General features: G+C 42.8%; 1 protein-coding gene, 1 long non-coding RNA gene and 1 other non-coding gene across 3 annotated transcripts; 2 read left to right on the top strand and 1 right to left on the bottom strand.

Annotated features, from left to right (window-relative positions):
- The first annotated feature begins 51,887 nt into the window (after positions 1-51,887).
- On the top strand, positions 51,888-52,094 carry LOC114672583 (small nucleolar RNA U3). Its single transcript, XR_003722977.2, has one exon. It is a non-coding gene; the product is annotated as a small nucleolar RNA U3 (small nucleolar RNA).
- Positions 52,095-61,077: 8,983 nt separating this feature from the next.
- RCN1 (reticulocalbin 1) lies at positions 61,078-75,240 on the top strand. The gene is made up of 6 exons (XM_015114581.3): positions 61,078-61,534; positions 66,891-67,084; positions 68,094-68,272; positions 70,271-70,331; positions 72,977-73,176; positions 74,055-75,240. Exons 1-6 carry the CDS (start codon positions 61,281-61,283, stop codon positions 74,160-74,162), a joined length of 996 nt encoding a protein of 331 aa, XP_014970067.1. The 5' UTR covers positions 61,078-61,280; the 3' UTR covers positions 74,163-75,240.
- A 6,457-nt stretch (positions 75,241-81,697) lies between these two features.
- LOC114672292 (uncharacterized) lies at positions 81,698-125,643 on the bottom strand. Its single transcript, XR_003722596.2, has 4 exons — positions 125,499-125,643; positions 90,155-90,283; positions 82,582-82,643; positions 81,698-82,124 (listed from the first exon to the last, which is right to left on the bottom strand). It is a non-coding gene; the product is annotated as an uncharacterized LOC114672292 (long non-coding RNA).
- Positions 125,644-144,179: the final 18,536 nt, after the last annotated feature.

The raw sequence follows: 144,179 nt of genomic DNA, 5'->3' as shown, positions 1-144,179 counted from the left end.
TGATTGTCTGGTACAGGGAGTCACTATTAGTTATGACACACTGAGTGATTTACAGATCAGCTTAAATCAAATCTGATTCATTTCATGTTTTTACTTGTGTGTGCAGTAGGGGGAACAAAGGGTATAAAACACAGAGCTGAGAAACAGAACAGTCAAGGTTCCTGCCCGGGAGAAATACTGGCATCACATAAGGGGGTCTTCTCGTGCTTAGCCCCCTCTGCCATGTGGGCTGTGCTTAGCTTGGGATGCTTGTCTCAATGCTTGAATACCTTCCTCTGCAGCCAACGCTCTCCATGTGTTTGGGTGGAGAGATGCATTAATGGAGAGAGGCAGGAAAATAAGGGGTTTGGAGAAGAAACCAAACACCTGAAAACAAGTCATCTTTTAGGGTTCAGATGCTCACGAAACTTTAAGCGTGAAGTGAAAAATGACATGATTTTCAGGGACTGGATTTTCTCTTCCCTCTAGGACCCCTGAGACACACACACACACACACACACACACACACACACAGAGGATCATCCACTAGTGGACTCCTGCTTGGCTATTTGAAGTCAATTGGTGACTGCTAGAATTCTGGACTAGCTGAGGCTGAGGCAGATACAAGACACAATAAGCATTTCAAAAAACATCTCACAATGTGATCATCAATGTGTAATATGAGCGGGGGTTAGTTAAATAAAATGTGAAAGCCGTATTAATGACCCTTCTGGCTGTCCAACATAGCATTTCATTTTCCTTTCCAAGGAGGATAAGAGTAGGGCTGGTGAATAAATTATAGATGAAACCCCCATCATATGTTTATAAATACACTAACATTAGCATTTTACTTCCTCATAAATCTGCAGCAAATACTCAGGCACAAGATAGAAAGCCCTGTAAAACAATGATATATTCTCTGCTCTCAGGCATTGACTAGTGGCCCATTCACTCCCGGTGCTGTTCTTCAACCATGCTCCCTCCGCTCATGCCCCCCTCATTTAAAATCCATTTTAATTTAAAGATGCGCAAGACAGTGCTCGTGGTACATTTACTCATCCTAGTTATACATCATGGAGCAAGGAAAAGAAAATTGTTTCATCTAGAGATACGGTTCAATGTGGTCACCACTGAACAGTGGAGTAATTACCATATCAGGCCCACTCAAAATGCACTCAGGGTGTTCTGTGACCTATCATTTGCTAATCTGCATAGTGAAGTATAGCTTCATAACTATAAATTGCTGACTTAATTAAAACCAGGACCTTTCTGTCATTTAATTACAGGGAGAAAGGTTATTGCTTAAATGCAATTTTCCAAATGTGATTTCTTAACAGTTATTAACTGCTTCACCATCATTTATTGTTTCAGATTTTTCAATTTGAAAATACTCCCCGTGACAGAAGTAATGACTTCATGAAAAACTCAATCTAGAGGGAGGCCAGCCAGCCCATTTGTTTCTCATAAGTGGAGCCGACAGGAAACTGGAAAATGTCACCGAAGGATCCTGGGATGGCTCTCACTTTCGGGGAGCAATTAAAACCCAGAAGCTTGTATCAAAGATGGGGAGAGGTTGTTTGCAGACATTTTAAAGGTGGTCTGTCTTTCCTATCCTAGCTGGCAGGTGTGTTTGTCTTGTAAAATATGAGGGTGGCAGTGGTGGCCAATGGAGGGTCAGTCAGCTCCTAGGCTCCTAGGCACCCATTTGAATGTGTAGGTCCTCTTCCAAATATTTCTGCATCTAGAATTTCTCCCACAGAAGGCAGAACCGCTACAAGTTTGGACATGGCAGATAGCCACACAGTGAAGAGAATAGTCCACCTTTTCTTCCATTCCCTGTCTTGCTTTAATCCTTGGATAGTAGTGTCTTCTCTTTTTCTCCATGTTTTAATAGGTAGCCTGGGGGTTATGCAGGTAAATTAGAGTGACCAGTGAAGTGGGTCAATCTAGATAGCCAAGAGAATTTAACATCCACCGAAGCACTTCTTTAATAACAGGGGATTTAGTTATTGTCTTAATTCCCATGTGCACGAAATGGAGACTTGTGCAACTGGTCAACTTAATGCTTTAATTCATGTTATAGCTCTATCTGCAGCAGAGAAGCCAGGAATTTCACTGTGATGGAAAATCTAGTCTTTTCCTAGACCCTGACAGCTCTGTGCTAGAAAATTTACAACAATGGACAATGTGCTTCCTGTTTACAGGGACCTAAATGTCGGTTCCAGGCAGGAGCTGCCTTGCTTACTGGTTAAGGAGAACTCTCTTAGGCTCTGCTTTCACTTTAGGATAGGGTTGAAGTTAAAATTGCTCAGATGAAGAAGTGAAAATCCACCCAATTTCTCTCCGTGTTAGCCATTTCTCTTGGCTTTATTCATTGTGGCAGATACACAAAAATGACTAATGGGGATTTCATAAAATCTTAGTCAGATTGTTAATAATCCCTTCTCTCCATCAGCAGCGTGCTTCAAAGTTTTCAAAGCATCTTTACACGCTTTAACCAATTTCAGTTCAATGAAGCAAATATTTCAGCAACACAAAGATTAGAAAGGCAGTGCTGCTTGCCCACATTCAATCAGGGGAAGTCATCTGGACCTTCGTCCAATTCTATACATAAGGTAGCAAGGAAGATGATTTCAGGGAGGCTACATTGTAGCCTCCCTCAACCTTCCCACTGCGCCCCCCCCCTCCCCCCGCCGAGAAACAGAGACACATTCAAACTAAGTCAAAGTGAAGCTCAGCTCAGTATAAACATTTAGAGACCTCAGGAAACCAGGAAGGCTGAGATCCAGCACTACTTTGTCTCAATAGACAACATGATCCCCCTTATCTCTACTTCTCGCAGGCTTTCTGCTTTTGTTTTTCTCTTTCTTGATCATTTCCCCATCTTTCTCATTTCATACAAGGCAGCAATCCTCACTTCTCAGTTTGACCATGCACCACTGTGATACTGTGAAATGTCTTCTTCACAGTAGATAGTGTCAGAATTGAATGGAATCAGAGAACATTCTCCTGGCCTGCTGGAAAATGTGCTGAAGAATTGGTTGCTGGTGGAGAGAAATCCCCACCCACTTGTTGGTGACCAGAGGTGACATGCTCTATGTTGAGTGGTTTTGGCTGTGTGAGAGCAGGAAAAAGACCTTGGTTTTTTCCTATATATGTCTTAGAATCACAATGGCCAACATCCTTGTCTCAGTTCAAATTCCTGGAAGAGGTAACCTGGTTGTCTGAGTGCTTCACTCTTTAAAAACTAACAAATCATGGGTTACTGGCTAGCTGGGCGTTTGGACAGGGCAAGCAACAATTGACACATTTAAGACGGCAGATCAAAAATTATGATCTTTATTTGAGAGGCAAGGAAACTAAATCTTGCCAGGTTAAGCAGCCTGCAAAGGTTCACATGATGTTTATGCAGCTGAGTCACATCCACATTCTCTCCCTGTCAGTTCCTCTCCTGGGAGCTAGAAATATTGAAGTCATTTAAGGAGGAGATGATTATTAGATATATATGTACAACTACAGGTTTTTATATTTATGTTTCATTTTAGCCATTAACACTTTCCTTCCTAATAATTGACAAGAGTGCAAATCTTCTAATTAAAGGAAAAATTGCATTGACTTAAAATAAGAGAATAAATTATTTCTTTTTGGTAGTTAATACAACTAAAGCTCTCATTTGTACCCTATCAGTTAATCTATTGACATTAATATCACTTAATCAGAAAGATGGCGGAGGAGAGTACCAATGACAAATACACAGTCAAGATTTTAATTTGGAAACAGAACACTACATCTTTTTACATACTAAATGCACAATACTGACAATTAATTTCATTCTTGCTGTGAGTGCTTTATGTAGCAGCCTCATATTGGGTCTAAAAATCTGGCTCTATCATGAACGGGATCCATGGGATAGGATGGTGCCATAGATAACTTGTTTTGCTTCTGGGAAGAGGAAATGATTTACATTCCCTTCACACTATCACTACCACCACCACCACCAGAAATGAGACGGTTTTGTAGAAACGTTACCATATACTTTGTAAAATGATTGGTTGCTGTAAAACATTGTCCAGGGTGGAATGTGCAATTTGCAAAAAGGCCAGGGGAAGACCGTTTCTGGATGTGTGTGAGGTTGATTTTTGTGTTAGTGGACACCCCAGTTTGGTCCACCACATTGAGGCCTGATAGCAATGGCCACAAACACAGCAAGCCACAAACCAAGCCTTGCCCAATCCTGCAATTTAAAGAGATTGCTCATTCAAACTCACCGTAGTTAGACAACTACACCGATTCTAGACCAATTTCTTTCCCCTCAACATGTCAGTGTGGTTTTGTTTTGTTTGTTTGTTTGTAACAACTTTTATTACTCACATACCATAAAATTCACTCATTTAAAGTGCACAATTCAATGGCTTTTAGTATATTCACAGAGTTATACAACCTTCACCACAGTCAATTTTAGAACATTTTCATGAACCACGAAAAGCCCCTGTATCCCTTAGCAGCAACTTTCCAGCTCTCCTAATACGAGGTAATCACTCCTCTACTTTCTGTCTCTAATTATTAGCCTATTCTGGCCGTTTCATACAAATGGAATCATAATATGTGGCCTTTGGCACTAGTTTCTTTCACGTAGCATAATGTTGCCAAGACTCATCTGATTCATGTTGTAGCATGAATCAGAACTTCATTTTTTTAAATGACTGAATAATATTCCACTGTACGGACATGCAGTTTTATATATCCATTCACCAGCTGATGGACATTTGGGTAATTTCTACTGTTTTGGCTATCCTAAATAATGCTGTTGTGAACATTCATGTACAAGATTTTATACGACCATATGTTTTCAATTTCCAGGAGTGGAATTGCTGGGTCTTGTGGTATCTTGGTCAGCTTGGGTTGATATCACAAAATACCATAAACTGAGTGGCTTATCAACATCAGAAATTTATTTCTCACAATTCTGGAGGCTGGAAGTCAGAAATCACACTGACGTAGTCAGGTAATGGTGAGGGTTCTTTTTCAGGTTGCGAAAGGTCCACTTCTCATTGTATCCTCATATGGTAGAGAGCAGACAGAGACAGAGAGAAAGCAAGCTCTCGTTCCTCTTTTTCTAAGGGCACTAATCCCATTCATGAGGGCTCCACTCTTACAACCTAATTACCTCCTCAAGGCCCCACCTCCTAATGCCATCACATCAGTGTTTATAATTTCATCAGATGAATTTTGGACAGCAGACACAAACATTTAGTTCACAGCATTTGGTAACTCTTATGTTATTCTTTTGAGGAGCTTCCAGATTATTTTCCAAAGTGGTTGCACCATTTTATATCCCACCAGCAATTCAGTATCTTTTAATAAGTGGATTTTAGAGGTTCCAGCAGCAGCTCTGTTTATCCCCCGGCCTTTCTACACTCTGGGAAACTCATAAAATAAACCTTTGTGGGTGCTAAGTAAGATAGGTACCCAGAATCCCTCCACTTACCAAGAGCTTTCAGAAGGAACCTTAAAGAGTGCTTAGTCCAATGTTTTTCAAAGTGTATTCTCAGGAACACTGATTTCATGGAATGTTACTAACAAAAGAACATCTCTTCTTTTTTAAAAAAAAAAAAAAAAAAAAGTAGTTCTTTGCTCAGATGTATTTGGGAATCACTGGGTTAAACCAATTTAAACAGGCTCTTTTCTTCAGGATTTTTCAGAGCTATTAATATGCTAATATTATAATACATTTCTAAAAGGCAAATCGAGAGTTTCTAAGCAATATTTGACCATAGGATGAAAGCTTTTCCCCATCTGGGAGCAACTTTCAGAAATTATAATCTTGAGAAGACACTGAAATGTTGATCTGGTCCAATCCCTTCCTGTGACACCTGCCCTCTCTCAGGAGTTCCTAATGACCATAATCTTCTTTGCTACCATTTACCAAGGGTCTGTTATGTGTTAGGTGCTTCACATACGTTAATTTGAATGATCCTTTCCAAAATTACCTCAAAAAAGTTAAGAAAAAAATCCTTTCAAAAAAATGGGAATGATGTTAGTCCCCTCTCATAGATGACTAAACTGAGGCTCAGAGAAGTTGAGCAACTTTCCTCCAAGGTAGCACAACTAAACGGTAACAGCACCTGGACTTGAATCCAGGTCTGGCTCTCTTCAAAGCCTCCATTTTGACCACTACGCTGCATCCTGGGGACTGCACTTCACATTTTTCTGCTGGATTTGATACCAGCTTAAAGTAAGGAATAGCAGGGGCAAGACAGAGGCCAAACTAGAAATTTAAATATAAAGGTCAGTCAATAATTGAACGATTCTCAAGAGATAGCCTAGGTATTGGCAAGACTGTTACCTCCTTAGACTCATACACAGCTTCTTACACACACACTCTCACACACACATACACACACACTCACACACACTCACACACTCACACACACACACACACACACTCACACACACACTCTCACTTGGACTAATTACTTGTCTTTTCCAAATGTTTAATCCATTAGTGTAGTTTTTTTTTCAACTGGAGCAAAAACTAAGTACTGGGATATTTGGAGAAAGTAGAGACTAGAAAATGCAACCATGTCCAATTCAACTGCAAAATGACTTCCTCACAGAGCAAAATGGCTGGCTCTGACACCCAAGTTGTTCAGTGGGACATAATGGGCAGAGTGAAAGAGACATCAAAGGGCTGTGGCCTCCGAGGACAGTCACGAATTCCTCTGGATTGTAGTTGTCTCATGTGTGTAACCCTTAAAAATCCAAGTCACCTTGTGGCCCAGTATCTGCAAAGAAATACAAATTCAACATTTAAAAAAGTAAAACCAATGTACATATTGTCCGCAGTATCTTAAGAGTGAAGGTGAGAAGGTACATTAAAAAAACATAATAAGGCTGGACGTAGTGGCTCATGCCTGTAATCCCAGCACTTTGAGAGGCAGAGGCAGGAGGATCTCTTGAAGCCAGGAGTTTAAGGCTATAGTGAGCTACGATTGTTCCACTGCACTCCAACCTGGGAGACAGAGCGAGACCCTGTCTCAAAAAATAAAATAAAATAAAATAATAAATAAATAAACAAATAAAACAGAACAAAACATCTGGAAATGATTTTTTCCATAACTCCTCCTCTTTCTTTCTACCTCTCACATGTACAGGAGGGCCCTCAAAGGTCTTTCCTTCCCTCACTCTAAGGACCCCAAAAGGCTCTGTCTAGAACTCATGGCTTAAAGAGGCTCTTTCTTCTTCATCCTTCTCTCTTCCTTGTCTATCCTGTAGTTCCCTGTCTTTCCCAATTTAAATCTTGCTTCCTTGCTGGCCTCTCCATTCCCCCCTACTCACTTTTACCTCCACTGGCACAGTGAAAGCTGAGGCATGTAGGTGATCAGAAGTGTACAGGTGTGTCTCTGTCTGTGAGGGGTCGGGGTGGGTATGGGTAGGAGGTGGTGGGGGTGGACTGTAAGAAGATCACAGATACTATATAATCAGGCTGCTTCTGGTCACTGCTAACATTGTGATGTGTGTGAACACAAATTCAATTCTAAACAAATATCTTGAAAAAGTAATACACACTTAAGGCTCCCATATGACTACCAAAGTGGAGAACTGATAGCATGACCTCCAGCCAATGTTGTAGTGAGTCTCAGCAGAGCCAACTCAGCCTGACAGCTGCTCCCATTTCTGGCTTCTTGGCCTTCTTACAAATCTGTGAGTTCTTTTTTTTTTTTTTTTTTTTTTTTTTTGAGACAGGGTCTCACTCTCATCACCTAGGCTGGAGTACAGTGGCACAGTCACGGCTCACTGTAGCCTTGATTTCCTAAGTTCAGGTGATTCTCCCACCTCAGCCTCCCAAGTAGTTGTGACTACAGGTGCAAGCCACCAAACTCGGCTAATTTTGGTATTTTTTTTTTGTAGAGACAGGGTTTCTCCATATTGCCCAAGGCTAGTCTCAAACTCCTGGGTTCAAGCAATCTTCCTGCCTCGACCTTCCAAAGTGCTGGGATTACAGGTGTGAGCCACGATGCCAACCCTGTGAATTCTTGTATACGAAGGTCTTGAATCTTATCATATGTATGAAATAATGACGTTGGACTAAACACTCTCTTCCATCTGAGAAGCCAACGATTCCATGAGATCTGTGTTCTCAAAGTGTAAGTTCTTTAGAAGGGGAAATCCATACCCTGAAAGAGCTGAACTATGGAAACCTTGCCTTTTCTGTCTCACCAGCTCTAAATCTTATGCCTTGGGCAGTGTTATATGTAGGGTGAAGAGGTACCACTCAGATCTGTGAGCTCTGCTCTTAGACTTCACCTAATTCTTCCCTTTGGGAAGAAGATAATATCATTTTTAGCTGCCCAACATTGCCCCTGTCTCACCTCTTCTAGAAATAGATCTTGCTCCTTTTGGGCCGGTCACAACCCCCGACTGTCTGGTCACAATGGCTGACCAAAGAAGGTGGTGAAATGACCCAAGGCCAATCAGGGTGTATCCTTGGGGATTTTTCCAAATATAAGTTGGGGAGAAAGAGCTCTTTTGCATCTTTGATAGGAAGCTGTAAGTATGTAAGCCTATCACTTGGAGGATCTGGTCTAGGGAAATGAAGACAACAGGCAGGGAGACACAGAAAGGAAATGGGAGAGCACCCAACTGGTGACAGAGCTCCTGGATCCCAGCTTCTCCAAGCTCAGCTCCACTCTACACTTTCTGCAGTTTGAGTCTGTGAATCAATGAGGCCCCCTTTTTTGCTTAAGTCAATTTATTTCAGTTTGGGTCACTTATACCCAAGAGCCTTGCTACTCAGTGTTGGGATGAGGAGTTGGCAGTTAGTATCTGCAAAGGACTTGAAGATTCCAGGGGAGTGCTATGCCCTCTTCTATTTGTTTGCAAAGTGTAATAGGACGCTAACTCTTCATTCTTTTGTCCTGGCCTTTTCTGGATGCTTAAATACAATATCAAATAATCTTGCTATCTTCCATCTCTTCTCTGTCCAGTTTGTGGAAAGCAACCTCTGCCTGCTTGTACTGGGAGCAGCCCTTCTAGATGCATTCACTGGCGCTCCCCAATCAGAGAGACCTTTGTCTACAAGTTAAAGGACATTTGCAACTGCCACAAAATGCAAATTCAGGCTACTTCCCTTCACTTTCTGGTAGTATTAATATTTGCATTTCTTAGATTTCCACATTAGCCACAAAATGGTCTACCAGTTTAAAGAAGGTAGAAACTGCAAAATGACTTTTTAAGACCAGGTGATCTGACAGTTCAAAGGCGTTCTTATGCATACTTGCAATCCTTGAAACATATCCATATAGTATTAATATTGTTTTTAATTATTCGTGCCCAAGGAGGTTTTGTTTTGTTTTGTTTTGTTAGTTTGTTTTTAATTAAAACAAGAAGGTGTTAAATTCTCTGCTTTCTGGGGAGAACTGCAGTGCCCGAACACCCACCCTTCCCTTTCTCTTGGACCTCAGTGGTATTAGATGAGGTTTGGGAAAGTTTTGTCAGCACTTTTTTATCATGACACTGGCACAGGAGAGAAAATGAATTCAAGCTCTTCCAGGGTTCCAATGTTAAACTTGGAAGGTTCTCATGGCTACGCTCAGCATTACTGTAGGATATTACTTGGGTGAGTGCACACCCTCCCCACAAACTGAAGTTCTACTGCATGCCTGCACTCATCTCCTACCACTCTTATTGGGTTGCATTTCAGCCTTACTGGCCTGCTTTCCTTCCTTGAACTTGCTAAACCCATTTCTGATTAGGATCTTTCCACCGTTTCCTTTGCCCAGAATGTTCTTTCTCCCCTGGCTCCTTCATGATACTGAGATCTTCAGCATAAGCGTCATCTCCTCAAAGAAACTTTCTTGTGTCACCCTGTTCCAGGCCTTCATTGTTGCCACACAAAAACAGTGGCTTAAAACATTAATAATTATTTATTTGGCTCTGGAGTCTGAAAAAGTGGGATCTCAGCTTAAGAGTTCTCACTCCGGGTCTTTCATGTGGTTGCTGTCCAATGCGCATCTTGAAGTTTTTTCCACCATATATCTGGGCTGGGAAGGTTCAAACGTCTAGGTGCTGGCACTGCTAGCTGCTCAGGTCTCTCTCTCTCTCTCTCTCTCTCTCTCTCATTCCTCTGAGTCATCTGTCCACATGGTGGCCTCCTGATAGCTGGACTTCTTACATTCAGCTGAAGGCACCTAGAGTGAATGTCCCAAGAAAAATCAGCAGAAGCTGCATGGCCTTTTCAAACTGAGAGCCACTTCCTTTGTGTCCTATTCTTCCAGGTAGGTACAGAGGCCCCTCAGGTGCAAGGGGAAGGGACACAGAGTCTACCTACTAATGGAAGAGTATCGAAATACCTGAAGAGTTGCCTTAAGACCACCACACACTACATACTTTATAGAACAGACTCCCCAGCAGCATATCACTTCACTTTGTTATAATTCTTTGCACAGCCCATAGTGCTATATGTAATATTTTCTTATTTGTTTCTTTTCTCTCTAACCCCCAAAAGATTACAAATTGTGAAAATAGGGGCCTTATGTGTCTTATTCACCACTGTATCCTGGTGTTTAGTGGAGCAGTGCCTGGTACTTAGTAGACAATAAGTATCTATCAAATATTAATGAATGAAGGATAAATGGCAAGGGCTATTCTGAAGAGGTATCTCACTGAGATTGTTATTGGGGGCTCCATTTTGGATGACGATGGACCCTCCTCACCTTCCTTTTCCTACTTCCTTCTTTCACCTCCCTTCCCTTTCTCCCACAAATAATTTCTAATCACCAATGTCAGTGGTGACTCCACTCAAACCTGGAGTCCTTAGTATAATTGTGATCCACTGGATTCAGCTTTTACCGCCTTGTTTTTGAGAACAAACCTACTGAAGCATGCCGCTCTCATCATTTGGATGTGTCAAAGATACTTACACAAGCCTGCACCTTGCTTATTTTACAAATCACAGATTGGCTTGAATCTGTCTTTTGTTTCTTACGATTTTTTGGTTTGTTTTGCTTTGTTTCTTTTGCTTTCCTTCCAGCCAGATAAGCTGAGATCTGGTCTGTTTCCACTGAGGGGTAGTCATCAGTCTACCCTTCTCAACATTTCCATTCCTGAGATTTAGCTACTGACTTCACAAGCTGTAACATTCTAACTACGTGTCATTGCCACCATTGTCTCTTGTCACAATCCTAATTCTATGTTCCGATAATAAAACTTCATTAGTGTCTGCACCTCCTTTCCCGTACCTTTGAAACACTGTCTTCTGCTGAAACGATTAGCAGCGCGCTGCGTCAGATCATTCGGCTGTCTGACAGCCATTGTGAGTGAGCTAAATTGTGAGAAAATGAAAACTTCTGACAATTTCCATTATCATCAAATGGAGATCTTTACTTGTACAAATATTAAAGGTTATTTAAAGATGTAAACGGACTTCATTTCATTAGTGGTATCCATCAGGTAATAATTTAAAACAACTACCCAGCCTCATTCGAATAAATTACCAACTCATTTTCTGCAAGAAAAATGTCATTTCTCCAGGCTGTATTTTTAACTGCTTGCGATGGTAGAAGACGAAAACAAAAAAAAAAAACCTATGAATATTTCAGAGCAGAAAATGTTCAAGTTCTCATATTGTTTAACATAAACCAGACAAAGGGCTATTGTTCTGAAAACCTGACTGAGAGTTGCCCAACCACAGAAGACAGTGAAAGATCAATGACATCAAAATGGGCCTTAAAAAAAGGAATAGTAGCAACGGTGATTAAATCCTCCTGAATTCCAGTTCTAGAAATTTACTAGAAAAAAATCAGGATGTGTGAAAATACTTATCTACAAGGATGTTCATCCCAGTATTATTTATAATGGCAAAAAAGAAGGTAGGAAATGAAAAAAACATATGTATACAAGACTAAGGGATTGCAGGTGTTCGATAACAGCCTAGTCAACATGGTGAAACCCATCTCTACTAAAAAACAAACAAAAAAATACAAAAATTAGCCAGGTGTGGTGGCGGGCGCCTATAGTCCCAGTTACTAGAGAGGCTGAGGCATGAGAATTGCTTGAAACTGGGAGGTGGAGGTTGCAGTGAGCCGAGATGGTGACACTGCATTCCAGCCTGGGTGACAGAGTGAAACTCCATCTCAAAAAAAAAAAGACTAAGGGATTGGACAATATATTAGACTACAGCCATATGATGGTCTGGAGTAAAGATAATTAATAAATGTATTGTAGAATAATTCCTTATAAATAATACATAATAAATAGGGCACAGGGGCTCATGCCTGTAATCTGAGCACTTCAGGAGGCCAAGGCAGAAGGGTTGCTGGAGGCCAGGAGTTCAAGACCCGCCTAGGCAACATAGTGAGACAGTCTCCATAAATTTTTTAAACATTAGCTGGGCATGGTGGCACACACCTGTAGTCCCAGTTACTCAGGAGGCTGAGGCAGGAGGATTTTTTGAGCAGAAGAATTCTAAGATGCCTTGAGCTGTGATGGTGCCGTTGTACTCCAGCCTGGATGACAGAGCGAGACTGACACAAGAAACAAAACAAAACAAACAACAACAAAATAATACATATACTATGATATCATTTATAAAAAGATAAACATCTATATTTGCATTGACATGGACGCAGGGAGGGGAACATCACACACCGGGGCCTGTGGGAGGGTGGGGGATTAGGGGAGGGAGAGCATTAGGAGAAATACCTAATGTAGATGATGGGCTGATGGGTGCAGCAAAACACTATGGCACACGTATACGTACGTAACAAACCTGCACGTTCTGCACATGTATCCCAGAACTTAAAGTATAATAATAATAATAAAAATCTTAGTGTAATATTGGACAACAGCAAGAAAAAGAAAAGGACTAAGAAGAAATAGATCGAAATGATTACTTGGTAGTGGGATCACTACCAAGTTTTTAATTTTCAATTTTTTAATTTTCATGGGTACATAGTGGATGTATCTATTTCTGGGGTACACGAGATGCTTTAATACAGGCATACAATGTGAAATAATCACATCATGGAGAATGGGGCATCCATGCCCTCAAGCATTTATCCTGTGTGTTACAAACAATCCAGTTACATTCTTAGTTATATTGGTGATTTTTATTCTTGTGCTTTTATAATGAGAAATATACCAACAATCCAATAACCATTTGCAACTCAATGATGTTAGGGCAAGTTATCCTTGCTTAGCTGGGTCAGCTCCTCTTTCCTTCTAGTGCAATGGAGAATACTCCTGGGAGACTCAGTGCATTAATGCTCATACTGTGGGTATTGGCAAAAGAGAGATGGAGAGAGTTGGTCTAATGTTACATAGGAAGATGTTTATGCTTTTAGGATTTGGCACCTTGAGGTCAGTCCTTTCCATTATGACCTTCAATATTACACCAGTAAAATACTGTCTAATTTGCAAATTAAAGTATTTCTTACAAAACCCTCAGGGATGAATTAGTAAGTGCATCACAACCCTCCTCTACCTCCTTAAGCTTCACTCTCCTCTAGAAAAGATTGTCTTATAAAAGATGGTAGTTTTCTCCCTTTTAGGAAGTCAGGGCTGGTAAGGCATTCCAACAGTTAGGGATTTCAGCAATTTCTATCTTGTTGCTTTGCTCAACACATTGATTCCTCTTCACAGTCCAAGATCCAGCCATCATAAAACATTCCAGCCAGCAGGAAAGCAAAGAGGAAATGGGGGCGTGCCCCAAGGTCATGGGGCAACACTTCCATTACACCCATTGTCCAGAAGCTGGTCACATGGCCACTGCAAGGCAGCATTCTGGAAGGCTGGGAAATGTAGTCCTTATTCTATATGGCTCAGCTAAAAGTTGGCAGCTTCAATTTTTAAGGAAAAAAGAGAAAATGCCCTGGAGAGCATGCAGCAGCCTCTGCCACAATCATACATGTGGGCATCACAGGGAAACATGAGTCAGAGAAGACAAACCAAGTGTAACAATTTGAATCTCTTTTGCATCCACTCAACCTAGAAAGCATTTCCTGGTGCTCACATTTATTTGAAAACACTCTGCATACTACAGAATTCTGAGATGTGGCCTCTGGGGAAGAAATAAAACAGCTGCAACAAATAAAGCAGATGGGAATTAAGAATGCTGGAGGAGCTCCAAAATACAATCCCATTGTCCACTAAGTGCCCACCCTACAAAGAATGTGTGCTCCAAAATAGAAACTTTATGAAACTTTGAAGCATTTGATTAATGTAAGCCTTCATGAATAATGCAAAGCTGTGTGCCGGGGTTTCATGTGAAGCTGAGAGAGGAGAAAGATTAGCATGCGCATCTTGGCTTTAAAAAAATTAAGAAAAATTCACAAAGGGAACTCAAGCATTTGGGGGCAAGAGGTGTTACTTCTGCAGACATGCTCCCTGTGGTGGTGGAGGGTGGGGGGTGCTCAGCAAACACTGGCTGGCTCACCAGAGAGATTCCCTGCCAGAAGGTAGATACAGTTCACCCTCCTAAGGGCCCCCCAGGTCCAGTCCTGTATGCAGTTGGGTAGGACAGTCAGGGCCAGTCACTCATGTGGCTGCAGGCTGGCCCCAAAAATTCCTCTTTCCCCTGAAAATATCTTTCCCACCTACAGGTGTCTGGAACTAGATCTTCCTCCCTCAGATATTCTTTATGTAAATGAATTGTCTTCTGTTGAAATGCAAAGATCTTTCAGAAGGGCTGTACGCAGATATCACTTCAAAATACGACCCTTTCTATTCTGCCTCTAAAATGTATTTTACACATTTTATTAGGAAATATTTAAGACTCACAAAAGGTATAAAGAATTTTTCATGATCATAAGTTAAAAGTGAAAAAGAATATGTATAGTTTAGGAACTATCTGAGTACACATTACCCAGTTTAATATATAAAATACTATCAGTGGAGTTGAGGCCCCTTTGACTTCTTACCCAGTCACATTTCCTTTCCTGCCCCTAGAAGTAGCTGCTATCTTGAATGTAATGTGCATGATTCCCAAGCATGGGATGTTGCAAGAATGTATGATCTGGCCACCCACCCCCATACATCCTGTCCTTCTACTGGTTCAGGCCATTATCATTTTTCACCAAAGCCATACATTCAGCATACATCAAACACTACTCTGGGCCAGGCACCATGACCACTGTCTTCTACTCAGTATCCTTGCCTCCAGTGTTTCTCTCCATCCAATTTACTTTCCACATTGCAGTCACAATATTATATCTCTGCTCAAGAACTTCATATGGCTCCCTACTGTCTATATGCTAAAGTCCAAGCTCTTTAACACAGCATCCAATCGTATGTGAACACATTACTAGGGCCACTCCCAGAGCCTCGGAAGGGTTAGGGTAAGGATTAAGGTGGGGTTAGGGTTACCACTAATTTCACAGTAAATGGGCTTCTGTACACATTTGCATGGCTGCAATAATACATTCCTGTGGTGTGACTTCTCATTTTAGTGGAAGAAATTCAACGGACTTGTTCAAATCACAGCTCTGTTTTTTGCCAGACCTTGGGCAAATTGCTTTGTGCATTTGTCTGTTCCCACAGTGCTATAAAGATATTATCTGAGGCTGGGTCATTTATCAAGGACAGAGGTTTAATTGACTCACAGTTCCACATGGCTGGGGGGGCCTCAGGAAACTTACAATCATGGTGGAAGGTGAAGGGGGAAGCAGGCACCTTCTAAGACAGCAGGAGAGAGAGACAATGAGGTGGGGAGCTGCCGAACACTTTTAAACCATCAGATCTCATGAGAACTCACTCTCTATCACAAGAACAGCATGGGGGAAACTGCCCCTATGATCCAATCACCTCCCACCAGGTCCATCTCATGGTAAGAGGGGATTGTAATTTGAGATGAGATTTGGGTGGGGACACAAAGCTAAATCATATATCAATATCACTTTGCTTCTTAGAGTTTTTATTTCCTAATGGAGATAAGAACATCTATGAAAGAGACTGTTAGCTAATCACCAAAATCCCTTTTGTTCTTCTTCTATAGGTCTAAGATTATAGCTAAGACATGGCTACCCAGGTAGGAACCATATTTCTCAACTTCTTGCCAAACCTGGGATTTGATTCTACCTTACTGAAAGCTAATATGTTAGCTTCTGACTGTTTCACTGGTGCTAATGGAAGACAAAAGACCCTTAGGTCAGAGACAAAGGAGTTTAGTACTCATGACACATCAAGCAGCAAGAGCATCAGCATATTTACATTGGTTCTTCTTGCCCTGGGTCTCATGGGGGATAATATGATGGCCCCAGATGGATGTTATGCATACAGTGGGTTTACGTTGCAACTGAGGAGCACCAAGCTTGGGGAATCCATCACTTTTATAGTAAGCAATAAGCAAGCCTATTCATTGTCCCTGGTGGTGTCGTAGGGAAGGATGAGTAGATGTAATTTCATTTCCTAAGGCAACTGTCTGCATAAACAACCCAATAAACAGCCTGAATAAAAGAGCAGTGAGGTCCTTGAAGTTCTGGTATATTCAGCAAGATGTGTAGGAATGCAAGAGGTCCAAGGAGGACTCTCTCCCAACAGCTCTTTTGAAACTAGATATGGCCATGTCACTTAGACCTCTGCATTACAATATGAGGGGCAAGATATGTGTCCCTTGTGGGATGACACCTTAAAACCAGGCTATGCCTCATTTAATTCCTCTTTCTCCCTCCTGTTTGCTGGTTAATGGCAATGACAAGAGAGATTTTGGAAGATAAGTGTTGAAAAAGCTGCCCTCAGCCTGAGTCCGGAATGACTGTGCACAGAAGAGTTGCCCATCAACTCAGAACACTCACTTTAAATTGTCACATGCGCGAGACATACACTTTTTATTCTGCAAGCTGTCCGGAGATGTCATGTGTTACAGTGACTCAGTCTACCCTTCACTAATAAAACATCTCATGCAGAAGGATTGCAAGAATTAAATGAAATTCCAGTGGCTAAAGTTTGGGCAGAGCTAACTCTGGGCCAGGTTCTTGCTAAAAGCTTGACTGTGCTATTTCATCAAATAATTACAATAATCTTTCAAGGTAGGCGTCATCATCTCCATTTCATAATTGGAGATCAAAGACATCAAAAAAATATTCTTAAGGTTCAAGGATGAAAAAGTAGCAGAACTGGGACCAAATTCAGGGCTGACTAATGCCAAGCCCATGATTGTCTTCAGTGTGCCACATGTTTTTCAAGGTTTTGATTTTAGTTTCCAGGTTCTCTCTCTCTTTCTCTCTCTCTCTTCTCTCTCTCTTTAGCCATCCCATCTACCGTTGATCCCTCCTCTTCTTTTTCTCTCTCCTTGCTCCATTTCTTAATATTGAATTATATTTTCATGCCAGATAGCATACTGGAATGCAAAAAATAACTCCAGTCAGGAGATCTGATTTTTGGTTTCAACTTCTGCAAATCCTAGCTGTGAGTACTTGGTCAATCATTTAATCGCTCTGAGGCTGAGTTTTCTGGTCAGAGTAAAATAGATAGATCAGTAATAGTTGTCTTACCTATCTTACATGATAACCAGAAGGTTCAATTAAAATACATTGCATCAAAAGTCTTTACAAATTGAAAAACATTCTAGAAATGGCAGGTGTTACTCTTTACCCCCATCCCATATGCCAGTAGTTCACAAGGTATAGTCCCTGGACAGCAGCATCAGCCTCACTGGGAGCTTGTTAGAAGTGCAAATTGTTAGGCCCCACCCAGACCTGCTGAATTATGAAATCCAGGGGTGGGGTCCAGGAAACTGTGTTTGTCAAGTTCTCCAGGTGATTCTGATGCACACTGAAGTTTGAGAACCACTGTCACACATGCCTGGACATGCGTTCACAGGCACACACACTCACATTCAGGTAAAATCAAGTTAAAATAAATATTAAATAAAAAAGAAGTCATATAACAGCGGCCTGTGGATGGTGTTTGGGAGAAGGAGGTAGTGAGCAGTGCTAAGAAGAGGCTTGGGAGGAAGGAGTGAGATGATGGCAAAGGTAAGTGTCAGGCCTCTTTGTTCAGTGGAATTTCTCTCCTCTTCCCCCAGAGCTGTTGCTGTGAGCCCCACTATAGCAACTAGAGGAGGAGCAGGAAATGTGGGTCTTAAGGAAATAACTCATTATTTATTAGGTTTCTTTCCATTGTAAATAAGAGAAACCCATCACAAACAGTTTTGGTCGAAAATGCACACTTATTGGCTTACAAAAATTTAAAAGTCCAGAGGTAGATTGGCTTCATGCATAAAAGCTAGATTCTGGGTCTCAAACGTTGTCATTGGAATCTATTTCTCTCATTGTATTGGCTCTAATTTTCCCTGTTATTTTCATCACTCTTGGGGTCTTCTCTTGCAATGGTAAAAATAGCCACAAGCCTTCTAAGGCCCATGTTTGATCATGTTTAGCCACTCCCATGTAAGAAGGAGTGCCTGTTTCCCCATGGTTCCAACAGAAATCCTAGGCTGACTCTCTTTGATCCTGCTTGGAGCACTGGACCAATTAACATGACTCTGATTGGCCAGACCTAGGTCATTCCCAATCCTGGAATCTGGCAAGGCCACATGAACTGGGTCCTGAATTATCTGATGGAGCAGAGATACCTTGAACTGCTCACTTTAGGACTGCCTAGTGAGAGATACATAAAATTTCTCTTTTATTAAAGCCAGTGTGTTTCTGGGTTTCTTTGTTCTAGCAGCTTAGCCCTCATGCTAACATACCCTGTACCAAGGAAGCAGTGTGGGAAAATGGGCTGGTTAGTTAGAGCTCTGGGATCTCATTGGTTCTACAATTTGCTGTGATGTGACCAGTTTCTTCTTGTGTAAAATAAGCCATGTGGATTGAATCTGGGTCGCAGGAAAATGGAATTCATCTTGAGCAGAATGGGGAAAATAATCGTATTTACAGTCACTCCTCTGTATGTGGATGCAACCAATCACATATCAAAAATATTCGTGAGAAAAACTATTAAAATTAGCAATACTACTATAACAATGATAAGAACCAATATAGTATTACATCCATTTACATAGCATTTATGTTGCATTAGGTATTATAAGTCATGAGACTTACATAGAGATGATTTAAAGTATATAGGAAGATGCACATAGGTGATATGCAAATACTACATCACTTTCTATAAGTGACTTGAGCATCTGTGGATTTGGGCATCTATAGGGGTCCTGGAGCAAATCCCTCATGGATACAGAGAGAAGATTGTATTTCATAGGGTTGTGAGAATTAGAGGAGCTAATGCGTAGGGCCTAAGACACAATAGATGCCCTATAAGTATGAACTATAATCATTATTATTAAGGTCTGCCCTGACTGACTGCAGGAGGCTGCCCAGAGTGCTGAGCTGACAAGCCTATGAATCCCAACCATGACCACATCAGAGCTCACTGGAAATGAGCACCATTGTCACCCAGCCGTGTTCTCCATGGACACAGGACAGGGAGTTCCTTGTAATGGAGGACGCCCCTTCCCTTCCAACTTTAGAGAATGGTATCTATTTATACTAAGCCAGCATAGAAGTGTCCTCTCTTTTCTCCTTTACCCTATACCACCCACACCACCAGAGGCTTCAAGTAAAACACAAACACAGGAGTCCCCGACAGCCTTTCACTCCCAGGCAGGCCTTTTCTCCACCCACTTTCTCATTTTCTGAGCCTAACCCTTGCATCCAGAGACTGCAGACTTATGAGAGATGCCTAGACTTCTCAAGCTTCTCTTTTTAAATTGTTTTTACTTCCCTCTCGTTCTGACTCAAATCTCTTCTCAGGGACTGGAAATTGCTGTGTTAAATGACATTGTCAGCCCGGTCTTTGAAGGATGCGTTTTGAGGACGGTGACCTCCCCACAGGTCCAATCCCATTTGGCGTGATTCTGCCTCTGCTGTCTCCATTAGCCTATGAAGTTCTGGGTCCAAAGAGAGCCTTCATGCGGGTTCTGGTCTGCTGGGAACCCAATCTCTAACACAATTTAGAAAATAACCCAAGTCAGAGAATCCAAATCTGAATTCCCATCCCCAATCCCTAATTGTATGCAGGGAAATTTCTTATTTTGACCATTTTCAAAAGTCATGGAAAGTGGGGAAATGCTGTATGGGTGAGGGCTCAGTTGAAGAAAACAGAATCTACCCTGGAAAATAAAATCCAACTAGTTTAAACAGGGAATCGTTTGCAGAGGCTAAATCCACTCCAACAGCCCTATTCTTAAATCTTTAGATTCCTTCTTCTATGTTGGAGTTGGCAAACTATGGCCTGCTTTTGTAAATAACGCTGCCACCTGTTTTTGTAGGCAAAGCTTGATTGGAACACAGCCACGCCATTCATGTACATACTGTCTGTGGCTGCCCTAGCATTTCCAACGGTGGAGTTTAGTTACAGCAGAGATCTCATGGCTCACAAAGCCCAAAACTTTTATGCCTGTCTTTTTTCAGAAAAAGTTTTTCCAGTTCCTGTTCTATATTATATCAATTTCACTTAGCACAGGCCACCATCAGCCAATGAAGCTAACAACTGCTCCCAGCTGCCCATGTGCGTATTTAATCTAGTAGCTCTGGAAGTGGCACCCATAGCAATGACTTCAGTCTGAACTGTAATTATGTTCCTCCCTCCATGGTCTAGCATCCTCCACATCCATTTCCACACCCATGGATAGGAGAGAAAGATGATTTTATTAGGGCAGCCGTAGACACATCCTGGTTCTCAGACAGAGCCAGGAATATACAGCTCTGAGCCTGTCGTTTTCTTTCTGTAAACTCTCTTGTTCTATTAGTCGAAGTCAGTCCATCCCATTGTGCCGTTGGCAGTAGGGAGTCCTTTTCTACCATGAGGAGAATGTATGAGAAGTGGAGAAAGTGCAACTGGAGAGCCTGTGCTGATGGAATATGGGCACCACTACTCAGCTCCAGCTAATGGTTGTTACAGGGGAATGCAAACCTGTGTTGTCAAATCTTCCGATTTGTCAAGAGAGGCTGGAAATATTATTTTGGTTTGTTTTGTTTTGTTTTAATAGGTAGTCATTGCACACTGAGGTTTAAGGCTTTACTGGCTGGTGATCTTGGGCAAGTTTGTGTGCTTTTATTAAGCTTGGTGTCCTAAGCTTAAAAGAAGGAAGAGAGGGAGGGAGGGACGGAGGGAGGGAGGGAGGGAGGAAGGAAGGAAGGAAGGAAGGAAGGAAGGAAGGAAGGAAGGAAGGAAGGAAGGAAGGAAGGAAGGAAGGAGGGAAGGAAAGACTATATCTTGTAAGGGTTTTGTGATACTTATGTGTGATAATTCATATCAAGTTCTTAGAATGGAAGTTCCAGCTTGTACAGAGTGCACAATCAGCAAATTGCTAGCCTCCTGTTTTTCACTAGGCACTGGAGGAGGCACTAGATTGGGATTCCATCTTTCTTGTCTGTCTCTATTCAGAGTGCAGAATGTTCTATTTTCATGGCAAGACAGCAGAGCCCACCTGGAAGAGAGCTCTAGGGCCCAAGTGAAAGTCTCTGGAGCTCCTTCTATGATGGGGTGAGGCAGATAGACCCAAGGAACTGCCCCAAACAACATCTATGGCAGATGTTTGTTAGGGGAGAGAAATAAATAAGTAAAGGGAAAAAGAAGAAAGTAAAGCAGGAAGAAAGGAGAAGGAAAGAAAGAAGAGGAGGAAAAAGGAGGGGAGAAACTAGACTCAGTAAAAATCAAAGCATAGAAACATTGTAATTAATATATAGGAACAGACTCTAGGTGTATGGTGCAGGAATATTAAAAAACTACTAAGCAAGTCTCACGTTGCAGGTTATAATTAATAATAAGTAAAGATATTTAAGATTTATTGTTAAGTTCAAAAAGCAAACTATAAAATAACATATATTGAGTGATACCAATAGCGTATATGAATTTACATATATCCAACTAGAAAAAAGACTGGAAGGAAAGCCAACAAAATATAAACAATGGTTATCGCTGGGTGACAGAATTATGGATGAATTTTGTTTTGTTTTACTTCTGTGAACTTCCTAAATTGTCTTCAATGAACCTGTGTAACTTATGTAATAAGACAAAATGGGAATTATGAAAAATAATCATTTTGATTGTGAAGCTACTAGTTGGATGGCTGAACCCTGAGTTTCAAATTCTTTTTCAATCTTCCAGCAGGTGGCGCAATGGCAATGTCTGCCTCATTGGGAGAATTTCACTCCACAATTAGAATCTCAGATCTCAGTTCACACCAGCCATGGAGCAGAGGGCTTGTTCTCTGGCGGGGAGGGGGAACTTGAAAGAAAACACTCAAACCCAGAAGCTGCCCACACTCAGATTGCTGGCCCTATGGCTCAGTTCTTCCCTCAGTAGGACAGACAAGGTTTTGGGGTAAATGCTATGACATAGGCAGAAGAAGTACATTTTCTCTTCCTCCTTTACCCTCCCTATCCCCTGTAATTTGGCCCTAGGCAAAGTTCAAATTAGTCTTTTTGGTGGGCATTTCTAGATTGCATTGGATTTGCAGCTCATTCAAGCCCTCATGATAAGTGAGAGTTTGGGCTCAAAGATGAAGAAAAAAAGCAGATAGTCATCTTATCCACAGTGCTGTCTGGTCAGAGGATCTTTAATGTAGAGTACACATTGTGCATGAAGATGGTGGATACACTGGCCAACCATAAGCTGTTGGGGAGTGCTGAAGGCAAAGGGAGCCTTCAGCCAGGCTAACAAGTCTACGAGGAGTGAATGAGACAGAATCTCTCCAGGCTTGGACACCCCAGGAGGCTGCGCTATTCATAGCCAGGGTACAGCCTTAGCTTGATCTGGAAGCGGAGAAACCCTCAGAGAAGTCAGCTGCACTCCATCATTTTGAATTTTGTTTTAAATCTTAAATTTGCCCACTCCCAAGAAAACCACTCCAAAGACAATCCAGCAGGGGAAAAGCCACCAGAGTCCACCAAAATGGTCCACATTTCCCCCAGATCCACAGGTACACATACCATCTGGAAACAAGGAATGCTCTGGGCCTTCACTGCTATTTCTCATAGCTCTTCAGTAAGCCTCCAGTGCCCTTCTCCGTAATGACATGGAAGGGGACAAAAAGAAAAGAAATGAGGGAAGAAAGAAAGGAGGGGAGGGAGGAAAAGGACAATCGCAGCTCATTTTGGCAGAAAGAAACTAGCAGACTCCTCCCTCCTTCCCCAGAAGTTTTCACTGACTGATTCATCCCCATTGTGATCTAGATGCCGTCACAGAGGACTTGCTTGCATGGGGCACTCCCCTAGGTTTTGAGAAAAGTCAATCAAAGCCCTTGACATACAGGAGGTTTCTATTTCAGACAATCCAGATGATCAGAAGGAATCACATACAATGACAGGGAACGGGGATCTGGCAGTAACTACATGTGCCTCTCCCTTCATCCTACAGATACTCATTTTAACTCTTTCTCTCAGACACACACACACACACACACAGACATACATGCGTGCATGCACACACACACACACACACACATACATTCCCTGGGGTGCTACAGTGGTAGGGAATGCATGCTATGGTTTAAATTTGTCCCCAAGGTTTATGTGTTGGAAACTTAATCCCCAGGGCACTGCAGTGTAGGGGGTGTGGGGACCTTTAAGACCTTTTACTTCTGTGCACTTCCTAAATTATCTTCAATGAACCTGTGTAACGCCACCTGATTAGGTCATGAGGATGCTGCTCTCCTACTGGACTAATGTCACTTTCATAGGAGTAGATTTGCTATCAAGAGAGTGGTTTGTTATAAAAGTGAGTTTGTCCCTTTCTTGTGCTTTCTCTCCCTCTCCCTGTCTCACCCTCTTGCCCTTCACCATGGGGTGATGTAGCAAGAAAGTCCTCAGATGCTAGCACCTTGATATTGGACTTTCCCACCCCTAGAACCGTGAGAAATATATTTCTTCTCTTTATAAATTATCCGGTTTGTGGCATTCTGTTACAGCCACACAAAATAGACTAAGATGTCACACAATAACAACAGCAACAAGAAAATGAACACATACAAGACTATAACCAGTTTAACTTAAATGTTAAGCACTTTGGACACCCTTGGCCTGGGTTTAAAGCCAGCTCTGCTGCCTTCTAGTGGAACATCTTGAACAAACTACCCAAACTCTTTGAATCTTAGTCTGTACATCTGTTAAATGATAGCGATAATAATGGCTACAAGTCACACTGTTACAGACAGGGTTCAATGAGATCTTGCATATAGAGCCCTTGGTGCAGTGCCTGGCTGTGACCAGCACTCAGTACATATTGGCTATTGCTGTTTTCTGAAAGCATATTGATAAATGGGCAGTTAGGGATTGCCAGGCTGGAATTTGTTGATGGAAAGGAAATTTTATCAAGGGCAGTGATGTCCAGTGACAAGACTGTTTGGCACTGAAATCATTTTACAAGGAGCTTCAGTATGCTTTAAAATAGAACCCAAAACATTCTTCCCACAGGTGTCTGAAGTGGCTATCTGTAAAAAGCAGTGTAATTAATTAGCTGAAAGCATCAGGTGATCTTCAAACTAATGAATCAATGTGGCCCAAGAACCAGTCAATCAGAAAGAACCCTGGCTCTAGAGCCAAAGCAGCCTCCTAGACATCCCTGGGGTGCCAAGCCCCTTCTCTTGGATTCCGGGAAGTCCAGTGGACCCAGAGAAGAGGATGGGCAGCAGTGACACAGATGGGCATTTGGCAGTGACTACTAACCAGCTGATACAGATATATTTCAGTATTTTAATAACCTGCATGAACATGCTGGTGCATCCTGGCTAAACGTCAGCTCTAGGTCAAGATATGAGTTCATCCAGGAGCAGTGGTTCATGCCTGTAATCTCAGCACTTTGGGAGGCCGAGGTGGGTGGATCACTTAAGGTCAGGAGTTTGAGACCAGCCTAGCCAACATGGTAAAACACTATCTCTACTAAAAATACAAAAATCAGCTGGGTGTGGTGGCATGCGCCTGTAGTCCCAGCTACTCGGGAGGCTGAGGCAGGGGAATCACTTGAACTCAGGAGGACGAGGTTGCAGACAGCCAAGATCATATCACCACATTCCAGACTGAGCAACAGAGTGAGACTTCATCTCAAAAAAAAAAAAAAAAATGCATTTTAATCCCACCCTGACCTGAGCATTTCTTAGTCCATTAGAGATGGACCAGGGATGACACAGCAAGAAAGAGAAGGTTCGAATTGATTCAGTAGAAAGAAATCTCTCCCTAATTCTGGAAGGACAACTCAATGTCAAAATGGTACATGGTTGCTTCCTATTCTTGGGTAGCTGGTGGGGGCTTAAGTATTCAGAACCCCGCCTTCTAGATACTGAGAGTCCAGGAAAGAGCTGTTTCTAGTGAGGATGAAAGGATCACCCACTAACACACAGGGATCTGCTGAGGTGGGCTTGGTTCACAGGGGTGAGGAAGATGAGAGGAAGGAACTCCTGACCTCAAGTGATCTGCCCTCCTCAGCCTCCTAAAGTGCTGGGATTACATGCAAGAGCCGCCATGCCTGGCTGAAACTCATATCTTGACCTAGAGCTGATATTTTTCAGGGTGCGCCAGCATGTCCATACAGGTTATTAAAATGCTAAAACAAATCTGCAGGTGCTCAGGGCATGGAGAGAGGAGACCTGGAAGCCAGTCTCCATGGTTTCATGTATGGACTTTCAACAGAGAGGGGCTGCCAAGAGAAGCTGGAAGAACGGTTTGCCCACACATTCCTCAGGAGACCCTGGGAGAGTAAGGCAGTTGTCCTTCAGAACTGATGAGAATGGGAGAGGGTGATGGGAGAGATCACTCCATCACTGCTAGGTGGCCTCAGTATAGCTGACACAGTGTGGCCTCAAAGCCAGCAGCAGAATGGAGCCCTAGCAGCTGACAGCAGCAGCAGACTTGGGAGACATTCACTGGGCTTTGGAGGCCGCACAAGGGCTGAGAGTCCTTGTTTGGTGTCATTTCCAAGACTTTCCCCAGGGTTTTTCCCAAAAGGGTTGCAGGGCTTTGAGGAGGGAACTGGAAGACCTGCCACAGTAGGGAGGTAGGCTAGAGGAACATCTGTCACTCAATGGCAACGACCCCCATATCTGGAAAGCATCCTGCAATTTATAAAGCAAGGTCTCATTCCTAACTCTTCCCAGCAGAGATAATTATTCCTGTTGTGTAGATAAGAAAACCAACTCCCAGAGAGGTAAAGTGACTTACCCAAGGTTCATCATGGCAGAGCCTATTCACACTGGGTCATCATTCCATGTTTTCTGTCAATTCAGTACTCAATCAGAGGGGGAAACAGAGGCAGACAAGGTGCCTGGGGTACAAAACATAAAGAGGCCAGGTCCTTAAGAGTGAAGTGACTAGGACACCAAATTTAAAGACACACACAATCTTGGGTCATGAAGTGCCAACATCCAGGCCTTGCTTTAATTATCACTCTCGTTCTGCTCCAGCATTGAGGACTTCACCAGAGAAGCCTATTGCTGGCATTGTACCCTGGATATCTCTGGCCCCCATTTGCCTGTTGAGCAAGCCTGTGGCTTCACCACATCCTTCCTCAGAAGCTGCCTGGAATCTCCATCTGTTCTTGTAGTTAGGAGAAGGGGAGTGAAGGAGAGTGTTGCCACCAGATATGCCGGGCACCACAAACAAACAACAAAAAGGATTCATGTGTTCAATGGAGCTGAATTTTAATTGATACTTTCTCAAACAGTGGTTCTGAACCAACATCCCTCAGCCCCCGAAGATGATGAAGGGGGTGCGGTTTAACGCCACAATTAGCAGACAACCCCACAACAAATACAGTAAACATTAATCATATTAAATATTGAACGCAGACTTTGGTACGCTTGAAGAGCAATGGGTTTTTAAAATTTTATTTTACAGAAGACAAAGCAATGATTGTGGAGGAATTATTCTGATGTCAGTGCTGAAGGGAAATAATGTAACATTCTGGAATTTATATAAAAATTACAGCTTTGTTGTGTTTCACACTATATATAGTAATTTAATCATTTGCAGCTGATTAATTTCAGTGAAGGAAAATGTAGCATTATGCATCCCTAATGGAGTTCCAAGGTTTGAATTCTAATCGTGAGTTGGGCACAGTTTAAGTCTAAATTAGCAATTAGCTTGGGCAAGGGACATTTAGGTTGAACGGAAGTCATCTGTTGACATGTCCTGAGTCAACAAGAGAGTAGCAATGAAGATCATCAGAAAAATGCTTGCCACAGAACGCTCTTCGCTGGCTGATTAATTATAGTGCCGAACATTAGCAGAGTGCCGTTCCACTTTAGAAAAACTTTTCGTGTACGTTTATCTCATTTGCTTTGGTCTTCATCTAAGTCTGTGAAGTGGGTGTTTGTGCTCCATTTTATAGCAAGGAAACCGAGGCTCGGAGAACTTAAGGCCACATTGAAGTAGAGAATCTTGTGGCAGGATTTGAACCCAAGAGTTCAGGCTTCAAAATCAGTACCCTTTCTGCATCAAGATATTTTCTGGGGACAAATTTGATCCATCTTGAGGTCTTCTAGAGCTAAGTGCAAAGATAGTAACAATGCTAGTAAAAGCAAACCATGATGAAACTCTCAGTATGTACCTAGCAAGGTGCTAAGCACCTTACAGGTATTAATCATCTCGGTTAATCCTCAAACACAACTAGAGGCAGGTACTGTTCATATCCTCTTTTACAGATAAGGCTTGCATGGGTCAAGTTACTGGTCCAAGCATGCAGCTGAAATTGAAAACCTCGTTCTTCATCATAATACTTAGTACCTCTCAAAGATGGTTCTTAAACACCAGGCTGAGCCTTCTCGATCTTGTAGTGCACTTAGGATTTGGTGTGTTTGGGTGTAATGGCATATTTTGGGCCAGGAACTAAGGAGAACTAAGGCACATTTTGGATATTCTCAGATCCCGCTCCCCCACTTCTCCACCATGCTCTGTTCCAGGAGGGAGGAACTGGGTGGATGTGTCAAGTCTGGTCAGTGGGAGCAACAGCAGGAGAGAGGAGGTAGAGAAGCCAGCAGTGTCAGTGTTTACTGGTTTTCTCACTGCAGGGTTGCCATGAGTCTGCTATGTCCCTTACCCAAAAGTCATGGTCCCTCTCACTGCCCCTTCAGATCCAGAGTGGTCATGGTGCCCAGTATTACCAATCCTGAGGTACTACACACTCCTTTCTTGTCTTTTCCCTGCAGCTTGCCCTCCCCTTTGTAACTCATTCCTCTATCCAAAAACCCTGACTGATTGATGGACAGAAATACAGTACAAACCCCACCCTTCACATCAAAACTAGAGATTTGGAGTGAAACTTACTGAATCAGCTAGAGTCCTGGCCAGAAGCAGAAGTTTTCAGATGGGTTAAAAAAGATATTTTTTAAAATGAAATGACTATTTATAAAGGTGTGGACAGGGTTAAGTGAACAAAGAAATATCAAGGCACCCAGAGACTGGAAGAGCAGGAAGCTATTACTATTCCTAAGGCTGGAAGGGCTGAAGTTGGAAGCCAGGAGGGTCCCCTGACTACTCTCTCTTCCTGCCCTTGGAAGTCTTGCCTGTAGCAGGCTCTCACGGGTGACACCCAACCAGAAACCTGACTGCAGGGGAATGTGGATAGTGCTAGGTTCAGCATCACCCTCTCAGGGTACAAAATAGAACAGATAAAGTAGAAAGCGGAATGCGGTAGAAAAAAAGGGAATAGCCTATGTGTTTATCTTGTATCTTTGCAGAGGCTGGAGGTTAGGAAACATTAGTAGTCGAGAGTGTCTTAGTTTTACAAGAGAATTTCATAAGTATTTCATTTCCAACAAAACAATGGATTCAAGCAAAGATCATCAATAGATGCTAAAATGACTGAGTAAAAAGTTGGTCAGATAAAGGATATTTACATGGTCTCAAAGTATCCTTCCAAAGATTACTTGTTAATTACAAACAAGTAATGAGATCTGTCAGATGCTGGCTTATCCAAGCAATCAAGGTTAGCATCTTCAATAATGGGACAAACTGATGCTATGTGCCCTGTCATGGGATGCAGTGGGAAGCACACAATTTTACCTTTGTTGGATTCTTACCAAAATGCTTACACTGAACCTAACCAAGGGAAATATCAGACAAATCCAGATCCCAGAGCATTCTATAAGACAACTTGCCTGGATGCTTCAAAAAAGTCAGTGCCTTGAATAGCAACAGCCACAAAGACAGAGCTAAACAGAAAAAGAGAACTGCACAGAAAAACTTGGATGAACCTGGCCAACATAATGTTGAGCAAAAGAAGCCAGACTCTAAAAAGAGCATATAAAATGTGATTTCATTTACATCAAGTTAAAAAACACACAAAACCAATTTAGTCATTAGAAGCCAGACTAATGGATATCCCTGGGAGGTGATGTCAGAAAGGGCACCCAAGAGGGAATTCCAGGGGTGCTAATGATGTTCTGCTTCTTGATCTGAGTGCTGGTTACAAGTGCATACTCAGTTTGTGAAACCTCATTATAACTAATACACTCTATGTGTGTGTGTGTGTGTGTGTGTGTGTGTGTGTGTGTGTGTGTGTGTGTGTCTGTGTGTTAGAGAAGGAGAGAGAGTATTAGTATGGTAAAATATTAACAGTTGATGAAACTAGCTAGGTGCTGGGTATGTAAGCATTCATTATCGTTATACTATTCTTTTAACTCTTCTCTAGGTTTGAAATTTTCAAAAACAAAAAATATAAAAATCGTTTGAATCATTTTTGTGTTGAATTAATAGAATTGGCCAGCACACTATGTACTAGCAGTGTCCTCTCCAGCAATTTTCCCTCATTTATACACTTATTTAAATATATGCAAACTATTCACACTTAACCAACATAAAACAAACAACTCAAAACCATTTTTGCATTCATCATAATCCCTGAACACAAGCCAAATACCTCATCTGGTGCTCAAACACAGGCGCAGCAATCTGTTCGCATGTTGAGAGAAAAGCATCTGTGTTAGACATACTAAGCTCTAGCTTGGGATCCACAAAGCCATATCTATGGGACTTCGAATTCTCAAGGGTTATTTTAATGTTAGGCAATTTTTACTATGCTCACTGTCTTTATTTATTTTTGTTTAACTTTTATTTTAAGTTCAGGGGTACATGTGCAGGTTCATTATATAGGTAAATGTGTCACAGGGGTTTGTTGTACAGATTATTTCATCACCCAGGTATTAAGCCTAGTATCCATTAGTTATATTTCCCGATCCTCTCCCTCCTCTCACCCTCCACCCTCCAATAGGCCCCATTGTGTATTGTTCCCCTCTATGTGTCCATGCATTCTTATCCTTTAGCTCCCACTTATAAGTGAGAACATGCAGTACTTGGTTTTCTACTCCTGTGTTCACTTCCTAAGAATAATGGCCTTTGGCCAGGCGCAGTGGTTCATGCCTGTAATTCCAGTACTTTGGGAGGCCAAGACGGGCAGATCATGAGGTCAGGAGTTTGAGACCAGCCTGACCAACATGGTGAAACCCTGTCTCTACTAAAAATACAAAAATTAGCCAGGCGTAGTGGTGAGTGCCTGTAATCCCAGCTACTCCGGAGGCTGAAGCAGGAGAATCACTTGAACCCAGGAGGCAAAGGTTGCAGTGAGCTGAGATCATACCATTGCACTCCAGCCTAAGCGACAGAGCAAGACTCCGTCTTGAATAAAATAAAATAAAAGAAAGAAAGAAAGAAAGAATAATGGCCTTCAGTTCCATCCATGTTTCTGCAAAGGACATGATCTCATTACTTTTTATGGCTTCAGAATATTGCATGGTATATATGTACATTTTCTTTATCCAGTTTATTATTGATGGGCATTTAGGTTGATTCCATGTCTTTGCTATTGTGAATAGTGCTGCAATGAACATATGCATGCATTGTGTGTTTGTAAACAGAACAATTTATATTCCTTGACTGACTTAGAATCCAACCTGCTTAACCTATGACACCACTGGCAATGTTGACCAATATTGGAACCTCAATTTGCCTTCAAAACACACACCCTTGTTGGGGTAGAAGGAAGAAGAAAATTCAGCTCCCTATTCTCTGGTGTTTTCAGTTTCAGGCATGGATTTTACAAATCCCAAAAGAGAGTAATGATAACAACAAAAACAAACAAACCAGGAAAGACAGAGAAGCTCTATTTGTCTTTGTCTACTCCCATTCCAAAATGGCACCCTGGCCAGGCCAGTTACAGAAAACCTGACGTAAACATCAGACAAAATGAGAAGCAATAGTCTTTACTCTCAAAGACCATAGATGCAAAATTCTTATGCTTCTCCCCACCCTCATCCACCCCTTTAACTGCCAAGGATTCAGGGAGGGCACAAGCCCTGTGACCTCTTGGCATCCTTGGTCTGAGAAAGATGCAGATTCTTTTCCCCAACTCTTCAACTTTTCACTGCCAACTGAATAGACACCTTTGGTTCAGCTCACCTACCGACCACCTGTGAGCCACTCTCTAGCACAGTGCTGGAACATAGTAGATTCTTGATAAATATTTGTTGAACGAGTGAGCTATACAGAGAAGAGCTGTGGAAGAAGCAGAAGTGGTTTTCACGGAGGATTCTATGCAACTTGGAGGGCTTTTCCCCCAACCTTTGCTGAACTCTGGAATCCTCAAGGGGACCATCTCGGGATCAGTACTGTCCATGTGTGGCGTGGACATTAGTATTCTCATCTTAAGTGGATTTGCAGGCAATTGACATCTGCAATGAGCCAGGGTAAGAGAAAAATACCATGGCTGTGTAGCAATTGTAGAGGATAGGCTGATTTCCAAGTTTATGTGTGATATCCCTTTGGGACTCCTTGACATGACTAACTCAGCATGTGTAAGGTGCTGAGGCCCTGAGGCAGCATAAGAGAGAGAGAGTTGATGAAATTTCTGGTATTATTACAATGAGTTCAATTTTGTGCTTAAAAATCTGTTTTGAAAGCAAATTTTGTGCTAGATGCTATGCTAAGTAAATACATTATTTTATTTAATTCTCTCAACAACCAATTAGGTATCTCATTTTACAATGAGGCGACTAAGGTTTGAAGAGGTAACTTGCCTAAGTGTGATGGTTAATTTTATGTGTCAATTTGACTGCTGTACTGGGTGCCCTAATATTTGGTTAAACATTATTCTAGGTATTTTGATGAGAGGGTTTCTGGATGAGATTAACATTTGAATCAGTACAAAAAGTAGAAAAGATGGCCTTTCCCAGTGTGAATGAACCTCATCCTATCGCTTGAAGGCCTAAACAGAACAAAAAGGTGGAGTGAGAGAAAATTTGCTCTCTCTATCTTTAAGCTGAAATATTGATTGAGCTTCTCCAACCTCTGGACTCAGACTGTTACTATACCATCTGCTTTCCTGAGTTCCCAGTTTGATGACTGCAGATCTCAGGACTTCTCAGCCTCTATAACCTTGTGAGCCAATTCTTTATGAAAGATAGACAGAAAACAGCAAGAGGATATATGATAAATAGATATATTAGATAGATAATAGATAGACGGATGGATAGATGAGTGGATGTCCAGATGATATATAGATAAATGGATGGATGGATGGTGGATGGCTAGATACATAGACAGACAGATAGAGATATATATCATATTTGTTCTGTTTCTCTGACAACCTAGACTAATACACTAAGCTGGTGCAGTTATATAATAGACACTACTGGCTGCTTGCCTACCAACAATTATGAGATATCGCACTCCCCCCTGCTGGTAGGACTCATCCTCTACTCTGTAGACCTTAAATGTAAAATACTTCCCTTCCCAGCTTTTACTGCATTCAGGGCACAGATGTGCACCCCCAACCTTGCCATGTGGATTTAAGGGGAGTTTGCTGGGGGCTATTGGGAAAGAGTTTCTTTCCTTAAAAAAAAAAAAAAAAAAAAAAAAGAAGAAGAAAAGAAAAAAAAGATGGGTGCGGTGGCTCACGCCTGTAATCCCAGCACTTTGGGAGGCCGAGATGGGCAGATCACGAGGTCAGGAGATCGAGACCCTCTTGGCCAACACGGTGAAACCCTGTCTCTACTAAAATACAAAAAATTGGCCAGGCATGGTGGCATGTGCCTGTAATCCCAGCTACTCAGGAGGCTGAGGCAGGGGAATTGCTTGAATCCAGGAGGCAGAGGTTGCAGTGAGCTGAGATGACGCCGCTGCACTCCAGCCTGGTGACAGAGGAAGACTCCATAAAAAAAAAAGCCACACAGGAGGAAATCCCTCCCTCTAACTTTGTGGAAGATTGTGTTTGCTTTGTGTGGGAATCAGAAACTGCAGCAACATCTTGCAACTAACAGGGAGAGATTCCCTTCACGCTTCGGAAAGCAGTGGCAGAAAGAAAGAAAACATTTAAATTCAAATAATATTGTAGAGCTGCTGAATTAACCAATTCTGAAGCCACTCTGCCTCCAGACTTCTTATGTGAGATAACGGATAACCTTATTGTTTAATCCCTTGTATATGGAAATTTGTTTTGTGTGCCCAAAAGCATCCTAATTGATCAGTTGATTAAATTTTCACTGTAAGAGCTCACATCAATGGAAGTCTATTTATCTAGTCAAAGGTATACTTATTATATAAATTCACTTAATACTCTTTGTTATTTACAAATAGTCAAATAAAATGACAAATATTTCTATTTACCTATGCCCATATCCATCCCTTCATCCTTCCATTCCTCCATCTGTTTATCTACCTATCTATCTATCTATCTATCAGTTGATTGATTGACTGCTCGATTGTTCTGTGGTTAAAAAATTTCAAGAAGTTGCTTCCTACTAATACATAACCCCTTCTGGAGAGCCTCTGAGAAGATTCTACAGTAAAACAAACAAACAAACAAAATCCAAAACAAAACATAAAAACTTTAACTCAGCATTTTCTTGATATTTTGTTTGTTTAATCCCTTTTTCAGGCACACATTTTAACAGCAACCCATTTTTGGAAATGTGTATATGACTGGGTAACTATGTCCTAAGATTCCCACACATATTTTAAGAGAGCAATTGTTCCCTCTGAAGGCAACACTTGTTATTCTGAAGCACTGAAGCGAAGCCGCCAGCACACAGAAGCCACTTGGATGTTGCTTAGCAGATGTTTACAGACAGCTTGATGTTAATTTCTACATAAAAGATGTATTTCTGGCCTTGCCTTATTGTTTATGATTCACGACTAAATTCTAGGAACCTTGAGTCTGGCCCATCATCCTGCCTGAGCTAACTGTATTTGACACAAACAGTTTCCATTCATGGTGGCCACTTGCCCTGTCTACACCATCCATGCCCCAAGAGGTAATTCGGTACTTGTGTTTTAACATAAACTTCAAGTCACTTGCATACTAACAGTACTTCATGAGCAAGAAATTACCACGTCTGGGTCATTGACATTTACTTCTGGGAACCATTTCAATCAGATTAATTCATTTATCTAAATAATCTTCCACTCACTTCACAGCATCAAAACTCACCAATACATTTTCTGTTGATGCTTCCAACTTTCCTTTTTGTAGAGTGAGATGCAAGATTAATTTTTACCTGGAGTTCACAGACTGGGCACTTATTAGAGTATGAGGGAATCCAAATAATAACAACCTCTATCCCAACAGAGCTCAAGAAAAGGAAAAAAAAAAAGTAGGGCAGATGGAGATGCAAATGTCAATCTGCTACTAATAGGGCTACTGCAGAAAGTTGCTTAGATGTGTAGGAGCAACCGTAGGTCTCGTGTTAGGCAGGGGAGGTAACAAACAGCCCAGGAGTCTTGTTGGCTAAAAACAAAAGTTTAGTTCTCTATGACATTACGGATCCACTGTGGCCCAGCTGAGGATCTGTTCTACGGCACCTTAACTTGGAGTCACAGCAATTGGAACAGACACTATCTGGAACATTGTCAATTATCATGGAGGAGAGGGAAGCATAAGTATAGTGAGCCCCACATTGACTCTCAGAACTTCCACTTAGAAGTGACCCATCACCTCTGCTCAACTGTCATTGGCCACGTGTTAGCTCTCTGACCACAGGCCCCCAGCATTGAACTCCAAAGCTAATCAGATGTGTTCCCCTAGAACAGGCATCACTAGAAAAGCTACAGGCTTCCTCCCGAGCACGAGGGCAAAGCCTTTACTCTCACGTTTACCTTGCAGCCAAGAGCCGAGTCAAGCACATGCTCTCTACAGACAGGTAGACTCCAAAGGGAATGGATGAAGGAACTAAATTTCTCCACTCAGGTGAGAGGACAGAGTCACCAGGCAAAAGCAGTCGAGCCACAGTAAGATTTTTGCAAAATGGGTTACTCCACTTATTCATTGTCTTCTTATTTAAATTCTCCATTTCACTCTTGGCCTCTGTATTCTTCAACAAGCTCTATGCCTTCATAATTTACTTCTCCATTATCCTAGCCTTCTTCATTCTCCTCCTCCAAAGAACCTGAACCCAACTCCACTGCCGGATGCCTGACCACGTGTGCCAGCAGTCCCATATCTGAGCTCCAAACAATAAATCTTTACATTGAGACCAGTCTGAGAAGGTTTCTTCTGTGATCGCCACCATAGGCTTCCGATGGGAAACACTGAGGAAGGGGTTGAACGAAGAGATGATGTGCAGTGCGCAGGATCAGCAGGTGATCGTTCAATGGGAGTTTCTCCCCATCAGCACTTTTGCTGATTCTAGTCCCTTCTGATGGCACGCCCTTCCCTTTTCCCTTTCCTTATCCAAATCCCAACTATTCTTCAAATGTCAAGCTCAGTTCCCACCTCCTATGGGGCACATTCACACCTCTGCAGCCAACCCATAGCCATACCCTGCCTACATCCCTGTGCTAACGCTTGGAGCTCACACTGTTGTCTGACTTCATGTGTGATGATTTGACTCTACAAGTCACCTTGGAGGATGGGGACAATGCTTTATTTGCTTTCTGCCTCCCTGGCAGCACCCAGGCCAGCATTAGGCACAGAGCAGCCTCTTGACTGTTTCTGAGGCACAGGCTGTGCAAGGTGGTTGGTGAGGTCTGCTCCCGTCACAGTGAATGGGGAAGTGACTGAGAATCTGCCTCTGTCACATAGACATTCAATCATGCTGATAACTCGGGAAACTGTTTTTGTGCAGGTCCTGTACTGTGGTACTGCTGAGACCCTGAGTTCTGGAAAACACGTCACAGATACTAAGGGGGTGTTTCTCAGTTAAAATCTGCAAGAAAGTAAAGAAAACAGAGTTGTATTGTAATTATTGTACTACTCAGTTCTTCCAGCTTCTGGGTTTCTTGTTTATTTGTATTAACTGCATGCCTTTTACCAGGTAAAGAGATGGATTTTTGTCCTGTTTATTACCTAGTAGTTGTACTCAATTCTGGCTTGACGTCAATGACCTTTAGTGACATCCTGATGATAAACTATCTCTCTTGCCTAAGTTACTGGATGTGCCAATAGTAATAATAATAGTAACAGCTAAACTTGCAATGAGCCAGTTACTGTTCCATGCACTTTATTTGTAATAATCCATTACTTTTTTATAAGAACTCCATTGAAGTAGGTGCTATGAATCTCAACGCCCTAGAGTCACAGAGAGGTTGGGTTACTTGGCAAAGTTTACAGAGCCTGCAGGTGAATCAGAGTTTGAACCCCTGTATTCTGCCTCCAGAGGCCAGATCTTAAACCTCTACCAGGGATGTCCAATCTTTTGGCTCCCCTGAGCCACACTGGAAGAATAATTGTCTTGGGCCACACATAAAATACACTAACACTAGTGATAGCTGACGAGCTAAAAAAAAAAAAAAAAAAATCACACACACAAAAATCTCATAATGTTTTAAGAAATTTTATGAATTTGTGTTGGGCTTCATTCAAAGTCATCTTGGGCCATAGGTTGAGTAAGCTTTCTCCACATTAAAGAGCAGGTGAAGAGAGAATGGGAGAATTCAGGTCTTCTAAAAGCAGTCACATGGGGCATGACTTTTGCAGCCACACAGACCTGGGTTCAGATTCTTGCTTTACTGTCTTATTTTGGACAAGTCACTTAACCTTTCTATGCCTTAGTTCTTTCATCTATAAATGGGGTTAAGGAAGATTAATACTATGTAATGTGTCTGGCACGTAGTAGATTCTTAATAAATGTTAAGCATGGATTTGTTCACCTATTCCCTGGTCTTTTGAGATCGGAATCATTAGATCATTGAGATTTCACACCATCTGCTCACTCTTTTCACTCAGTTCCGTGACTAGCAAACACAGGACAAAGCAGGAAAAGTGTCAGATAGAGGAGAGTTTTTAGGCTGGCCAACCAGTGAATAGACAATCAGGCACCTCTGTTCAACCTCTGCACTCATCAGCCTTCGGGTCCTCCTAGAAGACACCAGATTCCACTGGTTTCAGCTTGGAGGACAGGCTTATGGCTGAGAAGAAACCCAGTTTCATGGGCATTTAATGTTGCCCCCTCCTTAAGTGCCTTCCTCCCTTTCCCCTCTCTGGCCCTTAAGCAGATATTCCAAATGTATTAATAGTCCCAAGTCCAATGACTGAGCTACAAACAGCAGAACAAACTTGTGTTTCTTCACAAGTCCATTAAAAAAAAATGACAGAGACCTGGCCTAGCTGCACAGAGGGGTGAGTTGGTTAATTTAGTTTTCACTTCCAAAAATATGCAAGGCAATTTAATAGCTTCATGCAAATAGCCATGTCTGGATGTTAAATCATCCCTTCCTTGATATGAACCATGGTTTGGTCTGTTATCCCTTTAGCAGGACAGCTGGGTGGTCAAGGTTGGAGGGAGTCTGCCTGGGCTTGAACCCCACACTTGCTGTATGACCTTGGGCAGGTCCTTACCCTCTGTAGTAGGCTAAATAATGACCAAAGGTATCAAGTCCCAATCCCTGGAAGTGGTGAATGTTACTTTACACAGTTAGGTTTTTGCAGATATTATTAAATTAAAGATTTTAGATGAAGGGGTTCTCCTGACTTATCTGGATGGGCCCTGAACGCCATCACATGTCCCTAAAAAAGGAGAGACAGGGTATCGGGCTCACTACATCAGAAGGTGCAGTGATGACGGAAGCAGAGAGAGATCTCAAGATGCCACACTGTTAGCTCTGGAGATGCAGGAAGGGGCCACGGGCCAAAGAATGTAGCTCCAGAAACTGGAAGAAGCACAGATTTCCCCCTAAACACTGGGGGATACAGTCGTGCCGACATCTTGATTTCAGTCCGGTGAAGCTCATATTGGACTTCTGGCCTCCAGAACTGTGAGAGAACAAACTTAAATCGTTTTAAGCTACCAAGTGCATGGGAATTTGCTACAGTATCCTAAGAAACTAGTACACCCGCTGGGCGCGGTGGCTCAAGCCTGTAATCCCAGCACTTTGGAAGGCCGAGGCGGGTGGATCACGAGGTCAGGAGATCGAGACCATCCTGGCGAACACGGTGAAACCCCGTCTCTACTAAAAAAATACAAAAAACTAGCCGGGTGAGTTGGCGGGCGCCTGTAATCCCAGTTACTCGGGAGGCTGAGGCAGGAGAATGGCGTAAACCCGGGAGGCGGAGCTTGCAGTGAGCTGAGATCCGGCCACTGCACTCCAGCCTGGGCAACAGCGCGAGACTCCGTCTCAAAAAAAAAAAAGAAACTAGTACACCCTCTCTGGGTCATGGTATCCATGACTCCAGATGGAATGGGACAGGGAGCTGATAGGGGTGGCCAGTGACCGAGGTGGTGAAAAGTGAGATGGGGAGACACTGACCACGAACACCACAGCTGAGCAATTTCCTAGGGACACAGGGCAGACGTCCACAGATACACTCCTTGAATGCAAGAGCCTGGGGTAACTCTCTGTGCAAATGTGTGACTTTGCAGTCAAAATCTCACTTTGCCACTGGGTGATCTGGAGCAGGTTATTTAACCCTTCAAAGGCTCAGTTGCCTGAGCTGCCAAATGTGTTAAATAAGATAACAGGAACATAGCAAGCACAAGGCTGGTTTCCTTATGGTCCACTCAAAGAGTGAAGAAGCAGAAGGGGCTTCTCTTATCTTTCTCTCCACTCCCTTCCATTTGAACACTGATGAGATAAGAAAGTTACGTGAAGTTGACTCCCATAGCTTCACTGCATACTACTACCATGGCCCCTAATGTCAACTTGCAGACCAGGATAGGTCCTTGATGGAGTTCCCGTTGGCCATTCAACATCCATTAAGCACATATTTATTGAGCACCTACTAAGCTCCAGGCACTGGTCAGAGCACAGCCCCCGTGAAATTTTTTAAAGCAGAACAATCTAGTGCAGGGCCACTGCCAGCTCTGAAAGTGTTTTGCACAGATTAGAGAAGGTTGCCCTTTCTGGGCAAACACAGTCCTGTCAGCACATGGCTTGGCAAGCAGGGAGACCTTTTGTGTAAAGAAAAGCAAGTCTCTTCATCCGAGTGGACACAGCCCGTGCAGGGAGCATGGCTTGGCAAGCAGAGAACTGGATTTGGGCCCTGCGTGCCCCTCATCCAGGTGTGCCAGCTGTGCAAAAGTGTCCATCCAGACAGCATCCCTGAAGTCGTGCATTTTTCTTAAAGATAAACGGGTTCTGTTTAAGGGCTTCTCTTTTATTCTGTAATTTCAGACTGAAAGTGTCTTTTCTTTCACAAAATGAGGGTGAGAGTAGATGGTAGTTGCTTGTTTTATCTCTTTTGTTAAATGTCCTCACTTAGGAAAATAAAAAGTTGACAACTTTCTTCCGGTTCTCTATTTTGGACATTTTACTGGTCCACAAAATTCAAAATTTGGGGAATGAATTACTGATTGATGGGAGGTGTGGCATGGTAAGAAGCTTTCTGTTCAAGCAAAGGAAAAGTCACCCAAACGATATAGACCTAGGCAGGTACCATCAGTGTCCCTGAGCTGCAGTGATTCACATGACATGATCTCGCAGAACCTGCTGAGTTGCTATGGTTATCTCACCATACCTATGTATTAGCTTTGTGACACATGAGGTTCCTACCACATAGATATTCAGAAAGATTTTTTATGTGTTTCAGAAATGAACATGCTAGCAATAAATATCATTGCTTGAACGCAGCTGCACACACACATGAAAATATTTATGCACACAGGAGAATCATTATTTTTTGCATGCGTTGGTGATTAGATGTACTTTATCTGAAGTTCACACAGCTGTGGAATGGGCAGACCTTGGTTCCAGAGACAAATTTAGATTTTCTCTCTTAGGCAGGATCCCTTCAGTTACTGGAAACAGAGAACTGGTCTGGGTTAAAAAAAAAAAAAAAAAAAAAAGAAAGAAAACAAAAAACAAAAGAAAAATATAAAAAGATGGGGATGGGATGGGGGAAATGCATTGCCTCACATAGTTAAGAAATGAGGTGTCCATTTCACGTACAACTTGATCCAGGGGTTCAGGGACAGACAGTATCAGGACCGGGGCTCCTCCCACCCCCATGCACTCTGCCTTCACTTGTATATAATGACCACAGGCTCTTCCCTGGTGAGGGCCCCACCACGTGTTCAGTTGGCTGCCAAAGTTCAAACCTTGGATGGAGCGATTACTTCCCAACAGCTCAAAAAGTTCTCTGCCTGTGTCTCATTGGCCCGAATTGGATCATCTACCTATCACCTGAGGCGGACGGTTAGTTCTTTGGAATAAAGTCATGGTGCATGGCCAGGGTCAAGGGATGCTGCCAGTCACGCTGAATTTCACTTCAAAAAGGAGTGGGTCTAAGAAATTAGTCCCCAAATAGACCTCCATGCGACTCTGCCTCCTTTTGCGTCCACCCTCCCTGATCTGTTCTCCACTCGGCTCCACCTGCTCTGTGCTCCTAGATGCTGACCCCGGAGGACTCCAACACCAAGCCCCTTGCTGGCTGGCCCCTGACTGAGTTAGACAATGGGAGGCACCAGCAGGAGATCTGAAGGTGGGAGGAGGAAGAGGTTGGGGTATTTCTTCCCTGCATCCTCTTTGTCTTAGTGCCTCCCCAGAACCCACTCCCTCTGGGTGCTGGTCACGCCATGGCTATCAGCCTTGGAGGGAGTAATAGTCTCCTGCTGCTGCTAGTCTCTAGACATCTCAGCATCCCATGTTTGTTCCTTTGACCCTGACCAAGTATCTGTATGTTTTCCTTTAAGTCTTTTCATTTAAACCAGGAGTTAGCAAACTTTAGCCCACAAGCCAAATACCACCCTCCCAGTCTCCTTTTGCAAAGGAAGTTTTACTGGAACACAGCCACGTACATTGTTTAGGTATGTCTAAACATACCTGCGACTGAAACTGTATGTGGCCTGCAAAGCCAAAAGTATTTACTATCTGGCCCTTTATGGAAAACATTTGCCAACCCCTGGGTAAACCACCTGATGGATTTGGTTTCATGCTGGGACCCTGACTATTACATCTCCTTATAAAATGTAAGGCGAGAACACAGCTTTTGCTGTAGGATTTGTATGTGAAGGTTGGGATGATACTAAAATGATCGGCCTAGCTATCCTGATGGCTCAAGGGAAAACCACACAGGAGAAAGACAAGTTTTCTTTTTAAAAAATACAGTGAGCACTGCTCTCTCCTATCCTTGGAGTTAAGGGGTCTCAGGGCAGAGAATGCTCCCCACTGCCCTTGTTCCTGTCCCATGCTCATATAGGCAGCACACCTGAGTACTCTGACTTCATCAGGGCATGCCAGTGAACAGGAAAATCAATATGTGAAGAAACAAACCAAAATGCTGGATGAAAAAGATGAACATTGCTAGGTTTAGAAAATAAAAATGTTCTAAACAGATAAACAGTAAGCAAAGTGCTTTGATTTGTACTGTTTTCCAGTCCATAAAACCCTAATATCCGCCGACGTTTCATTAAGAGCTTCCATGCCACTCGGCAAGCCTGCTGTGGCTTGAATAGATCGCTGCAAAAATGTTATCCGAGCTGCAGACCCAATCTTTTGCAATGTTTTACATGGGTGCTAAATGGGGGAGAAGTCTGATCAATCACAAACAGAATGCCAGTTTAGGGGAGAAGCAAATGTTGGCGTTAAATGAACAATATCCATCATTCTGCAATGTGGTTCTTCCAGTCAATCAAAAAAAAAAAAAAAAAAAAAGGTAGGCAAAGAGCATTTATAGGAGTGAAGAAAAAAAAAAAGAGTAATGAACACATGCAACCAGATCCTTCAGCTTTCAGAAACAGAGAGGGCTTGTGTTTTGAATGATACATAGTGAAATAAATGTTCAAATTATGTTGGAAAATGGTTCATTTGGACTCCTAGCCCCTTCCAAGCTCTAACCCGAATAATACTCCAGTTTATGAACTCCCTTCCTAATATATCAAAGACTCTCCACCTATTGTTGCATTCATTCCCTCAGTGGGCCCTACAGGAAGCTTGCTGAACGACCAGCCAGACTGGAATGCACTGTGCGGGACTCTTTTCTTTAATGACCTCCATTTCTGTGGCTGCAAAGAGGAAGAAAAAGCCCTGGTCAGGAAATCAGCACCCTGAAGTGGATTCTGAGCTTTGAAGCTGAGAGGCCTTGAACAATGGTTAAATCGCTCTCTGAATCTCACTTTCTTTATCTGTAAATTGGGACCAACACCTCCCTCCTGCCTCCACCCCAGATTCTGGTAAAGTTATTCATTCACATTTGGTGAATATTTGCTAAGCACATTTTATGTGTCAGGAGGGCGCTGGGTGAGGAGGAAGAGGCAGTCCCTGCCTTCTGGAAACTCACATATAGAGGAGAATAGTCAGTGACAATGTGATGTCGTAAGCCCCAGGAGAGCGGCAGAGAGAGTTCCTGAAGTCACTGGGAGGGACCTGTGAACCAGGAAGAATTGTGGGAGGAAGGGGTCTCTAAATGTATTCTGCAGAATAAGTCAGTGGGGAGGAGTACAAAGGAGAATATTATCACCACAGGGGAGAGGACAGAGAATGTGACCCTTCAGAGGAAGTACTGACAGTATTTTTGCACAGCTGAGTCACAAGATTCAAGGTAGGGCGAGATTCAGGGCAAGAGCCCTGAAAACAAAGGAGAGCTAAGTAGGACCCAGATATCAAGGGCCTCCAGGTTCTGTTAAAGAGTTTGGACTTCTCCCTGAGGACAGTGGGGAGCCCACTGAAAGGCTCCTGTTGGGGATGGCAGCCTGCCTCCATATGTTTCAGGCCACCCCCACCAGCCCACCCCAATAAGTTCCAGGTGGAGCAGTTACAGAGGGCAGACTGGAGGCTTGGGATCCGCTGAGAGATGTCAGTGGCTCGTAGGAGAGAGGAGGCAGAGGTAAAAGGCGGCATTACAGGAGGACTCCATCCACTGGGGAGAAAAGGGAGAGGAAGGCATCACCAAGGAAACTAGGTTCTGGCTTAGATAAAAGGGCAGATGCTGATTCTATTCACTGAGAGGGCGCATGCCTGAAGGTGGTGCCTGGTGCAAGGCAAGGTACACAGTAGGTGCTTAGTAAGTGTTTGTTGACTCAAAGCAGAATCTTTATTCTCCTAGCTTCATTCTCCTCTACCCCTGTTAACATCGCACTCCCCTAACCCCGCCTCGGCCCCACCCCCACCTCATCCTGCACATCACTGCCTGGTAAATCTTAAAACACCAATTTGTCTGTCAGATTTAAATGGCTCATTTAAATGGCTCGGATTTCCCCAGACACCACTCAAAGCCCCTCTGCTCAGCACTCCCCAAACCCAGGCAGCCTTGCTTCTGCTCTGCTTCAGTCAGGCCTTCGGGACATCAGCCACGTGACCTGCTCCCCTCAGGGGCTCTGCTGGGGTAGTGCTCCCTTCCAGGAGCGCCCGCCTTTCTTTCATTCTGCCACCGCAAATTTGAATCAGAGAATCACAGTGGAGACCAGGGAAAAAAGAAAAAAGGTCAATTCCCTCTGGATTCCTGTTGCTTCTACTAATTCAAGGCAGGCTTAGTTCTTTGACATCCAGGCAACTCATCGGGTTTGTGGCTGTGGAAGCTGCAAGAGAGGAGAAATAGGAGGTAAATTTATCTAGATTAGAGATGAATTGGCAAACAAGCTATGTCTTAATATATCCTTCTAGCATATCCCAGACTCTTGGAGTCCTTTTGATTTTGAAACATGTTTTTAAAGCATGAGTGGATTATGATTGTCAGAAAAAAAGCAGTTTCTTCCAGGCCTTAAGCTATAAAAACTGCTATTCCTGTTCTCTCTGCAAATGAGCCCACTTTAGTATGCCCTGCTGGGAAATGAAGGCAATTGCTTTATTCCTGGGAATTACCAAAGATTTACTTGAAAGTGCTACCTCACACGCAGTGGGTAATAAGTCTAAATGAAAAGGGAAACAATTAGCCCAAATGTGCCAACCTCAACAGTGTTGATTGGCTGGTTGATTTTGAAAGCTCAATTTTATTTCTAGAATCAAAAATTGCAAAAACAAACAACAAACAACAAAACCCCCAGTGGTTAAAGTCCTTGAATGAGAAGTCCCTAGGAAGAACACAGATGGGGTTCCTTTCAGGGCCACCTACCTTTGTGCTTGAGCCCACCCGGGACCCTGGCAAAGGTGCCCATTTGGACAAACTAGGCCCCCAAATTGCAATCCATCAGGTCAAGAAAGCTACAGAGCCACCAAAAATAACGAATAGATCCATGTTCTCTTGTCTATCCTGCATACTTCCCATTGGAAATGACAGGCCTCCAGCCCCAAGCCAGCTTCACTGTCCATCCAACCACCAGGGAAGCGTTTCTCAAGGTATGGTCTAAGAACCACGTGCACCTGCATTAGTATCACCTGGACTCCTTGTTAAACACACAGATGAATGATACCCATTCCACATTACCAAGTCCAAATCTCTGGAGGTTGTTTTTTGTTTTTTGTGTTTTTTTTTTTTTTTTTTTGAGATGGAGTTTCGCTCTTGTTGCCCAGGCTGGAGTGCAATGGCACAATCTTGGCTCACCGCAAGCTCTCCCTCCCGGGTTCAAGTGATTCTCCTGCCTCAGCCTCCCAAGTAGCTGGGATTACAGGCATGTGTCACCACATCCAGCTAATTTTGTATTTTTAGTAGAGACAGGGTTTCTCCATGTGGGTCAGGCTGGTCTCGAACTCCCGACCTCAGGTTATCCGCCCACCTCGGCCCCCCAAAATGCTGAGATTACAGGCATGAGTCAACATGTCAGCCCAGCCAGAGGTAGTTCTAGTCGTCAGCATCATCAGGGTAGCCACACTAACAACACCTCTTTTTCCTCTTAGTCCATGGGCATCTTCCTTCAATTGTTCTCAACATATCCAGCTTAAGGTCCTTGGTCCATTGTTTCAATAATAAATCTTGCAAATATTGTAAACTTCCTTGCAATTCTACTGTGTTCCTCCAGTAAACACACTCCCCATCCCCCTCAATAACTTTGTCAAATCTCTTCAAACTAAAATTTCCTAATTGCCGATCCTCCAATCTTCTTGCACTTGACCTGACTTCTAATTCTCTGAGATTTTGAGGCTACCAAATGAGATGTCTCTCCTCTTTCAGACACCAGCACATGTAACCCTGTCTCCATGGGCCCCTTCCTTCACCTTGACTCAGGATCCCACCCCAACTCCTTCTTGGAACCTTACACTATCAACATGCCTCCTGTCTTCCTGGTGTTCAGTCACCTCCTTTCAATCAATCCTTCCCCTTGGCTCTTTTTGGCTTTGTAGAGTATCATTAGTGGCAATTAGTGTGAGTATACTCTCCAATATCCCAGGAGGAGAATCATTACATCAACGAAGACATACTACATACCTGGCTACCACAATAGAATGTTAACCTGATTGTTACCTTTAAATCCTTTTTTAAATAATAATAATGTGTTTCAATATAGTTTTAAAAACTTTTTATTATAAAAAATTTAAACTTTTTATTATAAAAATTATAAACATTTTCAAATACATTCAAAAATAGAGAAACTAGTAAAATAAACTCCTACTTACCCATCAGCCAGCCTCAACAATTGTCACCATTTTATCAATGTATGTATTTTATTTATTTTATTTTATTTTGGAGACAGAATTTTGCTCTGTTGCACAAGTGGGAGTGCAGTGACACAATCTCGGCTCACTGCAACCTCTGCCTCCCAGGCTCTAAGATTCTCCTGCCTCAGCCTCCCAAGTAGCTGGGATTACAGGCATGCACCACTATGCCCGGCTAATTTTTGTATTTTAATAGAGATGGGATTTCACCACATTGGCCAGGCTGGTCTTGAACTCCTGACCTCAGGTGGTCCCCTTCCTCCACCTCCCAAAGTGCTGGGATTACACGCATGAGCCACTGTGCCTGGCCATATTTTAAAGAAAATTCTATATATTGGGCCATCCCATTATGCATCTCTAATTGATAAGGGCCAATTTTATAAAACATAACCTCCAGGCCATTATCACAGCTAAATAACTGTGATTCCTTAATATCACCTAATTCTCAGTCCATATTTTACTTTCCCAGTTGTTTCCAGAATGTCTTTTTATAGTTGGGGTGTTCAAATCAAGATCGAGCAAGGTTCTCATACTGTATCTCATTGTTTTGTCTCTTAAGTTATTTTTGTCCTCTAATAGTCTCCCTGCCTTTATGTTTTTTAAATGCCATTGATTTTTGGGGGCCATTTGTTACATAGAGTGTCCCAAACTCTTGATTTGGCTGATCACATCCTTAAAGCACTGATAACTTTTGTCTCTATCCCCCATATTTCTGCCTTTTTTTTTTTTAATCAAGAGTACTTCATAGGCAGTACTTTTAAACATACTCCCATGGTGGAGACCACTTTCAGAAAATCTGTCCCTCATCCTCACATCCTCTTCCAGCTCCAACTTTCCTCCTCCCCATCCATAGCTGAATGAGGCTTCAGAAAGCTGCTGTGTTTGCTTTCTTAATTTCTTCAGCTTTCACCCTCTCTTCAGATCTGGCTTCTGCTCCTGTCACACCCAGAAACAGTAATGACCTCCATTCCTTCAAATCAAGCAGATATTTCTTTGATCAATTTCCATCTTATTCCAGTTACAGAATTCAATAGCTTAAGGCAGGAATTTATTTTGTCTCTCATAGTTCCATGGATTGACTGGAATCAGCTGAGGAGTTCTCACTTGGGGCCTCTTAAGGAGCTGGCATCATCTGAAGGCTTCATTTTCTTCACAAGGCTGCTATCCAGGTTGGATCTCAGGAACAACTGGGGCCTGGGATCTCTCCCTCGCTCTCCTTGCCCTTACATAGGGTACCTTCACCTTCACATGGTCGTTTGGGCTTCCTCACAGCATGGGGGTTTACGGGTAAACACACCTCTTACATGGGGGCTGGCATCGCACTGAGAAAGTATTTCAAGAGACCACGGTGGATGTTGCAAGGATTTCTGTGACCTTGATAGTCACGTAGTGTCCCCTCTGCTTCAGTCTAGTGATTGAACGAACAGGTCCTGCCCCACTTCAGTGTTGGGGGCACTACACGAAGGTATGAATTTCAGCAGGCATAGTTCCCTGGGGCCATCTTTGGAGACTATCACACTTCTCCTTTGACTTTTCAACAATTATCAGCACCTCAGTGAATTATCTGATTTTTGAAATACTCTGACCCCTTACTCCCATAACAAGTCACTTTTCTGTTCCTTTTCTACCTCTCTGACAAAAACCTCTCAGTGGTCTTCATAGGCCCCATCTTCCTCTGCCCAGTCCTCCAGGCCTGGTCCTAGATTTCTTCTCTTCCAAGCCTCTTCTCTCCCAAAGCCCTTTCACATGGAGGTCCATGATTTCAATTAATTCCTAAAATGGGCATGACTAAAGTATTATTCACTCCAACCCAAAACTGTCCTGTGAGCACCATATCCCACCATCTAGAAACCTCTTCTTGAATATTCCAAAGGCATATTAACATGTTCAACTAAACTCAGAATCGACCCCTGACCCAAATTGGGCCCCTTACAGATTTCTTCATTTCACCTAATGGCATCCTCACTGCCTCCACTTACACAGAAACTTGAGGGTCATCTCTTTCTCTCTCTCTCTGACTGAGTCTATTAATTCTATCACCAAAATATTACTTCTAAAATGTTTCTGCCCACTCTTCCCCACCTCCACTGCTGTCACCCTCTATCCAGGCCACCCTCTGGGGCTATCCCTAGAAGAATTGGTACCCATGGCAACTCAAGCCAGTGCAGAGTTTATCCAAAGTACTGGCCCTTAAAAGGGAGCTACTCTGTACTGGCACTGGCATTTTTTATTGGCTCTGGGAGATACTGTTAAAAACAGAAACTCAAAATTGAATTTTAATGATGGTTCATTAAAAAGATATGCATTTTGCAGCCTCTCACCTCAAGTGTGGGGCCCAAGGTAGATATTCCATATTCTCTTCCTAAAGGAAATGTCTGCTAACAGGTCTCCATTCATCCACTCTTGCCTCCTAGAACTGCTGTCCACACAGCAGCAAGAGTGAAAATGTGAATTACGTCCTCTGCTTAAAACTCTCTCATGACTTTTCATTGATTTTGGGATAAAAAAAAAAAAGAAAAAAAAAAACCCTTAACATAGCTTACAACATAAATAGGAAACTGTACTAGACAGTTTTCACACTGCTTATAAAGACACACCCAAGACTGGGTAACTTATAAGGAAAAAGAGGTTTAATGGCTTACAGTTCCACATGGCTGGGGAGGCCTCACAATCATGGTGGAAGGCGAAAGGCATGTCTCACATGGCAGCAGGCAAGACAGAGAATGAGAGCCAAGTGAAAGGGGTTTCCCCTTACAAAATATCACATCTCATGAGACTTATTCACTCCCACAAGAACAGTATGGGAGAAACAGCTCCCATGACTCAATTATCTCCCACCGGGTCCCTCCCACAACATGTGGGAATTATGGGAGTTATAATTCAAGATGAGATTTGGGTGGGGACACAGCCAAACCGTATCAGGAACTCAGTCTGTCCTCTTACAGCATTTTGACGCAAGTAACAGAAACTCAAACTCAATCTTGCTTGAACAATAAGGAATTCTAATATCTCATAGAACAGAAGTCCTGAGGTAGGGTGGCCTTTAGGGCAGACTGATTCAGCAACCCAACCTTTATCAAGGAGAAAGATTCTTTCCATATGGCTATTCTGCCATCCTCGGTGCTGGCTTCCTCCTGAGAGGGGAAGATAGCTGCAGCAGGCCCAGGCTTCACATCCAGATTTCACAACACTCAGGGGAACACATAGGGGCCATATTTTTTTGTGACTTGCTCTTGAGAGCAAGGAAAGGTTTTTTGGAAGTCCCCTGTGAAACTTTCCTTAATTTCTCTTTTGCCAGAATTGGGGCCCACCCTTATAACTAAACCAATCACTGCGTGATATGGTTTGGCTCTGTCCCCACCCAAATTTTATCTTGAATTGTAGCTTCCACGATTCCCACATGTTGTGGGAGGTAATTGAATCATGCAGGTGGATCTTTCCCATGCTGTTCTCATGATAGTGAATAAATCTCGTGAGATCTGATGGTTTTATAAAGGTGAGTTCCCCTGTACAAGCTCTTCTCTTGCCTGCCACCGTGTAAGACATCCCTTGCTCTTCCACCATGATTGTGAGGCCTCCTCAGCCATGTGAAACTGTGAGTCCATTAAACCTCTTTTTCTTTATAAATTACCCAGCCTCAGGTATGTCTTTATCAGCAGGTGGAAATGGACTAATAAACTGGGAGAGGAATTACTACCTGGAACTGGGAGTGAAGTTAGCATCACCGGATGCAGAAAGCTGTGTTAGGGGACGTATGGATTCCTGAACAAAACAGTGATTCTGTTGGAAGGAAGAAGGGGGTAGGCACTGCTAGGGAGGCATGTCCAGTGTCCCCCACCTTATACCTCTCCAGGTGATCTCACTCCAGCTTCTCTGAACTCTCTCCACTGCAGCTGCAGCAGTCTTCACATCCTTGTCTGCACCTGCTTCCTTCTGTCACAGTCCTTGCACACGCTTGCCCTGCCTGAAGAATGCCTTCTCCTAGGGAAATCCAACTCATCCATCTGTCTGGGAGGAAATTTAATCTCTCTTTAACCCTCATAAATTCGTACTTGGGACAGACTCCTGTTAGCAACAGATTAACAAGGGAAAAACAAGCAAGTTTATTAACGTGTGCAGTGCACATCACAAAGGAGAAACTTCAATAAAAGGTGTCAACCTAATGTAACCACAAGGCTCAGGATCCAGTTCAAATGAATTGATTTAAGTAAAAAGTGTGAGGTTGGCCATCCCAGGACACATGGACACCAAAGAATAGTGACCGCTGTTCTCGGTGTGGGGAAAGGTGAAGATCATTTATACAGACAAAACTGGAGGCACTGAACAGAACTACAATATTTTCCATCCAAAGGCTAACATAGAGATATAAGATTGACTGGCTACTCTTAATTATGGAAGGAGTTTGCTTAACATTCTGTCGAGAACAGGTAACAGTCACAAGGGTCTCTGTCTCCAAAGTCATTTAGTCTAGGTTTGAATGAAGAACAGAAAGTCTAGTAAAATATAACTCTCAACACAAAAGTCAGGAAGAAACAGCCACGCATCAGAGAAGAAAAACAAGCATGTTATATGACTCCATTTCCAAGGCTTAACTTTTCCCTTTGGCATAATCAATTTTGAAGGTCCTGAAATTTTCTGTTCACAAAGGTAACTCCAAGCAGTGGCTTAGAACTCTGGCTTATACAGCATCTTCAACAAAGAACAATAAATTTTAGAAAACTGACAAGACAAAGGAAAGCAGTTGTAGGTTTCCAGAGGTGGGAAACTGTGGGAAAGCAAATATATGGGAGTAAAGTAATGGAGTAAAGTTTGTTTCCAGATTACTCCTGTGCCATATCTGAGTGGACAACAGCTGTTCCCAGTAAAGGAGAATTTTTATCCTGTCTTTAGGTGGAAAAGCGGAGGAGGATAGAAAGAGCTTTCCCTCTGTTTGCTGCTTCTTAATTGCCTTTTGCTCAAAAATATTTACATCAAAGAAGCATATTTTGGGATGACATATTCTAGTTTCTTTCACTTCCAATCTCAGCTAAATGTCTTCCCCTAGGGAAATCCAACTCACCCTTTTGTCTGGGAGGAAAAGTCGCTAGAATAAAAGCAGGCAGAAGAACATGGAAGGACTAGACTTGCTGAGTCTCCTGGCCTTCATCTTTTTCCCATGCTGGATGCTTCCTGCCCTTGAACACTGAATTCCAAGTTCTGCAGCTTTTGGACTCTTGGACCTACACCAGTGGCTTGCCAGGGGCTCTAGAGCCTTCAGCCACTGACTGAAGGCTACACTGTTGGCCTCCCTACCTTTGAGGTTTGGGGACTCAGACTGGCTTCCCTGCCCCTCAGCTTGAAGACAGCCTATTGTGGGACTTCACCTTGTGATTGTGTGAGTCAATACTCCTTAGTAAACTCCCTTTCATATATACCTCTATCCTATTAATTCTGTCCCTCCAGAGAACCCTGACTAATACATCATTCTCCACCTCTCCCTGTGTTCACATTGTTTGCCCCATAAGTCCACTCTGTCACTAGCGCATGGCTTGCTTTGGCCAACAGGATGTGAGCAAATGTGACACAGCAGATCTTTACAAAAGCACTTGCACATTTCTGCTTCGGCCTTGCTCTGCTGAGTGGCCATGAGCACATGCCTGGGCTAGCCTCCTGGAGTATAACTCACCTGGGACAGCTAAATTGTCCTAGTTATCCCAGCTGTGGCCATCCTAGCAGAGCCAATAGCCAACCAGTCTCAAGCTTGTAAGAGCACAGTGAAAACGAGGAAGACTGCCCAGCCAACAGCAGCTGACCACAGAGGCATGAGCGAGCCCAGCCCAGCAGAGATCAGCCAAGCTGAGCCCAGGTCAGCTAAGACCCAGCACACTTGTAAATGACACAGTTTATTCTTGCACACCAATCAAATTATTGAGGTTGTTCATTACAAGGAATCAGTATGTCAATGGATAACTGGAAACAAATGCGGTTTAAACATCCAGCAACTGAGGAATGGTGCAATACCTTGCAGCAATTAAGAAAGCTGATACAACGACTATACTTTCAGGGATCATTTCTATAGTTCATTACTAAAGAAGTTTATCTGAACATGTAGAGCACAGGACACCACAAGGAGGAGGCACAACATTATTCCTTGAGCCTGAAGCCGGCTCTTGGTATTGCATCACTAAAACAGCCATTTTTCACTGGTGACTGTTCTCTTCCAGGAGAATAAGGAGAGGATGCAGTTTGGGTGGTTAAAAAAAAAAAAAGAATTCTGATGCAGATGTATATTGACTTGAAATGTTCACCATAGACTGAGAAATTGTAGGAGGAATGGGAAGCAGGTTGCAAAAAATGTATGTAATATGACACCACTTTCATAAAACATATGTTTATACATTTGCATATGAATGAGTTGGGTCTGATACACAAGATGCTGAAAATGGTTATTTCCAAATGGTAGGATTTGGGGTAATTTTCATTTGTTGTTTGTCTGTGTTTTCGAGTTATCCTATAGGAACATGTGTCACTTGTACAATTTTCAAAGGGGAGAAAAAATTCTTTTCCATAGAGTACAGCATTTAAAAAACTTAAAATCTTTTAGCTTATCCATAACAACCCTGAGTGTGTTTCAAGTATTTTTTGTGGATAAAGTCATTATCAGCTCTTGTAGCATCCTGTGCAGGAGACTTGGGAACATCAGCTCGTCCAGGATTCACTAAGGATTGCAGGTAGCAGAACCCACCTATCGGTAACCCCGAGCTCTGTGGATGGCAGTGGCTTCATCTTTCCAGCCCACACAGAGCCAGGGAAGCCTTAAAGCTCCTGTACCTCGGAGGAGGCAAGGGTTGGGGTCACTGTGGATCCCTACTGTCCTAACAGCAGAGTAGAGCCTTCCCAGTAACTTCCTGCCGACAGAGGTTAGTTATGACCCTTGGGAAAACAAAAGACACCTTTTAAAGTTTCCTACTAACAGGAAGTCAAATTTCATATATTCAGAGTAAGAAATTCAACGCCCCAGGGCAGGACAAGGATAGCTACCACCTTAATCCTTATAAAGGATGAAAGGACTTCCTGCCTGCCTGCCTGCATTTCCTCCTTCCTTGCTCTCTCTATTTTTCTCTTTCTTTCTTTTTCTCTCTCTCATTATTCCTCTTTCCTTCCTTTCTTATCCATCATTTGCAGTTAGCCTTTTACCTAAAATAAATCCTATTTTAAAGCAAGTAGATCCATCCCTGCACTCTCCTTACCAGTTCTCAGTTTGCAATCAATCCCAAATACTTTTTTTTTTTTTTCTGCCACTACTGCTGCTGTTGCTAAAACTCTCCTCAGAGAGCCGGTGAAAATTACCCATCAGGCTGATGGGGTCTCATGGAATCATATAATCTGATCCCAGCTTGCTGTCCCTAAAACACTCACTTCTTTTCTTCATTTCTACTTCCTTATCCTTTCCCCGAATTCGAGTAGATCTTAATCTTTTCAACACTTTTATGCCCCAGCACTCCTGCCCTACCCTCCTCATACTCTGTGGAGGCATTGACTCAGAACATGCCCAACAACTGCCCTTGCATCTACCTCTAAATGTCTCCCTGCTGTTTATTTCCAGTGTATCACCCTCCTCACCCCCCATCTCCGGCCAGGCTCTCGATCCTAACCCAACTGGTTTTCCCTAGGACAGTGATTATTTCAGTTCAGATCCAGGGGATCATGAGGAGTCCATGAGGCCCTGCAGGTGATCCACAAATATTCAGAAAGCAATGCAGAATCTTTATGTCAATTTTTAGGTGAGAGTCCCTAGTTTTCTTTTAATTTCCAAAGGGCTCTACAGATCTAGGACAGTGCTTTATCAGTTACCCTCTCTTTCTTGCATTTTTAGGCTCCCTCCCTTTCAACTGGTATCCACTTCTCCATCTACACATAACCTGGGTGTACCAGGGCCATGAACAACTATGAAATATAATTACCAGGTGTATTAGTCTGCTCTGTTTGGCATAACAAAATACCACAGGCAGGGTGGCTTAAACAGCAGAAATGTATTTTCTCACAGTTCTGGAGGCCGAAAGTTTGAGACCAAGGTGCCAGCATGGTTGGCTTTTGGTGACAGTTCTCTTCCTGGCTTGCAGATAGCCACTTTCTCACAATTTCCTCACATGCTGTCATGCAATCCTCCCACCTCAGCCTCACGACTAGCTGGGACCACAGGTGTGCATCACCATGCCTGTAATTTTTTTTTTTTTTTTTTTTTTTGTAGAAACAGGGTTTCTCCATGTTGCCCAGGCGGCTCAAGCGATCCTCCTGCCTCAGCCTCCCAAAGTGCTGGGATTACAGACATGAGCTGTCGTGCCCGCTCATTTAACCTTAATTACTAAAGACTCTGTCTCCAAATACAGTCACAGAGGACAGAGGAGAGGGAGTGTGAACACTTCAACATATGAAACTTGGGGCGACACAGTTCAGTCAATAGCACCAGAAATAAAAATAACTTGTTTTAAGATATCAAAGTTGCCATCTTTGTTACACTGACAATAGATTCCTAACTTATCTTTTTTCTCTGGCTGCTTTTAAGATCTTCCCTTTATCACTGGTTTTAAGCAATTTGATTATGAGATGCCTTAGTGGAGTTTTCTTCATGTTTCTTGAACTTGGAGTTTATTGAGCTTCTTGGATCGGCAGATTATAATTTTCATAAAGTTTGGAGATTTTTTCACATCATTTTTTCAAATATGTATATTTTTTGCTTCCCCTTCACAGAGTCTAATTATATATATAATTCCAGGTGGTACATCCCACTTCCTGGGTTCAGTGGGATAGTCCTACCTCCCTGGAGACTCTATCAACCAACACATCTTCAGCCCCTCCCTCCTGCAGTAGGCACAGCAACTCAAGGAAGACAGAAATTTCAGTTTGTCCCAGAGATAACTAATGCTCTTTTATTTTTAAAATTCATTCTTATCTGAGTCTTTTACCTAGGCCAGTTTCTCTTGCTCTGCCTCCAAGTTCATTAATGTTTTCTTCTGATTGTAAAGACTGGGGGACCTCTTTCTTAAGTGATCTTTGTCTTAAGATTTGGTGCAATATATCAGTAGGCCTAACAGAATGAATGTCTAACAAAAGAAAGTTGAAAACTAAATGACTGTTACCTTTCTCTTTGAAATACTGTAAGAATGAAAGTTAGATATGCTTTGTGACTTCCACGAAACCCTGACCACTACACAGGCTGTGATTTTTATCAGTGCAAGATGCAAGGTGAGCAGGCTCACTGAGAAAACGCACGCCAGGGACTTCACAGTTCCTGCTCTGCATGATGATATGGACTAGAAGGAAAAAGATGTTAGCATGAGGGATTTCTGATCAGGGTCAAGCTGTCTTCTGATCACTAATGACTTGTCAGCTCGTGGGATGGATGAACAATGAGTGTCTTTGGTTACAAACTGCGATCTACCTACCAATTGTGAAAACTGTATTCACAGGAGTCGACAGCAGCAGTTGATGGCAAGATGGCACTCAGAAATGGCATTGACATACTTTAGGATGTGGAATCATAAGTGAGACAGCACACAATTAGAATGAAGAATTGGCAGAGGGGGTTAACTTGGGAGGAAAGGTGTGGATATAAACTGTTACTGAAGAAGACAAATAGATTGTTCATGACACTGAGACTTTCTATGATACTACAGCAGAAGAGATGTCCACGCATGTGACTGACCTTATTTCATTCCTAAGTGAGATAGTTTTGGATGCAGTGCTCGCTGTTGCTGAATACATGATCCCAATATGCCTTGTGTTTCTTTCTTTGGGAATATTTGAATCTTGTCTCAATGCTCAAAATGGATCAGAGATACAGATTTTGATAGCAAAGTGACATTATTTGTGAGCTCTTGTGAAGAAAGTCATTGGTTTTTATCTTCTTTAGAGTTAGACTGTGGGTGTGGGTATAAAAGATGGGATCTGTAACATCTTTCTTTCTTAGAAATGTATTTCCTACTCCCATGGAAATGGTTGCATTAGATGTTCTCTATCATTTAATAATATACTTGTGGACTAAAAGATAAAAGTGCTGTATGAAATAAGCCAATTATGTTAAACTAGCACATCTGCCTTTACTGCCTTTATCATTAGCCTGAATAGAAAGGCCTTTAAAATTGAAAATTTTAGGCCTTTAAAGTTTTTAAAAAGGCCTTTAAAATTTTTTAGAAAGCAGCTGAATGCATTCTTTGCTATTATATTTATTCAATAAACTATTTAATTAGTAAAAAGATAGTGTCTTCTGCAATGTCTAACTTTCTGCTAATCTTATATGGTGCATTTTTCATCCCAGATTTCAAAGTTTTGATATCTAGGCTTTCAATTTGTGTCTTTTTTGTATTTTCTCTGGCTCTTCCGAACTTTTAAAACATTTAACACAATTACAATAATTGTTTTAATGTTCTTCTCTGTTAATTCTAACATTTGTGTCAGTTCTGGGTCAGTTTTTACAGACCGATTATTCTCCTTGCTGTGTTTTTCTGCCTTGTTGTGTCTTTGATTGGATAATACAAATTGTGAATTTCACCTTGTTGGGTGCTGGAATTTTTTTTTTTTTTTTTTTCCCTGTATGTTTTTTTGAGCTTTTCAGGTCTTGCCTTTGTGCTCTGAGAGGCATTTTCTGGAGCAGTGCTCAGTCTAGGGTTAATTATTCCCAACCACTGAGGCAAGACCTTACTAAGTACCCAGTGCCCCATGAATGATAAGTTTTTCCAGTTTGACTGGTAGGAACAGGTACCATGCCTGGCACCCACTGTTCCTTCTAATCCTTTCAGATGGCTCATTCCTCAGCCTCACATGCATGCACTGTTCGCCACTTTGCTGAATGGCCAAGGGGATCCTCTGTGGAGCTCTGGGATTCTCTCTCTGAGCAGCCGTCTTCTCTCTGGAACTCTCTCTGTAGAACCATGGCTGACTTGGTCTCTGTGGACACTCAACTCTGTCTTTTCAGCTTCAGGAGTCGGCCTGAATCCATGTTAGTTCTCCTTCTCTGCACAGTGACCTGGCAACTCTGCCAAGGTAATTCTGGGGTAATCCTAGGACTCAACTAGTTTGTTTCTAATGCCGTTCATTGCCTGGTGTCCAGTGTCTTGAAAACTGTTGTTTCATATATTTTGTTTGTTTGTTTGTTTCAAATGGGAGGATAAATCCAGTCCCTCCTTCACTCCATCTTGACCAGAAGCAGAAGTTAGTAGCTATTATTATTTTATCATTCATTCAGGATAATTTAGGGGCACCTACTATGAGCCAGGCACTATGCTAGGTTGAGTATACAGTGGTGAGCCAAAAGAATATGGTCTTGGCCTCATAACAAATCTGTCTTATGGCGATCCACTTTTGCCAGAAGGCAGTAAACATGCTAGGCCCTGGATTGATGAACATAGACATGAATCAGCTGTGATCACTTCTCCCAAGGAATTCAGAATTAGGAGGGAAGAAAAATTAATACAAAGCTGACTGTGAAAAGTATGTGACATACAAAGGCTCTGGGCATATTGATGAAGAAATAATTAATTCTGATTTAAGGCATAAGGGAAAACTTCATGGAGAAGGTGACATTTGAGTTAGGACGTGAAAAGTTCATGTAATTTTGAATGGTGGAGAAGCAGGAGGGAGGTAGAGATGCTCGAAGTGCTTTTCTTTCTTTCTTTCTTTCTTTTTTTGAGACGGAGTCTCGCTGTCTTCCAGGCTGGAGTGCAGTGGCGCGATCTCGGCTCACTGCAAGCTCCGCCTCCCGGGTTCACGCCATTCTCCTGCCTCAGCCTCCCAAGCAGCTGAGCCTATAGGCGTCTGCCACCACGCCCGGCTAATTTTTTGTATTTTTAGTAGAGACGGGGTTTCACCGTGTTAGCCAGGATGATCTCAATCTCCTGACTTCGTGATCTGCCCCCCTCGGCCTCCCAAAGTGCTGGGATTACAGGCGTGGGCCACCGCTCCCGGCCTCAAACTGCTTTTAAACATGTGGCAGACACAGCTATGTGGCTTGTTCTTCCTCGCCCACAAAACTCTAATCATGTGCTTCAGAGGATGCTGTATACAGTACTTTCCGGTCCCTAGGAGTGAGTCTTGATTTGGTGAAATCAATCATGGAATTTATATTCCCTTTGCCTGTCATTGGATCCGGCATAGGCACATGACACAATTCTGGGCAATGAGATATGACAGAAAGTCTGCTGGGAAAGTTTATTTTTCAAAGAAAGGGAGAGAACATTCCTTTCCCCCACTGTTTCTGAGAGAGAAACAAAAACACCTGATTCCTTGATGATGTCCTGAAACCACTGGCATTAACGAATCTAAAACTGATATAAGTCATGACTTCTTGTTACATGAGATGCTAAAGTTTTCTTCTTGTTTCAGTAACTTCTGGTTGGATTTTTGTTGTAGTTGATGGCGCTACTTTCAGCCAGATGCAGGAGACCAGCATACCCTAAGCTGATCAGTTTACCCATTAGAAACCCGCTTTTCCTTTTCACTGATTCAACCCTCTGCTAAATGTTACTTCTCTTGTTCTGGTTCCTCTGCTTCATCAAGAATGGAGGTTAACCTAAGACCTAAGACATGACAATGCACTTAGTCACTCTTTCCAAACATACACATGGGGGGAGATGCAAAACAACTTTGAAAATGAAAGAAAGCAATTACACAATGCAATACCTTGACTATTCTGTCCTATCACCCTTCCTGGTCCTTTGGTTGGGAGGACTTAAACTCTTATGGTAGGGTGGAGAGATGAAAATAAACATAAAGGAAAAAAGTGTAGGCAAGCCCACGGGAAATTATGTAAATTCTTCCGGATTCACAGCAGTGCTAAAATTCTCTGGTAATTCCCACAGGAGCCAAGACTACCTCTGAAACAGTCTAACTGTTGGAAACCACCAGTGTCTGGCAGGAAGCCAACTATAACAAGGGCAAAAGATATGCCGTTTCGGAGAGGCTGGACCAATCCCAGGGACCCAGGCCAGCCTGTGGCCAAAGTTGTGAATATGCAAAAACTGTCACCAGTCTCCACTCCCTTTCCCGTTCCCTTCCTAGTCCCCTTCTTTTTCTAGCCCCGATCTTTTTCTCCCTGCTCCTCCTCCCACTCCTCCTTCTCCCTCACTCACTCAACAATTCATATCCTGCTTGCCTGATGAGCACAGAAAGTACTAAGCCGCCTACCTTAGGACACTTGCATTTCAGCAGGGAGCTCTTACACGCCCAAGGTAATGCTCCTCTATTGCTAGAAATTCAGGCTTCGAGGCTGGCTGTGGGAAGCATGTCTGGTCTCAGGCACAGTACTTCTTGTCCCATGCAAAGTCAGCTGGTGGGAAGCGGGGCGGGGGATCCAAGGAAAAGAAGGGGACTAGGAAGGGAAGCGGGGATTCAAAGACTGGATTCCCAGCTCTCACTGCCAGCCAGTGGGGATGTACAGGGTCACAAAGACATTGCCTCAAATGTGGAGCTGTCCTCTGCTAGCTCATACAGGACCTTGTCATGCTGACTTATGATCCACGGATCTCAGTTAGCCAGAATCCAGCATAGCCTGATATTTAGCAGGTGCTGTTTATGGAACGAATGAACGAACGAACATCTGTTCATATACACAGACACCACGACTATCTTGTTCCCCATTGTATCCTCAGCACCCAGTCCAGTGCTTAGGCTGGAGTAGGAAGAGAGTAATGATTCATTAATTGACTGAAAGAGGGCGTCGCAAGAAAGGGACTTGCATCTATGCTGCAACGACATCTTTATTGCAAGGGCAAGAAGCACATCCCAGACCTTTTTGAAAACATCAGGGATGGAGGTGGGAGGCAGGGCAAGATGGAGGAAATTTCTGGGAGTACAGCTATCTAGCTGTCATGGTTCAACTATGGTTTCAGTTTTCTAGGGTTTCTTTTTCTTTTCTTTTTTTTTTTTTTTTTTTTGGAGACGGAGTTTCTCTCTTGTTTCCCAGGTTGGAGTGCAACGGCATAATCTCGGCTCACTGCAACCTTCCACTCTCAGGTTCAAGCGATTCTCCTGCGCCAGCCTCCGAGTAGCTGGGATTGCAGGCGCCTGCCACCTCGGCCGGCTAATTTTTGTATTTTTAGTAGAGACAGGGTTTCACCATATTGGCCAGGCTGGTCTCGAACTCCTGACCTCAGGTGGTCTACCTGGCTCCGCCTTCCAAAGTGCTGGAATTACAGGCATGAGACACCACCGCGCCCAGCCTTCTAGGGATTCTTAACCTGGGGCTCATAGGTGGGGCTTCAAAAGATCCATGAATCCTCCGACTGTTTAATCAAGCACCGGTGTCAGTAGCTGTATGTGCATTTTTCTGGAAGAGGATCATGGCTTTCAATGAGTTTCAAAAGGCTGAGACTGCTGGAGACCTGCACTGTCCAAAGGGTAGCCATTAGTCCGGTGTGGCAATTTAAGTTTAGATTTAAATTAAAATTTCAGTGCCTTACTTACACTAAGCTACACATCAAGTGCTCAACAGCCACGACCTACAGGACAGACCAGATAGAGTACACTTCCATCACTGCAGAAAGTCTGATGGGATAGATATCTGTATTGGTAGCATTACCACCTGAATACAGGTAAGATTGGATCCAACTAGTGCTTTTGTAAAATGAGTTGCCAACATTTAGAAATAAAACATAAAAATCTAAAATCCTGATTTCATTTGGGAAACAGGACTATCTACCAGCGTGGGGCCTGCGTTCCCCTGGCAGCTGGAACGCACGGTACTGCTCCCTTTAGAGGGACTCTCGGTCATATAGAAGTTTCCCGCTTGACCCTCCTTGACGACTGACAGTGGGACCCTCGTTTCCAGGGGACTTAGCCGTCTTGGTCTCCTTCCAGGCTCGCGTTTGTAACCAGACTCCAAATTTTGCTAAATGGGGTTAAACTGGGTTTGAGAGCACATTTTAGAGCAGGGTCTAGGGGTCAGTTGGAAGTTGAGGAGGGGCAGTGACTCCTTCCTTACAGTTTTCCGGAACTGTAGGAAGTCAGAGGGAATTTTATCCTGAACATCTGTTGCTTGACAAAGAAGTTCTTCCCAGTCCTCCTCCGAGCTCTCCAGTCCCCAGCCCAGTTCGCCCGGGCCCGCCCCTAGCAACGAGATCGCGGGGAGGGGCCGAGGCGAAACATTAGCCCCGCGCCCACCACCCCGGCTGGCGACGTGGCTCCGCGGCCCCGGCCTCCCCCGGCAGCGCAGCGACCAATGGGCGCGTGAGCGGGACCGCCCGCAGCTTCCCAGCCCGAGGCCCCGACGCGCCTCTCTGCTCCGGCTCGGGGCGGGCACTGGCGGAGGGACTGGGCCGTCCCCTCCTCCGCGCCGGCCCCGGCCCCAGCCCCGCCGCCGTCGCCGCGCTCCAAGCCCCCATTCCCGAGCTGCCGCTGTTGTCGCTTGCTCAGCGCCTCCCTCCCGGCCGCCCTCTCCTCCGGACGATGGCGCGCGGTGGCCGTGGCCGCCGCCTGGGGTTCGCCTTGGGACTGCTGCTGGCGCTGGTGCTGGCGCCGCGGGTTCTGCGGGCCAAGCCCACGGTGCGCAAGGAGCGCGTGGTGCGGCCCGATTCGGAGCTGGGCGAGCGGCCCCCTGAGGACAACCAGAGCTTCCAGTACGACCACGAGGCCTTCCTGGGCAAGGAGGACTCCAAGACCTTCGACCAGCTCACCCCGGACGAGAGCAAGGAGAGGCTGGGGTGAGGCCGCGGCCAGGTCCCCCCGGGGGGCGGCGCAGGTGTCCAGGGGCCGTCTGGGCGGGAGCCACGCGGGATACCACCGCCAAAGCGAAAGCGAAATCGCGCGCGCGGCCCCGAGGGCGGGGGCCTGCCGGACTCGGCGCCGGGGCTCAGGCTGAGTTGCCGGAGGGCCCCGGGACCCCAGCGTGGAGATCGCCGCCGCGCCCCGGCCTGGGTGGTTTCTCGCGGGGAGGCGAGAACGTGGCAGCGGCCGCGGTAGCCAGGACGGCGAGGGCCCGCCCCCTCCCCCGGGTTGCATCAGAAGGGAAGGGAGAGAGTGCGCAAAAGAAGAGTTTGTCCACAGTGGCCTGTTAGTGACATGAGTTCCTCCCTACCCTCTCGCAGTTTCTCTCTGATCCCCCACTTCCGGCGAGAAGGGCTTGAGACACTCGTTAAGAAGGTCTCAGGGATGAACATGAATGGATAAAAGATGAAGGGGCAGGCGAGTGACAGGCTTGCTTCCTAGTCTCGGCCAGGTGGTCTTGCCTTTTGCCTAATCGCCCTGTAAATCTATCGTAAGGAGGCTGGGCGCGGTGGCTCACTCCTGTAATCCCAGCACTTTGAGAGGCCGAGGCGGAGGGATCACCTGAGGTCAGGGGTTCGAGACCAGCCTGACCAACATAGGGAAACCCCGTCTCTACTAAAAATACAAAAATTAGCCGGGCGTCGTGGCACACGCCTGTAATCCCAGCTACTTGGGAGGCTGAGGCAGGAGAATCGCTTGAACCCGGGAGGTGGAGGTAGCAGTGAACCGAGATTGCGCCACTGCACTCCAGCCAAGGCTAGAGTGAGACTCCATCTCAAAAATAATAAAAAATAAAATAAAATAAAATCTAGTGTAGGGATACAAAAATCCGGGGACACGCAGTTTCCGATTGGAAACACGAAGGAGCAGGAATGGAAACGGGTGGCCTGAAACGTTTCTGTTGGCAGCAGATGTCTGCATAAGCACTCAGTTCTTTGGCAACTGATTTGTTGGGGGCAAAAAGCTGGAGGGTGCTCTTGGTGGTGGAGGATTTTCACTTGGGCTGTTAAAGGCAGTTGAGTCAGGAACCAAACCCGGGAAACAAAACTTTGGCACATTTCAGTACACCCTCCCCGGGTCCCCCTGAGGAGACACTTGGGCATTGTGTGGAGATATCTGCTGGTCCTTGCTCAGAGGACCCAGCAGGCAGCCTAGTCCCAGATGGAGGCAGGGCTGGGGAAGAAACCAGCAGTCCTGTCCACTGGGCACCAGGTCTCAGATCTCCCTGAACCTGATTCCTGGGGGTGGAGGATCTTCACGTTCTGCCACATGAAAGAGAACACAGCCATCCCTGTGCTCCTGGGGCCCTCCAAAGGCCAAAGTGTTTCATTGGAATATGAGGATAAATTATACCTATTGTGTAGGTGCACCATCTGCCTGCTCTGATAACAAGACCTTTGAACTTCAAAGTCACCTCCAAACAATTACCTTTTATCTTGCACAGTACTTTCTCTTCTCGGTTAGGACTTAACAATGGGGGCCATTGATGAGTTCAGTCAATTGTATTGCTTTGAGGCACTTGGAGACTGATTTATTCTGGAGCCCTGAGTGGTAGCCACATTGTCACTGGAGAGGAGGCAGGGAGAGGTTTTGGGATTTGGAAAACTTTATAAGGTGTGGTCCTACAGCTTCCAGTTAATGCCTTCATCATGACAGTTCAGCCTAGTAGTGAGAACAAGTGACGGTGGGGTTGGTCTGGATTTGATCCTTGTATCAACACCTTGACTTCATTCATTTATTCATGCAACAAATATTTGAATGGCTACTGTGTACCAGGCCCCAGTTTAGACAACTGGAAGATACAAAGATGAAACCTTATGCTCTAGGCATCAAAGTGCTTATAAGCAAATGTGGAGGAGAGAAGCACAAACTAGCCATTATGCACAATTGCTGCAATGATGGCCTATAAAACCTATGGTGAGCACATCCAGGAGAAGGAGCCACCAGGGCTGCAGGTTAGAGAGAGGGGATTAGGGCTGTCACCTGATCAGTTTGTAGGATGACTTGGAGGTTGCCAGGTGTACAGCAGGGGAAGGCCTTCCTGAAGAGAAAACAGCCCATTTCTAAAGGGTTTGAAAAGTGTTCTGGGGCCTGAGGGGTGGTGAGTCTGCAAAGGGGCAGGGAAGGGAAATGAGAGGTGGGAATGGAGGGGAAACCAAGGACAGAGCAGGAAGGACCTTGGTGAGATGGAGATATGTTATCCTGTACGTTGTCAAAATGTCATAATCCCCAAAATTCACTGGGAAAGTCAGGCTGGCAGGAGGCAGTACGCAAAGAACATAATCGAGGTATAGACTAGACCAGTGGCAGGGGAGAGGGGGTAAATGCCAAAGGGGCTTGGTCTCTCCGGATTCCAGGAGGCGATGTATCTATACACCAGTGGGAGGTAGAACTGGCAGCTCTTGCTCTTGACTCAGCAAGGGGGAGAGGAGGGAGGTAGGAATCAAGGGGACATCTGGGTCTCTGGCCTGAGCCACCAGATGGGTGATGGATGCACCATTCGCTTGTAGGTTAAATCTGGGGTACAGGCGGGGTAGGAGGTGCTGGAAATTATGGGTCCAGTTTGAGATGGGGCTGTGTGTGAGAAGCTGCCCCTCTGTCCACAGCTTGTTTCAGTGGTCCCCTCCATGATTGGGCTGAGGAGGAATGAGTGTGGCTGGATCTAGGCAACTTTGTCACCATTACCTGTCAGTCTTGAAAATGTGACAGTTCTAAGGCCCCTAAAGACACCTGGGCCAGAGGTTTGCAAAGTGGGAACCCGTAGGCTGCATGCATTCACAAATATGCCACACAGTGTAAATTACTTGCCCACATTTAAAGTTTGAATGATTTCACATACAGACCCCCATATCTGGCTTCTCTTGACACCTTTATTCCCATGTGTCAGTCATCCTCTGCAGCAGAGTTGGTCAGCCCTGTTTGGCGGCTAGCAGGGTATCTCCAAGTGGCAATAGGTCCTATTGAGAGGTTTTGCTCATTCTGTTACCTGTTGGTGTTGAGAACAAATGATGATGGAGTTGGTCTGGGTTTGCTCCTTGTATCAACACCTTGATTTCATTAATTTATTCATGCAACAAACATTTGAATGGCTTCTGTGTAGCAGCTACCATCCGCCACTGATCTAGATTATCATCTTTAGTGAGGAAAGGCATGCATTCTCTCCTTTATTCCACACAACATTCCTTGTGAAGTAGGTGTTCAGTTTACACATGGAGAAACTCAGGGAGTCAATACACTTGCCCAAGATCACGCAGATAATGGGGACCAGAGGGAGGACGGGGATCCAGGTGTTCTGATGGAAGTGCTGGGCTTCATCTCCACCCTAGCTGCCTTTCCCAGGATCTCATTTGAGATTGTTAAAGAGAAGGTTAAGATCTTATTTATTCTTACAACAAATATTTATTGAGTGCTTACTATGTGTCAGGCTGAGCTACGTCCTAGATGTTTATTTGGCATAGACTAGATGCTATCCTTTCCACAAAAGAGGATTGTAGTCTGATGTCGTTAGCCTGAGATTCTGTTTCCCAGTTGGCTTTGGGTAACCCGTTGGCATGTCTCCACTGTGTCCCCAGGATTGGAGCAGTGCTTGGCACATACCTGGGCTCAACACTGCACAATGTTAAAATAATTCTGCTGTGTCTGACTATGATTTCCTGGGGGAAGAAGCCTGAAGACGCTTGAAGTTTAGTGTTTTAGTCTTTTTTTTTTTTAAGACACGTTCTTGATTTGTTGCCCAGGCTATGATGCACAGCGGTGCAATCATAGCTCACTGCAGCCTTGACCTCCTGGGCTCAGGCAGTCCTCCCACCTCAGCCTCCTGAGTAGTTGGGGCTACAGGCATGTGTCACCATGCCTGGCTAATTTTTAAATTTTTTGTGGTGTCAGGATCTTACTATGTTGCCCAGGCTGCTCTCAAACTCTTGGCCTTCTACCTCAGTCCTCCCACCTCAGCCTTCTGAAGCATTGGGATCACAGGTCCAGCCTATCTTTTAGGAATGAGGCCTGTTAAACGTGCAAATGAAGGGGCACTTTCAAGCTGTTAGTGATGTTTACACCTTCCTGAGAAAGAGGAGCTTGGGCTCTTGGGTTCAGGTAGGAGGTGGAGACATTGATTATTGACTCCTCCCCGTCTCGTGTACACCCTCCCCCCACCTAAAAAAAAGTTATAGGAGATTTTCTCTGTCAAACTACTGATGAATTTGTTTCCCACTTTTTATTAATCAAAGCTTAATTGCCAATCAGAAGGTCTGTTGAAAAGTGAGAAAGTTTTGCCACTGAAGCTGATAGAATTCCAGCCCCAAAGAACGAAATCTAGAGTTAGCCTGTATGACCTCCTCCCAGGTAAATGGACTACAAGGGTGAAACTTTTTTAAACACTGGGAATAGCCTGGGGGTGCTTTTGAAGTTCCCTACCGGAATGCTATCCTGGTTTGGGACCGTCTGATCTAGAGATGACAAAAGTGAGTTCCCAGCCTGAAGTTTGCTCTGGGCTAGCATTTAGGGTACCTCAGTGGAGTTCAGTGGGAAGTTCCTGAAACCTAGGCCAGCCGTGGAGCTGGTATAGGAGTCTTTACCCTAAGAGCAAAGGGTTTAAGGTTCCTAGAGCGGATCAGCTGGTCAAGTTTCGTGAGTAGATTCCATGATGTCAAGGCTCCTTCAGCCCTGACATTTGTGCTGTGTCCACCATCTGGTGTCCTCTTGCTTTAAGTGTCAAGTTTTTGCGTCCACAGTGGTGGGATTTAAAAAAACAAAACAAAACCCACTTATCTTTTGATTTACATACAATTTTCCACTTTTTGCATTGAACCTAAGCCAGAAGACACGAATTCTCACCCCAGTTTTGCCAAATACTGGTTGTGTAATCTTAGAAAAGTTATTCCATTTCTCTGGGCCTCAGTTTCCATTACTCCAAAATGAGGCTGTTGGACTACAGCAGGGAAGATTAATAGGTTTCATCTTACAGATCAGCTCTGATGCATTGGTAGTGGCCATCACCAGAGCACAGTGCTGAGAATTCTGAGAGCACCTCTAGTTTTATCAGGACAGAGGGGTACAATCCATTAGCAGTGTCTGCCATCGGCACTGGTCGGGGGAAAGCACATCAACCGTGAAAGCATAAACTTGAAGATTCCTTCCAGCCTCCTTAGATCATTGATTCTGTTGTAGTTGTTTGTGCATTTTAGATTGTGCAGGTGTTTGATCTTTTGCTGGACCAGCATCACACAAAGCCTTAATAATAGCCTTGTGCATGTGTGTGGGTTTCTTTTCTTTTTCTTTTTTTTTGTACTGCAGAAAGATTGTTGATCGAATCGACAATGATGGGGATGGCTTTGTCACTACTGAGGAGCTGAAAACCTGGATCAAACGGGTGCAGAAAAGATACATCTTCGATAATGTCGCCAAAGTCTGGAAGGATTATGATAGGGACAAGGATGATAAAATTTCCTGGGAAGAATACAAACAAGCCACCTATGGTTACTACCTGGGTAAGAGGTGCTGCAGGAGCGATGACACAGTGGGGGCCCGGGTCACAAGCTTTTTGTAGACTCTCTCCTCTCTCATCGTATCCACTCCCTTCAGGGAGATGTCACAGCCTCCTAAGTAGAACATGCTTGTATAACACCCTCCTCTGCAAACTCGGAATGTACTGAGTTCCTTACACTGAGTGAAGTTACAGGTGGGAGGGAAGGACCATGAGGGCTAATAAAAAGAATCCCTTAGATTGCGACCCCATCTCAACTTCATCTCAGAGGCACACACGGAGAAGAAAGCAGAAGGGAAGTGTGTCTGTGGTACACTTTCAAAATGCTGCCTAATTCCAGATAGCAAGGATTGAGCAGGCCGGAGCAGTCAGAAAAGGCTTCCTGGTATGAGTGGTTTGGAAACTGGGGCCTTGGAGAATGGATTTATATTTGGAGAAGGTGGGTCAACTGGAGGGGCAAAGATGCAGCAATGCATGCAGTAATGGGAAGGGCTTGGATCCAAGACGAACAAGACCGGGAGAATGAAGAAGTGAGATTACAGAGGTACGGGGTGCAGACCTGCTGGGTGCATGGTGAGGATGGCCAAGAAACAGGCCCGAGGAGAACCAAAGATGCACGCACGCGGCCAGAATTGGGGAGATCTTGAAAGCCAGGCACGGTGTTGAGACAAGATGTTTTGGGTACCAAAGAACCTCTGTATGTTCTAGATCAAAGAATGAGATGATGAAAGCAGAGTTCTGCAAAGAGAAGTATGGCAGTGATATAGTCTAAAGCCCGCACTCTTAACCACTTGCAATAATTCCCCTAATATGCCCTGAGGCCTAGATTACGGGGTGGCTTGAGGGAACTGATATTAGAGGCATTCTGACATAAAATGTTTTAAAGAACTCAGTAGGTCGGGACCTTTTTTCCCTGTGTGTACCATTTGAGCATGAAGGATGAGTGATCTGGCAGGAAACGCCTTTCTTGGCAGCACAGTTGAAAAACGTTTCTGCATATATACATCCTGCAGGAAACCCCGCGGAGTTTCATGATTCTTCAGATCATCACACCTTTAAAAAGATGCTGCCACGTGACGAGAGAAGATTCAAAGCTGCGGACCTCGATGGTGACCTGACAGCTACGCGGGAGGAGTTCACTGCCTTTCTGCATCCTGAAGAGTTTGAACACATGAAGGAAATTGTGGTTTTGGTAAGATAAGTGAAGGGCCTGGGCTGGGAAAAGACCAGGGAGAAAACTGCCTCCAAATCTTGTCTCTTCCAAAGAGAGAACATTTTTCAGCCTGAAGGGAATTGGAGAAGGATTCCAAAGTAGAGTTTGTTGGAATACCTGTCTACCCAGTAAATTAGTCAAGTCAGGCTGGCTGCTGTAACAAATAGCCCCCAGTTATAGCCATTTAACACTAGCAAAGTTTGTTCCAGTCAGATGGACCTCCCAGGCTATTCTCTGAGCACAGTTGGGTACCCAGTTCTCCTCTAAGCACTCCTGCTTGTGCTCTGCCATCTTGTAGCTTCAAAGTCATCCTGGCAACACCCAACTGGCTGACAAAGGAAAAGAGAGGAAATGAGAAGATAGAGTCTTTGTTTACTGTTCTGCCCAGGGAATGACATATCCCCTTCTCTTATGTTACACTAGTCCCTCCTAGATATGAAGAGGCTGGGAAATACAGTTTAGATATGTGCCTAGAAAGAGCAAATAGGGGCCAGGCACAGTGGCTCATGCCTGTAATCCCAGCACTTTGGGAGGCCGAGGAGGTGGATCATGAGGTCAGGAGTTTAAAACAGCCTGGCCCACATGGTGAAACTCTGTCTCTACTAAAGATAGAAAAGAAATTAGCTGGGCATGGTGGCACGCAGCTGTAATCCCAGCTACTCGGGAGACTGAGGCAGGAGAATCGCTTGAACCCGGGAGGCGGAGGTTGCAGCGAGCCGAGATCGTGCCATTGCACTCCAGCCTGGGCGACAGGGTGAGATTCTGTCTCAAAAAAAAAAAAAAGGAAAGAGCAAATGGCTTAAGTGAGCAACTAGCTAGTCTCTGCCCCATTTTTCAGTTTTAAGGGACTTGGGAAAAGAGTAAGAAATGGGATGAATTGGATTGTTAAAACTGTGTGGAAATGTAAAGTAAAAATTGTGGCTGGAAGGGATGGTACCCTTAGGGGGTAGGTCTTTGGAGGGTGGGTGGATCAGGCCCTAGGCTTTGAGGAGTGACTCTGCTTGTAAGGCCTCAGAATGTAGTTGCTTTCCATAGTGTCTTGTTGGGTCCCAAATGTCTTCATTTTCCATGACAATTAAATAAATGCCATCACCTGTTTTCCTGGGCAGATGCACCAAGCCAGTTCCAACTGTTTCAATCCTGGGAAACAGATGGCTAGAGCTTTTGTTTACACGAGCTGTAGATGGTTTTAGTTATCCAGGTGGTGGAAGGGTCAGCTCATGCTTCATCCTCGTGATCGCCATGACTGTAAGGACTGGGCGGTGGCTCCAAGAATCATTCCTCTACCACTCACCATCCATGTAGTGATAGCTAATGTGGCAGAGGACAGTGCAGGTGGGGAATGATCCACAGTGGATGATGAGTGGCTCTCTGCTCTCAGGTTTTCTCTTTGGTTTGGCCCAGGATGCCTCTGAGTTGCTGTGCCAATGAACAGTAAACTCATTTAATTATTGACCCAATCCAAAAAATGTAAATAAGGGGTCAAGTATACTAAATACAGAGCATAATACATTAAAAAATCAGTTATACTTTATTTTTGAGTTGACCACTGTTTCACATTTCTCTGACACCAACTCAGTATTCATACTCCTGTTAGCACTGGAGTCTATTCTTGAGGTCATGTAATCCAGTGGTTCTCAAACTGGTTTTCTCGCATGTTCCCCAGTGGGTGTTTTGGTTGGATGGTGGAGTTGGTTGGCCTGGCAGGGCCTGATATCATCAGAGTACCTCTGGGGTTACAGGTACATCTTGCTTTGAAGAAAGTGTTCTGCTCTTGAAATTGGGGTGGGGGATTAGGAACAGAAACTATTGCCTGTTTTTTACAAATAAGAAACTAGTTCCCAGGGAAGTAAGGAGATGAGCCAGAAGTCACCAAGCATTCAGCCGTAAAAGCTGGATAAAGGAGGACAATAGAATTCTCAGACTTCCTTAGAGCACATGGCCATCTTGCATTCTGTTTCACCCTTTGCTTCCTAGGAAACCCTGGAGGACATCGACAAGAACGGGGATGGGTTTGTGGATCAGGATGAGTATATTGGTGAGTGCTGACCTAGAGTCTTGCTCAGCTTCCCGACTGGGCCACATGCCCCCCCACCCACACGTCTGGCTACTTTCCCCAGACGTCTCTTTTAGCAACAGCTGCAAGTCTATAAGTCACTCCTGTGAACTTCCAGCCTGCTTGTCCCATCAACCCTAGTGGTGTAGTATCAGGGAAGTATTATTAGACCTTATTCAGTGGAAAAGGCTGGCCCTACACAAGGCTGGCCGACAGTTGGCCCCAGGCCTCTGAGAGGTGCCCTTCGTCACACTGCCTGGTTTTACCTTTGCAAAAGGGCATTGGAGACCCCATAGATTTACAGTGAAGATAGAAGAGACAGTGTCAGGGCAAAAACTCTAAAACTGGACGAGGTCAATGGGGCCTAAAAGGTGTGAGTAGATGCAGCTGTGATTAACAGAACTGTTTATGTGTCTGAGCTCTTTGCAGAAAGGCATTCTTCTTAGAGAGATAAATGTTTTACAGAGTGCACAATTGCCCAATAATATTGTCATTTTGTGCCCCTCGTTTCCCAACCGAAGGATGGGAGTCCCATAGAGTCAAATTAATATATTTGGGTCTGAACCCACCATTGCTGTTTAGAGCGCTTCCTGGTAGCTCCAAATCCCCCCAGTCCAACCCCTGCTGGAAAGGACCAGAGCAGGCAACAAAGGCAATTCCATTTGATCCTTACCACCTGCTATGGCACATGGCTCCAGCTGCAGGCTCCCTTCTCATGGCAGCTCTTTTCCCAAGTCTCGATAAAGTAAAATCTGGAAAATCATTTGATTTAGGTGTTGACCTATGACAAGAGGAATGAAATATGTATAATTTTTGTACAGATTTTTAATCGAAGCCATTAATTACCTTTAAATGTAAAACCCAGAGCCCGAGTTGCTGTCTGTCTCTGGTTTTGTGGTTGTATTACTTTGCCACCCCAGACACAAGAACAAGTGCCTTCAGCAATGAAGAGCAGAGTTTCCTCTAATCATTAGAAATTATGTTTGATCGTGAGCCGAACACTGTTCCTCGTGTGTCATTGGTAACAGACAACGTAACTCTCGCCACAGTAATTAAAGTGATGTTGGTGGCACTACCCTGATAGAATGACATATGCTGACAGCTCCCTCATCAGAGGAAGCAGTAGTGCCTTCCTCTTGCTGGGTCCACATGCGAGGTCACGTTCAGAGGCGCAGACCTCTCACCGTGGCACTGGGGATGAAATGAGACTGACAGCAAAGACTGCATGGTTAAAACAAACAATGTAGTGCTTTTGATTGAAAGTGTGTGCTCTGCCCAGCCCTCCGGAACTGTACATTGAAGTGGTGCAAAGTCAGGGGCAGAACTCTTTGAGTGGCTTTGCCTAGAAGCAGCATCCCATTCTTTACACTGAATAGAGAGAGGGAGGTGGAGGCGTTGCGCTTGAAAATCAAATACGTAATGACTCACAGGCAGAGGAACCCAATGTATTGACTCGTCATTTCACTTCTTGGGGAGGCGACAAGTGGAAAGTGGGTGGTGGGGGGTGTAGTAGGAAGGGCACTGGAATTAGGAGCCCTAGCTTCTCCACCAATTAGCTGTGTGACCCTGGGATAATCATGTAATGGCTTTAAACCTCAGCTTCCTCATCTGTAAAATGGGAAAAAAAAGTTAGCCCATTCTTGCAGGATTCGATGAAGCTTGAATTAGCTAATACATATTAAACTCTTTCTCAAAAACAATGTAGACATGTCAGTTAGGGGTCTACCTTGTAGTCAAGGGTCTTGTCTCTTTTTTTCCTTCTCTTACAACCTGCTCCCTTCACCACCTGACATTTCCAAGCTCTGCTTCCATTACAGAGAAACTGCCTGCAGAGTATCTCTCTTTTCCAAGAGCTACTGACACACACACAATGCAAAAACGTTTCCTTTTTCTTTTCCTTGCCATTTTGTAAAATGGGGATAATGACCCATCTTGTAGAATTGTTACGAGAATGAAATAAAATGACAAGTGAAAGCCCTTTGGAAATGATATAAACAATAGTACTAAACACAGTGGCTGAGACTCTGGGTTGAAAGCAGAGTGGCCATGTTCCTGTGCAGCCTCCAGCTCATATGAGCTGTGGGTCATTGGGTAAGACTTTACCTCATTGTTTTCATCTGTAAAATGGGAATTATAACAGCACTCACTTCGTAAGGTTGTTGTGTGAAAATCAAATGAAAAATGTCTGTAGAGCACTTTATACAGTATCTGGACCACAGTGTTCACTGTTAGTCATTATTATTAGTTTTCGCTTATGTAGTGCCAGTTTGGATTGTAGAGGGCTTTTACGTCAAAATGGCACATTTGATCATAATAGCCCCGTGATTTATAAATTATCGTCTCCATTTTACAGACAAGGAAACTTCAGGCTCAGTCACTGAACTAAGTCAAAAGCCGGGATTTATCTTTCGGCTTCTAAACTCGGTTCTTTCTACTCCACCACGTGGCCTTCATCATGAATAAATTATTGCATCGTTATCCCCAAGAAACTGCCTACCAGCTGTTTGAGTTAGGTCTCTGGATTGGTCATCGCCTTTCCTAAAGCTCAGGAGGTCAAGTTTTTTTGCGGGGAGGGGCAATTTACCTTCCCACTTTCCTTTGTAACCAACAACAACCTTCCCTTCTAGCGGATATGTTTTCCCACGAGGAGAATGGCCCTGAGCCAGACTGGGTTTTATCAGAACGGGAGCAGTTTAACGAATTCCGGGATCTGAACAAGGACGGGAAGTTGGACAAAGATGAGATTCGCCACTGGATCCTCCCTCAAGATTATGATCATGCACAGGCTGAGGCCAGGCATCTGGTATATGAGTCAGACAAAAACAAGGTATTTCCCATTCTTCTGGAATCACTGATTGAAGGGAGACAGTTTACATAAGATTGGTTTGGTTTTTTTTCTCGGCGATAGCGTTGACCCATGTCACCATGTCTTTATTGACTTTTCCTTCTTGTGGAGGCCTGTAAACTTGAGCTAATACCATGATAACCCACAGTAAAGTTATTAGGCCCGAACTTTCCTGGAAAGTCAGCTATGAGCCACAGACTTACATTAAGTCACATTTGCTAGGACTGCAGAACTTTGTGGGCAGGACACGATTTAAGAAGTATACCCCATGTTGCCCTAGGATCAGCTTATTTATCCATTCATTGTCACCAGATATTTATCAAACATCTGTGATGTGTCAGGAACAAGGAAGCCCATCCCATTAAAGCCCAGACATCCTCAGGCAAACTCAGGTTTCTGGCTCTAATGCCTAGTACTTCGGTATCTATTGATAAACATTCAAATAAACAAATCAAGAAATTTAGAAAAATTTCCTGCCTATTCCCCGCTTTGCTGATTGCCCCCAAATTCTCAGGTTATGCCAATAGTCAGGTTAGGCAGTGAGGCCATAGGAGGGAAGTGGCATTCTTGAGGGCCTATTTTGGGAAGACCAACACTGCTTGTGGACACGAATGGATTCTAGCTTCTGAATTACTCAGGGACTTCCCTGACGCATGTTAGCACAGTTTTCATAGCAAGAGGCTGTTCCAATTTGGAGTTTTGCAGTGCAGTCATGGTAGATGAAGGAGGTGCCCAGTAGCTTCTGAATTACTAAATATAGTATTTTAAACATTGCAAATCAATGAAATGACATGAACATCATGCTAAACTAGTACAGTTATCAGAGCTTCCGTGACAGAGCTCTTTCATCTCTTCTATAGGATGAGAAGCTAACTAAAGAGGAAATATTGGAGAATTGGAACATGTTCGTTGGAAGCCAAGCTACCAATTATGGGGAAGATCTCACAAAAAATCATGATGAGCTTTGATAGACACTCACCAGAATATGGCAGACTGTCATAGGCATTCTGTTATTGTCTTGGATTGTTGCTACAATTGTCTAATTTACAGCAGTTGTGTTCCCACAAAAAGCAAGTTTGTACCTCGGATTGGGGTATAAAAATTGTTTTTCGCTCAGTATTTACTGGAAAATGGACATCACTATTCTTTCAGTAAGATTTCTCTCAAAACACATGAAAACCTTGGTAAATTGCAGTTCTCTCTGGGGATATCTTGGTACAACATGACTTTTTAAAAGTTTTGTTGTTTTTTTTTTTCCCCATTAAAACTTAAAGGGGAAGAAAACTTGAAAAACCCCTGTTCTTCAGAAGTTGAGTGGGTTGGGGGAGGCAGTGATATGAAGTGACTGCTATGTATTTTCACTACCAGATTTTTTTATATTTGCCACTGTTAAATAGTTGGAAAGGGGAAATTCTGATTAAGCAAAAGTGGTATCATCCTAGGTAAGCTTATTTCAGAACAAGTCTAATATTTCAGATTCTTTCTTCTCGACTTTATACTCTGAGCTGTTCCTTACTGTAAGTGGTGTGTATGAAACCTCCATGCATTTTCCAGTATGAATCTGCTAATATGCACAATAAATCCATGTCTTTGTTTGTTTTTCTATTAAAAAGCAATCAAGAAAGATAATGTGAAAAAGAAAGGAATTTAGAGGTAGGGAAAAGATGAATGTCAGACATTTGAAAAACTATAGTAAAATGATGAACACTAAATATACTTGAGAAAACTTTCTTGATATGCCAGTGAGGTAGGCCTGATCTTTGAAATAGTGAATAGGAATACAATGCATTTCCTCAATGATCACTGATTAGAATGAGGTGGTGGGATCCTTGGGAAGCCAAACAGAGCGGAGTTCTGGATCATGTCCCATCCAGTCCAGTGAATCCACGACCCTCGGACCTGTCCCCACAGAACAGCTTATACCATGGAATGAGGACAAGGTGATATTCTGAGCTGTGGACTGAACTGGCAGACACAACCTGTACAGATTGAAATTTCACCTTGTAAGGAGGAAGTGAATGAAATAAAGGATCCCTCTAAGGATTCTCTACTGTGTCCTGTGGTGTTTGACTTCACAGATGCTATTTGTGACATTATTATTCGTATAGTATAGAATGGTGGGGTTGGATTCCGTGAATAAGATTATAAAGGTTCTGTTTTTTTTATCCAGTTACTAGAATGTTCAGAATAGACTCATATTTACTAATTTAATAATATGCTTAATGCCCTTTCTTCTGTAGGTCATTTTAACTATAAAATCTTCCTGAAAAAGGTTTCAACTGGAAAATCCAGACTTCTTCCCTGGGCCTACAAGGCCCTGCAGGAGGAGGTCTAAGGGATCTGGCCCCTACCAGCAGTATCATCATCTCCTCACCTCTTTCCCTTTCACATCCCCTATATTCTGGCCTCACAGACTTTCTAATCCTTAGACACACCGAGGTCATGCCCAGGTTGGGCCCTTTGCACTTGCTGCCCCCTCACCTTCAGAATACCCATCTCTCACACCCTCGGGTAACATGATGCTTCCTCAGGGGGACCTTCCAGACCCCACTATTTAAAGTAATCCCAACTTGAATCCCGGTTTAACGTCCCCATTTTATTCTTGTCATGCATTACCGTTTATATTCATTTCCATGCCTTCTGTCCAAATTGCCGCAAAGATTTACAGTGACAGAAACTTACACGGTTCTGGAGGCCAGGGTCTGAAGTCCAGGTGTCAGCAGGGCTGCTCTGCCTCCGAAAGCGCTAGGGAAAGTGCCTCCTTGTTTCTTCCAGCTTCTGGTGACTCCTTGGAGTTCCTTAGCTTGTGACTACATCACTCCACTGCGTCATCTCTGTCTCTGTCTTCACAAGGCCTTTCCTTTCTCTGTGTCTCTCCTTGGTGTGTCTCTTATAGGACACTTGTCATTTGATTTAGAGCCTACTTGGATTATCCAAGATGATCTCATCTTGAGGTTCTTAATTATATCATCCCTTTTTCCAAGTAGAATCACATTCACAGTTTCCAGGAGTTAGCAGGTGAATATGTCTTTTGCAGGGGTGGGGGCCGCCATTCAAGCTAACCTACTACACCACTTGACATTATATTGTTTGGACATTGCTTGTCTCTCCCAAGCTAGAATATAAACCATGAGACCAACAGTCTCGTTAGTTCTGATTTACTGCTGCTTCCCAGGACGTAGAATAGTAGAGTCTAGCAGCAGTAAATGCTCAGGAATTATTTGCTGAATGAGTGAGAGGCTGATGGCTTTAATCAAAGGGAATATCCCTCAGAGGAAAATAATTCTGTAAAAAATATTAAAATAGCTAACAATTGCTAAATGGGAATTTGAGAGATTTGCCCAAGATTCCACGATGATTAAATGGCAAGGTAAGACATCAACTCCAGGCGTTCCTGGCTCCGAAGTTCTCTTCCATTTAGCTTTAAGTTGTGCTGCTCCAAATCTCAGAATTTCATGTTTTATCTTTCTTTGCTCACCCACAGCATATGATAATGTGGTAAGGAAATGAGAAGAACTCCGCTTTACTATAAATAAGCTGATGGCTTTTTTTTTTAAGTAATGAGAAGCTGTTTTTTAAAAAATGAGAAAATAATATTGTGTAACCTAATTATGAGCACAACAACTTAAAAGGTGATGACATTATTTTTCACCTCCAAAAAGGAATATAGTTGATTTATTATATGTAGTAAGACATTAAATATATTTGGAGCATTAACTTTTTCCTTTCAAGTCAGTGCACATTGGAAGACTAACCCTGAAAGATACTAGAGCTTCTGGGGCTGAATTTAACACTATTTAAAGAAAGAAAACCTTAGCTAGGGGACATAACTGTTAACATGGTGATTTGTAAAACCTTAGATTTCTAATAAGGTCTGACTGTTTCAAGGAAAACATATTTTGTTTCTAGGTAACATTTCAAGTCTGATTATGAGCAAATGCTACAAAATTGATCTGTAATGGGAAATACTGTAATGTCACAAAGCATTATTTAATGCTTAATGTGACTGAAAGCATTAATTGCTAGGAGCCATAGTCTGTCCAAGCAAAACATGAACACACATTTTACACCCCTCGTCTCTTACTGTAGGTTTTCGAATGAATTCAAGTGTCACAAAAATGTAGTTAGAAAATCTGCAATACCTGAAGGTTTTCTTCACCTGCTTGGAATATGGTAGTTGTTCACTTGTTAGCAAACACGTGAGTTGTATCTTTTCAGAAGTGCCCAGCAAACAGTTGCTGTGTGGCTGCTTGTTAGCAGCTCAGCTAAAATGTCTCGTGGAATGAGGTAGTGAGTGGCTGACGGGATTTTTTTTTTTCCTTCTAGATTTATTTTGTCGCTTTCGTAATAAAATCTCAGGTTTCTCTAAGAACATGCAATTGAGATTTGACTGTCTCTGAAGTACTGAAATGAGTTTATAGCAATAGAATTCCCACTAAAAACCAATGAGTGCTATAATGTTCACCACTTTGGCTCACACTGAAGTATTAAAAGTCTAAGCACTGGTTGGAAAGCTTGTGTCATCAGTAAACTCGTGAGATTTACATGAACTTGGGGCTATTTCCAAAGAAGCCATCCCCATCCTCAAGTCTGGTCAGTCCCAGGGTCCGCGGCTGGGGACACAAACCCTCGGTGTAATGCGTCCCACCACCCCATGTGCTTTTAGTACTTCTGTAGTTTTTCTCACGTAAAATAGAAAATGGAGCCTAATTCTCCCACAGAAGTCTGTCAAAGAAAATGGCTGTAAGGACTGGCTCCCTCCCACCTTAAAGGTGTCTGTGCAGTGAGCACTTACACATTTCATTGCTCCTAGAATAAACACTAATAGCTCTGTACCAGGTACTATGCCAAGCACATACATACATTTCTTTCTCATGTAACCCTCACGGCAGCCCTTGAGATTGGTACCTGTAGGAAAGAGGAGAAGCCAGGTTATATTGCAGTAACAGACAACCCTAACATCTCAGTGGTTTAAACAACAGAGGTATAGTCTTTGCTTTTGCAAAGCCAGCTGTGGCCTGGCCAGTTGTCTGTGGCGTGGGAGCTCAGCAAGGCATCTCCACAAGCACCCATATCCACTGGAGACCCCACACAGGCAATCCAATGCTGCCACCTAAAAGTGGCCCCTGTCACTCATGCTCACTGACATTGGTCAGTCAAAGCAAGTCATGTGGCCACATCTAACTTCAAGGGAACAGGAGAATGTGATCCTACTGCTGAAAGGACTGGTGAGCAGCATCTGTGGTTACCACAGTGGATTTCCCATCTTACAAATCAGGGAACTAGAAAGGGAAGTAATGCCCAAAGCCACACAACTCACAAATGAGATGACTGTGTAATTGATTGTCCAGACAAGGACACCTTTGCCAATGAAAGGCAGGAGTTTTAATCAATATCTCCCTGAATCCTGGACAACCTGCCCTACCCACTTTGGGACTAGTAAAGACCCATTCCACTCCTCCTCTCGCTATGTTCCTCCCTAAGGGTTGAGAAGTCCATGGGCCAAAGGATTTTGCCCTTTCAGAGCCAGTGCCTCCTGCTTCCAGACCATGCTCCAAGTCTCCATATGACTCCATAACTCTCTGCCCAAATGACCCCAAGTCTCTTCCAAAGCCTGGGTCAGCCTCTTCCCCAGGTATATCTTCCAAAGGGCAAGCAATGTGGCAGGTATACCCACCTCTAGTCCCAAACGATGGCCAATGGGCAAATGTTGGGAGGTGGACTTGATGTAAACCTGCAGGCTGGGGTGTTCACACACACTGCTATGGTTTGAATCTATGAATCACCCCAAAATTCATATGCTGAAACCTAAGACCCAAGACGATGATACTGTAAACAAAAAAGTATGCATCAGATCTCAATCAATTTACAAGTTTATTTTGCCAAGGTTAAGGACGTGCCTGGGAGGAAAAAACAAAACAAAACACAGAATCACAGAAACAGCTTGTGGTCTGTGCCTTTCTCTAAGGATGATTTCGAGGTCTTCAATATTTAAAGGGAAAAATAGGCTGCAGGGGAAAGAGAGAGAGAGGATATGGAAATCCACAGGTTGCAAGGAAAAAAGAGCAGGTAGGGGAATAGTGAATTATGTCTTCCTCTCCTGCTCAGTAAATCGGTATTTTACATACAGTAAGGGGAATATAGAGTAGCTACCTGTGGAAATATTTAACCTTTATCGGTAGGCATCTGCTCAGGAGCAAAAGGAAAGGCAGCCTCCTGCATGACTCAGCTTTCAGCTTAACTTTTCCTTGTGGCAGAACGAATTGGGATCCCAAGTTTTTATTTTCCTCTCACAGTATTAAGAGGTGGGGCTTTTAGGAGGTGATTAGTTCATGAGGGCAGGGCCCTCATAAACAGGATTAGTGCCTCTATAAAAGGGCTCAAGAGAACTAACTAGACCTCCTTTTTGCCCTTCTGCCATGTGGGGACCCAGCAACAAGGCACCATTGGAAGCAGAGAGCAGCCTTCACCAGATACCAAACCTATCAGGGCTCCGATCTTGGACTTCCTAGCCTACAGAACTGTGAGAAATAAATTTCTATTCTTTATAAATGACCCAGTCTAAGGTATTTTGTTACAGCAACAAAAACAGACTAACACACACACCTACATGGAGCCCATTGGTAGGAAAAACAATAATCGAGTGACCTCCATTTTTTTATTCCCATAATGGGGCCCACAAGAATTAGGGGTGGCCTGCCATGATGCTGGGGCAACCAGGACTGTCTTGGGTAAACAGAGACATGTGGTTTCCCTACTTAGAAATGGCAGATAAGGCTAGGCGCGGTAGCTCAAACCTGTAATCCCAACACTTCGGGAGGCTAAGGTGGGCGGATCATGAGGTCAGGAGTTCAAGACCAGCCTGGCCAACATGGCGAAACCCCATCTCTATTAAAGATACAAAAAATTAGCCAGGGGTGATGGCACACATCACCAGCTACTCAGGAGGCTGAGGCAGGAGAATCACTTGAACCTGGGAGGTGGAGGTTGCAGTGAGCCGAGATCACGGCACTGCACTCCAGCCCAAGCTGGCGATAGTGCGAGACTCTGTCTCTCTCAAAAAAAAAAAAAAAAAAAAAAGAAATGGCAGATAAAGGATACAACTACAGGTCTCTCTAATATAGACCCTACTCTGTTAATCACTCCACTATACTGCCTCTGATTCAGGAGCCTCTTAGTGGAACCAACAGGGCTATCACCACAATTTTGAAAACTGGTGGGAGAGCATGGTGTCATTTGAAAATTCAGGACTACTGTGATGAGATGTAGAGTTGGTAGCATGGAAAGACAGGTCCAAAGTCCTGGCTGAATTTGAGTTCTAACTCTGCCACTCAGGAGTGCTGTGATCTCGGCAGGTTACCCTCCTCTTCAAGAGCCTGTTCGGTTGTACAGTGGGGATCATCATCATAATATCTAGCTTCTAGAGTAGCTGTGCAGATGAGGTGAGATAATGTATGCGCAAGGAGCTTGAGGACTGGGGAGTGACACACACATAAAAGGATTGCTCCCTGTTGACCTTCCTGAGCAGGTCAAGTGCCAGAGTTCAGGTAATCAATGCCTGCAAACACCAGGGTGCTGTTTAATCATCTTTTCATGCTTTAGAATTACTCATGTGAAGCATTTTTAAAACCTCAAAATCCATCTATCACTAGGTTGAACTGAATGGCCTCAATGACAAAGGAATAGCACTTGGCAATTGTTTTTATCATGGTGAGGGTATTCCAAAGATATTTATACGTGGCAGGGATTTGGAACTCAATTCCACAGCAGATGGAGAGTCTCCATACATGCAAAAAGCATTCAAGAATCCAGATGGAAAAGGTCACTGGGGATTATGTTTTCCAAATCAGGAAACTGAGGCCCAGAGAGATTAAACCCGTGGTTTTCCCTGTGGCACTGAGGTGGAGACAGACCTTGGACTGGAACCAGACTCAGTTGTCTTTTTTAAAATCTCAACTTTCTCATCTGGAAAATGGTGATAATAACACCTGCTGTATAGAACAGTCATGATGATCGATTGAAGCAATGACTGTAAAGCATTTTGTGTCTTTGGCATTGAGAAAATGGCAGCCATTTTTATTGTGATATTTTTATTATGATAAATACATAAGGACCATATTTTAGTAGGGTCCTTATGTATTTCAGCATCAAAGATTTACTTTATTCATAGGTTCTTCTAGACTGCAATCTATGGCATGAGTGACCAACTGAGGTCATGGATTTAACAGAAAAGTGTCAAAGGTTTATTGGTTTGTTGTTTTAAACATATAAAGAAAGCTGGCTTTACTGCACCAAAGTTTACATCTTCTGTAAAAGGGAGGTCTGAAGAGTACCTACCTCATAAGGTGGCTGCAAGGGCTCAGAGAAGAAAGCCCTTAGCCCCGAGCCCTGATGCAAGAAGGCACTTGATCAGTGGAGCTAGATGACTCTGTTATAAAAAGTATTAATGAATTGACATTTTAAGGGCAAAATTATATGCAAAAAAAGCAAAAGAAATTGTCTAGAGAATAATCTGAAGTTTATTTTACGACACGCACAATTCCATGTACAGTATGTATGATTCACACGGACGCGGGCCTCATCAGCGGCAGGAGGCCCCTCCGGAAGTCTTCTGGAAGGCTTGTTGGCTTGCCGGTGGCTGGATTCACAAAGACTTGAACCAGGCCAGAGCATCAAACTGTGCCAACATAGGGTGGCCAAAGAAAAAGCCATCACCAAGGTCACGGTGATTTACGGAGGGCAGTTCTGCAGTGGGCTTAGGTGGAAATAGAGCAAGGAGGTAATGCACACTGGAGTGACTCGCTTTTTCCACAGTCAAGGTAGCCACTGGAATCTGAGGAAACCCGATAGGTGTGTGGTAGGTACACCGATTGGCCACCATGAACCCCAGCGTGGAGGATGACTGCAAGCTGGTTTTCAGGCCACAGTACCTGGAAGATGAAATCACAATGCTTATTCTGGGTCACCATGATGCTGTCTCCCAACCCAAAGGCAGCCTGTTTCAGTGGCAAAGGGCTCTGCCTCAAAGGGCCTTGGTTCAAATCCCAGCTCCGCCACTTAAGCAAATTACCTTTGGCAAATTACTTAACTTCCCTGTACCTCTGTTTCTTTTTATTTTCCTTTTTAATATACAGTGCTCTTCATGTTCAGAGAAATCTCTAGTAATGAACTATAGAATGATCCCTTAAAATAGACTCTATCTCAGTCTCTACAACAATCTAACATCATAACCTACCTCATAGGCTGACTGTGAGAATTAAACGATGAACGTACACCATTTAATATATTAACTGTTCCTAGACAGGGTAAGTTCTTCTTAAACATTGGCTATTATTAATTTATGCCATTCCTTTTAATAGCAAAAACCATAATGACTTTTGCACCAACCTAATACTTATGTCCATCTTTGTTCTCTTGCTTCTCATGATGAAAAGTCAGGTGCTTTTATGCTAAATGAGAAGGAAAACTCATTTATTAGCAATAATAAGTTATTGTGTCTCTTATTTCTGCTGCTAGATATTAATCTCAAAGAACAGGGGCTGTGTCTTGTTCACTTTTTAAGTTTGTCTAATAGGAACAAGGTGACACTTGAGATAAAATTTGGAGGCTGAACAGAATCGGAAATAAAAAGCATCAAGCTGGGTTACAGCCCCCTCTCCTCTGTACCAAAGAGGCCCACAGATGATTTAAACATTTTAAACACAGTCTTATTGTCTTCTTCTCTTGACAAAAATTAACATTGACTCTGAGAGTTCATTGTGAAGGAAGAATTACGGGTTGTATAAAATTTGACTACAAAGTTATTCATTGATGCATTGTTTGTGGAAGGGAGAGAGAAACAAGCTACAGGTCTCCGCTCAGGGAGGGCACCCACCAAGAGTGTCACATAGCCAGCCCCCGTCAGGGTACACCACGGTCATCCACAGTGCCGTGAGATACGTCCACTGACTAACAGGGAAAGATGTTCAATGGAAAAGATCAGGTTACAGAACAGCATGTACTACCCCACGTGATCTCACTCATTATACAAGAACGTGTTAGTTTATGTACATATTGCCTAGAAAAAACGTTGAAAAGCTAGACGGCAAAATGTTTTCAGTAGTTATCTAGCAGTGGAATTGTGGATAATTTTTTTCTCCTTTTCGCTTACTTGAATCTTCCCAAATGAACATAATGTGCCTTTGAAATAAGAGAACATGTTATTTTTTCAATGGCTGAGTGTAAATTTATTTATCATTTCTTTTTAAAGAAGCACTAGAGGGATGAGCAGTGGGATAAATGAGGCTCCTTCTTCCTTCTGCCAAGGTCCTGCCCCCATTTCCCTGCCTTCCTCATGAGCACTGCGAAAGTGCTGCTATAACAAAATACCATAGCCCAGGGGATGCTTATCAACAACAGAAGTTTATTTCCTGCAGTTCTGGAGACCGGGAAGTCCAAGATCAAGGCGCCAGCAGGTGGGTGTCTGGGGTGTGCCTGCCTCCTGGTTCATAGATGGCTGTCTTTTCACTGAATGCTCACATGGCAGAAGAAGGTGAGAGAGCTTTCTGGGGTCTCTTATAAAGGTGCTATTAGGTTGGTGCAAAAGTAATTGTGGTTTTTGCCATTACTTTTAATTCACACGGAAGCTGGGCTCATCAGCTCATCATACATTACTTTTAATGGCAAAGACTGCAATTACTTTTGCACCAACGTAATAATTCTACTCATAAAAGCTCTGTCCTCAGAACCTAATCACCTCCCAAAGGACTCACCTTTGAAGATGAGGTTTCAACTACGAATGGGGAGTGTGGACAAACATTTAGTCTATAGCAGAGGGAAAGGAGAAACGTGAAAAGAAAAGCCTTGCTTAATTTTCAGCGTGACTCTAAGATCCAGTGAAAATCAAAATCACTTGCTTTTATTTCCCTTACCTTTCTTTTCTATTCTCTGCCACTGTTTTCCTCTTGGACAGTAAAAAAAAAATCATGCTTCTTCCCACTAGGAGAGCAATATTTCATGAGCACCCTGTTTTCTGTGTAAGCCCAATTATATTTTTAAATAATTGAATTGCATTTAAACAGTGCAGTCTACTAAACACCTGGTATGTGTCAGGGCAGTGCTAGGTGCTTTACATTTTATACTCAGTTTTCAAAACAACCCTGCAAAGCAGGTCTCAGTTTCCCCATTCTACAGGGAAGAAAATAAAGCAAAGAGGTGGAATAAGTTTCCCAAAGGCATGCATGCAGTAAGTGGTGGACTTGGACCCAAATTTGGGCTCTCTTGATGCAAAGTTCTCATTTTCTCCCCCATTCTGGATCTCTAGATGGCGAAAACAAAATCTACATTTCAGTCTAGTTGGATGAACTGCATTTTCTTTAAGTGGTTCTGGGACTTTGAAGCAGTGTCATCGCATTTAGGCAACATGCCCCATGTTTGCAAGTTCATGCCCTGATTTGGTTGGCAGTAACAATAGGCTCCTGGGTGAGAATGTTCCCCCCTGATTCTTTTCTTTTAGGTTTCAATTTTTATTAAAGTTTATGTATATGTGCCTGCTTTTAAAAAGTCAAATAGTTGTTCAAGTCTTCTTACAAAAAAAAAAAAAAAAAAAACCACTTTTCTGGCTAGTTGTACATTTGGTTATAGTCTAGGTCAGTAAGTTCTTAGAAGGAGTGAATTCATTCAAAAATCTCTATTGCACACCTGCCCTTAGTTAAACGCTGAGGATACATCTTTGGGCAAGGGAAAATGCCTTTCCTCGGGAGTTCTCAATAAAGGGTGTGGGTAGCATCAGCTCCCATTTTCTCCTCTGGCAAGAAGTAGATGCTAGCTGTGTTACTTTCTGCTTGCAGAGGAAAGAAAAGTTGGGCTGCCCCCTTCCACTCTTTCCTTCTTCTTTTTCTCCTCTCCTTTTCTTCCTTTTCTCCACAAACATTTATTGTGCACCTACTACATTCCAAGCTTGTGGTGGGCATGGAAGAGACAGCAGTGAACAAGCTAGGTGGTAAAGGTCTCTGCCCACGCATAGCCTTCGTCTAGAGAGGAAGCATTATGTGATTATGGATGGATGTGATTATGATGCATTGTGATGAATGCAATGCTGGGTAAAGCACAGGGATTCTGCAGGATCTAGCAGGGGCCTGACTTGGCGTAGGAAGTCCAGGCAGACCTTCTGAGAAGGGACAGCTAAGCTGAGACAGGACGAGCATGTAGGAGCTATCCCAGTGAATAGTAGGGGGAACAGTCTTCCTGGAAGAGAAATGCATGCAATGGCTTGGAGGCCAGAAAGAGTATGGCACATCCCAGAGATAACAGAAGTCCCAGATGGCTGGAACACACACTGCCAGGGGAGGCTGGGGAGGAGGCGGGAGCCAGGCTGGGAAGGATCTGTTAAAGAATTTGGATTTTTATCCTGGGGCAATGGGAAGTCAATAAATGGGTCGTATGCGTGGGAGAGCAAGATCCAGTTTAGTAAAATGGTCTGTTTAGTAAACTAAATGATTAATTTTAGTAAAAAGATCTGTGGTTTCAAATTGAAGAGTGGGTTACAATAGAAACAGCAATATCTGCAGGGACAGCAGTTAGGCCTCTACCACAGTCCTGCCAAAGACAATGGTGGCTTGGACTAGGTGTTGACAGAGGAGATGGAAAAAACTGGATGGATTCAGGAGAGATTTTACAGAAGGTCTGGGGATACACTGGAATGAAGGAGAGGAAGGAGCCCAGGATGACTTCCGGTCTCAGGCATCTTGCTGATGATTTCATTGGCGGAAGGGAGGCTTGGGGTGAAGATGAGGGGGGAAAGTGACAGGTTGAAGTGAACTTTTGGCTTTGCACAGTGGCTTGCACCTATAACTCTAGCACTTTGGGCAGATGGCTTGAGCCCAGGAGTTCGAGACCAGCCTGGACAACATGACAAGATCTGTCTCTACAAAAAACAACAACAACAACAACAAAAAGAAACAGAAATTAGCCGGGTAGTCCCAGTTACTTGGGAGGCTGAGGTAGGAGAATCAATTGAGCCTGGGAGGTCAAGGAGGCAGTGAGCTGTGATTGTGCCACTGTACTCCAGCCTAGGTGAGACAGAGAGACCCTGTCTCAAAAAAAAAAAAAATGAAGTGACATTTTGAAGAGGTTGAGCTGGGTGCTTGTGAGATTCTAAGAAGAGGTGAGCATCGGGAATAATAATGTCACTAACTCACATTTATTTAGCCCTGTACTACATGTACTACAGGCCAGGCCTTCCTTTAAGCACACAAACTGGATGATCTCACCAGGAGGTAACTGAATAGATGGGCCTGAAGCTCAGAAGAGAGTTTTGGGCTGGAGACAGGAGTTGAGAGACTAAATTAGGTCTAAACTCAGGGTCTGGACAGGCAATGTAAAGAGTTGAAGCTGGCTGGGTGTGACCCAGTTGTGGTGGGCCTGTGGTGCACTGGCCAGCAAATACCAGTCTGACACCAGACAAATTCAGACTTTAAAAAAATACTGGGCAGAGTGAATAAAACTCAGCATGGCCTGCCTCGGTTTGCCTTGTGGGCCTCCAGTTCGTGACATCTGGGACAGACGGCCATCAAACCATGAGGGAGAGAGACACTGCCCAGGAGAGAAGATAGGAGGGGATGATGAACTTGAGCCCAGAGTTTCAACCTTCCACACAGAAAATTGGCTCTGAATATAAGTTCCCAATGGGTTTCCTGGGATGTAACAAGTGACTGATAAAGTGTCTGATTCTGATGCTGCCTAATTGTCATAGGAGGTGAATTCCTATCTTCATGCTTTCTTATCCCTGATTTAGTATATGCTAGAATAAGGGAATGTTAGATGTGAAAGACAGATGCCTTGGGGATCATCTGGGACAGGGGCTTTCTACACTGATGTGGGTCAGAATCTCCTAGGGAAACAAACCTACAGATCCCAGCATCATCCTGCCAGGCCTTCCGAATCAACCTACACAGAAGGGTCCAGGCATCTTTATTTTTACCAGCTCCCCAGGTGATTCTGATGTACACACCTGAGCATAAGACATTCTTGTCTAGCGCTACCCCTCAGATAGGGAAACAGCTTAGAGAGATGAAATCAGTTGCTCACAGTCACGCTGCCAGAAAGGGGCAAGATTGGGGCCCACCACAGTGATTCACATCTATAATCCCAGCACTTTGGTAGGCCATGGTGGGAGAATAGCTTGAGCCCAGGAGTCCGAGACCAGCCTGGGCAACAGGGCGAGACCCCATCTCCACAAAAAAATTTAAAAATTAGCCTAGCATGTGCCTGTAGTCCCAACTACTCAGGAGGCCAAGGCAGGAGGATCACTTGAGCCCAGGAGTTGAAGGTTGCTGTAAGCTATGATCACCCCACTGTGCTCTAGCCAGGGTGACTAAGCAAGACTCTGTTGAGGGAAGGAGGGAAGGAGGGAAGGAGGGAAGGAAGGAAGGGAGGGAGGGAAGGAGGGAGGGAGGGAGGGAGGGAGGAAGGGAGGGAGGGAAGGAAGGAGAGAAAAAACAAAAAAGAAAGAGAAAGAGAGAAAGACAAGTGAAGTCTATGCTCTGGACTTCCCTCCAGCCCCTTCAGCTGGGTTCATTAACCTCCCCACCCCCAGAATCAGCCCCAGCCCAAACTTGAGGAACAATGAATCTCCGAGGCAACGATGGCTCAGAATCAGACCAGCAGTGCCCATGATCCCAGCCTGACTTTGTATCTAGCTCCAACAATGGGGCTTGGTCTTATCTTCTCCCCTTTCCCCAAGTTCCTGCCTCTTTCCTTGCATCCATAACTAGGTTCTGCCTGGACCCCTGTGCTGAAGCCCTGCTTTGGTGTCTTCTGAAGCCCTGGGTCCTTCTGGAGCAGAAGGCATACTCCTGAGGGACCCAGTGCTCCTGGGTCTGTGTGAGGACACAGTCTTGCCTCCTCCTGAGGTCGGGAGAGAAAGCGCCTGTCAGGTTGTAGGAGGCCAGTGGGCAGATGGCACAGGTATGCCTTTCAGAGGGGTGAGCCTATTTTTGTCACTCACTGTAAATAGCATAGAATGGGCCGCGGCTTGTTGTCAGTTACCTGGAATATCAGGGCAGGATTCTGGCAGGAAGTCCACTCCCACACTTCCCTCACATCAGAATAAACACAGGCTTGGCAGCATGAACCTGAGACTCTGCTGAGTCCTCAAGAAGCATCGCATGGGCAGCTGAAGGGCAATTCAGGCCTTGGGACCCCACACAAAGAAGCCTCTGACTGTGTGGTGGTAGAAGATTATGTGGTTACAAGGAGAAATACCCACATTAAGGAATAGAGGCTGGGTGTGGTGGCTCATGCCTGTAATCCCAGCGCTTTGAGAGGCTGAGGTGGGAGGCTCACTTGAGCCCAGGAGTTCAAGGCTGCAGTGAGTCGTGACTGTGTCACTGCACTCAAGCCTGGATGACACAGTGAGACACTGTCTCTAAAAAAAGTTCTTTAAAGACAAAAAATTAAAAGAAATAGAATATACCTTAAATGGAAACATGTATAACGTTAAAAGATTAAGATGAAACTAGCACTTAAGAATGTACTCTGTGTGTCTTTATGAAAATAGTTTATCTTCAATCAAGCTTATTTTAATATTGTCATTACAGAATTATTCAGGTATATAGGGCCCAGGAAGACTAATAGAAATAAATGACATATCAGCCATTTATATTACTGTTATCATGCAGTACAGAATACTGGCTAAAAGCTTAAGGTCATTAGATCTGAATTTGATTCATGGCCCTGCTGCTGTGTGATCTCAACAAGTCACTCAATGTCCCAGAGCCTCAGTTTTTCTTTCTTTCTTTCTTTCTTTTTTTTTTTTTTTTGAGATGGAGTTTTGCTCTTTTGCCCAGGCTGGAGTAGAGTGGCATGATCTCGGCTCACTCTAACCTCCACCCCTTGGGTTCAAGTGATTCTTCTGCCTGAGCCTCCCAAGTAGCTGGGATTACAGACACCCACCACCATGCCTGGCTAATCTTTGTATTTTTAGTAGAGACAAGGTTTCACTACATTGGCCTGGCTGGTCACGAACTCCTGACCTCAGGTGATCCACCTGCCTCAGCCTCCCAAAGTGCTAGGATTACAGGCTTGAGCCACCGTGCTCAGCCAGTTTTTCTCATCTTTAAAAATGGAAATAATAACACAGTCTTGATCAGATTTTGTGGCAATTAAATAAGACAATGCATATTTTTTATGTCCTGGCTAATTTCTGGACCCTAAAGATTTTTGTGGTAGTTGTTGTTTGCTTTTTTTTCAAAATTTGCGAATGATTTTGGTCTCTATGGGTGGAGACTTACATTTACCTTTGGGCCAGACTTTTCCCTTATTTAAGAAGACTGCTTGCCTCAGGACCCTGGTAACCAGCTAGGGTGTAGATAGTGGTGATTGTCAATGAAGGCCACTGTGTTGTTCCTTCAGGTGGTGTCTAGTGTCACGGACATCAAAACCAGGGAGCGGGCAAGAGGGAAAGAGCCAGAGAGATGGGGGTGGCAACTGTTACACTTTAGAAACCTCCAGGAAAAGCTGAGGGATGCTTCAAAGGGGAGAGGGGACCCGTTCAGCCATTGAGCCAGAGGAATATTAAGACAATGAAATTTGCATAGTAAACATTATAGAACGTAACTAATTTTTACTGCATTGTCATAGCAGGAATTTGCTCAAGAGGTACAACAGAAGACTTGCTTGGTCTCTTGGTGGCAATGATTCAAGCATAATCAATTTGTGGAGCTAAGATCTCCTCAACTCCTCAACAGAAACTGGTAAATCAATCTAGACTTCGGCTTAAGTTTTACCAATTTAACTGATGTAGTTTGGACGTTTGTCCCCTCCAAATACCATGCTGAAATGGAACCCTGACAGTTGGAGATTGGGCTTAGTGGGAAGTGTCTGGGTCATGAGGCAGATCCCTCATGAATTTCCCACAGTAATGAATGAGTTCTCAGTCTATTAGTTCACACGAAAGCTGGTTGTTTAAGGAGCCTGGCACCTCTTGCTCTCTCTTCTTGCTTCCTCTCTTGCCATGTGATGCCTGCTTCCTCTTCACCTTCCACCATGAATGAAAGTTTCCTGAGATCCTCAACAGAAGGAGATGCTGGCACCATGCTTCTTGTACAGCCTGCAAAACCATGAGCCAAATAAACCTCTTTTATTTAAAAAATTACCCAGTCTCAGGTATTACTTTAGAGCAATGCAAAATGGACTAATACATTAACATTATCCTTGGGTTTGGTGCTGGTGATACCAACATGATAAAAGGTTCTTTTCTCTTGACCCTACACTAATCAAAGAAAGACGATATTGAATACTTCATCACAAATTAAATGTGAGTGTTCTGCAGGAAGTTTATATACATTTGGCTCTCCGTATCTGCCAGTTCTGCTACTTCAGATTCAACCCACTTCAAATAGAAAATATCCAGGAAAAAAAATAGAAGAAAAAAAATTAAAATAATACAAATTTTAAAAAACAGTATAATTATTTACACAGCATTTACATTATATTAGGTACGATAAGTAACCTAGGGATGATTTAAAATATACACGAGGATCTGCATAGGTTATATGCAAATACTATGGCATTTTATATCCGGCACTTGAGCGTCCTTGGATTTTGGTATCTGCAGGGCATCCTGGAAACAACCCCCTGCTGAAAGTAAGGGACAACTGTATATGGTTGTATGAAATGCAATAACAAAAGAGCCTAAGCTAGACAGAGGCAGGTGGGAGCAAAGAGCTTCTGAGAAACCAAAACCAGTGAGGCCCTGTGGCTGGACCACAGGACTGGAAGGGAGCAAGGTAGCAGATGAGGCAGGAGTGGGTGGCTGGGCCACATCACATAGGAACTGGATTTTATCCCAAGAGAATGGGAAGCTATTCTGTTGTGGGGAGGGAGTGGCATGACCATCTTTTTATTTCAAGATCAGCACTCTAGGAAATGAATTAGTGAAGTCAAGTGTAGGGGCAGAGACACCAGTTAGGAGACTATTGAGATATTAAGAACTGGGCTGAGTGGCCACAGTGGAAATGAAAGTTGTGGCTTCCAGAGATATTCAGGGAAGGGCTTAAAGGACAGATACTTGGACCTTTCCTGGGCTCACTGGTTTCCAGCGCTCACCAAGGTCAGTATTTGGTAGCAATGGCACCTCCAGCAAAACCAGGTGCCTCCACCAACTCCTTCCAGGCTTTGAGGTTATTGATGAAACTTAGGGTTCTTCACTATAAAGAAACACCACACTCCCTAAGTAGATTTCTGCCTCAGTTGCCTATTATTCTGCATGGCTATACCTGTGAACTTGTCCCATTTTCTATTTGAGTATAATTTAAGTCTAGGTTTCTCAAGTACTTCCAAACCTAGAGGAGATGATCCCATAGATAAACAAATTTATTTGAAACATATAAACTGTTTTGCTTCCAAAAATATTGGAGGCCATTAAGACAAAAACAGGAAGGGATGTTTTCTGACAATCTCATAGTTTGAAGAGCCATGACCTGGAGAATGCTGTGTTTTTCCTTTGTTTAGCTTTATGCTGCTTTTTAGTATATTTGGCTTTATTTTAAAGGACAAATGATATAGGTAATAAGAAAAATTTCTCAGAACTCAACTCTAGCAAGATGTGAGGCTGAGCAAATATCAAAATAAGCCTTTACCCCATGCTATGTTTATCTTGCCACTTGGCAATATGCTGATATTAAAAATATTTCCAAACCAAGTTACCTAGCTCTAAATCTGAGAAGCTAATATAACGAGTTGGCAAGAGTTCACATTAGGAAAAGGGCTAGACCCACTTGGCTGCAGATCACTGCTACTTCACATTTCAGTGTGCATGCATTGGGCTCCCAAAGTGAGGAAAATAAAAATAATGAAAATCATCTACTGTCAGAAAGAACAATTTCTTTGCCACAGTGTTCTCACAGGAAGTTCATTCTGGTAAATCAGTGTCAAAATGACAAGAAAATCCAACATGTCTCAAGAGGCACAATATATAACAAGCAAAGAATTCTAAATCTGTGTTCAGAAATTGAACGTTAAAGGAGCTAATGAAAAATTCAAGACAAAAAAATGATGGATATGAAACAAATTCATTAAAACATTTTGAGTAAAAATAAGAAGACCGTGACATTATGCTCAATTAACAGGAAAATACAGTCTTAAAGGGTAAATGTGGTAGATAATGATCTGCTTTTTCAGACATCAAGAAGTGGAATCAACGATTAAAGATGGCTCTGAAAGAGAGACTAGATTAGATAAAAATTGAATCTACACACTAATGATATCATAACTGTTGTGCTTTTTGCCTTTGCTAGAGTTGCCCTCTCAGCAACAGATTTCTAAGAAAGCATCTCTGAAAAATGATTACTGGATATTTCAAGCCTCAAAATTAAGCAGGTTAGGGATACAGTAATCATTCCTGGGCACCTGTTGTGAATCCGTGAGAACAGAAGCTCAGAAGAGTGTGGTGATGCTTCCCACACCCACAGAACTCAGTGAAGTCCCCAAAGTCCAGCATCTTGCAATTAGTTATGGACAAGTCCAAGAGAATGTGCACAGCAGCAATGTAAAACTGTCTTTCAAATCACCAGTGTCAGAAAATACTTAAAATCCCTGGAGAACAATTTAGAATACCAAATATGCTAGAAATAACTCTCTGAAGAAGGCAAAATTGGAGGAGACAGAGGATGGAGCATGAAGAGTTTTTCTTTCTTGAAATCACCACAGTGTGATTTGGGAAGTTGAAAGAACTTGGATCTCTGCCCCAGAAAGAGGTTACTAAATAAGTCAAGTACCCCAGCTAAGAGGATCCCAACATCAGTCCAAGCATTTGGGTGGCTTTAAAGCTTGTTTGTCATTTGTTTCTTCATGTTTTTTAAATGATTAACTTTTATTACATAATTAATGCATGCACACTGTAGAAAAGTAGAAAGTATAGGTAAAAAGAAGAAAATTTAAGTCACCCTTTCCATAAGTCAGAAATAACCAGAATTAACATTTTGGTGTACCTCTTTCCAGACTTTTTTAGGACAGGAGATTTTTGTTTTGTTCTAATGAAACTGAGATCATACTGAAACTTGCTTTCTTCAGTCAATTACATATCATGAATTCATTTCCATACCAGTAAACATATTTCTTACCATGACTGCCGAATATGCCCTTGTATGGGCAGAGCGTCATTTATTTAATGAATCCAAAGGCAATTTTAAAAATAATTTTATTTTTATTTATGTGTTTTTTGTATTTTGTTGAGACAAGGTCTCACTCTGTCATCCAGGCTGGAGTGTGGTGGTGTGATCATGTCTCACTGAAGCCTCAACCTTCTGGGCTCAGGTGATCCTCCCACCTCAGCCTCCTGAGTAGCTGGGACCATAGGCACACACCATCATATCTGGCTAATTCTTGTATTTTTTGTAGAGATGGTTTTTTTCCATGTTGTCCAGGCTGGTCTCAAACTCCTGGCTTAAGCAATCCATCCACCTTGGCCTCCCAAAGTTCTGGGATTACAGGTGTGAGCCACCATGCCTGGCCGGATTCTGTTTTAAAATACTTTCAAACTGACAGAAAGGCTTACAAGAACAGTACAGTGGACTCCTGGGTATCTTTTACACAGAATCATCCATTTTTAACATTTTGTCACATGTGCTTTATGATTAACTTTGATTATTTTTGAACTATTTGAGAGTAGGTTGTGCATGTCATGCCACTTTCTCCTAAATATTTCAGTGTGTATTTCAAAGAGCAAGGGGAGTTCCATAACCACACCACTAAATGATTTCTAAGCCATTTCTGCACCAAACTGCTATAATTCTTAATAATAATAGTCATTCCTTTCCTGGTCTCATGTTTAGATCTTCAAACAACTCTTGGTTCTACTCTGAGCAGGACTCTATGTTGGATGTAAAGAATTAAAAATGAATAAAACAATAGTCCTCCTCTTGAGCCACTTACATTCTATTGTGAGAGACACAAGTATGCACTTATAATGCAGTGTGGTAAAGGCAACGTGGTGCTGTGGGCATGAAGGAAGGCCCATAGAACGTTGGGAACATAGAGAAGTAGCAAATCTCATAGTTGGAGTCAAGATTGATAGAGGTGAACAATAGCACGAGTGTGTGCTTGTGCGTGCATGTGTGTGTGTGTGTGTGCGCGCATGCGGGCATGCTCAGGGATTGTGGAAGGAGTGTGTTTTGGCAGATAAAATGCCATGCTGAGAGCAGTGAGAGATGAGGCTGGAGGTGAGGCAGAGCTAGAGCATGAATGGCCTGGACACAAGATCTAGAGCTTGGACTTGACCCTGCAGGTGATACAGGGTAAGCTGAAGAGAACATGACCAATAAAGTTTGATGGATCACCCTGGGGTCATCAGAGAGGTTAGGTCTGAAGACAACAAGACCCTGGAAGCAGCAAATAAGTTAGTAGGATTTTGCAACAGTCTGGGTGAGAGAAGAGTCTGCTCTGAACCAGGACAGTGGGAGTAGAAGCAGTGAGGAGACAAAAGATCCAAGACATCTCTAAGAGGTGCCTGAGTGTGGGGGTGATGGGAAGGGAGGAGTTAACTCCCAAGTTTCCAACTCTTCAGAGAAAAAAAATCATATATGATATTACTTATCTCAAATTGATCTTTGTAACAACTCTGTCAGATAAATAGAGCCAATAGCTATAATCCCTATTTTACAGATTTTTAAATTGAGATTCAGAAAGTCAAAGTGACTTGTCAAAGTTCGCACAATTAGTCAATGGCACAACAGAGATAGCAAGTTCATCCTAGTATGAGTACTAATGGATGATACAAAACTATTCAAAATGCCACAACTAGAGAACCACACTTAAAAAATGAAATCAGATCCGTACCTCACATCGTATGTAAAATTAACTCAAAATGGATCATACATCAACATTTAAGAGCTAAAACTTTAAAAATGTATCGAAGAAAATATAGGAGAAATTCTTAGTTGCTTTGGATTTAGCAAACATTCTTAAATAGGACACACAATAGTAAAAGCAATAAAGGGAAAAATCAACACATTAGACTCCACCAAAATTAACACCCTTTTCTCTTTGCTATAGTCTGAATGAATATCTATGTCCCCCCAAATTTATATGTTACCAATTACCACCTTGGTAATTGGGATTAGAAGGTGGGCCTTTGGGAAGTCATTAGGTCATGAGGGTGGAGCTCTCATGAGTGGGGATTAGTGCCCTTATGAAAAAGGCCCTCCTCACATAATTCTTTGGATGAAAAAGAAAAAAAGGGCCCAGGGAGCTGCCTTGCCCCTTTTGCCCTCTGAGGATGCAGCAAGAAGATGCCATCTATGAAGCACAGAGAGAGCCCTCACCAGATACCAAATCTCCTGGCACCTTGATTTTGGACTTCCCGGCCTCCAGAACTGTGAAAAATAAATGTCTCTTGTTTATAAATTACCCAATCTAAGGCATTTTGTTATGGCATCCCAAACAGACAAAGACACTCTTCAAAACCCACTATTGCAAAAATGAAAAGACAAGCAACACACTGGGAGAAAATAGTAGCCAAACATATCTGAGAAAACACTAGGATCTAGAATATATAAAGTACACTCACAACTCAATAATAAGACATACAGTACAATTTTAAAATGTGCAAAAGACTTGAATAGGTATTTTATCAAAGAATACATATGGATGGCAATAAGGATATAAAAGTGTGTTCAATGTCATTAGTCAATAAGGATATGCAAATTAAAACCACAATGAGATATCCATTGTACATCCACTAGAACATCTAAAATTAAGAAGGTAGACAAGATGGCTGACTAAATACAGCCAGGAAGAGCTTCTCCTGCTGAGAGAGATCAGATTATCAAGCAGACAAGCATACTCTGAACAGATTTTCTGAGAGGAAGCACTGAGAGCAGATGAAGAGATGATGGAGACAATGGGGCTGAAGTGGGAGGAAGCTGAGAACTCTGCACAGGGTTGCTGAGTGCTGGGGCTTGTTCCTGGCACTAAATGGCTCCTAAGGAAACAGTAAGTGAAATAATTGCAGGACAGCCCACTCTCACCACACACCTGCAGAGTCCTAGCTGCAGTAGATCCCACATCATCACGGACATTTAAGTTGGCATGGGGGTTGCCTGCAGTGTTGGCAGAAATAGGTCCTGAGTCTCTTCGGAGTCCAGGGAGTTTGGCATGGGGACAGAGGCAAAGGAACACAGCCAGAGGTGCCCATCCCCCAAGGCTCTCCTTATTCCTTTAAGTGCCTCTGACCTTTGTTATTTGTTGGACCTGAAGACAGCAAGGCCATCTTTCCCACAGGACTGGGGCGAGTCTGACCTGTGCACTTCCCATCCACCAGCACCTCCCAGGGTCCCTGCCTGGCCACTGCCATGGGAGCAGGCACACAGCACAGCCTCCACTGCTCTGCCAGAGCACTTTCACTGGCTCCCCCAACTGCCCTGCTAGAACACTTTCACCAGCAGCCACTGCCACCCCAATGGGGCACTTTTGCCACTACTCCCAATGGAGCACTTTTGCTAGCAGCTTGGAAGCACCTTGTCTCCCCCAACCCCCCCAAACTCAGCCAGTGCTCAATTTCGAGAAACGAGAAGACAAAGCTGTGGGCTTGGTCCCAGCCCTGCTGGGTTAGAGCACATAGCCCAGGAGTGCCAAGCTGAGCCTTGGTCCTCTGAAAGCATCCAGAAATGGAGCCAATCAACTATACCCAACTTATTCCACAGTCAAACCTTCCAGGTAAATAACATAAAAACAAAAAGCCCTCTCCAAAGGACAGCAACTTCAAAGGATAAAGGAACACCAGCTCTCACAGATGAGAAAGAACCAGCACAAGGACTCTGGCAACTTTAAAAGCCAGAGTGTCTTCTTACCTTCAAATGACCACACTAGTTTCCCAGCAATGATTTTTTTAACAGATTGAAATGGCTGAAATGACAAACACAGAATTCAGAATTTGGATGGCAAGGAAGCTCAATGAAACACAGGAGAAAGTTGAAACTCATTCCAAGAAAACAGTGAAATGATCCAACCATTGAAAGATGGCATAGCCACCTTAAGAAAAAACCAAACTCAATTTCTAGAATTGAAAAATCACCACAGGCCACTGCACTCCAGCCTGGGTGACAGCGCGAGACTCCGTCTCAAAAAAAAAAAAAAAAAGAAAAATCACCACAGGAATTTCATAATACAAATGGAAGTATTAACAACAGAACAGATCAAGCTGAGGGAAGAATCTCAGAACTTGAAGACTCCTTTGAATCAATGTAAGCAGACAAAAACAAAGAAAAAAAAAAAGGATTTTTAAAAAGGAACAAAAACCTCTAAGAAATATGGGACTAAGTAGAGACCAAACCTACTGACATTTCTCAAAGAGAAGGAGAAAAGAGTAAACAACTTAGAAAGCATATTTGAGGATATAGTTCACAAAATTTCCCCAATCTTGCTAAAGAGGTTAACATGTAAATTTAAGGAATTCATAGAACCCCTGCAAGACACTATGCAAGACAACCATTCCCAAGACACATGGTCATCAGATTCTCCAAGATAATACAAAAGAAAAAATTTAATGCAGCTAGAGAGAAAGGGCAGGTCACTTGCAAAGGGAACCCCATCAGGCTAACAGTGGACCTTTCAGCAGAAATCTTACAAGCCAGATGAGATTGGGGGCATATTTTCAGCATTCTTAAAGAAAATAAATTCCAAAAAAAAATTTCTTATCCCGCCAAACTAAGTTTCATAAGCAAAGGAAAAAATAAAATCCTTTTCAGACAGGCAAATGCTAAGGGAATTTGTTACCACTAGACCTGCCAGAGGTCCTTAAGGGAATTCTAAACATGGAAATGAAAGAAAGATACCTGTCACCATAAAAAAACACACTTAAATACATAGCCACTATCACTATAAAGCAACTACACAATCAAATCTAAATAACAACCAGCTAACAACATGATGACAGGATCAAATCCTCACACTTCAATATTAATTGAATGCAAATGGGCTAAACACCTCACTTAAAAGGCATAGAGTGGCAAGGTGGATAAAGAAGCAAGACCCAGCTGTTTGCTGTCTTCAAGATATCCATCTCACATGTAACAGCTCAAAGTAAAGGGATGGAGAAAGATCTATCATGCAAATGGCAAACAAAAAAGAGCAGGAGTTGCTATTCTTGTGTCATGTAAAACAGACTTTAAATCAATAATTATCAAAAAGGACAAAGAAGGGCATTACACAATGATAAGGGGTTCAATTTAACAAAAAGACTTAACTATCCTAAATATATATACACCCAATATTGGAGCACCTAGACTCATAAACAAGTTCTTAGAGACCCAAGAAGAGACTTAGATAACCACCCGATAATAGTGGGAGACTTCAACACCCCACTGACAGTGTTAGACAAATCATCAAAGCTGAAAGCTAACAAAGATATTCTGGACCTAAACTTGACACTTGACCAATTGGACCTAATAGACATCTACAGAATACTCCATCCAACAACAGAATCTACATTCTTCTCATCTGTAAACAGCACTTACTCTAAGACTGACCACATGCTCAGCTACAAAGCAAGTCTCAACAAATTTAAAAAAAATGAAATCACACCAACCACACTCTCAGATCACAGTACAATAAAAATTTACATCAATACCAAGAAGATCTCTCAAAACTATACAATTACATAGAAATTAAATAACTTGCTTCTGAATGAGTTTTGGGTAAAGAATGAAATTAAGGCAGAAATCAAAAATTCAAAATTCAAAAAAATCAAAAAATTCTTTAAAACTGATGAAAACAGAGACACAATACACCAGAATTTTTGGGACACAACTAAAGTAATGTTAAGAGGAAAGTTTATAGTGCTAAACACCTACATCAATAATTCAGAAAGATCTCAAATTAACAACCTAACATTGCATCTGGAAGAACTAGAAAAACAAAAGCAAACCAATCTCAAAGTTACCAGAAAAAAAGAAATAATAAAAATCAGAGCAAAACTGAAAGAAATTGAGATGTGATATTCCATACAAAAAAGATCAATGACACCAAAAGATTGTTCTTTGAAAGAATAAACAAGATTGATAGAACATTAGCTAGACTAACAAAGGAAAAAAGAGGGAAGATCCAAATAAGCACAATCAGAAATGACTGTGAAAGGACTATGAAAGGTGATGTTACAACTGACCCCACAGAAATACAAAAAGTCCTCTGAGACTATTATGAACACCTTTATTCACACAAGCTAGAAAACCTAGAAGAAACTGATACATTCCTGGAAACAAACAACCTCCTAAAATTGAAGCAAGAAGAAATTAAAACCCTGAACAGACCAATAATGAGTTCCAAAATTGAATCAGTAATAAACAAACCTACCAACCAAGAAAAGTGTGATTCACCACATAAACAAAATTAAAAACATAAACTATATGATCATCTCAATAGACATAGAAAAAGCTTTGGATAAAATTTAACATCCCTCATGTTAAAAATCCTCAATGAAGGCATCAAAGAAACATACCTCAAAATAATAAGAGCCATCTATGACAAACCCCCAGCCAACATCATACTGAACAGGCAAAAACCAAAAGCATTCCCCTTGAGAACCAGAACAAGACAAGGATGCCTATTCTCACCACTCCTAATCAACATAGTACTGTAAGTCCCAGCCAGAGCAATCAAGTAAGAGAAAGAAATTAAAGACATCCAAATATGAAGAGAGGAAGTGAAATTCTCTCTCTTCACAGACGATATGACATTATACCTAGAAAGCCTTAAAGACTCTGAAGGCTCCTAGAACTTTGGTAAAGTTTCATAATAGAAAATCAATGTGCAAAAATTAATAACATTTCTATATGCCAATAATGTTCAAGCTAAGAACCAAATAAAGAATGCAATCCCATTTATAATAGCCACAAAAAGAATAAGACCCCTTGGACTACAGCTAACCAAGGAAGTGAAAGATGTCTACAATGAGAATTACAAAACACTGCTGAAAGAAATCAGAGATGACACAAACAAATGGAAAAACATTGCATTCTCATGGATAGAAAGAATCAATATTGTTAAGATGGTCATACTGCCCACAGCAATTTACAGATTCAATGGTATTCCTGTCAAACTACTAACAGTCATTTTTCACATAATTAGAAAAAAACTATTCTAAAATTAATATATAACCAATAAAAGGAGCCCGAATAGTAAGACAATCCTAAGCAACAACAAAAAGACAAAGTCAGTGGCATCACACTACCAAAACGACACAGTATTGGCATAAAAACAGTCACATAGGCCAATGGAACAGAAGAGAGAGCCCAGAAATAAATCCACATGCCTACAACGAAGTTGACAAAAACAAGCAATGGGGAAAAGACTCCCTATTCAATAAATGGTGCTGGGATTACAAGGCAGCCACATGCAGAAGATTGAGACTAGAATCCTACCTTTCACCATATACAAAAAACAAACTCAAGATGGATTAAAGACTTAAATGTAAGATCTAAAACTATTAAAATCCTAGAAGATAACCTAGGAAACACCATGCTCAACATTGGCCATTGCAAATAATTGATGACTAAGTCCCCAAAAGCAATTGCAACAAAACAAAAAATTGACAAGTGGGACTTCATTAAGCTAAAAAGCTTCTGCACAGCAGAAACTGATTAACAGAGTAATCAGACAACCTATAGCCCTATTAAAAATGACCAAACTACATAAATAGACACTTCTCAAAAGAAGACATATATACAGTGAACAAATGTATGAAAAAATGCTCAACATCACTAATCATCAGGGAAATGCCAATCGAAACCACAATGAGATATCATCTTACACTGGTCAGAATGGCTATTATTAAAAAGTCAGAAAATAACAGATGCTGGAGAGGTTGCAGAGAAAAGGAAAGGTTTATACACTGTTGGTGGGAATATAAATTAGTTCAGCCACTATGGAAAGCAGTTTGGAGATTTCTCAAAGAACTTAAAGCAGAACTACCATTTGACCCAGCAAGCCCACTACTGGGTATATATTCAAAAGCAAATAAATCATCCTGCCACAAACACACATGTACTCGTATGTTCATCCCAGCACTATTCACAATACCAAAGACATGGAATTATCCTAGATGCCCATCAACAACAGACTGAATAAAGAAAATGTGATATATATGTACACTATGGAAGAGTATGCAGCCATAGAAAGAATGAAGTAATGTCCTTTAAACCCACATGGATGCAGCTAGAGGCCATTATCCTAAGCAAGTTAGTGCAGGAACAGAGAACCAAATACTACATGTTCTTACTTATACATGGGAACTAAACATTGAATACCCAAGGACATGGAGATGAAAACAATAGACACTGGGGACTACTGGGGGACATCTTGGGGTGGGGGGCAGTGAGGGTTGTAAAACTGTCTTGTACTGTGTGTGCTACCTGGGTGATGGGATCATTTGCATACCAAACCCCAGTGACATGAAATTTACCCATGTAACAAACCTGCACATGTACCCACTGAACCTAAACTAAAAGTTGAAAAGAAAGAAGTGGAACTGGAAATGAAGCTCAAAAAAAAAAAAAAAAAAAAAATTTAAGAAGGTGGAATATACCAAGTATTGACAAGGAAGTTAATAATATGATTTGGCTGTCTCCCCACCCAAATCTCATCTTGAATTGTAGCTCCCATAATTCCCACGTGTCATGGGAGGGACCTAGTGGGAGATAACTGAATCATGGGAGCAGGTCTTTCCCATGCTGTTCTCGTGATAGTGAGTAAGTCTCATGAGATCTGATAGTTTTATAAAGGGGAGTTCTGCTGCACACGTTCTCTTGCCTGCTGCCATGTAAGATGTCCCTTTGCTCTTCCTTAGTCTTCCACCATGATTGTGAAGCCTCCCCAGCCACGTGGAACTGTGACTCCATTGAACCTCTTTCCTTTATAAATTACCCAATCTCGGGTATGTCTTTCTTTATTAGCAGCATGAGAATGGTCTAATACAGATGTGGAGGATTAGAACTCGCACATCCTGCTGATGAGAATGTAAAATTACACAACTGCTTGAGAAACTACTTTGGCAGTTTCCTAAAAAAGTAAAAAATACATTTACCATATGACCCAGCCATTCTACTCTTCGTTATTTATCCAATAGAAATGAAAGCGTATGTCTACACAATGGCCTGTACAGGAGTATTCACAGTAGCTTTTTTCATTATTTATTTATTTTTATTTCAATAGTTTTGGGGGTACAAGTGGTTTTTGGTTACATGGATAAGATTTTTGGTGGTGATTTCTGCGATTTTAGTGCACCCATCACCTGAGAAGTGTACACTGCACCCAATATGTAGTCTTGTATCCATCACCCCCTCCCAAACTTCCCCTCTGAGTCCTCAAAGTCTATTATGTTATTCTTATGCTTCTGTGTCCTCATAGCTTAGCTCCCACTTACAAGTGAGAACATACGATATTTGGTTTTCCATTCCTGAGTTACTTCACTTAGAATAATGTCCTCCAGCTCCATCCAAGTTGCTGCAGAAGACATTATTTCATTCCTTTTTATGACTGAGTAGTGTTCCATGGTGTATACACACCACATTTTCTTTATCCACTCAGTTGAAGGGCATTTAGGTTGGTTCCATATTTTTGCAATTGTGAATTCTGTTGCTATAAACATGCATGTGTCTTTTTCATATAATGACTTATTTTCTTTTATTTATTTTTATTTTTTTTGAGACGGAGTCTTGCTCTGTTGCCCAGGCTGGAGTGCAGTGGCCGGATCTCAGCTCACTGCAAGCTCCACCTCCCGGGTTCACGCCATTCTCCTGCCTCAGCCTCCCCAGTAGCTGGGACTACAGGCGCCCGCCACCTCGCCCGGCTAGTTTTTTGTATTTTTTAGTAGAGACGGGGTTTCACCGTGTTAGCCAGGATGGTCTTGATCTCCTGACCTCGTGATCCGCCTGTCTCGGCCTCCCAAAGTGCTGAGATTACAGGCTTGAGCCACCGCGCCCGGCCATAATGACTTATTTTCTTCTGGGTAGATACTCAGTAGTGAAATTGCTGGATCGAATGGTAGTTTTACTTTTAATTCCCCAAGGAATCTCCATACTGTTTTCCATATTGGTTGTACTAACTTATATTCCCACCAGCAATAAAACTGTCACCTTTTGACCACACACCAACATCTATTGTTTTTTGACTTTTTAATTATGGCCGTTCTTGTAGGAGTAAGGTGGTATTTCACCGTGATTTTAATTTACAGTAGGTTTTTTTTTTTTTGTAATATCTGGAAACAACCAAATGTTGGTCTACAGGCTCATAAACAAACTGTGGCATATCCATACAATAGAATACTACTCATCAATAAAAAGGAATGAACACACAACAGCATGTAAAATTTCAGAATAATTATGCTGAGTAAAAAAAACCAGACCAAAAAAAAAAAGAAAGAAAGAATGCATAATGTATGGTTCCAATTATATAAATTTCTAGAAAAGTCAAACTAATCTCTAGTGAAAGAAAGCAGATGCATGGTTACCTGGGGGTAGAGCAGAAGAGAGGGATTACAAAGGGGGCACCAGGAAACTTGGGGGCAATGGTAGTGATGTTCATGATCTTGATTGTAGTGATGGTTTCACAAGTTTGTAAATATGCTAACACTCATCAAATTGCACACTTTAAATATGTGCATCTTATTTTATGTCAGCTATACCTCAGTATAGTTATTTTAAAGAAAGAACAGAGTGGAGAGGAATATAGCAGTATCTTAGCAAGTAGCAAATATACCAATATCTTAACAAAATTAGTGTCCATGAGATTATTAATGATTCTTTTCTTCTTTATCCTTTTCCAAGTTTCCAAATGAACATGTAATAATATCAAAATCATACAAACTACTTTTTTGGAGAAAAAAAGAATTAGGTGAACAGAGAAATTTGAAGAAAATAGTCTGTACTTGTGAATCTTAATACCAGTGGGTAGGCCGGGCGCGGTGGCTCAAGCCTGTAATCCCAGCACTTTGGGAGGCCGAGACGGGCCGATCATGAGGTCAGGAGATCGAGACCATCCTGGCTAACACGGTGAAACCCCGTCTCTACTAAAAAATACAAAAAACTAGCCGGGCAAGGTGGCAGACGCCTGTAGTCCCAGCTCCTCGGGAGGCTGAGGCAGGAGAATGGCATAAACCCGGGAGGCGGAGCTTGCAGTGAGCTGAGATCCGGTCACTGCACTCCAGCCTGGGCAACAGAGCGAGAATCTGTCTCAAAAAAAAAAAAAAAAAAAACAGTGGGTTAAAAAAAATCAAAGACATGAAACTTTTCAAATGACAAAGATCCTCTATTCTTTCAAAAGCCATGGTAAACCAGGAGGCACTATGAGAAGTTACACAGGAACATATATAAATCTAAAGAAATCTATGGAGAAGGTATCATATTAGCAAAATGCATCATTTGGTTGAGCTTTCTACCTCAAATATCCTTAAAATACATCGGTGAGAAACAATTGCAACAAAAAAGAAAAAGAAAGAGACAGTGCTAGGCAGGAAAGGAAGGTGGAATTTTTTCATGATGTCAGGACTCATCAGTTCTGGAGTTCACCCAAGAATCTAAGGATTAAAGAACAATCCAATATAACTAGAAAGTGACTGGCATCATATGTCCTTAAAAAGAATAAATACTGCAAAGAACAAGCCAGTCCACAGAAAATGCTGTTCTCCATCTGACTAAATATGGTCAAGTCTCATGAATCTGGGTTTCCACTCTTGGAAATGTTTGTTAAATCTGTGTGCACTGGGCTGAAGGCTCACTCTGAATTGTTTATTAGTAGTGGAAGTAGTAAGTTTTAAAAAGCTTTCAGAGACATACTTAACCCATTTAGATGATAAAATATTTTTAAAGCCTTCAGTGCATTATTTGGATATCAAATATTGAAAATTATCAGGTAATTTTTATATTAATTTATTCAAGAAAAACTCACTAAGTGGCAGCAATTGTGCCAGGTCCTGGGACACAAAGAAGCAAACACAACCGATGACCTCATGGAGCTCTTAGTCTAATGACTGATAAACCTACAAACAGTTGCAATACAAGGTGTCCTTAGCTTGGGAGAGTGGAAAGGAAGTCAGAGAAGCCTACAAAGAGAAGGTAACATTTGAGCAGGGTCTTGAAGGCTATGTAGGAGTTTTCTGGTTAGGAAAAGAGAGACATTCTGGCAGAGAAGACAGCATGGGACAGAGAGGCAGGAGAAAGGGAGATTATTTGGTAAATGGCAAGAGCTTCTGTGAGGATTTAGAATAGGATTCACCTTGGGGGGACAGGCCCTAAAGCATATGGAAGCTCTTTATCCATGCTGGAGAAGTTCAGGCTTTATCCTAGATAAAATGAGGAAGTGTGTTGGTGGTGTGTTGGTTACAACTCTGCTTTTAACCAAATGAACTGGCCTAAAAGTGAGAAAGATGACCTTCAGTGTTCAGAGAACTCAAGGGCTTTATGTAGTCAGACCTAAAAAGAGGCTGAAATTGGGAACTGGAAAGCCAAAGAAACTCTCCTCCTCCTCCTCTCTGTCCTTTTTTTTTTTTTTTTTTTTTTTTTTGAGACAAGTTCTCCTTCTGTCACCCAGGCTGGAGTGCAGTGGCGTCATCTCGGCTCACGGCAACCTCTGCCTCCTAGGTTCAAGTGATTCTCCTGCCTCAGCCTCCTGAGTAGCTGGGACTACAGGTATGCAACACCACACCTGGCTAATTTTTTGTACTTTTAATTGAGATGGGGTTTTGCCGTGCTGGTCAGGCTGGTCTTGAACTCCTGACCTAAAGCAATCCACCCACCTCGGCCTCCCAAAGTGCTGGGATTACAGGTGTGATCTCCTCTATCTTTTATCTTGTTTTTCCCACCACCCCTCCACATCTATTTTCTATTAACCCGTTCTTTTGGTCATAAGTGACAGAAATATAACTCAAAATAGTTTAAGCCAGAAAGGGAATTTGTTTACTCTCAAAAATGGGAAGTCTAGGCACATGCTATAACAGGGGTTAACTTTGAGGACATTTCGCTATGCGAAATAAGCTAGTCATAAAATGACAAATATTGTATGACTCTACTTCTGTGGGGTACCTATTGTACGTTCATAGAGACAAAAAGTAAAAGGGTGGTTGCCAGAGGCTGGGGCCAAGGAGGAACTGGGAAGTGTTGGAAGATGAAAATGTTCCACAGATGGATGGTGGTGACAACTGCACAATAATGTGAAGATACCTAATGCCACAGAACTTTACACTTAAAAATGGTTAAAATGGTAAATGTTTTGTATAGGTTACCATAATTTTTTTTAAGTGAGGTGTCCGGAAGTATAATAAATACAACTCCAGGCACTGTTAGATGCAACAGTTCAAGTGCATCTTGTCACTATTTTGTTCTTTCCTCTTTATTTGCTTCATTTTCAAGAAGAATCTCTTTATTTGGTGGCAAAGATGGCCACCCTCATCTTAAATCATCTATAGACCTCATGACTGCTGCCAAAAGAGAGTCTTGCCTAACAGTTCCAGCTAAAGCTCTGGGAATGGCTGATTGGCCTGGTGCTGGGCCAGAAACCCACTCCTGAACCAATCACTGTAGCCAGAAAGCAGAGTACACTGATTGGTCAAGCATGAGTCATGTGTTCAGCCTCAAGCCAATCACTGTAGTCAAGGGAGCAGAGTTATCTGGCCATGCCTCCCTGATGGGCCTAGACCCACATGAACCTTGGACTAAGAGTGAAAAGGGTGGTTTCTCATAGAGATAATGGACAGTCAAAACATGTCCATCACAGCTTCTTCCTTCTTTCTCTACGGACCAGTTTTCTGTGTTTTCAGTCAGTATGGCAGAAGAAATATTGCTATTCCCAGCTCAAGTTTTACTTTCTCTCTATTCAAGAACGTTTACCTCCAATTAGAAGTCCCTGGGAGACTCTGACTAGTGAAGCTCATACAATTAACTGTGATGGTGGAGATGAGGATAGTCTTAAAGGTAATACGGTTGCAACAGACCCATCTCTGTGAATATAAAGGTAAGTTACAGGGGCCATTAGGAGCAAGGCAGATATCTCAAACGGTGTCTTTTACAACCAATGATAGACATGCTTTCAGGAGAGTGGTATGAGCACACTGTATGAAAATCGTTCTGGCTGCTAAATATTGGATAGGTTGGAGCAGGAAAATATGATAGCAGGAAGACTAATCATAGAGATGTTGCAAAAAGATGATTCAAATTTCTAGTTTGGAAGATGAGAAGATGGTGATGTCATCCACTAAGAATGAGATTATGAAAGGAATGTGTGGTCCGGAGGTGGGTAGGAAGAAAAGGGTGGTAAGTTTAGCTTCTGACGTGTTTCCTTCAAGATGCCTGTTGGACATTCAAGTGGAGAATTCCATTACGTGGTGGAAAATAGAAGCTTAAAACCTGAGAAAGAGAGTATGGCTAGGGACAGACATTTGGCAAAAATTGTTATGTGGATTCATATTGAAGCCATGAAGTGTATGAGATTGCACACAGAGAGCACTGAGTCAGGCAGAAAAGAGAATAGAGGGCAAAACCTGCATTTATGGGTTGTGACAGAAGCCTCAGTGCCCTGCCCAATCTGCTCAGCACTCACTGTTTCCAAGCATGCCAATGGCATCCTACTGCAACTCCATCCAAGGGCTTTCTCTTAAGTTAAGCATGGTGCAGGCCAGAAATGCCAGGGTGAACAGCCCTCAGCCAATGTTGATGGGACTCTTGTGGGACAACTCAAATGTGTTCCACACCATCTCACAGAGGTCCCGGTGGAATCAAGCCCCACTTGCTCACAGCAGTTACCTCCTCATTACTATACCCTGTACTTGCATCTTTCACTTCCCTGTCTCACTTCTCTGTGGCTCTGCTGGTGTGCCCTATGGTCACCTCCCAGATAGATCACTCACACTCAAATCTTAGTTTCAACATCTGCTTCTGGGAGAACTCAAGAGTGCACAAAGAAGGATGCTCCAGGGAGAATGAGACCAAGAGGTCTGGAGATGGGCATAAAACCAGGAGAAATTATTTCCTTGGAGCAAGGAAAAAGAAAATTAGAGAGGAGCTGGGACTCCACTGAAAATACTTGAGAAGTAAGTCACATACCCTTAAAAGTAATAAAATTCTAAATCTATACATATCCAGTTCCCACAGTTTTTTTTTTTTTAATATAGCAAGGACTTTCCTTGAATATTTCATGTTCAGAAAGGCCATTTATAAGAAAATAAGCCAAAATTATAATCTCCTGAAAAGGAAACCCCAAGGGCCCAGAATGGTGGCCTCTGAGGCCTGGAGAGGCAGGGAGCCTGAGAGCAAAGCAGAGCCTTAAGGAGCCCCGTTCGGGATCCCTGTGTGTACCCACATTGGAAAGTGTCATGCAGGTGGTACCAAACACTTTGGCTTTGTGAAGAATTGATTCATTGCTGGCCCTGATTAATGACCTCCTGTATTCATGCTCCTTACCTGTAATTTCATTGTCCCCACCCACTATGACTCTGGCCAGGCCTTTGACTTGCTTTGGCCAATCGAATATAGTGTAAATGATGTGCAAATTCCGAGTCTAGGCTTCAAGAGGGCTTGCAGTGTTTGTATTTGCTCTCTTAGATCTTTCTTCTGCCATGAGCATAAGCCCAGGCTAACCTGTTGCAGCATGAGAGCATATGAAACAGTGCCAAGTCACCCCACTTGTCCCAGCCAAGACCTAGCATGTGAAAGAGTACAACCAAGATCAATAAAGATACCTAACTGACCACAGGTGCAGAGCAAGCCCAGCTCTGACTAAAAGAAGTATCTAGTAAAGATCAAAGACTCATGAGCAAGCATTAATCATTATTGTTTTTGTGAATCTTCAAGGATTTTGAGAAGAATTGTTGCACAGCAGGAGCTGACTGAAATATAGGCTTCATGCCGAACAATGCTTAGTGAGTTACCCGGGCTGGATGCCTTTTGTGCATCTGGAAGGCAAGGCAAGTTACTTAGGGACAGTATTAGTCCATTCTCACACTGCTGTAAAGGTACTACCTGAGACTGGATAATTTATAAAGGAAAGAGATTTAATTGACTCACAGTTCACCATGGCTAGGGAGGCCTCAGGAAACTTACAATCGTGGTGGAAGGCAAAGGGGAAGTAAGGCACCTTCTTCACAAGGCGGTAGGAAAGAGAAGTGCTAACTGAAGTGGGAAGAGCCTCTTATAAAACCATCAGATCATGTGAGAACTCACTCACTATCACAAGAATAGCATGGAGGAAACTGCCCTCCATGATTCAATTACCTCCAACTGGTCTCTCTCTTGACACACAGGGATTATGGGGATTACAATTCTGTGTGGGGACACAAAACCTAATTATATCAGGGACCAAGATAATAAAGTTGAGGTAGCTGCCTTGGAATAGTAGAGAGGGGGAAAACAAGCAGCAGACAGGACAGAAGCTTAGGATCTATGCTGTGCTAGATGCCTGGCATGTTATTATCTCACTTTCAACTCAAAAACACCCTGTGAGGAGGTATTATTACCTCTGTAACCAGAATGGCTCTGGCAACCAAGCAATGCTCCACTTGAACCAGTGTCTGGGTGGCCACCATTGCCATTCTACCCCAGATAACAGTGCTCCTTTGCCAGCTGCACCATGGGTACAGAAGTGCTTTGTATTTATCTGAGACCCATTGACTTGGGGGGGGGGGTCCCCCAGCAAAGTTGATGTATCCAGAGATATTTCAGCTCTTTTAGGTTTACTTATAGCTCCCTTCCTAGTCAGGCATGCAACTTCCACCAGAACAACTGGATTGGGTGGATTAAAGCAACAGCTGCGTGGGGACCCTGGCTTATCTCCTCTGGTTCTCAGACTCTGGAATGGAATCAGACACTTGCTCTTCAGGAAGAATTCTCTTTAGAGGGGTCTACTCTGCTCCTTTGCCGTTTGCCTGCTGTTGACCTCTGCCCTTCCCCTTGCCCACCCCATCTCTAACTAAATCACCCTTTGTATATTCTAACCTCAGCATAGAAACAGTTCCCATTTTTCCCCAGGGGCAGGGAGCTGGTGTGTACCAGCTCACGACAGCCAATTGTTATATTCTCAGAACTTTTTATGAGTTGGTTAAAGATGGTCATTATTAAAAATTAAACAATATAGATTTACAATTAAAGAAATTATGTTAAAACAAAGTAATACTCAAAACTTACCATCCCTAATTATTTTATGACATTTTACTATTATCTATGCTCTTTAGCTTATTTACATCTACTCTTTCTGTGCAGTGAGAATATTATATTCTGTCAATCTCCTTCTCACTCTGTATTCAGTGACATAGAGTTAGAACTTGAAATTTAACATGGTGGGACTATTAATACCAAGAAAATCAGCAAACACTGCTGATTTATTGTTTTGATTTATTGATTGAATGTATTATTTTATTGGTTGTAGGGACAGGGAAGGAGGGTAACCAAACTTTTCCTGTTAAAGGGCCAGATAGTAAATCTTCTAGGCTTTGTAGGCCATCTGGTCTCTGTCGCAGCCACCAAACTCTGCTCTTGTAGCATGAAAGCAGCCACAGACAATACCTAAAGGAATGGACGTGGCTGTGTTCCAATAAACTTTATTTACAAAAATAGGCAGTGGGCCAGATTTGACCAAGGGCCATAATTTGTTGATTCCTGAGCCAGACTAAAGACTTAAGAACATATTAAGGGGGGGCGGAGCAAGATGGCCAAATAGGAACAGCTCCAGTCTCCAACTCCCAGCGCGAGCGACACAGAAGACTGGTGATTTCTGCATTTTCAACTGAGGCAAACAGGGTCTGGAGTGGACCTCAAGCAATCTCCAACAGACCTACAGCTGAAGGTCCTGACTGTTAGAAGGAAAACTATCAAACAGGAAGGACACCTACACCAAAACCCCATCAGTACATCACCATCATCAAAGACCAGAGGCAGATAAAACCACAAAGATGGGGAAAAAGCAGGGCAGAAAAGCTGGAAATTCAAAAAATAAGAGCGCATCTCCCCCGGCAAAGGAGTGCAGTTCATCGCCAGCAACGGATCAAAGCTGGACGGAGAATGACTTTGACGAGATGAGAGAAGAAGACTTCAGTCCATCAAATTTCTCAGAGCTAAAGGAGGAATTATGTACCCAGCGCAAAGAAACTAAAAATCTTGAAAAAAAAGTGGAAGAATTGATGGCTAGAGTAATTAATGCAGAGAAGGTCATAAACGAAATGAAAGAGATGAAAACCATGACACGAGAAATACGTGACAAATGCACAAGCTTCAGTAACCGACTCGATCAACTGGAAGAAAGAGTATCAGCGATTGAGGATCAAATGAATGAAATGAAGCGAGAAGAGAAACCAAAAGAAAAAAGAAGAAAAAGAAATGAACAAAGCCTGCAAGAAGTATGGGATTATGTAAAAAGACCAAATCTACGTCTGATTGGGGTGCCTGAAAGTGAGGGGGAAAATGGAACCAAGTTGGAAAACACTCTTCAGGATATCATCCAGGAGAACTTCCCCAACCTAGTAGGGCAGGCCAACATTCAAATCCAGGAAATACAGAGAACGCCACAAAGATACTCCTCGAGAAGAGCAACTCCAAGACACATAATTGCCAGATTCACCAAAGTTGAAATGAAGGAAAAAATCTTAAGGGCAGCCAGAGAGAAAGGTCGGGTTACCCACAAAGGAAAGCCCATCAGACTAACAGCAGATCTCTCGGCAGAAACTCTCCAAGCAAGAAGAGAGTGGGGGCCAATATTCAACATTCTTAAAGAAAAGAATTTTAAACCCAGAATTTCATATCCAGCCAAACTAAGTTTCATAAGTGAAGGAGAAATAAAATCCTTTACAGATAAGCAAATGCTTAGAGATTTTGTCACCACTAGGCCTGCCTTACAAGAGACCCTGAAGGAAGCACTAAACATGGAAAGGAACAACCGGTACCAGCCATTGCAAAAACATGCCAAAATGTAAAGACCATCGAGGCTAGGAAGAAACTGCATCAACTAACGAGCAAAATAACCAGTTAATATCATAATGGCAGGATCAAGTTCACACATAACAATATTAACCTTAAATGTAAATGGACTAAATGCTCCAATTAAAAGACATAGACTGGCAAACTGGATAAAGAGTCAAGACCCATCAGTCTGCTGTATTCAGGAGACCCATCTCACACGCAGAGACATACATAGGCTCAAAATAAAGGGATGGAGGAAGATTTACCAAGCAAATAGAGAACAAAAAAAAGCAGGGGTTGCAATACTAGTCTCTGATAAAACAGACTTTAAACCATCAAAGATCAAAAGAGACAAAGAAGGCCATTACATAATGGTAAAGGGATCAATTCAACAGGAAGAGCTAACTATCCTAAATATATATGCACCCAATACAGGAGCACCCAGATTCATAAAGCAAGTCCTTAGAGACTTACAAAGAGACTTAGACTCCCATACAATAATAATGGGAGACTTCAACACTCCACTGTCAACATTAGACAGAACAACGAGACAGAAAGTTAACAAGGATATCCAGGAATTGAACTCATCTCTGCAGCAAGCAGACCTAATAGACATCTATAGAACTCTCCACCCCAAATCAACAGAATATACATTCTTCTCAGCACCACATCGTACTTACTCCAAAATTGACCACGTAATTGGAAGTAAAGCACTCCTCAGCAAATGTACAAGAACAGAAATTATAACAAACTGTCTCTCAGACCACAGTGCAATCAAACTACAACTCAGGACTAAGAAACTCAATCAAAACCGCTCAACTACATGGAAACTGAACAACCTGCTCCTGAATGACTACTGGGTACATAACGAAATGAAGGCAGAAATAAAGATGTTCTTTGAAACCAATGAGAACAAAGATACAACATACCAGAATCTCTGGGACACATTTAAAGCAGTGTGTAGAGGGAAATTTATAGCACTAAATGCCCACAAGAGAAAGCAGGAAAGATCTAAAATTGACACTCTAACATCGCAATTAAAAGAACTAGAGAAGCAAGAGCAAACACATTCGAAAGCTAGCAGAAGGCAAGAAATAACTAAGATCAGAGCAGAACTGAAGGAGATAGAGACACAAAAAACCCTCCAAAAAATCAATGAATCCAGGAGTTGGTTTTTCGAAAAGATCAACAAAATTGACAGACCACTAGCAAGACTAATAAAGAAGAAAAGAGAGAAGAATCAAATCGACGCAATTAAAAATGATAAAGGGGATATCACCACCGACCCCACAGGAATACAAACTACCATCAGAGACTACTATAAACACCTCTATGCAAATAAACTGGAAAATCTAGAAGAAATGGATAATTTCCTGGACACTTACACTCTTCCAAGACTAAACCAGGAAGAAGTTGAATCCCTGAATAGACCAATAGCAGGCTCTGAAATTGAGGCAATAATTAATAGCCTACCAACCAAAAAAAGTCCAGGACCAGATGGATTCACAGCTGAATTCTACCAGAGGTACAAGGAGGAGTTGGTACCATTCCTTCTGAAACTATTCCAATCAATAGAAAAAGAGGGAATCCTCCCTAACTCATGTTATGAGGCCAACATCATCCTGATACCAAAGCCTGGCAGAGACACAACAAAAAAAGAGAATTTTAGACCAATATCCCTGATGAACATCGATGCAAAAATCCTCAATAAAATACTGGCAAACCGGATTCAGCAACACATCAAAAAGCTTATCCACCATGATCAAGTGGGCTTCAACCCTGGGATGCAAGGCTGGTTCAACATTCGCAAATCAATAAACATAATCCAGCATATAAACAGAACCAAAGACAAGAACCACATGATTATCTCAATAGATGCAGAAAAGGCTTTTGACAAAATTCAACAGCCCTTCATGCTAAAAACGCTCAATAAATTCGGTATTGATGGAACGTACCTCAAAATAATAAGAGCTATTTATGACAAACCCACAGCCAATATCATACTGAATGGGCAAAAACTGGAAAAATTCCCTTTGAAAACTGGCACAAGACAGGGATGCCCTCTCTCACCACTCCTATTCAACGTAGTGTTGGAAGTTCTGGCTAGGGCAATTAGGCAAGAGAAAGAAATCAAGGGTATTCAGTTAGGAAAAGAAGAAGTCAAATTGTCCCTGTTTGCAGATGACATGATTGTATATTTAGAAAACCCCATTGTCTCAGCCCAAAATCTCCTTAAGCTGATAAGCAACTTCAGCAAAGTCTCAGGATACAAAATTAATGTGCAAAAATCACAAGCATTCTTATACACCAGTAACAGACAAACAGAGAGCCAAATCAGGAATGAACTTCCATTCACAATTGCTTCAAAGAGAATAAAATACCTAGGAATCCAACTTACAAGGGATGTAAAGGACCTCTTCAAGGAGAACTACAAACCACTGCTCAGTGAAATAAAAGAGGACACAAACAAATGGAAGAACATACCATGCTCATGGATAGGAAGAATCAATATCGTGAAAATGGCCATACTGCCCAAGGTAATTTATAGATTCAATGCCATCCCCATCAAGCTACCAATGAGTTTCTTCACAGAATTGGAAAAAACTGCTTTAAAGTTCATATGGAACCAAAAAAGAGCCCGCATCTCCAAGACAATCCTAAGTCAAAAGAACAAAGCTGGAGGCATCACGCTACCTGACTTCAAACTATACTACAAGGCTACAGTAACCAAAACAGCATGGTACTGGTACCAAAACAGAGATATAGACCAATGGAACAGAACAGAGTCCTCAGAAATAATAGCACACATCTACAGCCATCTGATCTTTGACAAACCTGAGAGAAACAAGAAATGGGGAAAGGATTCCCTATTTAATAAATGGTGCTGGGAAAATTGGCTAGCCATAAGTAGAAAGCTGAAACTGGATCCTTTCCTTACTCCTTATATGAAAATTAATTCAAGATGGATTAGAGACTTAAATGTTAGACCTAATACCATAAAAATCCTAGAGGAAAACCTAGGTAGTACCATTCAGGACATAGGCATGGGCAAAGACTTCATGTCTAAAACACCAAAAGCAACGGCAGCAAAAGCCAAAATTGACAAATGGGATCTAATTAAACTAAAGAGCTTCTGCACAGCAAAAGAAACTACCATCAGAGTGAACAGGCAACCTACAGAATGGGAGAAAATTTTTGCAATCTACTCATCTGACAAAGGGCTAATATCCAGAACCTACAAAGAACTCAAACAAATTTACAAGAAAAAAACAAACAACCCCATCAAAAAGTGGGCAAAGGATATGAACAGACATTTCTCAAAAGAAGACATTCATACAGCCAACAGACACATGAAAAAATGCTCATCATCACTGGCCATCAAAGAAATGCAAATCAAAACCACAATGAGATACCATCTCACACCAGTTAGAATGGCGATCATTAAAAAGTCAGGAAACAACAGGTGCTGGAGAGGATGTGGAGAAATAGGAACACTTTTACACTGTTGGTGGGATTGTAAACTAGTTCAACCATTATGGAAAACAGTATGGCAATTCCTCAAGGATCTAGAACTAGATGTACCATATGACCCAGCCATCCCATTACTGGGTATATACCCAAAGGATTATAAATTATGCTGCTATAAAGACACATGCACACGTATGTTTATTGCGGCACTATTCACAATAGCAAAGACTTGGAATCAACCCAAATGTCCATCAGTGACAGATTGGATTAAGAAAATGTGGCACATATACACCATGGAATACTATGCAGCCATAAAAAAGGATGAGTTTGTGTCCTTTGTAGGGACATGGATGCAGCTGGAAACCATCATTCTTAGCAAACTATCACAAGAACAGAAAACCAAACACCGCATGTTCTCACTCATAGGTGGGAACTGAACAATGAGATCACTTGGACTCGGGAAGGGGAACATCACACACCGGGGCCTATCATGGGGAGGGGGGAGGGGGGAGGGATTGCATTGGGAGTTATACCTGATGTAAATGACGAGTTGATGGGTGCTGACGAGTTGATGGGTGCAGCACACCAACATGGCACAAGTATACATATGTAACAAACCTGCACGTTATGCACATGTACCCTAGAACTTAAAGTATAATAATAATAAATAAATTTAAAAAAAAAAGAACATATTAAAAATGCAGATTAAGTTTAAAAGTGCATCATGTCTTCAGTGTAAACAGCACCAAAAATTAAGAAAGTTTTTTTTTAGTATCATTATCTTTTTTGAGACAGGGTCTCACTCCATCACCCAGGTTGGAATGCAGTGGTGCGATCACGGCTCACTGCAGCCTTGACCTCCCTGCCTCAGGTGATCATCCCATCTCAGCCTCCCAAATAGCTAGGACTACAGGTGTGCTCCACCACACTCGACTAATTTTTATTTATTTTTTATAGAGATGGGATTTCACCATGTTGCCCAGGCTAGTTTCAAACTCCTGGGCTCAAGCAATCTGCCTGTCTCAGCCTCCCAAAGTGCTGGGATCACAGGTGTGAGCCACTGTGCTCAGCCCAAGGAAATATTTTTAAGTATTCAAAAACTATTATCTTTAGCTCACAACATACTTCTTACTCATTAACATGCATACAAAAGTATCAACGAACATTCATGCCAGGAGTACAATTGTTTGTTAGTTGCAGCTAAAAGTTGGCTAAGGATAGAAGAATTCAGCCAAAAATCAATAAAGACATTTTGTGAGAACCAACTGGCCATAAAGAGTTTATAATAAAGAAGATTGTATATTTCATTATAATTTGTAAATTGTGTGCCAAGCATCTTTTTTTTATCAGTAAATGCATAATGAACTTATGTATGTACATATATGCTGGTGGTTAAAAACTTTTACCCGCATACCTTCGAACAGAAGGCACCTGTTTCTGATGCAACTTAACAGATGCAAATGGATCCAAGGGGAGGAAGCTGTTGCCAAATATCTCCTCCCACACTGCCTGAGAATCCTAGGACATCTCCATTTTACAGAAAGAAAACTGAGGCGTATCCAGAATTGTATAACTAGTTATTAATAGTACTGAAATCCAAACATAAGTCTATTTGACTCCAAAGTCAATCCCTTGAGGTTGCCTCATTAGAAACCATTCAGAAGAATACAGGGAAGCTGTTAGTGAGGCTCACCTTGGAAATCAGCAAGAGGAGGCTTGGAGAAATTCCAGAGGAGTCAACACCCAGGTGAAGGCCCCACAGGCCTAAGGGAAGGGGAAGCTGCCCTGGGGCACACCCACAGGTACAGATGACAGATGTGGATGAGAACAAACATGCGGGCATGGGGGTGGAGATGTGGGACTTCTCGTGTCAGGGCTGCAACGTAAGCACATTTCACTTCATCAATGATGGTTTATACTCATGAAGAAATTGTGAGTGCAAGCATCTATAATCCAATTAAATGGTTTTGTGATAGGAAATGAGGCATGCTTTTCAAGCAGTATGCAGTCAGAGATTAATAGCAGGTGCTGAGCCATGGCTGGGAATGGTGCTAGTTGATCATAAGGTGCACTGCATTTTTGCTAATGTTACAGCTTAGGACGTGAGGATAGAAGAGAGTGTAAGGGCCTCAAGGCTCATGCCTACTTTCTGGAAGATCAGTAGCAAGGGGCATCACTGTGGCAGTACCACTCTTCCAAGGAGCCTTTTATGATCTCCAATGGCTGAATGGCTCTGGCTGGAAGGGGTCATCACTGGGACCTGAACCATGCCTCACCTAGGTACCTGACTAGGGGAAGCTGAGTCTCTCTTTTCCAGCCATGCACAACTGTGAGCCAATTAAACCTCTTTTCTTTATAAATTACCCAGTCTTGGGTATTTTACCAACCCCAGGTAATTTACCAGTCTCAGGTAAAGTACCGGATCCCTCCCACTGGGTCCCTCCTACAACACATGGGAATTATGAGAACTTCAATTCAAGATGAGATTTAGGTGGGGGCACAGCCAAACCGTATCACTTGCTGGGCCCTCCAAACTCTAAGGAGTTGACTGTAGCTCCCACTATGGCAAGAGAAGCCCTCCTCCACTGTATCCCTCCCTGCCTGGGAGCACCACTCATAGTGGGAATACATATAACCCTAAAGGGAGCTGTTCCCCCTCAGGCAGGTGCCTGATGGACATGGAGGTTTTGCATGGGTCTATGTGCCTTTTACAGCTGCTGACTTGTACAACTGGAAATTCCATACTAAGGTCTTATGGGTGAGCCCAGAAGAGTTCACAACTCTCATAAGGGCAATATTCTCCACACATAACCCCCATGTGGCCAGACATGCAGACCTTAATGGCAACCTTGCATGGGAGAAGGGAAATCTGCCATCATGGCCAAAGCCAAGGAGGAGGCAGACAAGATGTGTGCTGATAACCATGGTCACAAAATCTACTGGGCTGCTAAGGTGTCAGTCCCAAGAGCCAATCCTCACAGAGCCCCCAGTGGTAATAGGGATCAAAAGCAGCTAGATTATTATAGGAACATGCTGCTTACGTTAGCCAGCCCCTGGTCAGTTGGGGAAAACTCTGGGAAATAGAGCAAGGCCCTAAAGAAAATCCATCAGTATTCCTAAAGAGACTATGAGAATGGCTCCAGGATTACACCCTTTGGAACCCAGATGACCCTGAAAGCCGAGTAGTGCTTGGCTCCCACTTCATCTCTCAGAGTGCCCCAGATATTCAGAGGAAACTCCAAAATTGGTGATAAATCCAGGCACTCTCCCTTCCCAACTAATAGACATTGTCTTCAAGGTCAACAAGAATAGAGATGTGGCATCTGACAAAAGGGAGGACAAGAAGATGGAGAGACAGGCTCATTTTCTGGCAGTAGCCCTACAGACTACTCCAGGTAACCCAGGAGGAAGGAAGAAGAAAGCATGAGTGAGTAAGCAGAAACCCCGCCATGGGACTCAGAGGCTGCCTAAGCTGGGACCCAAACAATGTGCTTACTGCAAACAGGAGGGACACCAGAAAAGGAAGTGTCCAGATTCTCCCCAGAGGGGGAAAACAGAGGACGAATCCAAGCACCAGTTCCCTCTAACTGGAGAGAAAACTAACTAATGGGGTGCTGGGGCTCCTCGCCTAGATCATCAAGCTCCACATCTCCCTCAAGAATCCCTGGGTAACGCTAGAAGTAGGGGAACAGCCAGTTGAGTTCTTGATGCTGGGGCTACATTTTTTATGTTTCACTAAAAGGGAACCCCTATCCAAGAGGGAATATAATATAAAAGTATGTCTGCTAAAAGAAATTCTAAGATTCCTGGAGTATCTGGTCTGTGAAGGGGATCTAAGACCTTGACTCATTTCTTCCTCTATGTCCCTGAATGCCCCATTCTCCTTTTGGGAGAGGTCCTTCTGACTAAGTTTGGGGCTACAGTTGCTCTAAATCAGGACAGGACACGGTGGAGTTTCTCTGGGCCCATGGAGCCACCATGCTGGCCCTGGTTCATGGGGAAGTTCTGGACCCAGAGGAGATTCCTTTAGAAATTGAGAATCTTTTCAATTTAAGAAAAGGTTAACTTGGTTAACCCTGTGGTGTAAGCTCAGGGAGAGGTCAGAGGAGCAAAAACGGCCAGGCCAGTGGTATCAGTACAATTGAAGGAACCAGAAGGGAGACCCAGGGCTAAGCAATACCCACTGAGGTCTGAGGCACTGAGAGGCATTCTACTGGTGCTCCATCACCTCCTAGAGCAAGGTGTAATCCACGCTTGCCAGTTGCCCTATATCTTGCCAGTCAAAAAGCCAAGAACTAAAGAATATTGGTTTGTTCAAGATATTCACCCAGTTGTACCATTATACCATTATGATTAACCTTCCAGGAGAAAGCAAATTGTATACCATGCTAGATCTTCAGGATACCTTTTTCTGTGTCCCCCTGAGCCCAGAATCCCAGGAGTTGTTTGCCTTTGAATGGGAAGATCCTGAGTCCCATCAAAGGAAACAATATTGCTGGACAGCCTTGCCTCAGGGATTCAAGAACTCTCCCCCTATTTTGGATAGTGTGTTAAGTAAAGACTTGAGATATTTACATTTGGAAAAGGGTGCTGAGTGCAGCGGCTCACACCTGTAATCCTAGTACTTTGGGAGGCCAGATCAGGAGGATCACTTGAGCTCAGGAGTTTGAGACCAGCCTGGGAAACACAGAGAGACTCTGTCTCCATAAAAAAAGGAAAAAAGGTGTGTAAAAAAAGGAAAGGGAACTATCTTACAATATGTGTATGATACCTTGGTCGGTAGCCTCTCTAAAGAGGAATCTGGTAGAAATACTGTCATTACCCTAAACTTTCTAGCTGAAAGTAGCTATAAGGTATCTAAAAAGAAAACACAGATTTCAAGAGATCAGGTTAAATACTGGGCTACTTAATTTCTCAGGGACAGAGAAGTCTTCCCCAGGACAGGAAAATGGCTATGTGTCAAATGCCTCCTCCTCAGAACCAAAAGCAGTTACATGGATTCTTGGGAACGGTAGGATTCTGTAGAATATGGATTTCCAATTTTGGTGTCTCATCAAAGCCCTTACATGAAAAGCTACAAGGGCCAGAGTGAGACCCTTTTGAATGAGGTGGGCAATGTAAGCGGGTCTTCAACAAACTAAAAGAAGCACTGACCACTGCTCCCGCTTTAGCCCTGCCTAACTTGGCTAAACCTTTTTTGCTTATTTGTCCATGAAGGGCAGGAAATGGCTGTGGGTGTGCTTACCCAAATGCTAGGACCACTGAGAAGAGTGGTGGCTTATTTATTTGAAACACCAGGGAATGGTCCTTATGTCTCAGGGCAGTGGCTACAACCTGCCTGGAGAAGCCCCAGTATCCATATCAAGGTGTGCCAGATCTTTCACCCTGCCATGCTTCTGCCCACCTCCCAGCCCCTCCTACATGAATGCTCAACCACTACTGATAAAATATATTCCAGTGGAAAGGGCCTAGAAAGTGAACCCCTTCAAAACTCTAAAAGGTCTGGTTTGTAGATGGGAGTAGTTTCACAACAATGTGCCAGCAAAAAGCAGTGTGTGCAGTGATGTGCTTACTTAGGCTTAAGGAGGCTAACAGCCTACCTCCCAGGACATTGGCCCAGAAGGCTGAAATAATAACCCTGACTGAAGTCTTGTCCTTAGGGCTCGGCAAGGCCATCACCCTCTACACAGACTCTAAGTGTATTAGCCTGTTCTCATGCTGCTATAAGGACATACCTGAGACTGGGTAATTTGTAAAGAAAAGAGATTTAGTGGACTCACAGTTCCACAGGGCTGGGAAGGTCTCAGGAAACTTACAATCATGGCAGAAAGGGAAGCAAACACATCCTTCTTCACATGGCAGCAGCAAGGAGAAGTGCAGAGTGAAGAGGGGTAAATCCCCTTATAAAACCATCAGCTCTCATGATAACTCACCCACTATCATGAGAGCATCATGGAGGTAACCGTCCCCAAGATTCAATTACCTTCCACTGGATCCCTCCCACGACAGATGGGAATTATGGGAACTACAGTTCAAGATGAGATTTGGGTGGGGACACAGCCAAACCACGTCATTTATGCCCTCTATGTACTCCACGCCCATGGGGCAATTTGGAAAGAAAGAGGCCTCCTGACTGCAGGCAATAAGTAGATTAAGCATGCAAAACAAATACTACAGTTGTTACAGGCAGCCCTGGTCAGCATGAGGAAGTTACAGAAGAATGACCTCTGACTCAGACCCCTGAAGAATGAGGATGACATCTCTAGGGGGAAGATTTATAAGCAGACAGGGAGGGTCTCCAGGAACAACAGGAATTTAATCAACCACCCATCAGCTTGGCTTACCGCCTCCTGCCCTGCAGCCTGTTCTTCCCCAAACCCTAGCTGGAATGCAGTCACCTTGTTGGTTTAAACCAGCTCCTCAACAGACATGCAGCAACACAGATGAACTCTTATGAACTTTCTCATGACCATGCTAAAGTCTCCACCCTGGGCGGAGCTGTAGCTTCATTACCATAACATGCAACCTATGTGTTGACATGATGACTCACTGCATCTATGCAACTAGGACCCCTCCTCGACATGCAATGACCCCCTGTCTTCCCTCTCCCCGACCCCATAAAACCCTACTGTCACTTTCCCTCGGAGAGATGCTGCTTTGGAGAATACTCCCAGTGTCATCCTTACTTGTGCCAAGTAATAAAATTCCTATAGATCAAAACCTGTATACTCGTGGAGAGTTGTTTGTTATTCACCAGGTAAGAAACCCTGGTATTTTTCAGGTAACAAATCTGGTAAAGCCAGGTGGGACAAAGCTGGGTGGGACTGTAGACTGAGCTAGCATCCCTTATAGGTTGCTGACGGGTGAGGCAGTGAGCTGAGGAAGCACACTTGGGCTAACTCACGTGTGTTGCCAAAAGGGAAATAGGAGAAGGACCTCAGGACATGCCTGCCTGGTGACTAGTCCGCCACCTTGGTATTTTTTGGGTAACACCTTCAGTCATGTCCCCATCTCTGGCCCAATCAAGGAGGCCAGGCAGATGGCATTTATCATTGCCCAGGCCTGGGGTGGTACTGAATTGGCAGCCTTGTCAGGACCACACTGGAAGAAAACGGCACTGCCCTCCAAGTAAGGGGGTGCTGTTTTATGTAATGGAGGTGTTGGGGATCGGAAACCAAACCCCCAAAAATGATACTTTGACATCATCAACTGAAGAAGCTTCAAGGTCTTTCTGACCTTCGCCCCAAACTTCATAATCTCTCCCAAAGAATCTGACATTCATTTATCTCCCTAGGATCCAGACCGACCAAGGAGAACAATTGTTTTTTTCCCTTCCCTGAAACACCAAGAATGTAACCATACCTGAACAGACCCTTTCACTGTCAAAGAGAACTATCTACAAGTGAGTTTTTGATCCACTAATGAGTGGATTACTAGGGATCCACTCATTCTCCCTAATAATCCTTTATTGCCCCTCTTCTCCACCCCGCTCTCATAACCTGTGTTGCCAGGATGGCATATAAGTTTCTGAACCTGCTGAAGAACAGGCAACCAGTGTGATTTCCCCATGCACCCGTTAAATAAGTTTATATGCTTTTTTTCCAATTAATCTGTCTTTTTTGAGTTGATTTTTTTCAGCAAACCTTCAGAGGGTGAAGGGAAAGTTTCCCTTGGTCCTTACAGAGGAAAGAGATGCTGGAAAAATGAAAGGTAGAGTTCCTTGATCAGTAGGATTTTCCAGGGGATTCTCAGACCCAGAGCAATAGCTAACTCCAAGGCTACCATTATGAAGGGGCCAGGCTCTGCAAAGGGAAAAAGGGAGAATGAACAGTCACAAGATGACTGCTGTTTCTAAGGGCCTCTCCTTGTTGGTACACACCGCTTGGTCTAATTTTGAAACTATATCATCCTCATTTTACAGATGAAGAAATAGACAGTCAGGACAGTTAAGTAATTTGCCCAAAGTCATACAGCTAGAAAATATTAGAGCTGGTAGAGGGAGGCACAGGTCTCCATCCTCCAACAGGGAGGAAAGGGTTAATTTCAGGTGCCCTCACTTAGCATACCTCACTGTCAAAGCCTTAAAAATATTTTCATGACCCTTCAACCAGATTTTCTTTGGATGCTTTCCAAAGCTCAAATGAAGCAACATATCTTCCCTTTCATCTCTGATTTTTGGAGGGCAGGATGTGCTATTTCAATGTCCCTGGACAGACACAGAAAAAGGTATGGGAATGGGGCAGAATCTAGTGTTGTTTACACTGCCCAAAGAGTCACTGGATCTCCAACCACATTAACCACCATTCAGCCTGGATGTTGAGTGTCCCCTGTTCACACATCTTATGCAACAAATAGCATGGATGTTGCAGTCAGCACATCAAGTGGAAGCAAGAGGATGGAGTCTGTCTTACCTAGTCCCTAATTCCTGCCTTTGATACCTGTCAGTTGTCCTCTAACAAGTAACTTAACCTCCATTAGCCTCAGTTTCCTCTTCTGTAAAATGGGAAAATCATACCTCTTTTAAAGATGCACCAAACAGATATTTTTATCCCCATTCTACTTGTTCCACCCACAATTCCTGTCCCTTCTGGCCACAGCAGACCAGGGACATATTCCTGACTCGAGGGTAGAAAACCCACTGGCTAATAAGAAACCACTGACATTGTATAGGGAGCATCAATTAAGGAGTGGAGAGTCCACCAGCCAGTGGTAGACACTTCAGGTGCAAGGTCCTGGGCGAAGGGGGTTGGAAGGGCTATTTGAGTTCAAGCACAAAATAAATGAGTAGAGAAAGCCAGTGAAGAAAAAAGAGAGCTGGGAGGAAAACAGATACCAGAGAGAGAGAAGCAGAATGAGAACAGTAATGTGGCTCCTGAATAACAGAGAAAGAGCATGAAAGAGCCTGCCATTGGTTCCTTCTTCCTTAGCTTGTGTGAGGTCACAGTCTCCATTTCATCTGAGCCAGCCTGAGGAAGTTTCCATTCCTTATGTCAGAACAATGCAACGCAAAACACAGAGGGGGCAAAAAGACCATTGGGAGAGTTATCTTCCTGGCACATAGTAGGTGCTCAATAAAAATCCTCACAGTTCTCTTCCTAGACTTGATTGAGGATAAAACACACTCAAACTAGCCCCATGTGACTGCAGCCAAGTGTGTATTTGAATCACTTTCCTTCTACTCTTCTATTCCAAAAACCATGGTCAAACTGTGTGAGATATACTGCATAATTAGTGCGTACCTCTTAGCCTTGCCTAATTACCTCTTTTATCAATTAAAAATATTTTCCCATTAAGGCGAGGAGTTGAGAGAGAGAATGGAGTCCCTTCCCTATTTCTAAAGCCTCTGAAAAATCCAGCAAGATAATGTCACTGATTTGGTTAATTTCAGGTGCACATCGTGCTATTCAACCTAGGTGAATTTAATGACTCAGGACAGGTCGGGCGATGAATGTCCCTGTAAATCATTTATAATTGCAAGCATAAAAATTAAAAATCAGTCTGAAGAGCAAGATAACGTAATGGTAATGACAAAGAGCAGTAATCTGAAGATAGAGGCTCCTTGCTTTAATCAGGCCCATTTGAATGACAGAGCGCTCAGCCTCTGGGGGATTGTTGGGGAAACAAAAGGCTGGGAACCTACTTCAGTCTTTAATGACTCACTACGATAAAAGAAATTAACTGAATTTTCATATTATAATTATAAAACTTAATAGGGAATTTTCTTCCCCTTCATACTCTTTATTTTTCTTCTAGTTGAGATAAACCAACAGACAGCCTATTCTCCTTACAAGGATGACTTTAAAGGCCAGTGATGTTCAGCCATGTCACACTGAAAGTCCAGCTAATAAATTATGTCCAAAAAGAGGCACTGCCAGTGCTATAAAAGATAGTTTCTAGAGGCTTTGAGAAATTTCAAAAAGTCCTTACCTTATTGTCAATATGTATATGATACTGTAGCCATCCAAGTCAGCCAGATCAAGGAGATAAGCAATAAAGCATCAAATTCTTCTCTCTGGGGCTTGTGAACCACAAACTGAACATTCTCCTTCCCTTGCCTTTTCTGCCTGGTAGACATTTAGTCGTAGTTGTAGGTCTAATTTAGGTGGAACTTCCTCTAGGAAGCTTTCCCTGATTACCACCCTTCCTTCCTCTTTTCCCAGAACTTCCCCCATCCTGGTGGCTCATCATTCTGTCTTTCGGGTTTCCTCTGAACCTTAAACACAGACCTAATCCTGGACTTACCACACTGTGCGTCTTACTGTCACAGGAGTAGGATGATTGCATTCTCTCCTACAAAGCTATCAGTCTTTTGAGGGGAGACTATGTAGGAATCATGACCAACCAACCCTCCAAACACATGGCATATTGTAGGCCTTGAATAAATATTTGTTGGCTGATTGAGATCTCTCTTAATTCCAGGTTTAAATCGGGAGAAAAAAGTGAGGGCAGAGCTAAGAAAACACCAAGCCTTTAGCACTGAAGAATAAAACATACAAAGAAAGATAAGGGGTAGAGGCGGTCAGTACATAAGCTTCTTTAAATAGACACACAAATACACAATTCTTGCTCTTGATAATAAGAAAATAAACATGGGGTATTTTCTCTGGAGCTTTTAAATATTTCCAAGAGCACTTGATAAAATTACAGTATTTTCCTGAGCAACTGGGGTGACATTGCTCCATATAATTTCCTCTCCATGTGAATTGTATTGTGAGATGAATGAGTAAGAATTTTTCAGTTGCAAGCAACAGAAACTGACTTCAGTCAGCTTAAGGGCAGGGGGAAAGTCAGAGGTAGATTTTGTAATTAGGGCATAAAAGCATCTCATAAACCCAAGGACAGGAATGTGGCTGGGCAGCAGGAAGAACTGGAACTGGGAACAGGAGTTTCCTCTCTCTATTCCATAGATCATATTTCCTTGAGTCTCTCTTACCCTCTATGCAAATCTTAGTGAACATCAGAATCCCCCAGAGGGCTTGGTAACCTGCAGGTTGCTGGACACCTCCTCTGAGTTTCTGAATCTGTAGGTCTGGGATGGGAACTGAGAATGTGTGTTTCTGACCAGCTCCCAGTGATGCTAACTGCTACTGATGTGGGCACCAAATTTGAGAACCATTTCTCTGTACCAGCTAGTGTACAGGGCGGGAAGAAGGTCAATGGAGCTGCCATATTTGCAGGTCACAGTCATAGCCACCAAGAGAGACTCAACCTGGTCCCACTTTCAGCTTCCTGGAAGACAAAACTCATTGCCTCAAGTGGATTAAGAATCTACCCTGGGCCCATCAGCTCTGGCTAGACACATGGCTGCCCCCTGAGCACACTGAGCCATTCCCAGGGAACAGGAGCTAGGCAAGTCACCCAGTGTGACTGCCGTGAGACTCAAAGGAGTCTTGCATTTTTACTGGACTAGTGGAAGACCAGATGCCTTTAAGAGAGCAGAAGCTCAGCACTCAGGAAACTCACTATCACCTGAAACAAAACTCAGAACTACTCCCATCTCTGCAAACAGCAGCTCCTGCCAAATGTGTGAGGGCAGGAAGGAAGTAGGGCTTCCTTCCCATGTGACACTGCGGCAGAGGGTTGAAGAGCTTGGTCCACAGCAGTTGTTCTTAATCAGGGGTGATTTTGCCCCCTAGGGACACTTGGACATTTCTGGAGACAGTTTTAATTTTCACAACTTGGAGGTGAGGAGTAGGGCTGCTACTGGCATCTAATGGATAGAGACCAAAGATGCGGCTAAACATCCTACAAAGCATAGGACAGTCCCCACAACAAAGACTTCTCCAGCCCAAAATGTCAAATGGCCAAGGCTGAGAAATTCTGGTTGAGAGCCTAAGAAATCCTCAAAAAATAATAATAATAAAATAAGTTATGGTCTTCTCCTCCACAGCATGGGTGACACTGTTCCACATAGTTGAATCCCAGCCACACCCACTGAGTTGGAGCCTTACACGGCTGCTTACTGGCTGCGGGAACTCAGGCAAGCCACAATCCCTCTAAGTCTTAGTTTCCACAAATGTAAAATGGGACACTAGGGCTGTTGGAGGGAATTTAATGAATTAATAGCCATAAAGAACTTAGCCCAATGCCTGACACACAGTAAGCACTCAATGCACGATAGTTATGTATCAACGTTATTGCTGTTGTTATTATTATTATGTATTTGTCATTGGACTCATGGAGGAACTCTGACATTCCTCCCTGACTTGGGATAGATAGCCCAATGAATTCAGGAATTACTGTGAGGGTGGGGAAAAAAGAGGCTAAACTCTCATGGAAAAGAATAAACGGGGTGGCAGTGGGGTTGGGAGGAACCACTCATCTTAAAGAAAGGAGACATTAGAACCTGTATGTGGCATCATTCTGTATCCTCTTTCCCTCGCACAGCAAAGTGTTTTTATGTTGGCACTTTTCATACTGAATTAGGGAAAGTGAATATTAATAGGAGATGATACTAATCACCCATGACAGAAAATTCCCACTCTGATCAAACTTTCATAACACATTAGGAGCAAAAAGCCCTCTCCTTCCTCTTACAGGCCAATCTCCATGTTGCCCATACACGATGGTAATCACAAGCGTCTGTCCATCTGCAAAAGACTCTTAATACAGGCCAATGACAACATGCAAACCGAGATTGCACTGCAAATGCTCACTGCCCAAGTGCCAAGGCCAGCCTCCATCACATGGTCGGTGGTAACCACAGTGTCCTTGATGCTCCTGAATGCAGGTACAAAGCTCTGCCTATCCAGGGGAATCACTATGTCTTGGCATTTTAGAGTTTAAAAGACCTTGGATATCTTCCAAACCAATTCACTCACATTTAAGCTATCATTTCATGGAAGGGACTAAGTAAATTTATCTAACCACAAGGTACTAAATCTTCTGTAGGAACCGGACATTAGGTGGAGCAAGGGAATAACCTGAAGATCTTTCGCTTCTAATGCAATTGTGGTAGACAGCCCTTTAGGAGAGTTCTGGGCCAATATCTAGTTGGACTTTGTCGCATTTTATTTCTTAGTTTGCTTTGATTCAATTTGATAGTCTCTGTCATTTAATTGATTAGTTACATTTCTTGAGATACTGAATTATTTCTGCCATCTTATTTTGTGTATTTCTGTTGGCTATCCACTTCTTGACTTCTTTCCCCTCATTTTCTAGCTTCTTTTAGATTGACAAAGTTTTCTATAATTGTTCTTGTTTACATTGTTATTTTGGAAGTTATAGAGTATATTTCTAGTCTTCTAGGGGCCATCCTTAATCTTTTTTCTTTTTTCTTTTTTTGAGACGTCAGAAAAATGAGACAGTGTCTTGCTCTGTTGCCCAGGCTGGAGTGCAGTGGCGTGATCATGGCTCACTGTAGCTTTGACCTCCCAGGCTCAAGCAATCCTCCCTCCTCAGCCTCCTGAGAAGCTGGGGCTACAGCTACATGCCACTACACTGAGCTAATTTTAAAAAAAAATTTTGGTAGAGCCAGAATCTCACTATGTTGCCCAGGTTGGTCTCAAACTCATGTGCTTAAGTCATCTTCCTGCTTCAGCCTCCCACAGTGCTGAGATTACAGGTGTGAGCCACCACATCCTGCCATCCTTAGTATTTTAACCTACCTACTTAATTCTACATTTGTACAACGAAGTCTCAAATTGCTCATTGTTTCTATCTTCCTCCCAAATGTGACATAAATCTTAGTGAGCAAACATGGTCATATGGCCCTGAAGCCTAAAATATTTACTCTCTGGCCCTTTAAGAAAAAGTTTGCAGGCCCCTCCTCTAGAATAATAGTTTAGTGAGGTGGAAAAATTATAGGCTGACAGTTATTTTTTTCAACACTTTGAACATATTCCTTCAGTGTCTGTTGGCCTTTACTGTTGCCTGTAAGAAATTATACTTTATGTATTTCAGTTTTACTATGATGTGTTTAGCTGTGAATTTTTCTTCATATGTACTGCTTGGAATTCACTATACATAAGGTGATCATGCCTTTCTTCAATTTCTTGTCAGATACTGATTCTCTGCTATTCCTTACATTGGAGTTCTTGATCTATACATTATATCTCTTAACTTAAAAAAAATTATTGTTTTGTTTTTTAAAATGTCCTCTCTATTAGTGCTGCATGCTACTAACTAAAGCACATGTTAACTCAGTGCTATCTTCCAGTTCACTAATTCTTTCTCCAACTACATTTACTCTAAAGTTTATACTATTGCCTTTCTGGTTTGGTGACTATATTTTTTATTTTCAAGATTTCTAATTAGTTCTTATTTCATTTGTTGGTTTATTTTACCTTTTATTGCCTGCCTGACTTCCTTATTTGACAGCTTTGCAATTACCTCCACAAAGATCACCCCCAGTCAGATCTGCTAATGGTATTTCAGGGCTCCTGTCCCATGTGTTGTTGGCAAAATCATAGATCCAATCACGAGGCAGTGGCCAATTTAGTTGAATTCTTACTTAAAAAGCTCTGAGTTCTCCAGCCTCTATAGGTTCCCATCATTCTTACAGCCATAGCCCAGATTCTGAATTTTTCCACAAGGGACATTGGGCAATGTCTGTAGACACTTTTGGTTGTCACAACTGAAGGGGGTGGGTTGTTGTTACTGGCATTTAATGGGTAGAGGCCAGGGACCGTGCTAAACATTCTACAATGCATAGAACAACTCTACTACACAGAATTATGTGGCCCAATATGTCAACAGCCCTTAGGGTAAGAAACTCTGCCATAGCCCCAGGTAGTGATCAGCCTTTTCAGTTTCCTTTCACAACTAAGGGAGCTACACTCCAGCTCTCAGCTTTAAGCAGCTTTAAGCAGTGAATGTGGCCTGTTAATATTGGTCTGGTGAGCATTGTTAATTGCTGAGATCCCTCAGAGGTGGATCTCCTAGTCACCATTGTGAGCTTCTAGACCCAGAATCAACAGACCCAATGAGGAAGCCCCATTCATGTTGCATTTCTGGTTCATGGACTTACCTTATTCCTGAGCCATGCCTCTTATACCTTTTTGGTTTTCTACTTTCACATTTAATCTCTCACCTCTATATGTTTGAAGCAAAGATATTGAGTCAAAACATGAACTCACTGTCCACCTTCACTCAAGCCAAATGCTTAATAAGCAGAGTCTACATGATTCAACCATTTCTTTTTCCTTTGTTTTATTATTTCTTAGATTTTTTTTTAGATAAAAATATCAGATGTTTTGCAATATGCTTTCCCACAACTCACTGTATAATGAGAGTACTTTCTAGGTTGAATTTTCTCAGAAGTATTTTCAAGGGAGCAGCTCAAAGGGGTCTTTGAAAAGATCTAGAAGCCTTGCAGCTGACAGGAGGAAATGGAGACCCTGATGGATCCTGGCACATTTCACTGGAGCTTCTCCCATATTTAAAGGATGCTGGGGTGCAAGGTGGAGGTTTTTGAAGGCTGTATTTCAATGGATGCAGTTTCCTTTCCCTGTGACCTGTGCCCCTGCTTCCTTGAGTCTTGGTGACCCAGTGGGAACTGCTATATATGGAAATGCCCAAGGCAGACGTCTCAGTCTCAAATGAGATTAGAGGAGCAGGATGTGGAAAATCAGAACCACAGAAGACCCTAAAATCCTCTGACACTGGATAAAGCACAGCTGTCGTCAACATCCAACATTTTGCTTTTCCAAGCCCACTGGGTCTGAGTGTTTCACGGGCAAGACCAGGACTAGGTTCCATCTAATTCAGATGCCATGCATCCCCTGCAATGTCTCCCCTCTAGGGACTGCCCTAGCCCAGCAGAGGTACGGTTCCTAGAGTCTCCTTCCAGAGCCCTGTTTATCATGGGGCTGCTCCTGGCTCACCTCAGGCTCACTTGATTGGATGAAAGATGGACACCTGGCCTAATTAACTTCTGTCTCTGAGGAAGTTGAATTTGGGTAATGAAGACATAGTCATTTACCTGTGGAGAGCCTAGCTGGAAGGTCATGTGGAATTGGAGGCTGAGGATACCATTTTGGGGTTGCCAGAAGAAGGCCGTGTGCAAGCAGGACCACCATGTACAAGGGCATCCAACTGAGAAGCAAGTGAGCATGGAAACTCAGCTTGCCAAACTGTGTGCCCTGGAGTGGACACCTTCTTCTAATTTGCACAAAGGTGTCACATGGGCTAGCAGTGGAACCTGTGTGCAAGTAGATGAGTGTGCAGAGATGGCCTATAGAGACAAGAATGAAGAAAATGGGCAGCCTGGATGCAAGACGAGTAGCCCCAGGGAGGAATAACAAGAGAGATGGAGGAAAGAGTTACTGGTAGTCCTCAAAGCTACTGAACCCTTTGTTCTAGTCCCTGCAAACACCCAGCTCCACTTCCTACCTATGGCTTGTGGGAAATGTTCTCGTGTCCTTATAATAAATTCCCCACTGCTTAAATTAGCTTTAGTCAGTGGATTTCTGTTCTTTGCAAAAATATGCTGTTGTGATTAAGCTTGTTCTCATGTACTATTGTATGCTCAGAGCCTAGCACAGTGTCCACACATAGTAGTTGCTCAGTGAAGATTTGCCAAATAAATGAATGGATGAGAAACTTGTGAAATGAGTGGTTTAAGAAAGTGCCAGTATTTGAGATTCCTCACCAAGTCCATCCGGCACAATTTTTCCAAGAAAGATGAGGGTGAAATTAAACCAGTAACATTTTTCACCAGAACACATTGGTAAAATTCCAATAAGAAAATACAGTGTAAGCCTCAATTTTCAGAAGCTTACGATGCTCCCTTGGTGAAAAGAAAATTTACGTCAGTGGTGAAATAAAATGTAGGATTTTTTAAAATGACCAAAAAAAATGTGTAGCAAAGCTAAAATTTGGAATTCTTGCTGGAATGATATATTAACTAAAAACAACAACAACAACAACAACAACAAAAAAACCCCAACATCTCAGCCAAGCATGGTGGCTCATACCTGTAATCACAGCACTCTGGGATGATGAGGGGGTCACTTGAGGTTAGGAGTTCAAGACCAGCCTAGCCAACATGGTGAAACCCTGTCTCTATTAAAAATACAAAAATTAGCTGGACGTGGTGGTGGGCACCTGTAATCCCAGCTACTCAGGAGGCTGAGGCAGGAGAATTGCTTGAACCCAAGAGGCAGAGGTTGCGGTGAGCCAAGATCATGCCACTGCACTCCAGCTTAGGGGACAGAGCAAGATTCTGTCAAAAAAAAAAAAAAATCTATAAATTTAGAAAAGGAGAAGGAGAATTTATTTTTTATAAACGGTTATAGCCTGCAAGGTGACCACCCTGCAGGCTAAGAAGCACAGCCTCTGGTCAAAACCAGAGACAGGCTCTTCAAAGGAGTAGTGATTAGGGTTAGAGCTTTATGCTGACCGGGTTGGCTAAACATACACATTCAACGGGTTATAGGAGAATCCAGGAATATTCATGAAAGTTCTAACACATGCGTATTGAACAAACAGGTATATAACGTTTCCTTTGGGGTGGAGACTTAACATTTAAATGTATTACAGTTGGGCCCTATTCATCAAAAGGTCTTTTCAGAATACAAAGGCATGCAAGTGTGCATCCTCTGTAAACCAGCCAGAATCAGGCCGTGGTTGGTGGTCTTATCTGGAGGAATGTTACCGAAGTCAGTCTCTTGTCCAATCAAAGCTGTAGTTCTGGCTGGTGGAACAGGGATTCAGTGAGTCAGTGTCTATGAGCTGGATGAGTTTGAATTATTTTAATATTGCTAATCTCAAGGCCAGTGCTTGTTTAGCTCCTAGAGAAAAAGAAAACTCTTGCAGCAGGTAGAACATAGCTTATTCTTAATTGTTGGGGATAGGGCTGATGTGTGACTTAAACCTTGCCCGCCATGGCCTTCAATCCTGTTTATGATTTGGTATTTTACTACCACAAAGAGTCTGTTCCGTCTTAGGATCTCTATTTTAACATTAATGCTGGTCAATGATTGTGTCTAAACTCCAGAAAGGATAGGGTATAATAATGTGTGTCTGACCTCCCGCCTGACATGGCTAGGAACTCAGTGCTAAGGTTTTTCTGGGGTCCCACTGGCCACAAGGGGGTCCATTCAGTCAGTAGGGGGTGCTCAGGATTTTATTTTAAGTTTATATATAGATATTTCAACTGGGATGGCCTGCAAGAGATCAGTCTATTCAGCACTATCCTTGGAAGCAGTAGCTTAGAGTTTCGATAACTCACGTGAGGTCACACAGCAAGGGTGGGACAATGGAGCCTCGATCTCAAGTCTTTGGCTCTCAAGGCAGTGTTTCCACTATAACAAGCTGCGCCTGGCCAAGGAGGTTCTTATCCTTCCTCATGGCTTTGCTACTGCAATTAAAAAAGACACCTTTTCTGATAGCCATTGAAACAGTTCTGTCTTTTAACCCTTGTCAAATGGTTGGACTAATGACTGCATTTATGCATTTATCAATTCATCACACATTTAAGAAACAACAACCCATCAAATACATCAGCTTCATTGCAGCTCCATTAAAAAAAAAGTTTTAAATGACCAGGTTACCAAAAAAAAATGTAATTTTCTACTGTATTATTGCCTGTGAAATATTACAAGTGTGAAATGCAATTACGCTAATGCTATTTTTGATATCATATCAGCAAATTATGCCGAGTCCCCACTGTGACACCTCTATCAGGGTAAGCATTACCCTGTTGTGAGTGTCGATCCCGGGGGAAAATGAAGTCGCTCAAATGGTTTCAATGCTCCAGCAATTAGCCACCTCCAGGCTGCTGAGGCTGCCAGGGAAGGGTTGATTTCAGAGCCACTGATGGAATGTTTAACCTGTAAACATCTAGGCCACTTATCTCCTGTTTGTCTTTTTTCCAATTAAGCCTGAGAGAATCCTCTTTATGTAAGCAAAGCATCATTTTATGTAATAAGAATTTTTCTACTTCTATTTTCCTTCTTAATCATCAGCAAATCCCTTTCTGCTATTAAAATACACACCATGCAAAGTGGAAAAAGAGCTGATAAGTATATATTGTGCTGAGGAGTAATACCCTAATGTCATGAGGGAAAAAAACACACACAATGTGACATGTTGGAGGATTAGCTATGTTCATGTTGAACAAACAAAACTAATAACTTCAAGTATCCTTTGGAGACCAGTGATTTGTTTTCTGTAGTTCAGAAGCTTTATTAGAAGATTTCAAATGATGCAAAAATAAAAATAAAAACCACACACTTAAGCTTTGTAAGATTCCCATTTACTCTGGGTATAAAAACACCATGTGCTGAAGTCAGATCCAGCTTACAGGTGGGAAGAAGCTGTCTGGGCAAAAATGTCCCTCTGGGCAAATACCATGCAGAATTTCAAATCATTTTTTCTACTAAAACAAAGGACTCCATCTTCACCTCACTCTTACTGAACTCTAAAAATTAACTGGAAAGCCCTTGTGATATACATGCAATAGTAAGTTGGTAATAAAACTTAGACTGCTGATTAAATTCTGTAAAAGTTAAAGTTTTGAAGCTGGAAATGGTTCATAAAGAACTATTTCATCCATAGTGTAAAACCAACCTCTCCGAAAAGGAAACGGTTCCCTCCAACTCAGCAGCTGCAATGAAGCTTAGCTGCAATGAAGAAAACATTAAGGTCAGTTACCAGATCTTGAGCATCTCTGCATTTTCGGTTCTATTTTAGGCAGAGAACCACCCCTTAGGCTGCCATTCCATCTGGAAAACGTAATTAATAAATCATTGGTTCTCGGCTCTGCACGCTGCCTTGTAGAGCGTACAAGAAAGAGAAGGGAAATCTAAGATCTATTTATTACATATCAGCCCCTAGCTCTGCCATGTGTGTCTTCTAAAGTACCCCTGGATCTCTAGGAAAACAGGTGCTCAGATTTTCATGGGGAAACTCATCCCTCTCCTCTGATGCATAGAATGCCCTGCTCTTTCTAACAATCTAATCTGCAAGCCTGGACCTACCTTATTCTCCTGAAGCTAGGAAGGGAAGGCTGAAGAACAGAAATACCTCAAGGGGCCTCCGGGGCCTAAGGAAAGGCACCCTTCTGAGATAACAACCTCAAGAAATCCCAGAGGAGGAGGAGACCTGGAGCAGGGTGGAGGGTGGAGGGTGGGGGTGGGGGGGCTGGAGCAGCTACCAGTTCCGGTCCCTGGGGGAGCAAAGCATTCTTAAGTTGGAATCAGACTGAACAGATTCAAACTCAGGCTCTTTCTGGCTGTGTGAAATTTAGGAAACTAACTTAACCTCTCTAAACCTCAGTTGCACTTCAGAGTAACCACTTAACTCTTAGTTATTACTATGAAGTTTTTAGCTGAAAACCCGGGAAACATCTGCAAGTACTTTTAGTCACAGTTTTGTTTTGTTTTTTTTAAATGAGAAAAGTGATGCATAGAGATGTAAATGGCCATGCCAAAGTCAAGATGGTAACTCCAGTCCATGGTGTAAAACTCTGTCCAAGACCCCAGGGTCTCATCCTCATGACAGTTTTACTCTTTCTACATAATCCGAGTGTCTCCCTTGTCATCCTTAGGCCAGGAGAACTATCTGAATGCTACGTTAAACCTAAAAAGCATACTTTAAAAAATCACTTTTAAAAAAAAGCCCTTTTAAGCTTTGATTTTACCATATTTACTCACTCTGCATGCAGCCCTGATTAATGCCTGAATTCGACCATCGTGGTAGAGTGTATGTATGCCATTTATATATAATTCCAATCCTCCACCCTTAACTGGAGTGCTGTCTTGGCTTCGGGGTTTCTTGCCTCCTTGCTTCAGAACACCAGGTATTTGGGATTAAATCCACCCTGAAATGTTATTTGCTCTGTTTAGTGCTTTTATGATGATTCTCTTATTATCTGCGTGTGCTTCAGTGCTAATTGTACATCACAATGGTTGTAAGCAGGCAGCTGGGAGCCAAACAGGAGAGTGTGGGGTTTGGAACAGCCGCTATTTAGGGTCCAGGCAAGGGAAGGGCCAGAGGAAGAAACACCAAAAAGAAAAAAGAGGGTAACTTTATCTTGGCGTTCAGAGAAAATAGGACCCTGTGCTGCCCCAGGACCAAATTGACTGTTTCAGGATATTTAGCAAATTGTTCCATCAAGAAAATCTGTAAAAGAGAAAAATCAGTGTTACCCCTAAATCCTATATCTTAAATCTTATATCTAAAATCCTATATCTTCAGATGCCAGAATCCATATGTGACTGTATCCAAGGAATGTTAAAAAAGGGAAATATACAATTTAAGTTATAAAAGCAGTCAAAAGATTTGGATGATAGTTGAAATACCAATTTAAGCAAGAAGATTAAATTAGCCAAATAATAAATTTCCAAAGCTGAGTTTGAAAAGAAACTTTACATCTACAGCCATACCACCCTGAATGCACCTGATCTCATCTGAAAAGAAACTTCACAAATCAGCCCTCTGATATTTATGCTAATATCAGAATTTACAGGAAAGTTATGCTCCACCCTCTACAAAGACATTTCCAGTAGCTTAGAAATAACAGTGAGCCCCCAAATCATGATCTATGGTGCAATATTCTAATATTCCATGCATAGTTTGCAAGTTATTTTAAAAGACCACATATGGCACTAAAATGCTTCTACAAACGAATGACAAATAGAACATAGAAAACAAATTATGTAGTAATTCTTGGCATTTTTATTAGTTTAAAAATGATTTTAGCATTGACATTTTGCGCAGTGTAATGAAACACAAATTATAATTAGAAACATCCTGGTGTTCATTCTTGAATTCACCTTTTGCAGTTCCCAGTTATCTGACAACTGCTCAGGCACTGGAGATGAGGGACAATCAAATGTTACCAGCCTTAAACTTAACTTGCCCACAGTCTCTAGGATTTCAGCTCCTTGCACGTATCAGGATGATTATCAGAAGAATGAGATTTATGTGAGGCTATTGAAACCTAAGCTGCAGTGCCCTTCAATGGCTCAAGCCCTTTTCAAGATCCTAGACCTAATTTTGTCTTTGTAATTTTGTCTTTTTTTTTTTTTAAATAAATAGGTCCTCTCAAATGCATCCCGAACTGCTCCTTGGTAGACAAGATAAACCTTGGCTGGCATCTGAGCCAGGTCATGGATAGCAAAATGCCAGCCCTGCTAAGTCCCTTCACAACATTTCTCACCAACTGCACGAATGCCTGGCATCATGAGACTGGGTGGTAAGCGGATGACACTCTGAGTGACAGTGTTAGTGGGTGATTTTCCTTGCGCGATGCAGGCAGATACTGTAGTATAAGATAGTTTGAGATGAATTTTCTTTTTTAAAAAAGAAGTATGTTGGCAATACTTTACTAGCCCTTGTTTTTCATATGCAATGCAAATTTGCAGATACCTGTGAAATGAACCTGAGTGTTCCCAAACAAGGATTCCAACCAACTTTCAGTAAGTTAGTAGGCCTTTAAAAGAAATCAGGCTTGCAAAATGGTACAGTTTGGCTTTTTGTCTAAACATTTGAAAAATTTTTTAAATTTTTAATTTATGTAGCACAGCTCAATCCAAAATGGCTTGCAAATTCCATAAAAATATCTAAAATATCTGGCCTGGTTTTTATTTTCTTTCCACTAAGTAATCAAGAGTTTATAGATTTCACAAAGTAATTCATTATCTAAAGACTGTCTGGAGTTTGTCTTACCATTATCTATTTCATCTTAAAGCTTCTTATGAATACAACATTAAGGAAATGGGTGAATAGATCTAATCTTATTGATCACCTGGCCCAGGTATTTGCTAATATGATGCTAATGTAAATCTCAGAATAATTCTAGGAGGTAAATACCATTATCTTCATTTTATAGCTATGGAAACAGAATCTCAGAGAGGCAAAATAAGTGGCCCAAGTCAGGTCGTGTAACTAACTAGTAACAAAACAAGTGTGAAGTCCAATCAATTCTATTTACACTAGACAACTAAACATTTAAATACACAAATAACCATTCTCACAGTACATATGAGGAGAATCACTAAAAAAAGTGCAGAATTCGTCACCAGTTTGTAGTTCTCAAAAATAAGTGTATGTAGTTTGGCTGGGCATGGTGGCTCATGCCTGTAATGCCAACACTTTGGGAGACCAAGGTGGGTGGATCACTTGAGGTCAGGAGTTTCAGACCAGCCTGGCCAACATGGTGAAACCCTGTGTCTATTAAAAAAGTAGCCTGGCCTGGTGGCAGGCGCACGTAATCCCAGCTACTCAGGAGGCTGAGGCAGGAGAATCGCTTGAACCCCAATATATATATATATATATGTAGTTTGAAAACTTCAAAATAAAGAAGATGGGGGTTCACAGGAGATGAGAGCTTATCCAGGACAAAGAAGAGTGAAAGGTAAAGACTATATACAGAGTAAACATTTTCCAATTCTGGTCATGCATTATTAGTAGCATAACAAACAAATTGTGAAGTTACAGGGTGAAGATAATACAATATTCTTTAAAAAAAAAAAAAAAAGAGTGCCAAAATTCTTGGGCTACAGCTAAAAAGTGATCAAGGTTACTCAGTCTTACATCCTAGAAAGTATGCTTAAGGCTTGAGATTTAAGAAAGAAAGAGGACTCTTAAGCAAAAACTGAGACCAAAAAGCTGGGGAAATTCTTTATAAAAGACACTGAGCTTATCACGTTCCATTCCACATTTAGCACCAGACCACATACTTCAAAGAGAAGAGAAGAAAGTATCAGGATAGGATCAAGATCGTAACAGTTTGGAGGTAAGTTAAGGATTCTGAGGCTGTAAATCAGAAATCAGAAAACAAGGTCATTTATTCCGGAATGTGATGTGGTTGAGTTATCACAATGGGATTCGGTGGAGATGGAAAAGGGCCCACCCAGTTACAAGGCACTGACAGATTGAATGAGAAAATGGACAGAGGCTAAAACACCAAATCAAGGAAGATGGACAGTCTTTGGCAGGAGAAGAATGGGCCTCAAAAATGAATTTGGGGTATGGGTTGATTTTCAGTCTTTTGGCATCGATAAAGAACGACAGCAGCACTCGATTTGATCTTGAGAATCAATGCCAATTCCTTATTAAACTGTCAATCTTTCTTAGTGTCATTCCTAAAGATCTTGATTCGATGAATGTACCAGTGAACCAGAACGTTACAAGTTTCAACAGTTCTCCTCAAAAAGTAAACACCAGGCTCCACTCAGAGTTTCTGGCGTTTCTGGTGCCGTTAGCACCACCCTGATACTGATTAAGACATCAACAACACCGCAGATATTCCTAAGAAACTACATTGAATTGTTTACTTCATGAATAATTTGCAGAAAATGTCTAATTTTGAAAAATATTTTCAAAATAAAGAGCTGGTATTGGCTTTCCTGAGCCCCCAGACAACGCAAACCTATAAGCTTCCTCAGGGCTGCATTTTTCTCTCCAGAAAATTGTGGGAACAGCCATCCTGGCAAGCTGGAAATTTATTAAGGCCTTGATAAAATCAGTTACTTTGTTTGAATCATTTCTCCCTAATGGATAATTCCTGTGTCATCTGTCCACTTGAGTTCCTTTGGGACTGTGGAGAAGCCAGCAAAAGGATTCAAACCTGACTCTTCCTTCAGGGACAAAATATAGGGAATTCTTTGATTTCACAGCTCCCAAGATTATGCAATGACCCAAGTCACTTGTCTACACCAAGCTTTAAAATGTGGATGGATTCAGATAAGCCAGAAAGTAAAGCTCCTGTTAGTGCTCAACCACAATTCCATCCTCAACCAACACTCTATTCCAAGTCAAAGAATCCTGAATTCAGCTACTCATCATCTTTATTTTAGATCTAGGCAAAGCAAATATGTTTACATACAGGGTCTCCTCAGTCTATCCCAATGAGGGAGTAAGGCAGTATTTTTTCAATAAGAATTGAACACAGGACCCAGCACATTAAGGACAATGTGGCCATCAATGCAGCTAAGTAGATGTGGATGTATATATGTGTTTGCTTTCTGCCACACACTGTGCTAAGCACTTTATCTACTTCCTTTGATCCCAGTGCCTAGCATAGAGCCTGGCATATAGAAGGTGCTCAATAAATATTTGTTGAATGAATGAATGAATGAAATAAAGCTCTGTGGGTATCATCATGCCCATGTATAATGAGGCTGAGAAAGGTTAACAAAGGTCCCCTAGCTAGTAAGGAGTAAGGCCAGAATTCGAACCCAGGCATAGCTGTGCATTTATATATGTTTACACATATAAGTTCATGTCCTTAACCATCTACTTGCCTTCTTTTAAAAATATTACTTGAATGCCTGCTGTGTGTCAGACATTATGCCAGGGCCAAGAATAATGAACCCTCCCCTTGAGAAGTACAATCTTGTACAGGAAAAAGGGGCACTAACAAATGCATGAGCAAATAATAGATGCAATAATTGCAGTAGACACATGGTATAGAAGACACCCCCTCTGTCCGATGAGATGGGGTCAGGAGACACCCTAGAAGGGATTCATGGATTTGGGCTGTGGAAGTCTGGGAGCAGGGAAGTTCTGGAGGTCATTCAGCAAGGCCGGCTGAGCGATCCCAGGCTGAAGGATGTCTTTCTTACCATCTGATCACTTTTAGGTTCCACCTCCAGTTTGGGGTGGTCCTGCCAGACATATCTCAGAAATATTTGATTGAAAAACAACCCTGATCAGCATCACAGCCTGATCTTTGGAGGTTGTGCATGCAGCAAGCATGCACAGAGGGCAGCTGGTCTCACTAAGCTCTGCTGCTGTGACCACCTTGGCTCAACCCAGCCTGGACTAGAAGTCCCCACCCAACGAAGGCCAGGTCATACCAGGTAGATCAGGCTTTGCTTGAGGACATTAACACAGAGTAACATGCACAGAAGCAAATCCAGACTGTGAGGCTCAGTGCTGTCTCATGCCTAAGATCTTTTCTCTACCTGCTTCCGGCCTGCCTCTGTGTAGCAGAAACCACATTCCCTATTCCCACTCTAGAAGTATCCTCAGCCATCTCTAGAATCCTCTTTGTCCAGGTCCAAAGGGATGAAGTTCAGGGACAGATGGGTGGGATTCCACTCTCCAACCTACCAAGGCCTCCCTTCCAAGGCCCTCTTTCCTGTCTGAGGGCACCTATTTCCTGGACTTCGACTCTAGGAGTGTCACTTTCTACAGGGGAGACATTGCCTTTTATTCTCAAGAGTGTGGCCTTCCTTAGACTCACCACATCAGGATATAACATCTACAGAAAGGCCCCTCACACACAGCAGAGGCACAGGCTGTGGGTACTTGCTGACTGGTGCTCTCAACGGCAGCTGTCAGTCATGATTCATTCACTCAAAAAACAACATGGAAAACTGTCTCTGGGCCATTAGCATGCAAAGCAAATAAAATGTGATCTCAATTTCTAGAGGAGCACTATGCAGTCGAAACAGAATATGAGTCATGTATGCAATGTTACATTTTCTATATTAGTAGCCACATTAATAAAAGTAAAAAGAATCAGGTGAAATTAATGTGAATAATATATTTATTTAACCCAATATATCCACATATTTTCACTTCAATATGTAAATGAAAATTTTACTCTTTTGTTTTGTACAAAGTCTTACATATTCCTGGCAGATTTTACACTTACAGCACATCACCACTGGTGGCTTCTGGCTACTGTATTGGACAGCACAGTTCTAGAAGCTTCCAGTTAGTGGAGCTAGAGGATGCTCCCATTATCTCTAATTACCTCTCCATGTAAAGTGATATTCAGACCCCTCCCTTACCCAGGGGAGGATGGCCCAGGACTTTTCCAGGCAAATTTCCTTAGGCTACCCTTTAACACACACAGATAAACTGCTCTATGCCAAGCAATGGAACAGACCCAAAAGAGTGGAACATGCGTGAGCTGTGCAAGGCATCACCAGCATCTCAGACTACCCGACCCTGAACACATCCCCATCCTTGGATTCCTGCTATAGCTGCATTGTATAAAGGGTAAAAAGGGTCTGTTGATGTTCCCACAGCTGAGCTACCCTACCCAAAGGCTTTCACAGTTGTTGTCTTTGGTTAAATTCTATTCCATTATTGATGCCTAAGTGACTGATTTTAATGTATCAGACACTTTGATATTAATAGTTATCACTTAGGAACTCTTCAGTTGCAAGTGACAGAAAAACCAATTCAAATTAACTCAAACAATAGGCAGAGGATGTGAATGCTTTAGCAGCCCACGTAACTAGACGTCACCAAGGATCTGATTTCATGCTCTTCCCACTATGCGTTCCTCTGTATCAGCACAATCTCTCAGCTTCACACCGTGCTCTCCTGCAGCTCCAGAAAATCACTTGAGATCTCAGTGTCTTCAACTACGGCAGGTCTCACACCCAGCAGAGGAGAAAGTGCCCCTTCTGCTAGCTCTCCACAAATCCTAGGATTCACTCTTTGCCATTGGCCAGAACTGAGTCACATGTCCACCTCCAAACCAATCAGTGCAAGTGGTTGCTGGCTTTCCTAACTGGTTAGACCAATTGAGGCCCACCACAGGAGTTGAAGAGGGGTTAATCCCACCCAAACTGTAGGCTGAAAATGGAGAGGGATGAATTACCAAAGAAAAAACTCAAGGTCCCTTAGTGTGAGAAGCTAAGAGTAGATATTGAAGAAGCCCCAACAAATGTCCACCACAATCAACATAATATGTCCAAACTTGTTACTTTATCTTGCCTGATGTGTGGGTATTCAACTGGGGAATTGCTGAATTCTCTGGTAACTTCAACTATGTCACATGGAATTAATTTCAATCCCTCCAGAGAACTGTCATAACTACTAGACTCCTTTGGCTAGAGAAAAATCTCCTTAGCACAATGCTTTTCAGAAAACAAGCCTCCCGACCTGGGTGGGATATCCTCAGACTGCTCCATTTAAAGCCTGAATATAATCCAGGGATATGAAGACACAGATACCTCTTAAGAGTTAAAAATTACAGAAAGATTTTGGGAACAAAGCACGAGTATTCTGTTAGTACCTTACAAAGCCATGTCAAATGTGAGGCTGGCAAATCTTCTAATAAGATCTAATAACATGACTCAAGGAAATTTGTGCTGTCAAATTTCGATGAAAGGGTTTTCAAATAATTTTTTCTTAAGCTCTTTCTATGGATAAGACTGCACCATGTGTATCAGGGAATCTGAGGCTAAAAAAGTAAGGAATGCACTTTGAAAAAGAATCATTCTCAATACTAGAGTGTTCCCTGGTATGTTTCTGCTCCATAGGGCTTTAAAATACCACATTCATTTGAAAGATGGAATGTTCCTCCCAAGTTTATCATCTGTAGCAATTACTGTAGTTAACAATCAGGACATCCATAAGGTCTGGGTCCGTTCTGCTCACCATTATGTACCCAAGTCCTAGAACACAGTAGGTGCTCTTTAAATATCTGATGCAGTGAAAGGAAAATGAGATTGAATGCATTTTGTAGAAGCCTGCCTATTTCAACACAGCTCAGCCTGAAGACTCGTCCATGTGTTCCTCTATAAATCCCCTAGATGGTTGGGACTGAGGTGAGGGGTTGGTGGTGAGGGAGTGGTTGAGAATGAATGGGATGCTAAAAGATGGCCTAAAAGCAACAATGCCCAGTGCAGAGGATTCAGAGGTGGAGAAAATACAAGAGGTCATTGATGCTCTGGGCAAGAGAGACATCTAAGT

This window comes from Macaca mulatta, chromosome 14, assembly GCF_049350105.2.
Source record: "Macaca mulatta isolate MMU2019108-1 chromosome 14, T2T-MMU8v2.0, whole genome shotgun sequence".
Lineage (NCBI taxonomy): Eukaryota > Metazoa > Chordata > Mammalia > Primates > Cercopithecidae > Macaca > Macaca mulatta.
This window is presented reverse-complemented; position numbering and strand designations above follow the sequence as displayed.

Bases quoted from the DNA above. Each gene is read 5' to 3' on its own strand.
- RCN1 (XM_015114581.3), top strand. From the start codon at position 61,281: ATGGCGCGCGGTGGCCGTGGCCGCCGCCTGGGGTTCGCCTTGGGACTG. The intron at 67,085-68,093 runs GTAAGAGGTGCT...TACATCCTGCAG, and splicing joins CACCTATGGTTACTACCTGG to GAAACCCCGCGGAGTTTCAT. The intron at 68,273-70,270 runs GTAAGATAAGTG...TTTGCTTCCTAG, and splicing joins TGAAGGAAATTGTGGTTTTG to GAAACCCTGGAGGACATCGA.